Consider the following 144,179-nt stretch of genomic DNA (forward strand, 5'->3'; position numbering starts at 1 on the left):
AACCAAGAAGTTACAGATCAATAACAAATCGATAACTAATAATTACAAACAATAACAATTAATTAACAAACTTAATATTAAATACAATAACAGTCAACAACAATATATATTTGAACAGAAAAACAACAAAAAACAAGTAAAACTGATAATAACATAACAGGTTGACAGCAATAATAAGAGAGTATAATGAGATGCAATATTACTAAATTAGGGGAAAACGGGGTAATGGGGGCACCTAAGGGAGAAATTCAATAAAAAAATAGAAAATGTGCGAATTATTTTTTAGAAGTCAGCCAGTGGACGTATAATGTTATTAGTTATGTCATATGATAGTTGAAATACGTTACGATAAAAGTAAACTATATTACAATGTAAAAAGTAAAAAATGTGCTTTGCCCCGTTTTCCCCCACCTTTGGGGACAATTGTGGTCAAGTATTTCCTAATTGTAAAACAAATGGGAAAATACACAAATAACGTTTTACTAAAGACAAACTTTTATTAAGCACAATAAACAATAAAGTTGATTGAATTTAAGAAAAATATGACATTTTTCAACAAACATTTCTCACAAATATAATCGTTTGGAGTGTCGAAGCCGCTGCAGAGTGCATGCACCCAAATTCCACAAGAAGTGCATCTGTACCATTCCTCTTTGTCTTTTCCATATTCTCCACATATGAAACAGGTTTCTTCGTCTTCTCCGGACAGCTCATCGAATTCGTCATCGTCACATATGAGATTTTCGTCAACATTTTCTTCCTCTTCTTCACTTTCTGTAAAAATATTTAGATTTTGTCTAGCTTTCTTTCCTTTGTTTAATTTTTTTTTAGTTTTCTTATCTTTGTGGGTCAAATTATTTTTATTTGAATTCTCAATTCTTCGTTTCCGTTGAACTCTTTTTCCCGTTCTTTTCTCTTCTTTTATCTTCATCCTCTCTAATAATAGATTCTTTTGTGGGTTAGAGGTCAATACTTCTGGATGTTGTTTTTTTAGCCCTTTTTTTCGTGTCCCTACAGGCATTTTCTTTGGCAGTGGTATCAAATTTTCCAGTGTCAGATCCTGCCTCAAGGCATCATTTCCTTGTCGAGATGTGGACGGTCTGCACAAAGACTGGTCGTTGTCAAGTGAACCATTATGTGCTTTACCAGCATCGGGAGTATTTTGCGGTGAGTAAATTGGAGATTCGATAACTTCATCATTTTCCACGACAATCTCAGATACCTCAAGGCTACATAAGAGGGTATCTGCCGGGAGAAAATCGATGTCTGTGAAGACATCAGGATTAACTGGATGAATTCCAGTGTCTTTGAAACCGGCCACTGCATTCGTCATTGCCGCAACTTTACAATAGGCTTTATTGAAGAGCCCAGCTATTTCATATGGTGTTATCTTCAACAGGTTAGATGACCTCATGTACAAATCACATTCACGGCGGAATCCTGATTTAAGGGGTGAGTAGAAAGAGACATCGAGGGGCTGCATCCTGTGGGAGGTTTGTGGAGGGATAGACAACATGGTAATGCCGTTTTGTCTGCACAACTCCAGGGATTCCAAAGTCACATGGCTTGTATGGTTATCAAGTAGTAACAGAACTTTACGTTTTGTGCTTGCATTTGAGTGGTGAATGAAGTGTTTCAATCATTTGACAAACATTGTTTCGTTTGACCATCCATTATGTGTGTAATCATAAATTGTACATAGCGGACCATCTTTCAGAAGCTGTGGGGACATCCTTTTTCGAGGATAAATAAATGAAATTCCCTGCAGCATTTATTTAACAAATTACCGTGATGTTTTCCCCCTTTCCCAGCTGCTAACCGATCCTACCCTTTTTTCCTTGCGTTGACACTACTTTACCTGGGTCTTGAACCGTAGTCACACCTGTTTCATCCATATTATATATGTTATCAGGAGTGTATTTCTCTTTTGTCATTACATCTTCAAGATTATTGAAAAATGTTATGACATCTTCTCAGTCCTGTGATTCTATTAATACTCACAGCTTCTGGTTTGCGGACACGAAGAGGATTCCTTTTTATAAAGCCCTCAAACCAGTCTCTTCCAGAAAGTTTAGTACCGTACTTTTTGAAAAGTTATGGGGTAGATTCTTGGATTCAGCATATTCGTAAGCTATTCGCCGAATTTCCAAATGGAGATAATCCATGAAATAAATTATCTAACAGCTGGAGTCTAGCAGTCAATAATTTCTCGTCTTCAGTTGACAAGACTGTCCAACGACCAAGTTTAGGTTTTCCTACATTCTCCTTACATTTTCTTTTCCTCAATGTTTCAAATGGGATGTTAAACTGTTTACTGGCAGCTCTTACCGAGTTCCCTGCTTTGACAAAATTGAGAGCTTGTTTTAGATGATCCTCAGACCAACCAGCTCCCTCTAGTGGTTTTCCGTACATATGTTCTAGGCATATCTACCTGAAACAATAGAATAACCAAAAGCGTCTTGTATTTTTTAAATGTAATACTTAACGTTTAAGATAATGTGGGGTAATGAGGGTCAGGTAACCCCCATTCCCCCACGAGATTGACCACCATTACCCGCATTGTAAACAAATAATTTTCGACACATTTAGATAAACCTACTTGCCCTAATTAACATTAAAACCTCGCGAAAATGTTTAGAATAACATTATCTACGTACCAGAATATGTAATCTAAGGAAACATAATGGTGTTATGGTACTTACAGGCTGCTAAAGTTCATTCAAAATAATAAGAAAAGTGGCACAAACATTCACAAAGGCCTCACTCGGCTAATGATGGCGACTGAACTGCCGGCTCTCGTAGGTTAGTTCCCGAAGCTGATGACCAGAGGGCAGCACCATACACACCTCTGCACGGCTGTTGCTTTTTCTAATACTGATGAGACCCCCATTAGCCACTGACCCTCATTACCCCAGTCTCCCCTACCACCATCTATGAATCCATGAATAGACTTTATCTAGAGCAACAAAAGAGGTTTAATTTAAGACTTTTAAAGACGTAACCATAACACAAATCACCTTCCAAAGAACGTCACAGAATGTGTGGCCTTCTATAAACACTAAAGGCACAGTATCACTACTACACATAACAGTATACTATTGTGGTGAGCGATTTAGGAGGACTGGATGCACGATATTCCTGAAAGCGCGAAAATACGCTTTAATTGGTTCATTCGCAATTCCTGCTTTAGTTTATTTGAACTGTCTATTTTTAGACTTGTCTTTAGTTGGTTTTTTAATGTTGGAAAGTAAAGTAGTAATAGAAATGCCGTTGCATACTGTGAGAAGGAAGTCGGAGTAGTCAACGTAACTGCTCGTCCTGTGTGGTGTCGTCAGAGAGAAGACGCGGTACTTACACTACAGGGTCGAGGCCTGAGGAGAAACGCACGCAACGGCAGCTGCCGTTTGTGCTTTTACAACTGGTGCGATCTGCCGGAAGTCTCCAGAACACAAAAAGATCTTTTCTCCGAATGGTTCATCGCGGTTCATGAAATCTCGAAGCGGCAAATTTTGGCTCTTGAATATGTAACGATGAGGCCGTCGGGGCCTATTTAAAGACGCTGTTTTGTGCGGCCCTAATCAGTTCTGCGCGCTGGGACCCGTTGGTTATGTTCCACACGCCAGTTCTGTCACCGATCGAGCGGAAGCCGGAACATGCTGTGTGTTGTTGAATCACCAGGCATATTCCTGGCAGCGATGCCCGAGCTGGCGACGGCTAGTACAACCTGCCGACAGCTACGCACGTGCACCATTCCCCGAGAATGTCGATGAAGATGACCCTAGAAGATCAGCGATGGCCGGTGTTGTCGAGAATGGAACGAACATGTTGCAGAACGCGTCTCTGCTCTTGTGAGAACTTTGGTTCCCAATCCTCGACAATGGCACGCTATTGGTTCTTGTAGTAGCCCAACAGTTCCCGTCCCAGTTCAGTCGTTTCATCCTACACACCGGGGAGACCACACTTCACCAAAGATGATCCCTGTAGATGTAAACTGAGATCGATTTTAGTCAAGGACAGTTTGTATGCTCTTTCTGGGTCAAGAGGGTTTCTTTCTAGGGTGGTTCTCGCATAGGGTGTCGCGGAACGCGTCCCACAGAAGAGCTGTGGATGCAGCCCTGTTGAAGAGAAGCACAAAGAATGAACGCAGCCTTGTAGCAACCATAAACCCAGAGGCTTCGCGCAGTGCTTCGCGGTGCTCATCATCGTCCTCCACCAAACTGACGACAGACCTCCGGAAACGTGCGGCAGCCAGGATCACCTCGTGACAGGATGTCAGAGTAGCCGCGGCAAGTTGTCTGGATCATCTGAAAGTAGTTCAGCTGGCGGCGATTGGGCGTGATCCAAAAGAGTCTGCATACCTTCTTCCAGACTGACGAACGATGACGTAGTTTTTAACGTCTGGATAGGCATAAAATGATTCAGTGGTCTGTCGTTTAGGGTGCATAATGTAATTACAGTTTGGGGGTGCATAATGTAATTACAGTTTGGTATGGTACACTGTCAAATATGTTGATGTTGGAACTAGATCTAATTATCGCGTCTGTCAGATCACCGGGACGAAAACACACATGCTGCTGTTCCTCGAGATGAACGGGTAGACACTCGACCGTTGGTTCTGACTTGGGAACTGGAAAATCAATGCGACGCCAAATATGGTTACATATGCTGTACATTGTTCAAAACTTCAAAGTATTGTTGCGACTCGCAAAATTATTCAAGTTCGATATTTTCTTGAAGCTGTCCGCAAATATTTCTTTAAAAACCCACATTTGTGATGTATTTAGAGATTTATAATGAGTTATTAGAAATTTACTTTTTACTGCTGGTATCATTAACAGCAAGATTTACAAACACTTAAGCGGAATTGCTATATAGATTTAAAGTACATTTTAGTGAAGGGCAATGGTTTATATTGATAAATTTTATCTTATTCATTGAATTGTCATTTTGTTGTCACATATATGCTATTTTTAACTCGCTAACCATAAAACATAACATTTTTAAATCTGTTACATTGAAGAGAGCAATGTAGTACGTGGCCTTCTCCCATTATAACCACATTAGTTTGGAGCTAGTTAGTCAAAAATCACCGCTTAACTTTGCATATGCCGGGCTTTTAGATAATTTCAGTTAAGCGTCTTGTAAATTAAAATTCAGGAGAGAGATTAATTGTAAGCATTAATAAACAATAATATAACAAATTCGTTAATAAGTAATACAATTATCATTGATGTAGTTTTCAAATACCCTTGACACTATACTGAATACGGGATAGTTAAAAGAAGGTTAATTCAAAGTCAAAGTCATATTGTTTATTGCGAAAACGTGTTAACATGTATAGCAAACGTCTAGAAATTTAAATTAAAATAATTTTGTCATTTATACCACAATTTCAATTCTGAAATACAGTTTTTGCATTTTTTCAGTCTCATTCATACGCCAATCCTATCCATTTCCAACGTCGGGATCAGTTTTGTAAATGATCGGTATCTCTGTTGTGCGTCATAAATTCACTGACTTTATAAAATGCATTTGACGCTACAAAGAGTTAGAGGCGAATTTTTAACGCTGGGGCGTTGGGGAACTTTTGATGGAATCTGGCAATCTGTTGATTAAATGAACACCAGCCTGTGAGGGCAAGTGCTCTTAAGCAACCGTTTTGTGTCTTTCAGTTCGGTAGCTGTCTCTGCCTCAGGTCTCATACTCATGTATGTCTCGGCCCCTTATTAGGGCACATCTTGACTTACAGAACAGAATTGTTTGCAAAATGTAGAGACTCGGCAGAGCCAACAGTTGCAATTGTTTGAAAGCTTGTTTGCATGATTCTCTGACATTTATTTTTGCGATTATTCGAGTCGCTTTCTTTTGCAATTAAAACGCTTGTTTACTTTAGCAGCCTCACACCATATTTAAAAATTTCAACTTAAAATAAAGGTATTGGAGTAAAATAGAAAAAAGAGAAGAAGCCTAAATAATAACTGAAATTATATTAAGATCGAAAGACACCGCTAATGTTAATAGAAGGCCAAGAAAAATCTATTTATTTTGCATAAATACAAATATTTTTATTTTCATTAATTAAGAAAAAAGAGAAACTCTCCTCCTAAATACCTCACTCCACCTCAGGTCACGTGCCAGATTATCCAACGTGATCTGACGTTGGGATATAGTCGACACGAAGTGCCCCTATCCATCAGTGCGGTCTTCGGAGGTGCCTTTGGCGTTACCCCTCATTGCTGGCAAAAAATATCCTCGAGAATGTTTGGCACCTACCTTCTCCCTACTTGTTAATAGTTCCATAATAGTGTACTTTACAATTTGCCCACTACTAAATGTTGCTAGAGCATCATAGTCACCTAGATGAATGATTTTCATTCCTACAAACCCAGTTTTCGGAAGTCTTTCCCAGATCACGTTATTTATACTCTCATTTGAGTTTTGCGTCTTCCCATGTAGGTACTTACTCAGCAGTTCTTGTTCAGAGAGATTTAAAAAAATACCGTGTTTTATAAATCCCATTGTGGCAGAGAGAATAAGTTTCTGTGCTTACAGTATCCTACTTCATTCTATGCTACCACTACCTAGTATTTATATCAATCTCCATCCTCTTTTGTGCACAGACCATGCTGAGGGTTATCATCTGTTGATATCTTGTAAAAAAATAATACTCATATAGCCTTTCTCATACCCTCTACACTGTCAGAGTTTGCCCTAATAGTTTGACCATAGTTGGTCTGTAACTGGTGATAATAAACATTTCTGTCCACCAAAACTGTGCCATTGCCTACTGCGAGAAGGAAGTCAGAGTAGAAAACGGAACTGCTAGTCCTGTGAAGTGTCGTCAGATAGAAGACGCGGAACAGTCGCCACATACGCGAGGCCCGAAATGAAACGCACGCAACGGCAGCTGCCGTTCGAGCTTTTACAACAACTGGTGCAATCTGCCGGAAGTCTCCAGAACAGAAAAAGATCTTCCCTCCGAATGGTACATCACGGTTCATGAGATCTGGAAGCAAGAAGTTGAGGATCTCGAAGATGTAGCGGACCTTGAAGAAAGACGATAAGCTAAGCGGCTCTGATCGGTTCTAGGCGGTGGTAAACGTTGCTTATGTTTCCATACCCGTTACCAAGATCGAGCGGAAGGTGGAATACGCAATGAGCTGTCGAGCTACCCCGCATGTTTCCAACAGCGATGCCCGAACTGGCGACCTCATCGTACGTGTGCAAGTATGACATGAAGGAGGGAAGTTTTGCCATTTCCCCCGAAACCATTGAGGAAAATGACCTTAGAAGATTGCCAGCCGCCGGGGTTATCAACAAAGGAAGAATCCTATTGCAGAACGCATGTATGGTGAGATCTTTGGTACCCATTAATCGACAATGGTCCACTGTTGGTTCTATTCGTAGTACAACAGTTCTCTTCCCAACTCCGTCGTCGTGTTACCTTGCACATAGGGAAGGCCACAATCCACTAAAGATAATACCTGTCGACGAAGTCTGTGATAGATATCAATTAGGGAGAGTTTGCACTCTTTCGCAGGATCAAGAGGGTCTTTTCCAAGTGATCTTCGTAAAGGGTGCCACGGAAGACGTTGCAGGGGAGAAGAAAGAATGAACGATGTTTGGAGGCGACCCTAACCAGAGGTTTCTCGCTACTCATCTTCGTCTTCCACTAGGCCGAGTCGACAAAAACATCCCGGAACGTGCGGCAGCCAGGACCACCACACGTTTGAAGGTCAAAGTAGCAGCGGAAAGGTATCGACATCTGGAGCATCTGAGGGTAGTAGAGTTCTCCACGATTGAGTAATACCCAAAACAATCTACATACCTTCTCTCCAAGCTGGTGAGCCGTGACGTAGTGTTTTCCAACTAGATATTCTTAAAATGGTCGGTCTTTTATGTATTTTTCGTAATATACTTGGTATGTCACGTTGTCAAAGATGCTATGGATAGGTTTGTTGATGTACAATATTATATAGGAGCTTGATAAACTAATCACCCCTGGCAGATCACCGGGACGGATAAACACTTGCTTCCGCCCTCAACATGAAAGGTTGACACTCGATTGTTGATTGCTTGCAAGCATCTCCTCGTCCCGTAGTGGTCTACTTTGTCTTCTTGTTGCCATAAGGGACGGTGACGTTCTGGAGTGATCCATCCTTTCATCAGATATTTGAACAAATACTTGATGGAATTTCCAAGTTAATAGGGCTTCAGACTTCAAGAATAGTGCACCACTGTAAAGAAGAACCCATTCATCGTGACCATTAAAAGTCCTATTACTAGATGTGATTTGGCCACTGTTTTTATATTCTCGCCTGTATTGAACAAATCCCCTCTCGAGGACGTGATTGGTCTGGCAAGATGGATTATGGTAATATTTTGTTCAGTGATCCATCACGACCCAGCACGGGAAGTTGATGCGATGATCAGTGTCACAGGGACCATGGATTATGTGCTGATGCACCAACTTCTTGAGTCTTCCACCGGCTTCTTCTGATGTTCTTGAACTTTACCGTCTTAATGAAGGCCCAGGCGTGACAAAGGACTCTTATTTACATCTCGATGAAGTATACGCTAGAGGACGTGCGGCCGAAGATGGCGCATGAGCTCAAGGAGTTTGACTCGGGAATCTCTGCAGGAACAGGCTTTTTTGTTGCCCTCTCATGTCACATCGCGTTATACATGAAAACAACGGTTGTAAACTGCTATTTTAAACAAACTATTGTCATTGCTCGCACAATTATTTCAAGTTTGTTTTATCCTTAAGATTCTTTGTCAATCTATCCTTAAAGTTGGTTTATGCTCTTAACAGCCACATTTAAGATTCATTTAAGGTGTATAATGAAATATTAGGACTTTATTTCTTACGTAGGAATTTACTATTGGTGTCAGTAGCAGCAAAGTGTACATTTACGCGGATCTCCTATAACAATTTTAGAGTACATTTTTAGTGAAGGTAATCGGTTTATACGAGGGCTACCCAGAAAGGAAATTACTTTATGATATAAACAAAATATGTGGGATTTTAGGGGACACAAAACGTTTTCAAAATCACAAAATGAAAACTCCTTTCCACACTGCATCACTACCTAAAGGATATCTTCGTATATATACTTTATAACAAAATAAAGGGAGGGAGTGTCTTGCCTTTTTATGCACCTTGTGTATTAACCCCTCAAATTTAAAGTACTTATGTGAAAAATTAAAATTGCTGTTATTCGGAAATTATTGATTTCTTGAAAGTTATAATGTGATTTTTGATTTGACTTTGGTGACGAATAATAGCTGAAAATATTGGTAGAGAGTTCTAGGACACCCTGTATAGTAAAATTTGTATCAATACTACAATAATATATAACTTCCTGTTAGAGTGAAACCTATTCGGTAGAACCTTACAACAGTTAATTGAAAACACAGAATGAATGTTCCAGAATGTATTCCAAATGTTTACAGAACCGAAGGTAATACGTTTTATGCTTAGTGAAAACAGTTTTAACTATAGAACACTCAACTATTATTTTGCTCTATATCCGTTTCTTCTGCAAGCATACTTGAGCCAATGTTTTTATTAGCTGTACATCACGTTTATATGTTCTCAGGAGAACTGCACCTGACAGATATGTTATTAGTGTTTACCGCGACACAAACAGCAGAGCACAGAAAATTACCTCCGACAAAGACAGTAGGTAAGCGGCCTCTTGGAAATTCAATTTGAAACATTACATTTCCCCTGGGGAGACCGTGGTATCATCTCGGCATCTCGTATTAGTTCCTTTGTTCTAATGCGGTTTTATAACAATGCCCGAGGGAGGAATTGTACCCACTCATCAAATAATTCCGCACAGAAAACAAAAATAAAATGTAAAATAAAAGTTAGTTTGCAAAAATTTCACATATTAGAGAATTGAATTCATTACTCCCAGTAATTTTATCCGAGGTATTACCTGAGTGTCTGCTCCCTACGTGATTTTTTTTAAATTTTCATAGTAAGAACTGTTTACATTCATCTGGGTTTATTAAAAAAATTATCCGAAAGACAAGTGTTTACTTAGATAGTTTATATGTATATGAAACATAATGCAACGAATACAGTAAAGCCACTGACAAAAGTAGAAATATAGCAATCCAACTCAGTGCCCTTCTGAATTTTGTACCGAAGCGATGACACACATGAGATTGAAGATCTCTGAGGTCGTATTATAATACTCGGTATTGTAAAGTCTACTTATAAGTTTAATTGTGGCAAATAAAACCTATAAGCACCACGTTTGGATATTAAAATAAAAGTATGACTTGCCACGTTGGTTCCAAAATAGAATAATATAGATTTAAAATGTTATATGATATTAGTGGTTCCAGTGTTCTTTGGATTTTTGTCTACGAACTTAATCACTTAATAAAACTTAAAAATATGACTTCCCTTCGTGTTGATGTCGACTCACACACCGCGGCGTCAGCATCTTGGCTCTGACATTGCAGCTGTAGCCAAAAAAAGAAAGATTGGATCAAATTAGTACTCAAAGAAGAAACATTCTAGGACTCAAGAAAAACAAAATTGCGACGGGGTTAGTCATTTATCGAGACAACTTACAATCAGTACAGCGTGGTCTCGTCAGAAGTGCCACAACTTTTAGCTGTATTAATCTGACAAGTAAAGCATTATCATATACAAGTTACTTTACTATTTACAAATTTACTTTATAATACATTCAGAATATATGTCTCGCATGAAAGGACTAATTTATAATACGAACAATGTAAATTTTACTTACGGACAAGGCGCGTGGGTTGGTAACCGGTGAGCTGTTGAACGCCTACAAAATCCAAGAGAGAAAAGCACTGCGTGCCAGTTATAAAGAATTTAGTTCTAAGAACATCGGAAAAATACCACTAACCATTAACGAGTAACGAGGTTGCGATAATAATATATTATATATAATGCAACTTAACTTTGAGATTTTTCTGGTCACATTCCGATTAGATCTTGTTCCGTTGGTTGTTACATAATTTCTTTATAAATAACAACAGGAAGATTATATTTTATGTTTTTAATTAACGTAAAATAATAATAGACTGTCAAACATGTGCTTGTTGAATGCCCTCGCTACTCGGTACATAGGCGCAACTCGAATTTGCCGGCATCGTTGAACGATATTCTCTGCGACGACGAGACGGCAACTCAGACTTCTGTTTTCTGAATATAACGTCGCTGATTAATAAAATATAATATTGTGTGTTAAGTTTATCTATTCCGACTATCGACTGCTGTTAATACTTATTAATTTTATTATTTAATTTTTATTTATCATTATCATGACAGCTGCCAAATTAGCCCCTTTACAGCTACCTTGGTGGCAGTAAAATTTGTTAAGTTTTTACAGTTTATTTAATTAATGTTATGTACCTTGTCCTTATTTATGTTCTATTTATATATTTAGCCTCTATATGGGTTAAGACCTCTCTACAGTCTTTCCGTTGTTACATGTATTGTTATCTAGTTCTAAGGTTATTTTAAATTATTTACTCACCTACTTGCCTTGATTCCTATTTATATTTTTTCTTACAGAATGTAATCTATGTTTGCCTAATTGACACCACCAAATACGACCAGGTGCCAATTTTCTCTTGAGGGCGATGATAACCGTAGCGTTTTTCGCCCCTTTTATATATATATATAAAAAAAAAATAATAATAATAGTAATAATAAGCTTTCTATGTTAAATTATAGTTTAAAAAAATGTACTAAAATTAATGGTATTAATTCAATTCAATTCCCAAATTTGTAACCCTTGAGGATAACTAATGTCATAATTCACTTCTGTACAACTGACAAGCATAATGTAGTAGTTAGCTGCAGTATTCGTTTGGTTGCAGTTTTGCTTTACTGGGGTTATGGCTACTAATAAAATGTAACCAAGTAAAATCTTTGAACAGCCGCCATTTTGTACTGGATCAATCTTTTTGAGTGCGGTTTGCGGCATTAAACTCTGCTAGATAAGCCCTTTAAAATGATGTCCATATTGACCTATGCTCCTATTTAAGATTTCCTTCTGACTCCATGCGGGACGTCCCCATGATATTACAGAAAACTGATAGTTCCTTCAAAAAGTAGATTTTTAGGTATAGTATTGATGTACCAAATCTTGTTTCTTTATCTGTTATCGTTCAGAAAATATTATACCCGTGCAGGACTTTATGTACACCCTGTATATATATATATATATATATACAGGGTGATTCATGAAGTTCTCCCCCCACTTCTACAGCACATTGTACTAGTAAAAATAATGAAAAAATGTTATATAAACATAGGTTCGAAAACGCTTCGTTAGCGAGTTACAGCTAGCGAAAGATTTCGCCTGAATTCCTGGGTAAAGAGTAAAATAAAGCCATACTGAACTTTTGGAAAGGTTAATTAAGTAAGAAATATCGTGGATTCTTATGTATTTTTACCTGATAAAGCTAATAAAATAGGTTTCAGAACTGTACCTGTAGTAGTTTTTGAGGGATTCAGGGTTAAATGCAAAAAATTGGGGCACGAAACAATGTTTTTTTAAGTTTGATGTACAATAACTTTGTTAAATTGGTAATAAATACATAAAATCAACAAACATTAATTGTAGAGAATTTAATTCTGAGAAAATTGATATAATCAAAGTCTAAAATAAAACAGAAATAAGTACCAAAAAATCGATTTTATAATACATACATAATACATTACTAGTTTTAAGCAAAATTAATCAGGTTGGGCCAATCGTACGCACCCTTTTATAATAGATGTTCGAAAATGAGGCCATCATTATCAATACATTTTGCAGCACGTTTGTGTATTGCTTTTGTTGCGTTTCTTAATTTTTCAGGACTTCCCTGTATCTGCACAGCCGAATCCATAATACGGGCAATTAATTCATCACGAGAATTCACTTTTGTCTTGTATACAATGTCTTTCATCCATCCCCAGATGCAATAATCCAATGGAGATAGATCTGGTGATCTTGGTGGCCAAGGGTGAGGCCCTCCACGACCAATCCAGTGTCCAGGCAATTGATGATTTAAGTAAGCAGAAACGGCACGTGAAAAGTGGGGAGGTGCTCCGTCATGCTGGAAGTACACATTGAGATGTAAAGGAACATTCTCTAACAGCTGCGGCAACTCTTCTTGAAGGAAATGCAAATAGAACTCAGCATTTAGGCGTCCAGGTAATATGAAAGGTCCAATCAGCCGATTGTGCAAAAGGCCACACCAGACATTGACGCTAAATTGGTGTTGAAAGTTCTGTTCCACTACCTCATGTGGATTTTCTTCTGCCCATGAGTGTTCATTGTGCAAGTTATTGACACCATCCCGAGTGAATTGTGCCTCATCCGTAAACAAAATACGCTTGTAGAGTTGATTATTAATATTCAAAAAGTTGCAAAACTCCAAGCGAAGCGGACCATCCCCTAGCTGTAGATGTTGAACCTTTTGTTTATGAAACGGATAAAATTTGTTTCGATTAAGTGACCTCCACACCGTTGACTGCGAAACTCCTATCCGCCTAGAAATACGTCGTGTACTTACACCTGGACTGCGATGAACAGCATTAATAACAATATCATCATCAAGTTGGACAGCTCGTTCATAATTGGTTCTAGTACTTGGTAGTGATCCTGTTTCCCGAAGAGTACGAAAAGTTCCTGAAATTGTTTTGGTATCTGGAATCCTCCTATTAGGGTAACGTAGTTCATATTCTTCTACAGCAGCTCTAGCATTACCATTACAGTAACCCAAAATAAAAACCATATCAGCGTATTCCTCTGATGTAAATAAGTAAGGCATTTTTTTCGCTGAATAAACAATCGAATTATAACTCACAGAAAAATTGCATTTAATAACACGATTCACAGAACCCGATCTCCTGCTGTAGCTTGCAAAACACCACTAATACGCAGTTCTAACGTAACAGTACAGAATACCATTGTTGATCAGCTGTTATTCGTGCGTTACCAACTTAGAAATTAATAAAACAAAAAACTGCATTTCGATGATTAGTAAACAATAATGGGAAAATGTTTGCTTCATTTATTTTCGAACATTTGATGTAAATTTTTATAAAAAAAAAATACAAAGTAATAAAACATGATATTTGTATTTACAAACAAATTGATTTAACAGTTAATCTTGTTTTCCCAATTTATCTCATCATTAAGGAACAAACATTTTGTTTTTGTTTTATTTTAACTAAATACCGTACGGTATTTCTTTACAGCTAGTAATGTATTATACTGAATAAAATCGTATACGTAGCACCGACGAGGCTGCACGATGCATTCTTTGTAGCTGGCCGCAGACCACTTAAGCTTAAAATGATGTCTAAAAGACTCTAAACTATCGCGGAGTAAATTAATTTTATCACTGGGGCATTTGGTAATTTCTTTGAGTTTTTCTGGGTCAACAATTTTCATTTTAGGGACTCCCTCTTCAAGTCGCTTTAGAAGCCAATTTACAAGAAAGGTCTTGTCATTTACTTTATGTGAGTTGTGCATATCGAACCGATAAGGGATTGTGACTGCAATAATGCTGGTAGTTTTTAATTTCTCAATTAAGTTTTTGTATCGTCTAAATACATTATTTTCATTTGAGTTACTGCTGTCGTTTGTACCAGCAATTAATACTATGCAATCGTCTTCGCAAAACTCGGAATCCAATATGTTGAGGAAAATGTCAGTTGTCTCAGCGCCAGGTTTACATTCAACCATCACTTTGTATACATTATTATCCAGACGGGACATTAGGTGCATAGACATATGCCGACCATGACTATCTGAGTAAACGTTTACTTTTCTTCTTACTTTCTTGTTCGGCTGTTGTGTTTTTCAGTTTTGTTTTATTCCTGTTTTGATATTTTTTGAGATTTTGGATTATACTTTGGATTTTCGGTTTCAAAACTTGGCTTTAAATTATTATTCTTGCTTGTATTTTTACGATTTAGAGCTATCGTTTTCCTCCGGAGATACTTCTGGTGGAGAAAATATAACATTAATATAATATTAATTAAACATATATTTGTTTTACTTGTCAGATTAATACAGATGTAAGTTGTGGTACCTCTGACGAGACCAAATTGTACTGATCGTAAGTTGTTTCGATAAGGTTTTCAACCTTACTTATATGCAAAAAGTTAAATGATTAGTGTGTTTAGTTCAAGGCGCGTCCTATTCCACGCGCCTTGTGTTTAGTTAACTTAAGATGCAAACTCTCAAGGTCTTTGTTTTTTTCACTAATTCCAGGTCCTTACTGAGAATTAATTAATTGTATGAAGGTAGTTCTTAACGATGGAAGCATTGTGAAGGAAACAGCAATGAGCGGGAGGAAACTGCTGTTTCCTGTGTTTTGACTGGCCTGCGATAGTAAAAGACCGTGACTTTCATTGTGCAATGAGCGGGAAGAAGCTGCTGAACACCTGTGTTTTGACAGGCCTGCGATAGTCAGGGACCGTGGCTTTCATTGTGCAATGAGCAGGAGGAAACTGCTGAACACCTGTGTTTTGACTGGCCTGCGATAGTCAGGGAGCGTGACTTTCATTGTGCAATGAGCAGGAGGAAACTGCTGAATACCTGTGTTTTGACTGGCCTGCGATAGTCAGGGAGCGTGACTTTCATTGTGCAATGAGCGGGAAGAAACTGCTGAATACCTGTGTTTTGACTGGCCTGCGATATTAAGGGACCGTGACTTTCATTGTGCAGTGAGCAGGAGGAAACTGCTGAACACCTGTGTTTTGACTGGCCTGCGATAGTAAGGGACCGTGACTTTCACTGTGCAATGGGCAGGACTTTCATTGTGCAATGAGCGGGAGGAAAACTGCTGAACACCTGTGTTTTGACTGGCCTGCGATAGTAAGGGACCGTGACTTTCATTGTGGAATGGGCAGCACTTTCATTGTGTAATGGGCAGGAGGAAACTGCTGAACACCTGTGTTTTGACTGGCCTGCGATAGTAAGGGATCGTGACTTTCATTCGGGGGCGGACAAGCGGTCGAGAGGACAGGCGACCTAGAACAAAAAATCGGTGGCGGACCCAAAAATTCGGCCTTCCAGAATGGCGTTTAATAGATTTGTCTAACCAATAGAAATTGAGCTAGGGCGGGGCCTGCGTTTCTGTGTTTCACGTGTACCAGGAATATTAGGAGACCAGAAACGGATAGAGGTTTTGGAGCAGAGCTTTTGTGAACACTTGTCGTTGCCGATCTCTCTCTGCCGTCCCCAACTCTTGCACTTCATAGGGTGGAAGGGTGACTCGATTGCCGCTGGGCAGCAGTTTAAAGTAACTAATCTGTTGCAATAGTTAAGGCAACTGGTTTATAGTAAACTAGATCCAATAATTGATATAACAATTTCGTGAACAATTTTGTTATAAGTACAATAATAATTAGATGTTTTTTAATATTACAATAACACAATATAATACAAAGTGTTAGTATCTACGAACGAGACAATCTCATTAGTAATATGCAAACATAACAAACATTTTTGCAATTAAAGAAAATATATGGTCAAATTTTAATATTTTTGTAACCTAATGCCAACACAAAAGGCGACAAGTTGTAACATTAAATATTACGTTTTCCTGCTACAAATTTACAAATCACCTTCCTGTTTCAAATAAATGTTGCTAACAGTTAGGACAAGGTTCTTAGCTCGTTACCATCAAACATAATATAAATTAAAGTCGCTTTTTGTGTAGGTCTGTTTGTGCATCTCAACTACTCACCTGATTTTTATACAATTTTTACTGTCAACTTCGCTATGGACTAGGGCAGGTTTTTAGCTTTGATACATCAATATGGTGATCATAGAAATTAGATATAAGTTTGTATAATGCGAAAGTTGATGTTTTTGGGCGCTTTCATTGTCAATACTGATTAAACGTTATGGCTTAAAGTACAAAAAAGTACTGTACGTTTCAAATAGGCCTAAAAGAATGTCTGCAGTGGCATATATCTATCTCCAAATAATGACGTACAACAAACATTTTCCTCTTTTAAAGTTTACATTTTATGAACATTTCCGAAACTATTTAAATCAATAACATATTATTATCACTGCATTAAGATGCGTAAAGATTATTAGATCAAATTATCTTTAAGCAAGCGATAAATATTTTTGTAGATAGGTATTAGTCTACGTGTAAAATCCCGCGTGTTTTGGTTGCGCGAGTGGGCCATACCACACTTGATTGTGAATTATAATAATGAAATCGAAGATTAAACGGTCTTTAACTAAAGTTAAACCCACCGAGTAGTGGAATTAATACCTTATACATTTAGATCCTCAAATTTAGCAATTATGGTTTTTTTTATCGTTGGATTCAAAAAGCGAATGCGCCGCAAATGTTTCTTGGAGAAGTTGTTTGAATTACTGGGATTCCTTTAATCTCTACAGACCCATTTCACTTTTCAATTTAAACGGCTGCAATTTCCTGCGAAATTGTTATTTTCCATGACTTTTTGTTTCAAACACGCATTGTTGCAGGATTAGTTTAAAGAATTCAATGTGTTTCACATGGACAACTTGACCTTTGAAGAGTAACTTCCAACAATAACCTATTTATGTTGTGCAACGAAACGACTGCTGTAAATATTGTTTACAAAGATATTTTTTAGATATTAGGAGTAATATTCTAATGTTAGAAAATTATTATAAACTTATATAATTTCATAATATCATTGATTGATTATTATTATTATTAGCCAGATTCGAGCATTATATCATTTTTAGGCGTTTTGGGAAGATTCTGATCAATATCAGAATATTGAAGTAGAGAAATTAAAGAGAATTATTGTTTATTTTTATTATTGAGTATTAGAACAGCCATCATGGCACAACAATTTCAAGGCGCAACAACAGTTAGTTGCACCGTCGAAACTGTTTCGACAAAACCGTTGCGGATACACCCCCCAAGTATCAGGAGAGTAGAGACCATTAACACCATTAAGGCAGAGTGAGAAACGCTACCCTGCATTGTCCGCCGTAGTCACGGCGCATGGTAGTGAATAAGGTAATACAATTGCAACCGTATTTTACTTACCTGTGTTCTCAGATGTTTGTTTTATTTTACAGTATAATTGACAATAATTTTTACTATTTACAAAAACGCGTTGAAAGAATTTGTTGTTAAAATTAATCTTATTGTAATAGGTGAATTTACACTTCTGGTAACATGTTACTTTACTATAGTTGTAAAAGTACTTCTAAGTAAATCTAAATGAAATGTATGAATGAACTTGACCTTGCATTCTGTAGGACCGAAACATGATATTTTGCCGTCATTTGGACAGAATTCATACAAAAAGAATTTGACATTTGAAAAGTTCATGATAAACCTTCAAAGGCTGACATTGAATGACACTAAGTATCAATTTTGAGAAAAAGTATCCTCAGGCATTAGTCTTGTAGTATTTATTGAAATAATACCCTACTCAGGATCTGATCATGTCATATTATGGGCCGATGAACTCCCACCTCTCTGGAGTTTTTGTGTGGTTTGCTTGTGCAAATAACCAAATTTTGAGTGCTTAAAATGATAAAAACGAGCAATTTGCAATCGTTTATTTGATTTCCAGAGTCTTGAAAAACTACTGTTGCCGACTCTACTCAATCTCTATATTTTGGAAAAGCACTCTGTATTGTATGCCTTGATTGTTGGCCGAGATATAAATTCGTATGAGGCAAGGTAAATTAACCGACCGGAATGCATAGTACCATGGTTTATAGCACATGTCCCTGAAGGCAGGTGTTTATGTTATAAACTAGTTGCCAAAATAAATTAAAAGTTTGGAAATTTTTACTAGTCATTCCATGGTCATTGGAATGGCCATGGGACTTAAAACGTGCCTAAAAAGTGTTTCAAGTTCACACGTATTTACAATGTAAACGAGTTTTGTTGCATGCAACTGGGAGATCGTCCAATCGGAAAACTGGGTTAGTTAAATTAATAAATTAATGAAAGTTAAATGTACAGGATGCTAAATTGTTAAAAGGTAAAAAAGGTCTTAATTCATCAGGTGAAGTTAGGACTAAGAAGTCATCTCTAAAATTTTACCTTGAGAGCAACGGATCAGTAACACGTGTGGTTCTTGATTCTGATGTGGTGCGAATAAGAACAAAAATAAATTATACGACGCTTGCTACACATGTCTTTGTCATAAAGAGCATGTAAATTGACTATGTTACTTCTGACCAGTGCTAGTAGATCGTCCTATGAACGGTGACGTAGCAAAGATATATCCCTAGCGAACATAAAATATTATTTAAAAAACTGTGTACGATTGTAATTTGTGAACATGAAACTATATAAAGCCGGTAATAAAAAACGACACGTGGCAAACATCACGCGTGTGTAGATTGCGAATACCTGAATAATTGGTAATGTGTATTAAGAATTCTGGATGACTTTACATTGATCATAATATTGTTGGCGAAATATAAAAAAATTCGATTCTATAAATAATTCGATAACTATAAATAAAAGTTTAACAAATTTCTTTACTTCTTATTTTGGAATGAGTACTTTAGTGTAGGTTTGAACTTATGAATTGGTTGATAGGAAAATCCTACTAACTAAGACAGTAAAGAGTTCTTGTATTTTTAATAATTGTAACGTTTCAAAAATTCTGGAAATGAAGCGAAAGACCAATTTTTGTAGATCGGGAGCAACAGAAGAACACCTGCAACTGAGCCGGGGCTCAGTTTGGACAATTTTTGTCTTTTACTTTTTAAGAATTTTTGTCTTTTTACAAAATTACTTTTTAAAAATAGTGGGCCTAGAAATTCTACAACCTTTTCCCTCCCCTCAGTTCATAAAAAAATACCTGTTACAAATTTTATATTTACTACTGCCGTACCTGATATTATGTTATTTAGTATATTATATTATTTATTTATTATGTTATTGTCATTATTGGAATTCTATTCATTGTTGTTATTTAGTTTTTAAGTTACGCGGTGCACCGTGGTGCTGCAGTAATTGTATTTTGTGTAAAAATGTTTGCCACCTCATTAATTATAATTCATGTACTCGAAATCTTGTCTCTCTTTGTTTCTCTTCCCACTAGTGGCATGTGATTGTTTTTTTTGCTTTGCTCCGAGTTTGGGAGGGGCGCGCTTCCGAGACCTTCTGTCTATTTTCGCTGACTCGGGACACAACCCTTATAAATTATGAAGGATATCTCTACTGGTGAAAAAAATAAGACCATAAACCCTTCCAGATGGCCTTCCTTTGTCCAGCGGCACGTCGCGTCGGCCGCCTTGGGCCTTAGCAGGATTTGGCCTTGCAATATTCATAAGACTGTGTTGAAGTGTGTAGATATCGATATGTATATATATATATATATATATATATATATATATATATATCGTATGGGGGACAAAGGCAGCTATCCATAAATAAATAAATTAAAAATTACAATTATTAAAAAGTACGTAAGAACAAAGTTCTTGAGTCATAAATTAAAAATAATATTAAAATCTCCCGTCACAAAGCTAAATCCAAATTACTGAGCCAGTTTAGAGACCCATCCTCTAAACCACTCAGACCAGCCAGACCACCAGAAAACAATCGCAAAGGGCAGTCGTTTACAATGTGCTCAATTGAAGAGAAAAATTGCCCAGAAGTATCAATAAAACTAAAAATAATTCTTCTTAGCCAAACTGGTGATAGCTGACGGTTAAGAAACTTGTCAGTTTAATATTAAAGTCAAACGCGTCAATAAGAAACAAATATGTGTTCTAGTCTACAACGATACTAGAGTTTATATTGCCCAAGTAAGACGTTCACAGATAAAATAAGACTAAGATATATGTGACTCAAATAAGGAGTTTTATTATACTCGTAGACTGATTCCGATGGGCCTTATATAGTTTGGTTTGACCCACATAACTATCTGTTTTAAACAATGATTAAGCTCCACTACATTTCTTGATTATGCTTTGCTATGGCTGCCTGCCTATAGCAAAGCATATGTTTTAAAAATCTGATTTTTGTGTAACTTTGTTGATTGTAATATTATTGTTGATCCACAATGAACAAACACGCTCCTCGATTTCTTTATTCTATGTGAGTTGTTTTATATTTTATTTCAAGACTATGAAGCCAATAAGACGCGGGAGGAATAATTTGCATCGAGGAATTAGAAATGCTTCAAATCCGGCAAATTGTCCGTCTTCGGAATGTCCAGCAATGTCAGGATGGAAATGAACTTGAAATGAATCGAACATCACAGAACTGTGTAGCGCGTCACTCTGATAATAATACAGCTTTAATCGAACCGCTTCCAGATTCAATGTTTCAATTATATACAGTGACTACCATTGCATTGGTATTGGATGTATGAATTCATTTTGTACACACTGTAAGCATTAAAATACAGAAAAATAGCTCGATTATGTTGCATAAGGGAAATCGAAATTAATACCATTGATTCCGCCACCAGAGCCATTAAACTAATTTATTTCAGGCACATGAACAGATTTTATAATTATATTTCTTAAAAAAATATCCTAAAATGTAACTACTTCTTCCTTACGACTGTATATGGGACAATAATTGTAGTTCGGTATAATTTCATGCCAACTTTCAAGGTAACAACAGGCAATATAGAAAACAGACTTCTCATCAATAGCTAGGTTTATTACATTTTATTGTTTTGGAAGAGTAACAATTAATTTTATTTAAGTTGCAGGTACAGGACCAAATATATCACCGAGCAGGTACATTGTTGCCAATGTTAGATGCAAAATTTATTTAATGGGCAGTTCAACAGTTCAACCCAAGAAATTGATAATAAATCAGTAAAGAGATCCATTATAGAACAACTACACGCTTTCTTTCATCAACGCAATAACTTGGTTACATTTTTCAAAACAACTCTACATCTCATGCCATCCGATAAAAAGAATTGTAATCAGAGCTGATAACTTACCCTGGGCCAACGTGCAATACGTTTTAAAACACCAACAATTGATGAAGTTGCTATTATTAGAGTTGTAGCATATGTGGAAGCCCATCATGTTCTTTTTACATTGCTCGTCGATCGTTTTCTATACCTGAACCTTTGTTAGAGACTCTGTTCATTGGAGATTTTGTTTTGACACATCACTACGTATGAAAACAATGCCATAAAACTAACGGTTGTAACAGAAAGTATCTGTAACAAAAGTCATAATCCGTTAATTTTGGCGGTATGTCTTATTTAAATCCGTTACTTTTCTGGAACTCGCGTGACCGGTGGAAATCCAACAGGAATAACCAGATAATTGTCGCGGTATATAGTGAAATAATCTTACTTTTCCGTGAATTTCTTATCCCATGTTCGAAGTAACGTGTTCTTTAAAAGATTACTGTTTTATTTCATTGTATTTTTTGTTTTATAAATATCCGTCACTTTTTATTTAAGTGACCATGGTTGAGTGATCATAGGTTGAATACAATTTTTACTGTTTTAAAATTGTTCGCGGAGAGGAGCATACATTTTAGGTTCTAATCAACTACATTTCTGACACCACAGTAGAGTTTACCTGTATCAATTCCTCGATCAAGAAAATAATATACATATAGACTAACAGTTTCGGAATCCTACTCTAGTCAAAAACTTTTTACCTTCGGCAAATTATTATCTACGTCCGGTCTAAGATATCTCCAGTATCATTTTTAGAACTTGGCGTGTCTAAAAAAGAAAATAAATACATAAACACATAGGACTAAAAAGCTCTCTGTCCTGTTACATATAAGAATGTTTCGTCGATGCATTTTTTTCCCTTCAAAGACACTAAAAATGCCATACATAACATGAAGGGAACACCCCATTGTTGGAGTCCATCCATTTAAAAATTCACATTTATAGTTTTATTTACCTATCAATAACTGGAAAAAGATATTTTTGGTCTTTCTAGTAACTAATAGTTAAATTTTAATCCTATGCATATTTTTACGTTACTGTTGGTCTAAAAGATGACGTTTTTAAATAATGTGTTAATAGCGTACGTCTTCAAAAATAAAATTAAACGCAACCACAAAGGATGCAATGCATGCATGTATGATAACAACGATATTAATACAGAGAACACTATAAGTATTTATGCAACAATAATATTAGCTAAACCGTCAATAAAGTTATTTTCTTAACCGACTTCTTTCGTTTAATTAATTTTTACTTGATTACATATTAACAAAACTGTACTTAACGTTAACTTGAAACAATTGATATTTGGAATATTAAGTGTCAAAATTCTATAATATGTTACAATAATACCGTTGTTTTTAATATTGGATAACGAAAGATATGAGCTATCTCTTGTGTATGGCTGATTAGTTTGTGAATTTTGAAAATAAAATATTTTACACTGATGTTTTATGTACTTTACTTTTTAAAAGGGTGTTTACCCTTTTTATAATATTGTTTATGTATCTTATTATCTATAAAAGACAATATAATTATAAAACTTTGTCATTTATTTATTACAGGTAATAGGTCATTTATTACCGAGGTACAATTTAATGTCACCAGTTACGTAATAAGAAACAAGTATAAAATTTTAATTTCAAATTTGTTTTTCTTAAATGACAGTTGAAATATTACCATATATATGTCAATAATCATTAAAAATATTATTACCTACGATTCATTAAAACAATGGCTATAAAATAAATAACGAGGGAAATTTAATCTTTACGCATCCTGTTACGTGGCTAGAAGTAAGTCTTCAACCAGTGCAATCCCGGTAAGTATAACAAGAAACATTGCTAATACAGTTTCCTGCACTCCTGATACTAGTCTCATTTACAAACGCAAAAGTTCGGTATGGCAGATATTGGGACTGTTGATCGCCAACATGTGATCTCCAAAGATCTGCTAACAGAACCTCTATCCTTCTCTGCCCTCCTGATACCCAGGCATAAGTGAAACGTAGAAAAACGCAGGCCCCACCCTCGCTCAATTCTATTGGTTTCTTAAATCAATAAAACTCCATTATGGAAGGGCAGTTTTTTGTGTCTCGGGATGGTCGACTCTAGGCCGCTTGGGTGGACCCCCTTTCATTGTGCAATGAGCGGGAGGAAACTGCTGAACACCTGTGTTTTGACTGGCCTGCGATAGTAAGGGACCGTGACTTTCATTGTGCAATGAGCGGGAGGAAACTGCTGAACACCTGTGTTTTGACTGGCCTGCGATAGGAAGGGAGCGTTACTCCATCATTGATATTTATTACACGGGTGGTGAATTTTCTCAGAAGAGCCTTCTTGTTTTCTGCGTTTTTAATAAGATTAAGACTAATAATGTTTACTGATTACTTAATTTTAAGAGGCCTTGAAGATAGGGGTTCATGATAGGAGTGCATTTAAACAATTTGAGATTAACCCAATGTTTTAATGTAGGAACATTCATGAAAAAGTAAATTAAGTGTTACAAGTATATTGTTTTTTTTATTTTTACACCCCTATACTAACTAGGTGGCCGGGTCTCTCCAGAATACCAATTTCAATCCTGGATACTTATTCGCAAAATTAGCAATATTTTAATAAAAGATTTTACGGACTTAAGAATCACAAAATTAATGTTTTTATTGTTTTAAGATACTTAATCGATCAGAAAAGTAGAATAGTTTGAAATTTAAATAAAAGCAATGGATTGGGCGATACCAATAAAATTTTACTCTGTTTATTCCATTTTATAAGACTAACCTTAGGGCTCTTACTATCTTGATTTAGGATTAAAGTTTGTACGAAATAAAGTAATTATTAAGGTTTGCTTTAACAAATTATAAAAATCATCAAAAATAATAAGCGTGGTAAATGCACAATTTTTAAAGCTCAAAATTAATAACTGTAATGTATCCACTAATTCTGTTGATCTGGCCAATCATCGTCAGCTGGTCGCTCCACCACTAAAACCCTCCCCCTCCACCTCCATTCACTCTAATCATCACTCTAATGCCCGCGCTGCCTTGTTCTAACTGTCCCTCATTAGCGGCTGGCGGAATTAAATATAAGTAAATCATGGGGTATTAATAGTGGTCTTGGTGTAATAATCCCAATGATTACCGTATCTTACAACCAAATGTATAATTGCACATTTTATTTAATCAAATTTTGTGTTTACATTCAAATTGAATCCTCCAACGAGAGATAAGTCAAGGTACACATGGAAAAGGCATTACAGAAAATGTTTTCATCCAAGTGACCAAACGAATAGATAATTTCAAACGAATTTGGTGTGTGGACATATTTCTAAATTAGTTTAGTTTATACGTTTTTAATTATTTTTTTACATAAAATTGTTGATTTACTTAATAATAATAACAATAATAATGATAATAATAATATTCTTTATTGCATTAACAATTGTTACAATTGCATTGCAGGCGTCATAAAATGGAATTTAAGTTTAAACTAAAGCCTATTTTTTATAAATACAGTATGTCATAAAGATGACATTCGGTCTTTATTTATCTATATCAGAACCAGTTTATGTGTTAATACTCTTGAATAACTTCATTAATTTCTAATGTTTTCATCCCAGCGGCCCATTATGAACTCATCAACAGAGTAAAATGCCTTTGACACCAGGAAGTGTTTTAGTCGAGCTTTAAATTGATTGGGATCGTTTAAATTTTTAATACCCTCAGGGAGCCCGTTGATTAGCCTGACACCAACTTGGGACGGTAAGCGTCCATAAGCCGTCGTTCTGTGGTGATCGAGCCGGAAGATGTCCCTGCCTCTAGTCCCGTACTGGTGGACATCCCTGCCCCGTTCCAACTCACATTTGAGTCGACAGTACAGGATAACCTCTAAAATAAAGAGACAGGGTAAAGTCAGTAATCCAAGGCTCCTGAAGGCGTCTTTGCACGACTCTCTGGGGTTCAACTTTAACAAAATTTTAACGGATTTCTTTTGAGATCTAAAAACTCTTTTAAACATGTTTTTGGAGCAAACCGTCCCACAATATCAAGCCGTAAGACATATATGGATGTATAAGACCAAAGTAGGCCAGTTTTAAAACACTCAAAGAACAACAATTTGCAAGGTTGCGCAGGACATAAATGCCCGAGGCAACCTTAGAGCAAACGCCCTCAACGTGGGTGTTCCATGTCAGCCCTCGTTCAAGGTACATTCCAAGGAACTTGGTGGATTCAGCTTCATCAAGAAGAACGTCGTCCACCATCACCGCGGGCCGGAGCTCTTGGTTGTCATGCTACCGAAGACAGAAGTTCATGACGATTGATTTCAAACAGTTTGTTTTCAAATTGTTTCTGGAGAAATACTCGATACATGAGTTAAGTTCGATGAAAGACTTTATTTCAAGATCATGTTTTGATTTTGATCTGATGCAGAGAGTCGTGTCGTCAGTGATATTGAATCAATTTTCCATATTGGATTGTTGAATTCAACCTGTTGACGTATATCAGGAAAAGGACTGGCCCAAGTATTGATACCTGGGGGACACCACAAGGCATTTTTACCTTCTCTGATAGAGCACTCCCAATCTGCACGCTCTGCCCCCGATCTTCCAGATAAGACGAGAGCCACTTATGCGGCAGACCCCGAATACCACTTGTCCACAACTGGTGCATCAGTGTCGCATGATACACGCAGTAAAAGACTTTGGAGAGGTCGAGAAATATGCTACTCACATGTTCTCGCCTCTCCAGTCCATCGACAACATTATGAATGAGATCCGTTACGGCATCGATTGTCGACTTGTTTTTTCTGAACCCAAACTGTTCGGGACAGAGAACGTCGTAACGGTCAAGAAATTTTTGAAATTGATTGAGGAAAGCTTTTTCAAAAATTTTGCTGAACACAGGGAGGATTGAAATTGGACGATAATTGCTTGAGATGCAAGGATCGTCTTTTTTGAAAATTGGAATGACTTTGGCAATCTTCAATGCCGATGGGAAGACGCCTTGTGCGAACGACAGATTAATCAATTTTGTAAGTGGTGTCAAAAGATGCTTGATGCACCCTTTGAGTAACCACACAGACATACCATTGATGTCACAGGATTTTTTAGGTTTCAGCTCCTGCACGTGGTTTAAGATCGCACGTTAAGTGGTAGTTGGGTTGTGTACCATATTTCTACCACTTACACGAACGTCAGTACTCGATTACAGACATAAAACCAAAAAGAATTACTGTATAAATTTGTAATCAAAATTGACACATAACAACCGAATTCTAGTTTCGGGGGATATAGCTTATACTATAGAGTATGGGTGTGGATCTCTAAAATTGTTGCATTGCTATACGAACAATTTGTAAACATACAGCATGTGTTAACTGTTGGCGGTCAAAATAAATAAAAGTTGAATTTGAATATGGAGTTCCACAAGGCTCAATACTTGGCCCCCTCCTGTTCTTATATATAAAGTAAACGATTTTTAACGACTTATTCGAAAACAATTATTAATGAAAGTTGATGATATATTTATTTAAATATTAGCAATAACACTAATTATTTGGGAATTATAACTAGTGAAATTATTTATGCCTCTAATTGGTTTAATTTTTATCGTTATTCCTATATATTGACCAAAAAAGTATATTAATCCACCTTATATAACACAATTATAATTTATATCAGTAAAAGCTTTATGGATAAAAAAATAGTCTCGTGTATTTACATTGAACATTAACGTCGAAATAACTTAAATCTTTCACTTGACTATCAATATTAATGTAAAAAAGGTATCATCATGTTACAAAAGTAACTATCACGACAAATATTCACACAGAAATTTAACTTAAAATTTATTGTAAATCAATATATCTGGGCTGGTTATTTTACACTAAACACATTTTGTTTCTTAACTGTAATCAGTATTTTCGTTAAAAAATACACGCCCTACAAGAAAAATAATAAACTTTCTTTTTCTAATTTAACAAGCCTGAATGGTTATGTAGTTAATCTTTTAATATAATGTTATACATGACATTAAATGCGTAATCGTTTGAAGAATATCAACACTAATTTTGAAATTAGTTTTTGAAAACCCCATTCTAAACCAGAGGAGATTAAAAACAATTTTCAATTTTAAGTATTGAGTTACAAAGCTACAGAATTTAAAAAGTATCAATTATAACCTATAAAATAAAATATTATTAGCTGAACCCAAGTATGTAAGGAATATGCATGTTAACATTTTAGTACTGTAAACTAGTTACGTTTTACAGATTAGGACTTAGTGGATGTGCGGGCCAACTTACTCTAATATTTTAATGTCAGAGTAGCCACATTCGTTTACTAGAGCTGGATAGACACAGTCTCAGATTTGATATTTGATAAAGTGTGTACCAGCTGAAAGATTTGTGGGGAGAGATTCTTGCGAGCCCTAGGCATCGATGTTGTTGACATTAGCAATAAGGGACTGTCTCCCACGAGCTCTACAACCTGCTCGTCTTATTGTATTTCTCAAAAATTGCCTTTTAATAAAATTATTAATTAATTTCTACATATTAAAATTGAAATGGTTTTTATATTTTTTAAATGGAAATCCGGTCATGATCGCTTTACTCATAAATTAATGTGAAACTCAAGAGATCCGTAAATCCTACAAAGTCTTACAATTATTTCTTATTAGTTTATTTTCACTTTTTATTTCCAGTATTAAATTTATATGTATGGATAGACAGGAGAATCCTTTGTCAAATTACTTAAACAATTGTCTATTAATAAACTTCAAAATAATAATTGACATCCAATAAATAATCCTTTCATAGGTTAAATATTTATCAACAAATGCTTATACGGCCATTAGTCTTGTAAAAGCTTTCTCAAAACAAGTTTTATTCTTTTAAATAAAACACATTAAATTCAAGTTAACTTCTTGACTCAAAATTGTTAGAACTCAAAATTAAACTTTCTTGTAAAAAATAAAATAAAATTAAAATTTTAAATTTAATTCAAAATAAAATTTACTTTTCTCTAATAAAGCTAATTAAAATTGTACTAAAACATCGCTGAAGGATTCTTCGTACTACTATTGGTACACATTCAAAGTAAAAACTGTAATAAAGCTATGTTTCACAAAAAAAAAATGTTTACTACCAAACTCGATATCTATGTGTATTAAATTTATTATAACTGTTGTAAATTATATATCGATGTCAAGTAACCTTTAAAATTAGCTACTGCCTGTGTACAGCAACAAGTTAAACAAGAGTTCTAGGTTACAATACCATGATTGTGTTAATTTCTTTTCTGTCAAGTATGGTTCAGCGTACCTGACTTCTGTATGGGTCTTAATTTTGACCTAAAACTTTCATTTTTATCAATGTTTTGAGAAAGTTTGGTTTTCTGTTTAGATATTTTTTTAACTTTTCCTACTTACAAGTTTTTGGACTATCAGCACGTCGAGGTGACGAAGTGGCGGGGTCTTCATACCCCAAGACATGTGCCAAGCAAGAGCATCCATGAAGCACACGCACAGCCGGAAGCTCATCAGAGAAAGAAAACAAGGAATGAAGGGAGACAGGGGTCACGAAATGAGCAATCTGCACTTCCCCAAAAACCTTCTTATAAAACAAGCTGCAGAGGACATAAGTGTGGGAATATTTCACTCTGATTTACCCGAATTCTTACTCTCATCTGAACAGATGGAAGATATTCAGAACTTCATCCGTTGAAGAACAGGAGGGTCGTAACTCTCCAAGCGTCTGCGGAATCAACAGGAGACAAGGAGTCCTGATGAAAATAATAACACAGCAGAATCTATGAAAGGAAAGCAAGATTCCCTTAAGCCTTGGAAGGACCAGTCTGAGGATTGCACCAGAGGGAGAAATTCCTCGTGCAAGAATCGTGACCGACTATTTTCAAAATGGCATAAATGAATCCACCGATAAGACAATGAAGTTCTTAAAAGCACAAAATAAAGAGCTATCAGTTGGTGAATGGAATATCCTGCGTATAAGTGACGAGGGAAAGCCACTGTGTACCCGGCAGTCGACTGCGCTACAGTAAGCAAACTTGAAAAAGAGGATCAATGGATCAGCTGCAAGTTTGGGAAAACACCAGGGGAACACTGAGGAACCAAAAAAGGTGGGGAAGACTTCAGAAAAGAACACCGCTGAGGATAGGTAGTGGAAGAGACCGAAAATGTATCAAAGCAGTCTGAACATACCTTGCCTTAGAGGTCTCTTCTCGAAGCCAGTACGGCGGTTCAAAAAGAAAAACCTACTTGCTACCTTTTCCTTAAGAAGAGAAACCTCTCTGAAGGACCATCAGTTTCGGCTGGGGGAAGTAAAGGGGGCACGGTCCCCAAACACTCCAAGAGGATGGGCGGAGATGGACCACCAGGGGGAGGTGGTAAAAATGCCTAAGTTTGTGCCTCATTCAGATAAACCTTTACCATGCCAAGGGCCACCAATCGACATTCTTAAGTAGGAGATTTTCATCACAACATGCCTGGATAATAGCCCTATATCCAGGAAAAAAATAAAAAAAAAAATAAAAAAAATCTTAGATAATACTCAGGTTGGTAATTTTAATATATGATTCGTACTCAATTGGAAAAATCCAAAAATCTTGTGTTCTAATTTCAAAAGATATAACAACTTTTTCCCACCCCCCCCCCCCCCCACCCCCCCCCCCCCCCACCCCCCCCCCCCCCCACCCCCCCCCCCCCCCACCCCCCCCCCCCCCCACCCCCCCCCCCCCCCAAACGCTTCACTGCTACTCATGCCTCGGTAATAAACCTGTGGGTTATTATTCATTGAACTGTTGGTGATATCATTCAAGAATTGTGCAGGAACTGCCTGATACTCAGTGGTCTAAGCACTCAGCAGCAGCATAGTAGGCATCAACATTCAATTCATTAAATGATTACGAAGTTAACATCAACATTAACGGCAACATACATATATGATGAAACAGTAGTTTAACCAAATGTATGTGGTTGGAACGCTTCACTCTGGCTACTCCATGCCTCGGTAATAAACTGTGTTATTATTCATGAACTGTTGGTGATACATCATGAATTGTGCAGGAACTGCCTGATACTCAGTGGTCTAAGCACTCAGCAACAGTAGGCATCAACATTCATTCATTAATGATTACGAAGTTAACATCACATTAACGACAACTACATATATGATGAAACACAGTAATTTTAAACCAAAAGTAGTGGTTGGAACGCTTCACTGTTACTCATGCCTCGGTAATAAACCTGTGTTATTATTCATGAACTGTTGGTGATACATCATGAATTGTGCAGGAACTGCCTGATGTTCAGTGGTCGAAGTACTCAGCAACAGTAGGCATCAACATTCATTCATTAATGATTACGATGTTAACATCACATTAACGACAACTACATATATGATGAAACAGTAATTTAAACCAAAAGTAGTGGTTGAGAACGCTTTACTGGTTCACTCATACATCAGTAATAAACCTGTGTTATTATTCATGAAATGTTGGTGATACATCATGAATTGTGCATGAACTACCAGATACTCAGTGGTCTAAGCACTCAGCACCAGTAGGCATCAATATTCATTCATTAATGATTACGATCTTAACATCACATTAACGACAACTACATATATGATGAAACAGTAATTTAACCAAAAGTAGTGGTTGGAACGCTTCACTGCTACTCATGCCTCGGTAATAAACCTGTGTTATTATTCATGAACTGTTGGTGATACATCATGAATTGTGCCAGGAACTACCTGATGTTCAGTGGTCTAAGCACTCAGCAACAGTAGGCATCAACATTCATTCATTAATGATTACGATGTTAACATCACAGTAACGACAAACTACATATATGATGAAACAGCAGTTTTAACCAAACGAAGTGGTTGGAACGCTTCAACCGCTTCGCTTCTACTCATGCCTCGGTAATAAACCTGTGTTATTATTCATGAACTGTTGGTGATACATCATGAATTGTGCAGGAACTACCTGATGTTCAGCGGTCTAAACACTCAGCAACAGTAGGCATCAACATTCATTCATTAATGATTACGATGTTAAACATCACATTAACGACAACTACATATATGATGAAACAGTAGTTTAACCAAAACGTAGTGGTTGGAACGCTTCAACGCTTACTGTTACTCATGCCTCGGTAATAAACCTGTGTTATTATTCATGAACTGTTGGTGATACATCATGAATTGTGCAGGAACTGCCTGATACTCCGTGGTCTAAAACACTCAGCAACAGTAGGCATCAACATTCATTCATTAATGATTACGATGTTAACATCACAGTAACGACAACTACATATATGATGAAACAGTAGTTTAACCAAAAGTAGTGGTTGGAACGCTTCACTGCTACTCATGCCTCGGTAATAAACCTGTGTTATTATTCATGAACTGTTGGTGATACATCATGAATTGTGCAGGAACTACCTGATACTCAGTGGTCTAAGCACTCAGCAACAGTAGGCATCAACATTCATTCATTAATGATTACGAAGTTAACATCACATTAACGACAACTACATATATGATGAAACAGTAGTTTAACCAAACGTAGTGGTTGGAACGCTTCACTGCTACTCATGCCTCGGTAATAAACCTGTGTTATTATTCATGAACTGTTGGTGATACATCATGAATTGTGCAGGAACTGCCTGATACTCAGTGGTCTAAACACTCAGCAACAGTAGGCATCAACATTCATTCATTAATGATTACGATGTTAACATCACAGTAACGACAACTACATATATGATGAAACAGTAGTTTAACCAAACGTAGTGGTTGGAACGCTTCACTGCTACTGTGGCTCATGCCTCGGTAATAAACCTGTGTTATTATTCATGAACTGTTGGTGATACATCATGAATTGTGCAGGAACTGCCTGATACTCCGTGGTCTAAACACTCAGCAACAGTAGGCATCAACATTCATTCATTAATGATTACGATGTTAACATCACATTAACGACAACTACATATATGATGAAACAGTAATTTAACCAAAAGTAGTGGTTGGAACGCTTTTTCACTGCTACTCATACATCAGTAATAAACCTGTGTTATTATTCATGAACTGTTGGTGATACATCATGAATTGTGCAGGAACTACCTGATACTCAGTGGTCTAAGCACTCAGCAACAGTAGGCATCAACATTCATTCATTAATGATTACGATGTTAACATCACATTAACGACAACTACATATATGATGAAACAGTAGTTTAACCAAACGTAGTGGTTGGAACGCTTCAACGCTTACTGCTACTCATGCCTCGGTAATAAACCTGTGTTATTATTCATGAACTGTTGGTGATACATCATGAATTGTGCAGGAACTACCTGATGTTCAGTGGTCTAAGCACTCAGCAACAGTAGGCATCAACATTCATTCATTAATGATTACGATGTTAACATCACGTTAACGAAAACTACATGTATAACACATTTCTTCCTTCTTTAAAAGTAATGTTTAGAGAACACAATCTAGAACACAGTGTCACTATGGCTGTGTTAATTTAAACTAACTGAGATATTGATTACAATTACGATACGGGTATGAATCAGCACACAAGGAACCGGAAACATGTATTTACACAAATGACTAAAACCAAACAAAGTTTTACAATTAAAATTAAGCAACTAATTAGACTGTGCCTCGCAATAATCATGTCTATGCAAAACTTTGATTTTTCACATTTTACTTCTTTTCTATATCTAAATAATGGAACCCCATCAATTTCAATTCTTAACTATTATTTCAACACCCTCCTCATAACTTAGCGCTAATTTAATACCTACAATTTTATATAAAATGTTTATATAAATATTTAAAATACTTTTTTAGCACTTACACATGATATATGGAATTTAATATCAATACTACAATTAAAAAGTTAAATACGGTTTTTTAACCTTGTTTGTTTTACAAACCAAGGGCTTTTTGATGTATACAACGCATTAATCTTGTAATTTAAGAATGTATAAGGACAAAAGCTTGTAATTTAAGAATGTATAAGGACAAAAGCTTGTAATTTAAGAATGTATAAGGACAAAAGCTTGTAATTTAAGAATGTATAAGGACAAAAGCAAGTCCGGTTTCCCAAAAGATTTCTTGCACTGATAAATTTTTTAAACTTGGAGTGTTAACACAAATAATTATAATAATAAACTAACAATAAATAAATATATGTTAAAATATAGACATTCACATTATTTTGGTATTTTAATAACACAAACATAATGGGTGAGAATAATAGTATTTTTAAACTCGTGTTGGTTGTGCTCTGGCAGAGTGGCTTTAGAGGTACTTTGTCCCAGATTAATTCATAATTGTAAATATTACACAATTGCGTAAACTAACGTAAAAAGGACAAGTAAGACGCGAACTAACGAAGACCTAACGATTGATACGTAGTACACTTGACATACCCGAAAATAGTTTAGATTTACAATAGTTTATAAAATAGAAAACAATCTAAACTAATACTAGGAATAACAAAAGTATCGAAACCAAAAAATCAAATGATTCGCAGGACAAAAGTGACGAAGGAAAGGGTACTCTAAAGTCGGTCCACTCGCTAATCTTAGCACTTTCTAGTCATTTTCAATAACGACGATTTTTTACTAAAAACGAGAATGACTAAACCGAGATTAACAAATTGGCTCGTTGCCGTAAATACGTCGTGGTGGTGGGTTTCTGTGAAGCTACACCTACGTCAAAAAACTGACGGAATAATATCAAAACTAACGTAAAATAACGATAAACTCCTGATTCCAACAGTTTTGGGGCAACTTCACATATATTTAAGTCATCGCGTACCGCAAAACATTTCGTAATATGGGAATAAACGTTAATTATTAAATCTTATTATAATATGTGAAAAATTATTATAATACTTAAATCACAATTTAACCATTTGCAAACTGACCTTAGTAACCAAGAAGAAAGATACCTCGTTGGAGACAAGGACGTACGATCTAACGAATACACAATACACCAATTATGCAACAACACAATAAGCTCAACATTTTTCTCCAGAGGACTTGAAAAAGACTACACAATATTCCAATACTAATACTATCAATATACTACTGATACACTACAAAGATGTATTTACTGACCTTGTATATTCCAAAGAACAGAAATATACTTAGGATGATCATGAACAGCTGTGTGCCAATTATTGCGAAGTACGCAATCTGTACTCCTGGAAACATACCACATTGTCCGATCAGAGTGGTGCAACAATAAAGATATACTTATGTACACACTGAATTATACAAAAACTTTAATAAAACCTTCCAGAACCATTTAGAATTTAGAATTTTCACTAAGTTACAGAGTACGGATAATCCAAATCCAACATTTAAATTGGAGAAAAAAATATGAACCTCAACAAAACTCTAAAGTACAACAAATTGACTGCTGCGTTTGTAAATACTGACTTGTTGGACAAGATTTAAAAATCATTACAAGCTTAATAAAATTTTTATTTTATTAAGCTTGTAATGATCTAAATAAAATAAAACTTCAATAAATCTGAGCAAAACCATTCAGAATTTATAATGTTCATTAAGTTACAGAGTAAGGATTAATATATTTAAATTGGAGAAAAAAAATTATTCTCAGGAAAACTCTAAAGTACAGCAAATTAACTTCTGCGTTTGTAAATAGTAAATTGTTGGGCAGGGTTTAAAGTTCATTACGAACTTAAAAAAAAAAAATACCTGGTATGTCTAATCTAGTAGAAACTAACCATAATACACTAAAAAAACTACACTAATTAGCGGAAGTGAAAAAGGAGAAAAAATATTAAATACATAAGAACTACATCAATTAATAACTTCATTATAATTGTAAAGTCTTGAACACAAAAACGTGTAGTCAACCACCATTCTGTAAATACTTAAAGAGAATTTCCTTGCCAAGTACTTTCACAGCCAGTAAATTACACTTATATTACAATTTCTCGATAAAATGCGAATCACAAAGGAGCTATTGTAGTGAACCTCGCCTTTTCGTCGACTTTTACATTGACTGATGTTTCATTAAAATACTGCGTTCCCCGTAATTATTCTTAACAATAAATTATAAGCCTTACAATGATGTTGTACTGGGACCGAGACTTTGATAATGATTAACGGGATTGCTCAGAATTAATAGGCATTTCATTCTTCTTCCCGAGATTATTTGATACTTGGCTATTCTCCTTCTTTATAACTCTGTAATACGCTGATAACGTGGTTTTTCCTATATTCAATTAAAAGAAATGTAATTAAAAGATAATATTCTGAAGTATGATTGTAGATTGTAATATGATATATAAAAAATGCATTATTACAAAAAGAAATCTCATCTATCGAATGTGAATATTAAATTTAGGAGAACTCCAAGCATGATAGAATAACTGAATATTGAAAATTAATTACTTAATCTTAAAGATCTGAGATGAACTTTTACTGATTATGACGTAAAATAGCTTTTAGGTGAATTAACAACAATTAATTTGTGTTATAAGACCTTAAAGAGCATGTTTCAGGTATATTTTAAAACCGCTCCTTGGTCCAGGTTATTATTCTATTTTTATTTTATTATTTGATACTTTGCTTATCTACCCCCTTTGTAACTCTGTAATACTCTAATAACGTGGTATGTTTTTCCGATATTTAATTCAAAGAAGTGAAATTAAAAGATAATATTTTGAAGTATGATAGTAGAATTGTAACGTGACATATAAAAAATGCATTATTAAAAAGAAATATCATCTATCGAATGTGAATATTAAATTTAGGAGAACTCACAAGCATGATAGCATAAACTGAGCAAATTGAAAATGATTACTTAACTTTCATAAAGATCTGAGATGACATTTTCTACTGATTATAACGTACAGTATCTTTTAAGGTGAATTAACAACAATTTAATTTGTGTTATAAGACCTTAAACAGCATGTTTATGGTATATGTTTAAAACCGTTCCTTGGCCCATAAGGTTATTATTTTATTATTTGATTTTACTTATTTGATTACTTTGCTTATTCCCCTTTGTAAGCTCTGTAATACGCTATTAACGTGGGTTTCTCCGATATTTCAATTCAAAGAAGTGGAATTTAAAAGATAATATTCTGATAATACGATATTAGATTGTAACGTGACATATAAAAATGCATTATTATAAAAGGAAGTTTCATCTATCGAATGTGAATTCATTAAATTGGAGGAGAGTTTGATGAAACTGAACATTGAAAAATGACTTTGAAGCTCTGAGATGAAATTTATTACAATATTAATTAATCTGAGATTCATTTTACTGATTATTAACGTATTATGGATACTAGCTTTAGGTGAATTAACAACAATTAAATTGTTGTGTTATAAAGACTTAAAATGAGCATGTTTAATGGTATGTTAAAACCGTTCCTTGGTCCAGGTTATTATTTTATTTTTATTTTATTATTTGATACTTTGCTTTTCTCCCCCTTTGTAACTCTGTAATACTCTATTAACGTGTTTTTTTTCCGATATTTAATTCAAAGAAGTGTAATTAAAAGATAATATTCTGAATTATGATAGTAGATTGTAACGTGACATATAAAAATGCATTATTATAAAAGGAAATCTCATCTATCGAATGTGAATATTAAATTGAGGAGAACTCCAAGCATGATAGAATAACTGAACATTGAAAATTAATTACTTAATCTTAAAGATCCTAGATTAAATTTTACTCATTATGACGTACAATAGCTTTTAGGGGAACTAACAAAAATTTAATTGGTGTTATATTAAAGAACATTTTCATTGTATATTTTTAAAACCGTTCCTTGGTCTAGGTTACTATTTTATTTTTATTGGTATTATTTTGATACTTTGCTTTTCTCCTTCTTTATAACTCTTTAATACGCTGATAACGTGGTTTTTCCGATATTTAATTAAAGAAGTGTAATTAAAAGATAATATTCTGAAGTATGATTGTAGATTGCAATATGACATATCAAAAATGCATTATTAAAAAAAGAAATCTCATCTATCGAATGTGAATATTAAATTGAGGAGAACTCCAAGCATTATTTTACTCCAAAATTATTACTTCATCTTAAAAATCTGAGATGAAATTTTACTGATTATGACGTAAAATAGCTTTTAGGTGAATTAACAACATTTAATTTGTGTTATAAGACCTTAAAGAGCATTTTCAGGGTATATTTTAAAACCGTTCCTTGGTCCAGGTTATTATTTTTATTTTATTGTTTGATACTTTGCTTTTCTCCTCCTTTGTAACTCTGTAATACACTAATAACGTGATATGTTTCCGATATTTAATTCAAAGAAGTGTAATTAACAGATAATATTCTGAAGTATGAGATTAGATTGTAATATGACATATCAAAGTACATTATTATAAAAGGAAATCTCATGTATCGAATGTGAATTTATTAAATGGAGGGGAGCTCCAAGCATGATATAATAACCGATTATTTAATTTTAACGATCTGAGATGAAATTTGACTGATTATGAGTAGCTTTTAGGTGAATTAACAACATTTAATTTGTGTTATAAGACCTTAAACAGCATTTTAATGGTATATTTTTAAACCGTTCCTTGTTCTGGGTTATAGTGGTGGAGCCGACTCAGATCATCTGCCAAAAATAGTCGGATCATTTAGCAAGCCGTGTTAATTTGGTCTAATTGAGCTATTAGCTGTGTAAGAGCTATTTCGGTAATTTACTATTATTTTAAATCTGAATGAGCTGATCTTTTTGTCTTTACTGAAAAATAAATTAAACAAAACCCTCCGGAACCATTAGAGAAGTTTATTGCAATTATACGAATAGTTACATCACACCTCCATGAAGTACAGATTGTATTGTTTACAATAAACCAAGGTAAGTTATATTTACACAAAGAGTTGTGAACAGTACAAACTACATTGGCGATAGCACATCATTGACTTAAAGTGAAATGTATTTTCGATACTAAAAATTAAAAATCAACTGAACGGGATCACTCCAAAGAGCCGTTCTTCACATCACTCCTGGGTTGACTGTTATATCTGTTTGTATTACTCTTCTGTTATTGTTGTGTACATTACGTCGGCTTACACCAAAATATTTAAAATGGTGTTAAAACGGGAAGTATAAATCCAATCTTTATAATATAGAGAAGCAACAAAATTAAACATCCGTAACTAAACCCACTGGTTTGTTGGGAATTGTCAAGGGAAAATACATAATGACAGGTAAAAATACAGCGAGATTTACAAAACCCTCTATTTTTTATAAATTTTAGAAGTACAGTTTGAAAATATATAAAGTTTTGTTTTCAATACTTACTATAGGTTTAATTATTTTTGAAATGTTGAAACATCAATGTGATATTAGTCATATATTTTAATTAGAATTAAACTAATCTAACCCTAACTCTCGTTAAAAATAAATGGTTCCAATCCAACTAAATATAGTTTTAGAAATACTTTTCCCCCAAAAACAGGAAGTAGGTTGATTTAACTACGTGTCTTGATCTTATATCACGTTATCCGTTCACTGCTTTGAAAATTTCTATTTCTATTTTTTGAACTGAATAGTTAAGTAAGCAATTGAAGAATATAAACAATAAACTGTCTTTAAATTCAAAAATCACTTAAATTTTTTTGCTTCGTCTGCTCTGCTTCTAAATATAGTATAGTTGTTATTCTTAGCTTACAGTAAACGTGCAACTTGTAGGAGTAAACATGACTTTCTTTGCAGAAGTAGGTGGGAAAATCAATACACTGGCCATAGTAAAAAATAAAAACCACAGTTAAAAATACTAATGGAAGTAAACAATATAAACCACAGTTAATAATACTAACCGTAGTAAACCATACTAAACCACAGTTAATAATACTGCCCATAGTAAACAATACAAACACATTTAACAATACAAACCACATTTAACATTACTGACCGAATTTAACAATACAAACCACAGTTACTAATACTGACCGTAATAAGCCATACTAAACTACATTTCATAGTACTAACCATAATAAATAATACTAACCATAGTAGACGTCTTGAAGGTCTGAAAACTTCTTGAAGTTACTGCTAATCCTCCAGCTATAGATCAGGACCACCAGTATGGATATATTCTGCGGAACATATGTGAATTTGTAAGACAGTTTTGAATACGACAATAAAGTGAATAACACTAAAACTTAATTAGATATACAGTATATGTGGTGGGTTAATTTTTCATACTGAAAGCGTTGGTAGCCAGATAATTCACAACTGATTGAGGCTGTGGTTGGATTTATCAAGACACTGCAAAGATCTTATGTATTTTAAGGTGTTATGTCTTATTAAAAAAAAAAAACAATGGCCTTTACATAATCGTAAACTATTTGACCGATCATTATGAAAATTTGAATGCATATGTATTTTTCCACGGAGAAGGTTTATATGATATTCCCATTTATGTAACTAGCCACTACGCGGCGCTACCAGAAATACAAGTTTTCAAAGCGCCTGCACATTATAAACTGCAATTACGAGACAGTTACGTATATTAAATAGCCAAACAGAGTTTGAAGGCGCTAAGTTATGATGTATATTTGTCTTTAAAATAAATTTCTGGTTGAACTTAAAGCGTGAGTGTTTACCAATTTAGAATAAGTTCGTGTACGTGTACAATAGCTATAAATGTACACCTTTGACACATTTTCTTGATCGTGGCAACAAGGCAAACTCTACATCGGCGTTGGAAATATAATTCACTTGAACCAGTGCTCACGCACTGGCAAAGCTTACGAAAAGCATGAGAAGTCGCGGGAAACATCTAGTTAATTATAAAACCAATTTCTTTAGCTAGCAATTCTGTGTATATGGAATAGGGAGATTTTAGTGGAGGGGGGGGAGGTGAGTGACGACATGTATTTTGTTATTGAGGATACAAAATGTGCTCATTTCAGAAATGGAGGACGCTTTCTTGTTACATTACTTCCGGCTAGGAAGCGCTCTAGGACTGAGCATTATTGTCCGCTACAGCCTACCGAGATTTGTCGACAAGTACTTGATTTTTAAAGTTTATCAAAACTTAATTGTATTTAGGATAACCAAGAAGTTATTTTTAAGTATTTTTATTACTAAGCTAGTTACAGTTATCTCAAAAATCGAAAAAGTAATGGTCAAATATTCAGGATATAATCACTAAACAACTATTATTATGGATAAATTACGGAATTTGAGACTTCTGATTTAATTGGTGTGACTTGCAAACTCTTTCAGCACATACTCGTATGTACATTTGCACTGGGCTGCTATAAAAAATTGTTCTAGCGGCATAATTTACTTTTATTTCTGCTATGATAACGTAAGTTCTCTACACTTGGTATTGCCGCCATGGTGGAACGTATCGGATACTGCAAACAATGAAATGAACGAAGGCTGCCATACATTGACTGAGGATTCTAAACAAGTTTTTAATTTGGTGTGGTAGCTTGTAATACCTGAGCTATAAGTATTCTCACAACTCTTATTATTAAAATCTTAACATATCTTAATAAATAAGTAGGTGTTTGTATTAAATAAAACTGGCTGGCGAGTTTATAACCCGCCAGAAGTTAATACTATTGCCACATCAAGTTTGGTTTGAATCAGTCAACGTGTTCAATGTTCTAGGTTATAAAAGGCATAAAACAACGTTTCGAGGAATATACCCTCTTCGTCTCTCGAAAGGATAACAAGATTTCGGACATTTACAATCGCTGTAGTTTATAAAAGGTATACACAACGTTTCGAGGGTTGGGATTTATCCTCTTCGTCAGGTGGGAGAGATATTAATATATATGAGAACAAAAATAGATTCAAATCCTCGAAACGTAGTGTTAGACCTTTTACAACATATAACGATGGTAAATGTCCGAAATTCTGTTAGCCTTTCAAACCTTCCATCGGCAATAACAAACCTTAAACAAAGAAGTGTTCAATGTGTTACGGTAGTCGATGTAAGATGTACGATGAGATCAAGCTGCCGGTATTTCCTAAAAGTGCCGGATCGCATAGATCGGATTTTCGAATGTTTATTTTTCTCTTACTAAATTCTGAAATATAGCATTGTCTCGTTTTATACACAATTGATCAAACAAAAATAGATTAACCATCTGCATTTGATTTGTTACAACTGGTGAAAGCAATTTGCCAAATATGTTACAACTTTTATACGAGTGCATAGTTTCATCATTTTGCACGCGCGCGCGCGCATACACACACACACACACACACACACACACACACACACACACACACACACACACAATATGTATATGTATTCATGTATTATTGTATAGTTGTTAAAATGTATCTGTTATAATATTATGTAGATGACCAATTCATAAGAACATAAACCCAAAGCCACTTTAAGTTCCTTGAGTTTATGCGGTTAATATTTTGATAATAAATACTTAACTGGGAGACCGCCCAATTGGATAACTGACTACAGCGCTGGAAGTGGGTTGAAATTGGCGAAGGATGAAAGAGACTGGAATGTATGAAAATTATGTAAGTTTGAATGTGGTAGTTGTGTGGTATGAGAGTTAAAAAGTTAGAAATAATTATGACGTTTGCCATACAATGTGAAGAAATTGTTGCGAGCAATAAAAGATTTGATTTTGATTTGACTTAATGGTTGTCCGTTGGGTTTGCCTAGTTTCTTGAATTTTGAACATTCTTAGGTTTACCATTGATGTATTTCATTATTAAATTAGTCCCGATATTAGGTTGTATGGCATTTACGTGTTGTGGGAATTCATAACCTGACATTACCGAGAGTGGTATTAAACAGGCATATATATTTATGGCCACCACTGTCATACGGTTAACCATAAGGTAATCATTACGACCACCTGAACAATCCCAATAAAATGAGATACGGCACAATACTGGTCACTATTTAAAAAACTAAATAGTCTTAAACTCTCTCTTTAATGATTCCACACATTAAAAACCTCCAAACAACTGGAAAAAAGACTAATTAAAACCAATTGTACGTACATTTTGAAAAAAGTTAATTCTAATATACCTAAAAAAGACAATAAAATAAAAATGTTATCAATATTTAGTTTACACGCTATAGATTTACTAAGGGAGAACTCAATAATATAGGCATGTAGAATTGTCAAGGACGAACTTTACAGATCATCAATATTATTAGTTTGACCTGAATCTATGAATACAAGGACAGTAGTGGTAATTTGCAACATTTATCTTAACAAACAAAAATCAGCTGTCCAATAGACACCTTGCAGATTGTCACACTTTGAAACGTCATTTCTGAAAAGAAAGTTTTAATTTAATATTACAATAGACAACAACAAAGTCTGCTGGGTATAAAAAAAAAACAATGCAAAAATTTAATATTCTGACTTTCAAAAAAGCAACCCCAGAATATCATATCAACGGCGGAGACAGCAAAGAAAATTAAGTGAAAGAGCAAATTCGAATTGTGCTGAATTTCTCATCATTGTATAACAAAGAAATGGGTTTGAGTTACATTTCCTTGTTCTCCTAAAAGGGCATTAAAGTTACATTTCTCGTTTGATTTAAATACTTAACAAAATCATTATTCAATCAGATTTTTTAATAACATTATCACTCTTGTTACCTTGCCACCTTTGTACAAAGTTTTAGGTTTCACATCTAAAAAACTCACTCGCCAACTGTGGAAAAGGACAGTATTATATCAGCGTTTATATATGTATTATATATGTACGTTTAAACATTATCCCAAGGGTTTATATATTTAATTAATTTGTTGCTGAATAGTTGCAATAAAAATTTCTTGATATATTTAAACCAATAATAAAGTAATCGTGCATTTAATAATTATGTACTCGACAAATTAAATTCAGTTATTATAATACTAACAAATAGAATTAAAGAGCAAGGCGTAACATTTTTCTTGGCTTCATTTCCTTTCAACAACACCACACAGACACACTGACAAAGGAAAGTGAGAGACTCGAAGACGCAGTCAGAATTTGAAGTGATTCCTGAGAACTCCTTGACAAAGGATAAAACTACAAAAGGAACTTTTGGAACTCGATTCTCAATCTGAAGCGGGAAATTTGGAAAGCCCAAGACGTTCATCTCTCTCCCTTTATTTGCTTACTAAACGGGAAATACATGAACTTAAATAATTAACATTTGTGTATGCAAGTTATGTACGTTGTGAGTAATTTTAATTGCTTTAAAATATAATATTTGAGTGAGATTAAATTCCCCGAGTGTATAAAATTAACCTAGGTTATTCAATGGTGGGTTATCACCTATTACATGCTATTAGTAAATCAATTTCAAAATTAAGGTTCTTAAAAAAATTTAAATTTTGCTAGTAGAAACATTTTTAGGAAAAAGAAGATAACTCTATTGCTTTGAAATATTTTGTTATTTATAAAAATTCTATTCGCTTAGATTAAAACAAATAACAAAATTTGCTTCTGTCTCCTTTTATAAGGTGTAAACCAATAATATTTACAGTATTATTAACATACATGTTTCTTTAATAACATTTTCTTTATTAAGGTGATTTTCAAAAATAAAACCCAAAAGGTTAATTTTAATTAAATGTTTTAAGTGCATTTATAGGACTCTGAACTGTGTTTGAATAAATTAAATTTTAATTTTAATCAGACTTTGAAGGGATAGCTGTGGTTTACATAGACTCATTAGAATCAAATGGGAACAAAATCCAATCATTGTAATGTATAGAAGGCGTAGAAATCCATTTACAAGGTACTTTGTTTTGTTTTGACAAACTTTCCAATGTTATGCTTCAATTTATTTATTTTTTCATTGTATATTATATTTTAAATACTCAGAAGACGTGTTTCCTCTCAGGAAAAATAACAGTAATAAATTAAATTTTGGCCAATATGTTTGGCTTTTCTTAGCTATATAATACATTTTTGAAGTATTTTTTTATTTTACTGAATTTTTGACGCATTATCTTGTGTCACAGTGATCACAGTGTATCCAGCATCTACAGTAAAACATGCTAATCGTGTAACTTACAATACTTTCCATGCATTTATAGATTCGGTTGACTGACAAGTTAAACAATAACACTGGGTTGTTAACACAGGGTTATTGTACAGCTAGGAGGCAGATCTTTAAGGTGCTTTCCACACAATTGTGCTGTACGACAAAACCAATATGGACGTTTATCTAATATTGATGATGTACAATAGTCCGTGAGTGTTTTTGGAACCAAACAGTCCATATCCACTTATTTACACCAATCCGGGCATTCGAAAAATCCTGGTGTCATGACAAAGAATAAACAAAAACCTTGTATGGTCATATAAAGTCTGAGTTAAAAGTATGGATACACTGGGTTTAGTTTTTGATGAATAATGATAAAGGGATGGAATTTGAAACACCTTTCTAGGAAATTGAAGTGAATTGTTTAGTCACTGTTACGACTTTGCCCATTTCCCCAAAATGGGATTTGGTGGGGGCAGTTCAAAATCTTTAAATATAAAGACTCATTAAGTGTTGAATGTAATGACCAACACCATAAATCATTTGAAGGTCTTGATAAAGAAAGAAGGACAGTAGAAACTAGAGCTTTATATCTCAAACCAATACAAAATGGCAGCTCATTGTATATTTGTCCAAGACTCAAAAGCTATAAGCTATTTCCGTATTTATTAAAGTTAAACATTCTTAAAACAGATTTAACATGGATTCCGTACGAAAAATTTTCAATTCCAGTTTCATTAGAGTTCACAGTACTTCACTTTAAGGAACAAAAGGGAGAAACGCTAAAACCAAAATAAACAAACAAACAAATTGATATGAAATACCGTAAAACTATAAAATAGTCCATAAAAATGACTAAGAACTTTTTCCTATGCAACAATTGGTTTAATAAAATTTGTTATTACTCTTATATGGAACGACGCAAAAAATCTAATACTTAGAGATGTAGCCTAAAACTATATTCACCCCTATCCCATTTGATAATGCAATGAAGATTAATGTTATCTTATGATAAAAGAGGAAAGTATCTCAACACATATAGCAATTTCATCACACCTCGCAAGACTTTAAGCTGCACCCAAAGCCTAGAAATTCTGCCAGATGCTAGAAATTCTGCCATAGGCTAGACATTCTGCCAGAGGTTAGAAATTCTGCCAGATGTTCCTTGAGGCAAACACCTTTTAAAAGCAGAAACTTAAAGGTTATAAGATCTTTTCTGGGATTTTTCCAGAACAAGTTTTCAAAAGCTAGCAGTTTCAAGCTAAGACCTCCCAAATACCGGGAAATCCCACAAGAATAGAAATATCAATGCCTCTGCATTCTCAGATACCACTAACTCCCATTGGTCGAGAGTTCAGTTTTCACTAGTCGAAAGCAAAACACTAAGAATACTACCCAATATACGGAAACACATTTTTACCCTTTTCCTAGAAGCCTCTATACCTGAAGTGAAGTAACGTCTGGATGATCATCGTAACCGATATTATATTATACAATGGTTATCAAGAATGTTCTCCATAGGAGATGTTAGTGTACAAAGAGACTAGGGGTTTCTAGGAGCCCGATGGTAAGGAGCAAAAATAGCAACATGTCAAATTATTTATGAGCAGCAAAAAACTATAGCTTGTTGGTGGTGAGCAGAAATATTACTAGAGAGTTATTAGAAAACCCATGATAAAAACTGAATATTCATAAATCAGACTATACATACCAGTGTATAAACTGCTCCAGTGACAGCAGCGTGTTTGGCGTGTAATCCGAGGCATCCTCTTCCTGTATTTAGAGCCTCGTACGGGTAAAGGATGGTTGTCTTCATTCTCTTACATCTCGCCCTGCAACAATGACCATGTGTTTAGTAAGTAGGCCAAGCATGTGCCACAGAATTATATTGTGTTGAAAGTCAATATGAGCGAGAATGTGTTACTTCTGTGGTGACACTCATTGAAATACCTGGATCTGAAAATAAGCAGTATATTCATTGATAAAAATATAGGACTTTACTTAGTAACAGTTTGTAGTCAATTCATAACTTATGATCAGAAATGTTATCACCTCCAATGTAACGTATTATTCCCATAACCAATCGTAGGGATGAGAATCCCCTACGTTGTTGTGATGCTACACCACAAACGTGTGCGGAATGAAAAGGAAACCAGTATTTCAACTGTAGATCGAATGGTATCCGAGAATATCAGATTAACTCTACTTTATAAGGGGTTTATAAATGAAGAAAATACTAACTAGAGATACAAGTATTGAGGCAAGATCACTAAATCATATTTATCAAGCACCTTTGCACTGCATAACATAATATAATTGTAACAGTTATAAAATAATTACAACGATATCATCCATATCCCCCATTTATTACATATTTCAAGAATATAGTAACATACACTGTTGACGGACCTGGACTATATTGACGAAGTTAATTATCACAAAACTAGTGGCTTCTGTCTTTAAGAAATATTTGAATGGAACATTTTAACTAGATTAGTCCTATCAGACATTTGGTTTTTACATAATCTCATTTTACGGAGTGATTCTAAGCAGTGGCGGTAAATTTTAATAATAAGATTACCAAAATATTATTTAATCATAATTTACGTCACACATAACCTAAAAGAGGTTGTTACTGCCTTGGTTACAGAGGTATGTTAAATATGAAGAGTTATATAAATGCTATTTAAACTTGATTTATTGCATAAGGTACAAAAAGTGCATTGCAATCATCAATGGATGATTACAGTGTCAAGCAGCATTCAGAGTCGCTTCCACGTAAAGCACGGTCTCTGAACCAACAGTCCTGTTGGTCGCTGGAGTCTTCCGTGTGAAGCTCTTGGCAGGGGAAAGAAAGGCGATCTAACAGCGACGTGGGAACGACCGCTTAAAAGGAAGAACGCGTCCGCTCCTATCGGAAATGGCAGGAGATGTGGGAACATGAATCCAAGGAACGGTGGACTGCAAGGTTCATTCCGCAGGTCCAGCCTTGGGTGGGACGGCGGAACGGTGGACTACTACCTCACTCAATTCTTGAGTGGACTTGGGTACTTCCAGGCTTACCTATTTCACATGGGCAAAACGAAATCATAGAACTGCATCTACTGCCCGAACGTTCCCGACGACGTGGAAACGTGGAAGACACTCTCCCGCTGCTCGAGTTGGGAAAGGCCCACCATGATACAACACGCACTGTTGGTGCTTTATCGGTAGACTCGGTCTGCTAAGTGATGCTGGAGGGTCTGTTAGGAACATTGGCCTGTTTGAAGCACTAAGTCCAGGACATCTTCCGCACAAAAGAGACTTTTCTGGATGGTCACATAGTCTAGACCTTAGTTCCTCGAAGGCCAGATTGGCGCGAGTCCTGAAGTAATGTGATAAATGGTTTCCGAGTTAAGATCCTGAAGTATAGAGGAGGTTTTTAATGGGTAGATCACATCTTTTGTGAGAGTCCTACACTACAGGCTGGCCACCTGCGTGCATAGATGCATTTTCCTGTCTGTCCCTAAAACTTCAGTGTTGATTACGTCTACACAATATAAAAGTGCTCTCAGCAGAATTACATTCATAGTACCTAAGAAGAAAAAAACAAGAAAAGATTTATTGACGTGTATAGTACAAAACCCACTGTTAGAAAGTAATTCATTTACATTATAGAATTCCTTTACTATTAAGTACTTCCTTCTTCCTTTCAAATATTGAGTGAGAGCATTGTACAAACAGCACCAAACAGTCAGAGTCTCGAGTCGCAGTCGCGGTTACAAACTTGTTTATGGTGGCGTGAGCTCAGAACTTTTCATGTGAAGTGTCTCCGATAAATCATTATTATTGGTCATAAAGCCCTTCACAAGACACGCCACTTGTCACAACTGATGTATGGTTGGCACATCTTAACATGTTCATCTTCAGGCATACACTCCCAGTACAGCCTGAGCAGACACCAAGGTGCACCAAATCGTTATTATCTTACACGTGTACTTCTGCCTTATACTTGGATGTACGTTCTTCTACTTCTCTTAACTTTTAGATGTATTTAACAATTTAAATATTCTTTATAAGCGAGTGTTTAGTCAATCAAAGGAAAATATTTGTTTGTAGTTAGTAAAGTATGCAGTTTATATAGAGCTAAGATTTCTTCGTGTGCTTGGTTCATCTTACAAGCATTCACACACACACACACCACACACACACACACACACACACACACCACACACACACACACACACACACACACACACACACACACACACAGGACACACAAGGATTTCTGTTCTGTTGGACATCCTGCTTACATCCTGGGGAAGGATACTACAGCGTTCTATGAGTAAAGATAATCCTAGAATGAATGGTAATAATTTTAATATCTAAAACAGATTAATAAATTTTACTATGACGATTTTTCATAATCTGTAAATCAGCCAAACATTGAATATATGAACGTACTGAGCTATAATGTTGTGACATTCAGAGATCTTTGACCAAATTTGGGATGAAGAAAAGGACCCGAATAAACAAAAATTCAAGTTTATCTAATCCACCGTCCGGTGTCACTCATATATCAACATAAGAGCAGTTTGAAGTATGAAAAGTCTAATTTTTGTCACCGGATGTAAGAAAATGTACATAACTCTTCTTACATTGTGTGAGTTATTGTTGGTCAATAAATAATTCTCCAACATTAAATCCTGAATTAGTACTTTTAAAACACTAGTAGAATTAGTATTAGTACTATTTATTCAATATTATAATTCTACAAAGTGCCTTTTAAATAAATAGCGATTCCATCTTAATCGCAACTTTCACAAAGAAACTTACAATTACATTTTATCCTTAAGCAATCGAGCCTTTATGCGAAGTTTCTGAAATCATTTCACGATATTCATGGCTAGATATGGGTCGGTAAATGTTTCATTACAAGTTTTTAGTAATTTTATGTGAACCTATTAATATTAATAAATTAATTAGTAAATAATGGGACAGTCGCATTATCCTTTTTAAAATTACGGAATACAGTAGGTTATCTCTCGTTGTAATCCCTTAGTATTGGTACTCAAAATTCCACTAGTCGTATTGTAAGAAGAATACCGCATCCAGTGGAATTTTGTTTAAACGTATATAAAACTACCTGAGATGGAAAACGTTACGCTGGACTCAAATGTTATACTAAAGGTTTTATCTCATGTAAAATGTATTACAGTACAGGTGTAAAAGTTACGGTGAAGCGCTTTTATTTCACCAGTCCCCTGAAAAAGGAGCCTAGTTTGAAAGGTCGCCTCTTAAATTGATAGAGGGACAATTAAAAAGTAACTCGGAGCACTTGCTGGGAAATGTACTCAACCCCGCCTCGCATTCATTAAATGTTTATAAGGGAAAGCCATGCGACAGTACATTTGTTGAATGTTGCTCTACTACTTTATTTAATACGTCAGCAGACATCTTAATTCTTTCCCTGACCGGGATGTTTCCAATATCAGAAAATACAATAGGTTTGCAAACAATATCCAACAAAGTATTGGTTGAGTGTTACCCAAGCTTCTAACTCAGATCAATTGAAACAAAACTGTGCCGTTAAAATTGTAGTTTGATATTTATCGCAGTACTAGCAGTTACCCACGGCTTTCCACGCAATTCTTGCCAACAACTGTGACAACATAGACATAAATATCCTTTATACATTACACACAAAACATTACTGAGTGAAATGACTGATAGTAACTAGAAGATCAATCTCCTGATACATTTTGAAATAATTGGATTATAACTTTAAAGAGCAGTGCTTTGGTATCTTGAAGTTGCAGAGTGAAACTGTTTTTGAATACCAATGAAATAAATAAAATGATTTCCAATATTCCATAATATTTTATTGAATAGCTCCAAAGATTTTAATAACACTTGAATTGTTGATAGTCGGTGAGGAGTAACGCTAAAGTCAAAGTCTTAGTCTTCTAATGGTCCTATGGTAATTTTCTAATGGAAGTAGACATATATGACATGCAAGGTGCTCAAGATTAAGGCGATTAGGAATTGAGTATATTTGCGAACTGCTCTTATTTCAGATTGTTTGCATGTAATAGCACTTTTGATTCCAATGCATTAAAAGAACCACACTTCTAGATATATTTGTTTAAATAATAACATTCATTAAATAAATCGGAAATATTTAATAATATATATGTGTATACATAATTACGTAAGACTGAGAAGCGTACTAGATAAACAATTGCCAATTTTGGGCTTTTAAATCTACTTTCGATCCATGTACGATATCTATATTTCGATACATTTACGGTACCATATTTGGATTCCCCTTGTTGGCGATGAAGATGAAACTTATTAAAGAATAATAACAGCTGCTACATATTTTTATTAGTTTTTTTTAACTTCAACCAACCGCTATCTTAAAACTTTATAGATAATAAATAATTAACTTTTGTCTTGATTTTAGACCAAAACAAAATTAATAACAATAAAAGTTATATAATAAAAACACGTAAATATACAGTTATATATATATATATATATATATATATATATATATATATATATTCAATACAAACACACATACGCACACATATAGAGTTATATAAACAAGCTTTAGAAGCCTACTCCGGTCAAAAGCTTCTACTCAGGAGCTTACAATCTACTTCCGGTGTGAGGGATAGAGTGAATATCCTAACTTCCGTCTGTGCTTTACTCTTTAAACACACACACACGTGTACACTTTGGACCTCATGTTAAGATTCCTTCACAAACTGACTGATGTATGTACACCACAGTACAAGTTTTATTCTGTCATTGACAAGTTAAATTACATAAACGACACTTAAACCGTACATAAATTGCTGTTCCTTAAAGAAAACAACTTGTATTCAATCTATTGTATGAACCATTACAAGTGAGCAGACGTGTTCGAGAGCTGGTGTAGAGTCAAGCTGTTACTGCGGCCTGTTGATATTAATGAGAACTCAAACTTTCCTGTGGACTTGTTAGCTAATATGCGCCTCTCACAGCGGCATACTCAAAGTGTATGTTACAATTGTTACAACCACTACAAGAGAGCAGACGTGTTCTAGAGCTGGTGTAGAGTCAAGTTCTTGCTGTGGCCTGTTGATATTAATGAGAACTCAAACTTTGTAGACTTGTTGGATAACATGCGGTCTCACAGCGGCATACTCTAAGTGTATGTTACAATTGTTACAACCGCTATAAGTGAGCAGACGTGTTCTAGAGCTGGTGTAGAGTCAAGTTCTTGCTGCGGCCTGTTGATATTAATGAGAACTCAAACTTTGTAGACTTGTTGGATAACATGCGGTCTCACAGCGGCATACTCTAAGTGTATGTTACAATTGTTACAACCGCTATAAGTGAGCAGACGTGTTCGAGAGCTGGTGTACAGTCAAGCTCTTGCTGCGGCCTGTTGATATTAATGAGAACTCAAACTTTGTAGACTTGTTGGATAACATGCGGTCTCACAGCGGCATACTCTAAGTGTATGTTACAATTGTTACAACCGCTATAAGTGAGCAGACGTGTTCGAGAGCTGGTGTAGAGTCAAGCTTTTGCTGCGGCCTGTTGATATTAATGAGAACTCAAACTTTGTAGACTTGTTGGATAACATGCGGTCTCACAGCGGCATACTCTAAGTGTATGTTACAATTGTTACAACCGCTATAAGTGAGCAGACGTGTTCGAGAGCTGGTGTACATTCAGCTCTTGTTGCGGCCTGTTGATATTAATGAGAACTCAAACTTTGTACACTTGTTGGATAACATGCGGTCTCACAGCGGCATACTCTAAGTGTATGTTACAATTGTTACAACCGCTATAAGTGAGCAGACGTGTTCGAGAGCTGGTGTAGAGTCAAGTTCTTGCTGCGGCCTGTTGATATTAATGAGAACTCAAACTTTGTAGACTTGTTGGATAACATGCGGTCTCACAGCGGCATACTCTAAGTGCGTGTTACAATTGTTACAACCGCTATAAGTGAGCAGACGTGTTCGAGAGCTGGTGTAGAGTCAAGTTCTTGCTGCGGCCTGTTGATATTAATGAGAACTCAAACTTTGTAGACTTGTTGGATAACATGCGGTCTCACAGCGGCATACTCTAAGTGTATGTTACAATTGTTACAACCGCTACAAGTGAGCAGACGTGTTCTAGAGCTGGTGTAGAGTCAAGTTCTTGCTATGGCCTGTTGATATTAATGAGAACTCAAACTTTGTAGACTTGTTGGATAACATGCGGTCTCACAGCGGCATACTCTAAGTGTATGTTACAATTGTTACAACCACTATAAGTGAGCAGACGTGTTCGAGAGCTGGTGTACAGTCAGCTCTTGCTGCGGCCTGTTGATATTAATGAGAACTCAAACTTTGTAGACTTGTTGGATAACATGCGGTCTCACAGCGGCATACTCTGAGTGCGTGTTACAATTGTTACAAACCGCTATAAGTGAGCAGACGTGTTCGAGAGCTGGTGTACATTCAGCTTTTGTTGCGGCCTGTTGATATTAATGAGAACTCAAACTTTGCTGTAGACTTGTTGGATAACATGCGGTCTCACAGCGGCATACTCTAAGTGTATGTTACAATTGTTACAACCGCTATAAGTGAGCAGACGTGTTCGAGAGCTGGTGTACATTCAGCTCTTGTTGCGGCCTGTTGATATTAATGAGAACTCAAACTTTGTACACTTGTTGGATAACATGCGGTCTCACAGCGGCATACTCTGAGTGCGTGTTACAATTGTTACAACCGCTATAAGTGAGCAGACGTGTTCGAGAGCTGGTGTACAGTCAGCTCTTGTTGCGGCCTGTTGATATTAATGAGAACTCAAACTTTGCTGTGGAACTTGTTGGCTAACATGCGCTCTCACAGCGGCATACTCTAAGTGTATGTTACAATTGTTACAACCGCTATAAGTGAGCAGACGTGTTCGAGAGCTGGTGTACATTCAGCTCTTGTTGCGGCCTGTTGATATTAATGAGAACTCAAACTTTGCTGTACACTTGTTGGATAACATGCGGTCTCACAGCGGCATACTCTAAGTGTATGTTACAATTGTTACAACCGCTATAAGTGAGCAGACGTGTTCGAGAGCTGGTGTAGAGTCAAGTTCTTGCTTGCGGCCTGTTGATATTAATGAGAACTCAAACTTTGCTGTGGAATTGTTGGATAACATGCGGTCTCACAGCGGCATACTCTAAGTGTATTTTACAATTGTTACAACCGCTATAAGTGAGCAGACGTGTTCGAGAGCTGGTGTACATTCAAGGTCTTGTTGCGGCCTGTTGATATTAATGAGAACTCAAACTTTGCTGTGGACTTGTTGGCTAACTTGCGCTCTCACAGCGGCATACCAAAAGTGTTTATTATAATTGTTACATCCACTACAAGTGAGCAGACGTGTTCGAGAGCTGGTGTAGTGTCAAGGTCTTGTTGCGGCCTGTTGAAATTAATGGTAACTCAAACTTTGCTGTGCACTTGTTGGCTAACATTTGCTCTCATGGCATACTCTAAGTGTGTATTACAATTGTTACAACCACTAAAAGTGAGCAGACGTGTTCGAGATCTGTTTTAGAGTGTTGTGGTCTGGTTTTATTAATGAGACACGAAATTTTTCTGTTATTGTTGATAAGTTGAAAGGATAATAATATTTCTGACATACTCTGTTGCCATACGTTACTAATGGAAGATGGCACATATCAAAGCTTCAGCCAGCTCAGCCAGTTTGAGGCAAGCTTCAAACAAAGAATTCGTACGTTGTTCAGAAACTTTGTTTAACTCAACAGACGAATGAAGTAGTTATAAAAGTGTAGAGGTTAATTAACATAGAGAATAATTGCATCTTGCCGCAGAGTTGGAGGGCTCTACACCTCTGAGAGAAACAAGGTGCGGATACGGTTGTAATGTCGAGTATCCCCCAGAGGTCAGGTCACCAGCGTCTAGTGGCTCTAACTTCATGCCTTCATTACGTGACTCGGCGTACCGTCCTTGGCTCTACTCCTTATATCAGCATTTACTTCTGTCAAGCCGACAACGTCTGATTATCGTGTCTCAGAAAATAGAATCTGCTTTTTCTTCTTTTCAATTCAAAACAAGATAAGATATGTTTGATTTATTTTTCGAACAACACTTTACCCTCCATAAATGTTGAAATTTCCCTGTAATGTTCGTAGACCGAATACACCTTGTATAAGTAAATTTTTTAAGGAAGTCTTTTTCACCGTTGAAATAAAAACAATAGGATATTTGGGAAAGTGGGGAGCAAAACCAGTCTCGTAGCAGGGTAAAGTGAGGAAAATATCCAAACATAAGCTACTTCCTAATGCACGAATTTCAGCTATAAAATATACTACATTACAAACCTATTTGGACAAGGGAATTCATATTTAGACTCTTATTTTCGAGACGGGCCATTTATTTTCTGCTGTTTCCAAAAATTTAATTTAAGTAACCAAAGGAGATAAATGCCATTATTCAACATGATACGAGATGGAATACAGATAGCAGATCTGTCACAAGAGAATAATGGACAACACTCAGCGATATCTGCTATATTACCTGCTAGTATAGCACTGACCTGATTACACTTTATTGAAAGATACAATGTCATTCGAATGACCTTGAAGTCCTACAAATGTCTGCGTATACCATAAGCACCGTTAGTTTATACCATTTAATCGCGTACTTAATATTACGTTATTACACATAGTTTTATTGGTCGTTGGTTCTAGTCATCTTACCAAGTAAGAAGAATACAGTCCTGCTTTCATTCTGCATCATTAGATCAAATCGATTTGATAAGTTATGCAATTGTGGCAGTGTTTTCAGAAACAAAGAATTTAATTACTTTTTTATTTACGAATAAAAACTTCTATTTAATCAAAAGTCTAATTAATAGCTTCCTAGTATCGTCACATTATGACGAGACAAATAGAAAACTGCAGGATGAGGTAGTGAAAAGAAAAGACAACTCGACTCAATGGGAAAAGTACTTTAGGCAGAATTAGAAAATCTTAAAAATGGCAAGTAAACTAAATAGAAACAGGAACTTTACGATAAGATGAAAATGAAAACTAGCCTAACCAACCACCGTTAACTTAAAAGGTAAAATGTGAATTCCAAAGTACAACCAGAAAATTACACATTACCATTTTTTCACGATTAATAAAATCGAAATGGATAAACTTTACTTGGATTTGAAATCTTTATCTCGTTACGTTATCATATTTCGCTGTATCATACCTAGGAACAATGTAAGTCTGCATCCTGAGATGCTTTAAAGCACTCTTACGTCACAACTGGGTTTTGTAATAAATCCCTATTACCGCACATAATCGCACCCTACAGAACAGAGTCAAGTGTCATCCAACATGCATACCATTGGTCCCTCTTATCTGTACCATGTGATGCTTTTATGAATCATTGATGTCACCGTTGGATTTTGTAATAAATCCCTATCACCACACATAATAACACCCTACAGAACAGAGTCAAGTGTCATCCAACATGCATACCATTGGTCCCTCTTATCTGTACCATGTGATGCTTTCATGAATCATTGATGTCACCGTTGGATTTTCGTAGTTTTATGTGAACAATCATTAATGTGACGAATCTTCTCAACACGATTACGTGTTACGATCGAGTTGTCTCCCAAAGTTAAGTTGGCCATGTACTTGTATTAACCATCCGTAGTTTTCTGTGCACAATGATTGACATGACGAATCTTGTCAACACGATTATGTCCAAAGATTCTCTCCACACACGCTAAACACTTCAACTCACCTTTCTCAGAGTACAACAAATTTACAAAGTGTCTTAGTGGGTTTAATAGTCTATACATAATTAGTTTTTAGTTCTAAATTTTGTTCAAAATTATAGTTAAATAGAATTACTAGATTTCAGTTTTTGGAATGATCATTAATTGTTATAAATATTAAAACTTTACACTCCGAAAACTGGCTCCCTTTATCAACGGTAAAAATTCTCATACCAATGAATAGAAAAATCACAAACATTTCAATTTGTTACTTCCTCGGTTTTCATGTAGTGTTACTACATCTATATTCTTTTATACTTCTTGCTTCACTCAAATTTTTTACTGTGTCGCACCCAAGGAAGAGTGAGTTGGGAGTGCTAATTGCCGAGAGGTCTTAGACGTCGGACTTCAGATCTTAGCAAGAGATAGTGCAGGTTTAAATCCTGTCTAGGACCAAATCACTTTTTATCAGTACCATCAATGTTCGACCTTGGACTGTATCGACTCCCCCATCTTTCTCATAGATATGCACAAGCCAGTAGCACATGAGGACGGGAAGAATAAGGCTTAAGAGGGAATCGGACTCTTCTTTATTAAAAAAAAGGACAGCTCAGATTCAAGTCGTTGAAAAGGCATATGTTATTCTGTGTGCTGATCAAAAATGTCAATAAACCTATCCTTTCAAAATCGTTGTCAAACCCAATCGCTTTTCTAGCGGCATATTTTTAGGATAATGCGGTTTATACCAGTTTAACTCTTAAAAGTGAAAAATATATACAAAATAGAAGTTTACGCAGCTGTAATAATCAACTGATTAGTTGAAACGATAAACGGATTGTAGAACGTTAATTTGTGCAGCTTAATTAACTTTCCAGATTAGAACGTCTTATTTCGTACACTGCAACAATGAAAGAATCTGAACTTACTGGGAAATCTTAATTAGTATAATTTTATTATAAAATATTATTTTATAAAATATTGTGAAACAAAAATTGTAAAGTGTCATGGAATGTTATTTTAATAAGAAATTTTATACCAATTATATTAAATGCTGATCTTATCACTAGTATTGTAACACTTTAATATTAAAACTCACTTTCACTGCCATCACGTGACCAAGCGCATCACAGTTTGTCCGCTATAAAGTAAAGAACTTCTGAAGGGCACTGTGATTGATCACGAGTGTGTAAAGGTCGACCTTAGGACCTGGGTTCACCTTTCTTTTCATACCACCTGTTTGTTTGATGTTTCATTCACGAAACTGTATAAAGTCACTCCTTTCGGTATCGAAGGTTATTCACTTTGCTTTATTCACGGATTAAATTAAAGATTTGGTTCAGGTTTCGATCTATATTTGGGTTTAAAATTTTATACCAATTATATTAAATGCTGATCTTATCACTAGTATTGTAACACTTTAATATTAAAATTCACTTTCACTGCCATCAAGTGCCTAAGCTCATCACAGTTTGTCCGCTATAAAGTAAAGAACTTCTGAAGGGCACCGTGATTGATCACGACTGAAAATGTCGACCTTAGGACCTGGTTTCTCCTTTCTTTTCATACCACCTGTTTTGCTTATGTTTCATTCATGAAGCTGTATAAAGTAGCTCCTAGACTATTCGCTTCACTTATTCAAAAGGAAAATTATAGTTGTGGTTCAGGTCTCACTGAATATTTTATTTCAAAGGAATGCATTAAAACTTTTATTCGCAATCACTAAATTGCTACAACGAAAAATCTTCTGAAATATTAATGCGTTAAATACAGACAAACGTACATTAGGAATTTTTTCTGAGAAATCTTCAGCATTGTTGGTCAATTTCTATTTCGAAATAAGTGGAAGTGTATGTTCTCATAACTACTGTCCTTGTTTGTTAACAAAGTAGTATCCCGGTACTTACTCGCAGAACGGTACAAAGGAGTCTCCAACAAAGCCAACACTGCCAGTAAGTTAGAGATAAACAGTTAGGTCAGTAGAGACGTGTTTTCATTTCACACAGAGTTCTTATCAGTGCCGCTGTTCATCGTGATTGTGCGATACTGATAAGAGCTTCCTCTTTGTTTCGTCCATGTGTCTAACTGATACTGTAGTTAAAATAATGTAGTAAATATATAGAAATATATAAATTCAAATGTAAAAATCGAAGCTTCTGATTGAAGCATTATATGTATTTACTTAGTACATCATAAAATTCACTATTTAACTAGAATAATAATATTGAAATGAAATACATTTGATTTCGTGTACATCCAAAACAGGAACTTGTGAAAAAGGATCTGTTGCCTAACGTATCTTTCTTGTTTCAGCTGACTGCGAGGCAATGCCATGGCTATCCGCCAAGTTAACAGCTACTTCATTGACAAAAATTTGATATATCTACAAATTATACTGCTAGCCCTTGAATTATCCTATTTCTTCTACATGAAAACAGTAAGCTTATATTGAAGGCTATATATGGTCGGTCTACCTGCACGAGTTCTCGGTTTCATTGCTTTTTGTAGTAAATTTCACAATAGTTCTAACTAACTTCTATTCGAAAACTCTTAGGATTTGAATATGATTGAATCAATTAGCACTTATGTAACCAAAATTAGTGAGATCTACACAATGTCAATGAATGTCTCAAGTGCCATATGAATTCACTTACTGTATCTTCCCTTTCACTTGTAAAGTTAATTATGCTATATTTATTCTTAGAAACGACTGGAATATTTAGACTACTAGTACAGTGTGCTTTGAAGCATTTCAACTCGTAGTCCTTGGGATAAGTAACAAATGTGGAGACTAAGATTTTCCTTTCTGGGTCCAATGTTCTTCTGACAGTTTGGTGCTATCAAAAAAAGAATTATCACGCCTTGCAAGCCTAACGAATATCTATGAATTACAAACGTATACAACTTCATAGAAATCTCTACAGACGTACAGACAAACTATACCGTTACGCTACGACAAGTCCGAAACCTAGAGTCTTCCGACGGATGCAGAACACAAAAATATTGAAATTTAATATGATTCAAGTTCATTTAAATAGTTATAATCATTATAATAAATATTTTTAGAATACATTCGTCTCAATTGTTTGCATTAAAATAAGGTCTGAAATTCACAAATCTTAACAGTTTAAAAATTTTCCTTCAGTTTATAAAACAGTTTATACATATTTTATACAAATCATACTTAAGATTTCGAAAACTTTAAAATATTACTCAATATAAACACAGAGTATTTTTGTAAGACAGATTTAAAAATTGGGGAAATTACATTGACAAACAAATACAAGTACATGACTTGATATGAAAAGTTATAACAAACACCACTATATATATACACTGTATCTCACCCTCATTGGTTCTTGCCACTCGAGTGTTGTTGTGATGATCTATTCTTTAGTGCCATGTATCTGCGCTAATACGAGTACAGAACCACAATCTGTGAAGACACCTACAAACACCATTCACTCACTAACTGATCACTGCATCTCAATAACACTTGAGTGTTGGTGTTATGGTCTGTCATTAGCGTCAGGTCTCTCCACTCACACAAGTACAGAACCACAATCAGTGAGGATAACACTTTAGCTACAAACACCACACACTCACTAACTGAACACTGCATCTCAATAACACTTGAGTGTTGGTCTTATGTTCTGTCATTAGCGTCAGGTCTCTCCACTCACACAAGTACAGAACCACAATTAGTGAGGATAACACTTTAGCTACAAACACCACACACTCACTAACTGAACACTGCATCTCAATAACACTTAAGTGTTGGTCTTATGTTCTGTCATTAGCGTCAGGTCTCTCCACTCGCACAAGTACAGGACCACAATTAGAGAGGATAGTACTTTTGCTACAAATACACACACTCACTAACTGAACACTGCATCTCAATAACACTCAAGTGTTGGTCTTATGTTCGGTCATTAGCGTCAGGTCTCTTCGCTCACACAAGTACGGAACCACAATTACAGAGGATAGTGCTTTAACTACAAAACACAACACACTCACTAACTGAACACTGCATCTCAATAACACTCAAGTGTTGGTCTTATGTTCTGTCATTAGCGTCAGGTCTCTTCCACTCACACAAGTACGGAACCACAATTAGAGAGGATAGTGCTTTAACTACAAAACACCACACACTCACTAACTGAACATTGCATCTCAATAACACTCAAGTGTTGGTCTTATGTTCTGTTAATGACGTCAGGTCTTTTCGCTAACACAATTACAGAACCAAAATCCGTGAGGATAGCACTACCTACAAAACACACTTATTTCAAGGACTTAATTAATTGTGAAGTGGTATTATTTTCACCTAAAGATGATGTAAACTAATGGGATGTATTATTTTACCGGTTTGCATTGTATTATATATTCACAAGTAATTTAAGTAGCAGTATTATAAGTTTATGCACACTCGAATTGTACTTATACGTTTTCCTGACTAATAACAATGAATACATAACTCTATAGAAAACACCAATGGCCGTGTTCGTGCCGTAAGGCAGGGTTTACTCAACGAGAAACCTTCCATTACTCTGCTAGTTTGTAAACACTATATAAGATTAGATTACTAAACATTTTTGTTCATAGAAAATTAAACTGTGTAGTAAAATATAGAATATAATCGGAAAACTGCTCTTCTTACGCATTAGGGTATGGACGAAAACCTTGAAAACTAACTTTATGACTAATTCCCACGCAGATTGATCACTGAATGAGCCCTATGAAGATATGTCGCATACTAGTAACTCTCATGTAGATGTGGAATAGGGCGGATTTTTAAGGTGTTTACATATGTTTGACATGCACCTCTCACAAAGAAAGACTGGATGAGAGAATTGTATAAAACAGATTCCCATTTCTCAAAACTTGATGAATAGGCTCTCGTTACAGTAAACAATCTTCAATACCTAATAACAGAAACATAAACTGTTACTTCAGAGATGTTTACCACGTATTGATATCTTAATTCAAAACTTTAGCCCTCGGATCTTGAGGTCCAATAGAAACTGCCAATATATCGTAGTCTAATAAACAAAATAAATCTAATTGTTTACATGGAAATTCATATTATCTAACAGTCTCTTGTAAGGAAAAGCTTCATGCATTCTCCCTAATAGGCATTACATCTTCAAAAGAAAATTCAAATACCCTAAATACTACTGAACCACGCAGTGTTGGAAATATACTATACCTCATAGTTTCCTACTCACAAACGGTGTACTCATAACTAGCTGTATCCCGCGGCTTCGCACGCTTTTCGTAAGCGTTGCCCGTTTATGTGCACTTCTGGTTCAAGTGAAGTATATTTCCAGTGCCGATGTCGAGTTTGCCTTGTTGCCACGATCAAGAAAATCTGTGTATGTTTATAGCCATCATACACTTACATGTAATTTATTATAAAGTGGTCTAACACTCAAACTTTAAGTTCAATCAGAAATTTATCTTCAAGACAAATATACATATAACTTCAATATAGTGTTTGGTTATTTAATATACATAACTGTCTCGTAATTGCAGTTTTTAGTGTGCAGGCGCTTTGAAAACTTGTATCTTTTGTAGCACTGTCTGGTGGCGAATTAAATCAATGGGCATAGTATATAAACCTTCTCCGTCGAAAAATGCATATACATACAAATTTTCATAATGATCGGTCAAATATGTAGTTTTATAAAGGACATACATAGAAACATTAATTTTTTATACATATAGATATAAATATTAAAAATTAAAACAATAATAAATACATTTTGGGTATGGATTTGAAATGAGGAACATCGTTACTTCCTTTAATTTTCTTACACCTGAATTTAGTGACACATTTGATATGAAAGCAAAATAAAACAAACTAATAAATAATATTAATTATAAAAGTGCGTTTTATGATGTTGTGTTTTGTAGCTAGTCAGTATTATGTGTTCTAGCGGAACCCTTAGCAGGATATAATAAATTTTAATTGTTTTATGAAATAGGCAATTTTTTTATCAATGACAATTTATAATTGACAAACCTTAACCAAAAACAATTTAAGAGGTCAGCAAAGGATTTACCTATGAAATAAATCTTCAAGAAATTTATCTTCAAGACAAATATACATCATAACTTCAATATAGTGTTTGCTTATTTAATATACATAACTGTCTCGTAATTGCAGTTTTTAGTGTGCGGGCGCTTTGAAAACTTGTATCTTTTGTAGCACTATCTGGTGGCGAATTAAATCTATGGGCATAGTATATAAACCTTCTCTGTGGAAAAATATATATACATACAAATTTTCATAATGGTCGGTTAAATAGTTTACGATTCCATAAAGGACAAACACACAAACATTCATATATATATATATATATATATATATATATATATATATATATAAAACAAATTCTATAACAGTTAGAAAGATAATTATAACCTCATCATAGCAATGGTCATACAAGTTAAATGTATCATTAGTAACCCAGAAATTCATGTTAATTCGAAGGTGGTCAGTAAAAAAGGCTTTCCTCTAGAAGGCCAGGATAAGTAATTGAAATTAGTTGTTGAAACTTATAAGCAGTTCCGAAGACGGAAATAATTACAATTATTTTTATTATTATCCACAACCCCTATTGGAGTGTGAAAGCGTATGCGTAAGTAGTGATGTTATAAAAAGTAAAAACAGTGTCTCAACAAATTAAATTATAATGGAAACTGTATTATACACTGCTGTTTAGTAACACGTTAGGCACATATGCGATTCAAGCCTACTTTTATAGACTTATCACTAGTGGGTACGTAAAATTGTAACGCTGGACCACTAAAGAGAAGTAAACTTGAAACGCCGCTACTGCTCCCTTATTTATACAAGTGGTTATAACACAAAAGCATTCCTGTGCTTAAGTAGATTTATTCCTGGCAAACTGAATCTGTTTTGTCAGCCACAGTCGTGGTATCGGATTACGTCTTCACTGCTGTTTTAATTTACACTCGAATAACAGAACGTTTATTAACGTAATATACAGCTGTAACTAATAATTGGAATTTTAGTAAGTGACATTTATTGAAAATGGGACGTTAAAAATCAAAATGTTAGACGAGCTCTATAATATTAGATTGTCTAGCCAAATACTCAAATGCCGTTATTTATGTATTTATTATACAGGGTGTCCATGAAAGGATGCAACAAACTTCTGTGGGTGATAGTATTTATAATTCTTTTTGTCAAATACACATACAGTGACATGTTTGGCGCTCCCGGCTTTTGCAGCGTATCTTTAAAGTGGTCTTGCTCGCTTAGGCGTTGACGGATTTCATTGAAAAAGTACCATTGGAATTGTTATAAAAACTGAAAAATATAGTTTTTTTTTTAATTTTTATAACCTATGTAAGACAGCTGATGCCTATCAAAACTCAAAATATTTGCTGTTCCTGGCTTGTGCAACTGTACCTTTAAAGTGAACGTGCTTCCTTGTGCATTGCAGGATTTCGTTCAAATAGGTATCGTTGAATTGTAATAAAATTAATAAAGCCAGTCATTGATATTCTGACACTGTCAAAGACAGGACTTCTGGAATCTGGAGTCCTTATCCAATGGAGGGATCCAAAAACAGTTGGCGGCGAAGGCGTTCAAAACGTAATCCTTACATCGTTTCGACATCAGAGACTTCGAGATTACAAAACAGTTCTATCTGTTTCACCCTGCAGCCATCCATTGTAATTTTGATGAAGAATTATTTTCATTGTCTCACCAGATGTACAATTTGAGCAAGGTGTATGACAGTGTCAGATTTCAGACACTACACTAAGGGAAAGGTGAAATAGAGCTAATCTCAAAACACACACATATGTTTGACATGCCCTTTTGACAAAGAGAGACTGGATGAAAGAATTATATAATTATATATCTGGTTATCACAAGATAACGAGATCAAGAAACGTCGAGTGTGGCTGCTGCTTGGATGGGTGACCGCTGAGCGATCCTGTCCCTGCAGGGTTTCATCCAGGATGATCATCCAGTTTCTCTTTGTCAAAAGGGCATGTCAAACATATTTAACACCTTAAAAATCTGTCTTATTCCATGCCTAAACATGAGAGTTACTAATATGCGAGATACCTTCATAGGGCTCATTCAGTGATCAATCTGCGTGGAAATTAGTCATAAAGTTAGTCACGTTGAATCAACCTTTACCACCAAATTAATATTATCAGCCATGGAAAGGCTCAGATTTATTTATTAGTGCAGACCGCCTGCACTACAATTCAGGAAATTAGAATACAATACCGAATAGTGCATCATGGTTTCTAATACACTGCTGGTGGTATTATAGATTCTTGATAGTGGTTTGGTATATTTCAATATATAGAAGTGGGAAAGCTGATAGCTAGTCTGGTAATGAAACCATGTTAGAGCTCCGTCTCTGAAATAATACTTGTTACATTAAAGATCCTTGTATAAATGGAATTGAGAACTAATGTATCTATTTAAACACGATGGGAAATACTTTGGTTACAGTCCTTCTAAACATTATATCGTTGTCAGTCTACACGTGCAATAGCTCTTGATAGAAAAAAGTAAAGAAGTAAAGTAAAGATGTCTTATTTTACCAGGCAAAGTTAGACCTAAGAAGCCCTCTCTAACACTTAACCTTGGGACCAACGGCTCAAAGGTGACTTCCGAATCACCACCAATGGCCGGGCAGGCGGACTGCTTGCAGGGACAGGATCGCTCAGCGGTCACCCATCCAAGCAGCAGCCACACTCGACGTTTCTTGATCTCGTTATCTTGTGATAACCAGATATATAATTATACTCGTATAATTCTTTCATCCAGTCTCTCTTTGTGAAAAGGGCATGTCAAACATATTTAACACCTTAAAAATCTGCCTTATTCCATGCCTAAACATGAGAGTTACTAATATGCGAGATACCTTCATAGGGCTCATTCAGTGATCAATCTGCGTGGAAATTAGTCATAAAGTTAGTTTTCAAGGTTTTCGTCCATACCCTAATGCGTAAGAAGAGCAGTGTTCCGATAAATCTTCTATATTTTACTACACAGTTTAATTTTCTCTGAACAAAAATGTTTAGTAATCTAATCTTATATAGTGTTTACATACTACCAGAGTAATGGAAGTTTACTCCCTGAGTAAACCATATCTTACGGCACGAATATTCACATTGGTGTTTTCTATATAGTTATGTATTCATTATTATTAGTCGGAGAACCGTATAAGTGCAAAGCGAGTGTACATAAACTGATAATACTGTGACTTAAATTACCAGTGAATATATATTACAATGGAAAACGGTAAAATAATACATCCCAGTCATCTTATTAGCATGATTTTTAGGTGAAAATCATTCCACTTCCCAATTAATTAAGTTGTTGAAATGGTGTTTTTAGGTATTGCTATCCTCCCGGATTGTGGTTCTGTAATTGTGCGAGCGAAGAGACCTGACGCCAATAACCGAACATAAGACCAACACTTGAGTGTTATTGAGATGCAGTGTTCAGTTAGTGAGTGTGTGGTGTTTTGTACCTAAAGTACTATCCTCCCGGATTGTGGTTCTGTAATTGTGCGAGTGGAGATACCTGACGCTAATGACAGAACATAAGACCAACACTGAAGTGTTATTGAGATGCAGTGTTCAGTTAGTGAGTGTGTGGTGTTTTGTACCTAAAGTACTATCCTCCCGGATTGTGGTTCTGTAATTGTGCGAGTGGAGATACCTGACGCTAATGACAGAACATAAGACTAACACTGAAGTGTTATTGAGATGCAGTGTTCAGTTAGTGAGTGTGTGGTGTTTTGTACCTAAAGTACTATCCTCCCGGATTGTGGTTCTGTAATTGTGCGAGTGGAGATACCTGACGCTAATGACAGAACATAAGACTAACACTGAAGTGTTATTGAGATGCAATGTTCAGTTAGTGAGTGTGTGGTGTTTTGTAGCTAAAGTACTATCCTCCCGGATTGTGGTTCTGTAATTGTGCGAGTGGAGATACCTGACGCTAATGACAGAACATAAGACTAACACTGAAGTGTTATTGAGATGCAATGTTCAGTTAGTGAGTGTGTGGTGTTTTGTAGCTAAAGTACTATCCTCCCGGATTGTGGTTCTGTAATTGTGCGAGTGGAGATACCTGACGCTAATGACAGAACATAAGACTAACACTGAAGTGTTATTGAGATGCAATGTTCAGTTAGTGAGTAAGTGGTGTTTTGTACCTAAAGTACTATCCTCCCGGATTGTGGTTCTGTAATTGTGCGAGTGGAGATACCTGACGCTAATGACAGAACATAAGACTAACACTGAAGTGTTATTGAGATGCAATGTTCAGTTAGTGAGTGTGTGGTGTTTTGTACCTAAAGTACTATCCTCCCGGATTGTGGTTCTGTAATTGTGCGAGTGGAGATACCTGACGCTAATGACAGAACATAAGACCAACACTGAAGTGTTATTGAGATGCAGTGTTCAGTTAGTGAGTGTGTGGTGTTTTGTACCTAAAGTACTATCCTCCCGGATTGTGGTTCTGTAATTGTGCGAGTGGAGATACCTGACGCTAATGACAGAACATAAGACCAACACTGAAGTGTTATTGAGATGCAGTGTTCAGTTAGTGAGTGTGTGGTGTTTTGTACCTAAAGTACTATCCTCCCGGATTGTGGTTCTGTAATTGTGCGAGTGGAGATACCTGACGCTAATGACAGAACATAAGACCAACACTGAAGTGTTATTGAGATGCAGTGTTCAGTTAGTGAGTGTGTGGTGTTTTGTACCTAAAGTACTATCCTCCCGGATTGTGGTTCTGTAATTGTGCGAGTGGAGATACCTGACGCTAATGACAGAACATAAGACCAACACTGAAGTGTTATTGAGATGCAGTGTTCAGTTAGTGAGTGTGTGGTGTTTTGTACCTAAAGTACTATCCTCCCGGATTGTGGTTCTGTAATTGTGCGAGTGGAGATACCTGACGCTAATGACAGAACATAAGACCAACACTGAAGTGTTATTGAGATGCAGTGTTCAGTTAGTGAGTGTGTGGTGTTTTGTACCTAAAGTACTATCCTCCCGGATTGTGGTTCTGTAATTGTGCGAGTGGAGATACCTGACGCTAATGACAGAACATAAGACCAACACTGAAGTGTTATTGAGATGCAGTGTTCAGTTAGTGAGTGTGTGGTGTTTTGTACCTAAAGTACTATCCTCCCGGATTGTGGTTCTGTAATTGTGCGAGTGGAGATACCTGACGCTAATGACAGAACATAAGACCAACACTTGAGTGTTATTGAGATGCAGTGTTCAGTTAGTGAGTGTGTGGTGTTTTGTAGCTAAAGTACTATCCTCCCGGATTGTGGTTCTGTAATTGTGCGAGTGGAGATACCTGACGCTAATGACAGAACATAAGACCAACACTGAAGTTTTATTGAGATGCAGTGTTCAGTTAGTGAGTGTGTGGTGTTTTGTACCTAAAGTACTATCCTCCCGGATTGTGGTTCTGTAATTGTGCGAGTGGAGATACCTGACGCTAATGACAGAACATAAGACCAACACTGAAGTGTTATTGAGATGCAGTGTTCAGTTAGTGAGTGTGTGGTGTTTTGTAGCTAAAGTACTATCCTCCCGGATTGTGGTTCTGTAATTGTGCGAGTGGAGATACCTGACGCTAATGACAGAACATAAGACTAACACTGAAGTGTTATTGAGATGCAATGTTCAGTTAGTGAGTGTGTGGTGTTTTGTAGCTAAAGTACTATCCTCCCGGATTGTGGTTCTGTAATTGTGCGAGTGGAGATACCTGATGCTAATGATAGAACATAAGACCAACACTTGAGTGTTATTGAGATGCAATGTTCAGTTAGTGAGTAAGTGGTGTTTTGTACCTAAAGTACTATTCTATATTAGGCGCCGTACCTGCTACACGGCGCCATTGGCAATTCTACGACCTTATTCTAGAAAAGTCCTAGAAAAGAGTCTTCTTGGTTCGTCAAAATTCTATTGGTTTTGGGATCAGAATGACAAAATTAAAGATAAAAATAAAATTTTAACATGTTTTGTTGGTCAAGTATGTATGATGGCTATTGATTACTTTATAATTTAATATTTACATACATTAGTAACACATGTGACAAAGGTACTATATTTTACTGGTAAGACTTTGGTTACGTTATATCGGTTACTTCGATATTCCGTATCGATTTATTAACTCATATTTCCCAAGCTACACAAGACCCCAGTTTCTATTTTTCCTTTTATATGTCGAATAAATTTCTAAATAAATAAATAAAAATCAACAAAAAAGAAGCAGTTACAGTGAATCATCATCGTGACAACCATGATCCTGTTCTTAGCTCCTTACCGCTCCTTTCTCCACCTGTTTTTCTCCTTTAAAATATTTCTGAAAATATTTACTCGATGTTAGGCATATTGAATGAACAGTTCGAGAATGGTAGTATAGACGATCTGTATTTAAGATAGTAATATTCTTTTTAAATTTTGAGAATCATTTTCATTTATTTTAAACAGAGGCTGATCTCCTTTTGATCCTTATTCTGGCCCTCCACACCACAGAGGCAATAATGATTTGTTGGTAAAGTACGTGTTTAATAAAAAAAATTTCTAACCGAACACTACTAAATGATTACATTAGTAATAAAACAAATAAGTGTGCAGATGGAAGTAATACATTTTATTATTATAGAGGGGTAGAAGTGTTATTGAAATAACTGTTAATGAGTCGACTGCTGATTACAGATATTACTCTGAATAAAATCAAGAACACTAATGAATGGCTTTGTTCAGAATTCATAATGTTAAACAATACAGTAAACGTGAGCAAAGAATTCTGTCACCGAGTATAAAATATTAATGACCACGTTATATAAATAAGGGTTTTCAACACCACACTTTGTTTATATTTAAAAGCTATTACATTTTCAAGTTTACTTACGCTACATGCACTCATCAGATAAATAACAAATTATAAATTTATTTCTTAGACCCTCGAACCATGAACAAGTATTATAGCTTTTGGACCTTTTTCGTGGAAATTGTTATATAAAGGAAACAAGTTTTAAAAACATAAAATTTATAATTTCTTGAATTTTATATGAAATTTATATAAAATTCAATATAAATTTAACTAACAATTAATTAAAATTAATTGTATATGAATTGTATTAAAGTCAATATTCCGTAGACAAATGCAAGCGAATAATATAATAATAATGATGAGGAATCGTACAATAAATAAACAACCTCGTCCCCTAGTACATAAAACTAAGAGCGTCCTGAACAAATGGTTGTGTAATGACGTAAATTCTGAGGTCATTACGTGTTGTTCAATGGCACAAATATTAAATGAATGTATATTTATGTACACGTGATTGTAAGCGTCATGAAGACCTGACTGTGTAATGACGTCAATGCTGAGATCAATACGTGTTGTTTAATGGCACAAAGATCAGATGAATGTACATTTGTACATACATGACTGTAAGCGTTATGAAGACCTGGCTGTGTATTGACGTCAATGCTGAGCTCTATACGTGTTGTTCAATGGCACAAAGATCAGATAAATGTACATTTGTACATACATGACTGTAAGCGTTATGAAGACCTGACTGTGTATTGACGTCAATGCTGAGCTCTATACGTGTTGTTCAATGGCACAAAGATCAGATGAATGTACATTTGTACATACATGACTGTAAGCGTTATGAAGACCTGCCTGTGTAATGACGTCATTGCTGAGCTCTATACGTGTTGTTCAATGGCACAAAGATCAGATGAATGTACATTTTTACGTACATGACTGTAAGCGTTATGAAGACCTGCCTGTGTAATGACGTCAATGCTGAGCTCTATACGTGTTGTTCAATGGCGCAAAGATCAGATGAATGTACATTTTTACATACATGACTGTAAGCGTTATGAAGACCTGCCTGTGTAATGACGTCATTGCTGAGCTCTATACGTGTTGTTCAATGGCACAAAGATCAGATGAATGTACATTTGTACATACGTGACTGTAAGCGTTATGAAGACCTGGCTGTGTAATGACGTCAATGCTGAGCTCTATACGTGTTGTTCAGTGGCCCAAAGATCAGATGAATGTACATTTGTACATACATGACTGTAAGCGTTATGAAGACCTGGCTGTGTAATGACGTCAATGCTGAGCTCTATACGTGTTGTTCAGTGGCACAAAGATCAGATGAATGTACATTTGTACATACATGACTGTAAGCGTTATGAAGACCTGGCTGTGTAATGACGTCAATGCTGAGCTCTATACGTGCTGTTCAATGGCACAAAGATCAGATGAATGTACATTTGTTTTTACATGACTGTAAGCGTTATGAAGACCTGGCTGTGTAATGACGTAAATACTGCGGTCAATACGAGTTGTTCAATGGTGTTTAGCTCTGGCTTACGGCTGTATTTATTTTAATTATTTAGCAGGATTATTTCAATTAGAACCGATGCGTTTACAACGTTATATAGTAATATTTTGTTATTTGGATAAGTTGTATAATTAGTAAAAAAAAACAGGACTGTTCTGTCGATTTATATAAGTAAAGCACCTGATACACGAGTTATCTCTTGGGCTAGGTTTGGTAACATAAACTCTACCATTTAGGAATAAAACCTTTTTTAACCAGGCAATAACATTTTATTTCTAAACTAATTATAACTGAATATTAAAATTTTATTAGACTTTGTGTTTAGCATATTCTTTATAAAATGGTATGAAAAGGGTTGTAATTTAATGTCCTGAAACTTAAAAATTAGAAAAGATAATAAAAACCAACTAGATAGAATATGATATTGCTATGAATGTTTATAACAACTAAGTATTAGTATAAATATAAAAGGTTAAGAATTCTCCTTATATATTCTCTCTATTGTATTTATCAAATAACTAAAACCGTTACTTTCTGTTTGTAACATTCTTGTATGAACTAACTATTTATACCTATTTTCATAATTAGTTTTATACAAGTTTGCGACATAATAGTAGAGATTTCTTCTTAGACCATTTTTATCATTGCAACAGTATTCCTACATATGACCTTGCCATAGCTATCACCCGATGTCAAATACTGGGCATTCTTTAGTTGCTTGTAAAAAGAAGGCAATGGAACTGACTACGTTATGTCTGATTCCCTCTGACTAACAAAGCGAGATATGTTGGTGAAAATCAAATGATATATGTTTTTATTTTTTGAGGCGGAGTTAGGGTAAACAACCCTCTCTTCCACTTCAGCCACAAATGGTCACTTCAGAAATTTCCTTAATGCCAGTTGTTATTTACATGAATCTGATAAATCATCTTATATTACTGTCTCTCATACAACCAGGCACTAAACAATCCCCCGATTGTATCCCCAGACCAGTCTGTGCAGACAGGATATCCACCGGGACAATCTGTTGGCTGAACAATGTTGGTTGTTGTGTCAAAGGGAATCATAACGTTAGCTGACTCGGATCCATAACCACTCTTTTTTAATATTGAAAACGATTATATGCTCTGTGTCGATGTGTAGCTGAACTTTATAGTATTTTTTAAAATAATTCTCATTCACCAATGTAGTTATTACCATCGTAATTAAAGAGTACTGAGGCTGATTCTCCCCCTAAAGTACGATTATCTCCCTTTAAGTGCAATTCTCCCCTTAAAGTGCAATTCTCCCCCCTTAAAGTGCGATTCTCCCCCTTAAAGTGCGATTCTCCTCCTTAAAGTGCGTTTCTCACTCTTAAAGTACGATTTTACCCCTTAAAGGGCGTTTCTCACTCTTAAAGTTCGATTATCTCCCTAAAGTGAGATCCTCCTCCTAAAGTGCAATTCTCCCTCTAAAGTGAGATTCTCCCCCTTAAGTGCGATTCCCCCCTTAAAGTGCGATTCTCCCCCTTAAAGTGCGATTCTCCTCCTTAAAGTGCGTTTCTCACGCTTAAAGTGCGATTCTCCCCTTAAAGCGCGATTCACCCCCTTAAAGCACGATTCTCCCCCTTAAAGCGCGATTCTCCCCCTAAAGTGTGATTCTCATAACAAACGGGATAGCTATAAATGACACACTTCTCGCACTCATCTCTGTGAGATAATACAATGCTTGAGGAAGTCATCAGATTCACTTTCATTTTATTAAGGATTGTAACTTTCAACAGCTTCAATAAGTATTTTATGTTCTAAAAGCAAATATTTTTAAAAATTACCTAAGGCAAGGTTATTTGATAAACTTAAAATTCAAATTATATTCCTCACGTAATTTATTATTTAATTTCTTAGTACGACGGTTTATGAACTGAACTAAAATATACAAGCCAGGATAATGATTGTCACTTTAACACAATAATGTGAAGCGAGAAACCAATGTATCACACCTTTTGGAGTAACAACACAAGGTGTGAAATAACCATTGTCGTCTAACTAGAAACACTTCCATTAGCCTGCTACTTTTAGTTTACAAGAAGCACTCAATCTACAATCAACAAAAGCTGTGTGAGCCTCAAAACTATCAGATTTTAGAACACTTCTCGTCCACGTAAGACATCCATTATGATCTCACTACATACAGTTCCATTAGCTTGCTACTTTTAGTTACAACAAGGACTCAATCTACAATCAACTAAACTTTTTATCCACATGACATCTATTGTCATCTCACTACAAACACTTCCATTAGCCGGCTACTTTTAGTTACAAAATCACTCAATCTACAAATATCCATTATTCATTCACTACAAGCACTTCCATTATCTATAAAAATATAAAAAAAACATATTTTTCACTTCTAAAACACCAAGCCATTTTATTTATATAAAGAGTTATTAAATAAATAACAATTGGAAAACTTATAATTCGAGGTGAAGCCGTTCAACTATAAATATTTACAAAACATTACAAGAATTATTGGCACTAATTATTTAGAAACTTTGTTACATTTAAAAGAGGACAAACATTTTTAACCCTCTATGTATAAATCAATATGAATTCGTAGTCAAACGAAAATATTGAAAATAGTACTAAATATGTACGAGTAGTTTCAATAATTTGTGGCGTCAACCACTGAGATCACGTTATGTTCTAGTGTCCGAACAGTAGAGTACTATAGAACATTATACTCTCTATGGTTCGGACAATCCTAGATGCTATCTACTCTCACAGCATGACTCCTTACAATCCTCAATGGATCAATCTCAATCCACTATACTCTCGTAGAATGACTACTTACAATCCTCAATGGATCAATCTCAACCCACGCTACTCTCTTAGCATGACTCACTATAATCCTCAATGGATCAATCTCAACCCACTCTACTCTCATAGCATGATTCCTTACAATCCTTAATGGATCAATCTCAACCCACTCTACTCTCATAGCATGACTCACTATAATCCTCAATGGATCAATCTCAACCCACTCTACTCTCATAGCATGATTCCTTACAATCCTCAATGGATCAATCTCAACCCACTCTACTCTCTTAGCATGACTCACTATAATCCTCAATGGATCAATCTCAACCCACTCTACTCTCATAGCATGATTCCTTACAATCCTCAATGGATCAATCTCAACCCACTCTACTATTATAGCATGATTCCTTACAATCGTCAATGGATCAATCTCAACATGCTCTTCTCTCATAGCATGGAGTCCTGGCAAGCCTCAATGGATCAATGTCGACTCACTCTACTCTCATAGCATGAACTCCTGACAAGCTCAAAGGATCAATCTCAACACATTCATCCATTTGAAATGTAAAATTTTGTAACTGCGTAGAAAAAGCCTGCTAGGGTATCGACAGACAGTAATGCCAGTACATACATTTTCCCTTCAAATCACCAAAGTGCTTCAATCTAAACTCAGTTACTTAGATCAATACTGTGATTTATCCTTCCAGCACCAAAGCTACTATTTTTAAAGGTACATATTATTGTGTGTTGTATCACAAGGTTTGATAAGTTTGGTTTAGTTTAAGATTAAGGTTGTGTCATATTATGAGCAAGGGTTGCTGTGAGAGGATTTAATAATAGGTTAGATTGGCAGTACAAATACCCTCAAATGAACCAACACATTTATTTGTGACAACATTTCATTAATTTGATTAAAAATTTTAATTAACAATTGATTGCGTCAATCGACATATTAAGCACAAACCTTAATACCTTAATACTTTGAAAACATGTTTAATATTAAATTATTCATTACAATTTATTTTAAATTTAATTCATTATAACATTACTAGTAATTTTGTAGTGTTGCAATAATTATGAGTTCATGGACTAACATGAGAAACTTTCTTTTAAATAGCTAAACATTTACATGAATTTACATTTTCGAAATTGTGAACATTTAAATAGATAAGGAATTGTAAATGATTAATGAACCCTAAAATATACTAAGTTCTTAAAATTACTTACATTTTATTTCACTTCACACTTATTACGCCTAGAGATATTTTTCCGCACACGAACACCAACACTAGCACTCCCGAACCTCGCTTTTCGACTTCCCGTCCTCGACCTCCTCTCCTCTCCTCCTTGTTCTTCAGTTTTGATGTTATTCTCCCGCCAGCTCATGACCACGCCTCTGCCAAATCTCTCCATCATAATTGGTGAGTACCAATTTTTCATATCAGCATGTCTGCCCCTTACATCGTCGCACGGTTATTTTTATATATAAGCATTTCCGCTGCTTAAGCAAGCATTTCCTGTTTGTTCACCTTCGGTGTCTGGGCGGATGTGCATATCCACTTACATCCGGAGGATGTTTGTATCGAATTGTAATACAAGACTTCCTTTCCAGCAACTATCTGTACATCGATTCTATGAATTTTTTATTTACTAATAACTACATATGTCTTACACAATGATTATGGAGAAGATCCCTCGATTGAAGTTTTGTAAAACTGACAAGAATTTAAAGAATGAAACCTGAATCCTGGACCTATCCAAAGCAGAGAGAGGATAAAACCCCATCTGGCTCAGATCTATTTCGTAAGTAAATCCATGGTCCTCGGGAAATCTTAGATTTTTCTTATTTGAACAACATTTTTATTTTTTCCAAATCATCATTTGACTAAAGATATTTTTCCGAACGTTCCCTTCAAATTAAGCTGATTGATATTGTGAAGTTGTAGTTAAATTCTGTAACGGAAAGTCTAATTGGGGGTCCACCAAGTTCGTCTGTGAATTAAAATATATTTCAAGCCAGGGCTATTGTGAGAGGATTTAGTTAGTAGATTCGATCGGAAATACAACACACTCAAAAGAACCAGCATATATTTTATTTGTAGCAAAATCAAATTATTTTGAGTTCATTAAAAAAAAAACACAGAGATCAACAATAAATAGCTAACACATAATAATTTTAATGCCAAGCACGAATAAAATTTGATAATAGATTGTGTAATACAAGTTATATTTCATAATTGTATAACAAACTTTATAGTTAAACATCACACCCGAAAATATTTTGCTTTACTTTATTACCATTACGAACTAAGCGGGGGAAATCTTTCTTTTAACATATCTAAACATTTACATAAATTTACGTTATTAAAATGAATGACCTACTTTTCCAAATTAAGAAATTTTACACAAAATATACGAAATGTATTTCAATAGCAAACTATTATTACGATCTCTACACATGATAATTTATTAATCGCTTAGTGTACAGGTACCTTGAAAAATGAAATGAAACATAAGACGATTAATGAAATCCTTATATTATCTAATGTTACGTTCCTAAAAAAATACAACATTTCTTAACTTACATTTTATTTTCACTTGACACTAAAACATGACAATATTTTGCCTAAAGTACTTTTAAAACGCACTCGAACACTCTCACTCGAACTCCCGATTTCTTCCTTTCACCGTTTAATCTCCAGAAGATTTCCGATCGTCCCCTTGTTCTCAAAGATCTTTCGATATAACCCCCGCCAACTCGCCTAACCACGCCCCTGCCAAATCTTTCGATGGTATCAATAATGTTTATATCAGCATGGCTGCTTGTCCTTGACCTCTTTAAACTGTTTATTTCCGACGTTACTGTCTGTGTCAATAGGTTCTGCATAATTCTTTAATTTGTTTGTCTAGCATTGATTTTTGGGCGGACGTGGGTATCCACTTACATCCTGAGTGTTGTTTGTTTCGATTGGAAATGCGATACTTCCTATCATACGACGATATGTTCTTAAGTATTATGAATTTTTATGTACTAATAATTACATGTACCTTATATTTACCTGTCGTAATGACGATTCTGCCCACGAATCGTACTTCTCTTCTAATTTAGGTTGTCCATTGGGTAACCACGTTCGTGAGCTGTAGGTTTTAGGAATTTGATTTTGATGTTGTGAATGCAATATTGGGCTATAAGAAGGAGTATTGTTAGGATTGAAGACCAGGCTAATATAGTTTACAAGATAAGCTCCGTGTTGTATACTATGCATTTGTCGTCGTATTTGAGCCGGAAGTTGTGTTGTCTTTGTACATTGTGAACGAAGTAGGTGGCTGTCGATAAGGTCCAGTTTTCATGTAAGACTCCTGGAGGTGTTGGAATTCTTGTTTTGTATATGTTACGAGGGCTAATATTGTGGATTGAAATTTTGACCAAGATATGCGTTAGTTGATAGTTTTACGGGTTTTTGGAATTAAGTAAAGAAAGATAAGGATTGATGTATTGTTTTATCAGGCGAAGTTAGTACTGAGAAGCTCTCTCTAACACTTAACCTGGGGACCAATAACTTAAATGTTACTTCTGAACTACCACAAATGACCTGGCAGGCGGGATCGTGCTGCTTGCAAGGACAGGATCGTTCAGCGGTCACCTATCCGAGCAGCAGCCACGTTTGATATTGCTTGATCCTGTTATCTTGCGATAACCGCTGTACCCGCTACACTGCGCCATTAGCAATCGCATAGAATTACAGTATTTACAAGTGTTAAGTCTTCGTGGTGTAGTGAAGATTCGCTGGTTAGAGGATGATCCTGTGTTTTTTGGTTTCTGGATGCAGCGATGGGTCTTCTGATGTGGGCATGCCACTTTCAGATTTTGTATGGATGTTTCTTACGAGAAACGAGTTTGGTGGGACTTGGGTTACAAAGGACATAGGTTTTCTTTGAAACAGGTCAATGTGGAGGAAGCTCGGAGAATAGGTTCTTTTGTTTTGTTGGAAACGCTGTGTAGACATCTAGAGACTGATCACTGTTAATTGATGGCCTGAGAATCAAACATAATAGCTGTGGTTAATTCTTTTGTGATAATGACGATGTATTTTACGTTTGTAATATAAAAAATTTGGTCTTGCCAATGGAGAGGAATGGGCATGTTCGGAAATACCTTGTACGTAAGGGTGGATTGATTGAACTTTGATTTTTAAAAGGATGTACTGTTGTGGGATAGTGTACTTAATGACTTTTAATGTATTGTTTAAGGATAATTCGGAAATTAGAATCTGGTAAGGTGTTAGCAAGACAACTTCTACGAACTCATATTGTCGTGGTAATAGTTGTAATAGATGTAACTCCATGTTTGTTGTGCTAAAGCGTAGGTTTGTTTGAGAGTGTTGGGTGTGATGTTTTGAGATAATAGTTATATCTGTACTTCCATGATTTTAAGTTGCTATGAACCTTGTCCGCTAAGACTGATACGCCGTCGCTGAAGTCTTTGTATTGTTTGTAGTAAGTAGGAGGTCTTGATGGTCGGTGTCCACTGTGTCTATAAGTTCATTAGTGTGGTGTGTGTTCTCTTTTTCGTTTTCTACCCAAACATGGAGTTCTTTGATGGTCTGTCGCAATGACACTCAAAGAAATCTCCGACGAAATAAAAGAGTCTTCTGTTCCTGTCTGGTTGTTAGTTTTAGATGAATAGGAGAAATTCTGCTATCATTTGTTGGTATATGAGAATTTGCAATGTAGAAGGATTGTTTTGTATCTTGCAATAGGTTTTTTGTGGTTCTAAGGTTCCAGATGAAGAGCTATGGAGGTTTATACGGATCCTGTATAGGCTGTTACAAGCCTCGAATCATAAACCCTACACAGATTCAAGACTCTTACCATAAATCCTACATAGTTTCATAGTGTGACTCAAAGGTTTGGGTTGAAGAGATCTCGACATGGAGGATTACATGGATCCTGTTGTCGACTGTTACAAGCCTCTATACTAATTACCCTTGGAATGATGAACGTAATACATGCCACGTATTCAACACCTGTACAATACCCATTGTCTGAGGAACACAATGGCCTCTCCACCTCCCCACACAACGTATCAGGGGATTTCACTCAACTAACACCATTTGCCTACTCAGTAATTGCAGGATGTAATTTAGTGGTAGTAGACGCGGGGATAAATAATTTAAACCTATTATAGTACAGGTTGTGAGGTGTGGTATTGATTTTAAAAGGAATGACTGCTATCCATATTATAGTTATAAGAATAATGTAATCAGAACAATGGATCAACTGTAAATCTTGTTCTAACACGAGTAATATTAACCTTACCGATATTGCATACCAAGTTCAGAAGAGGAACAGCAAGAAATGGCTATTCAAATTTAATATCGTAAATCAAGCAAACGGAAATGGCGTACAATTCCGCTATAAGGCAGTGGTTGCTGCACGGGGTGAATACTTAATGATTCATTTTCGGAACTTGAATCTGATAACTTCCTATTATTTGGTCTCGAATATCTCTTGCAATTCACGAACTACTACGACAAAGCATAAAAAATTCTTAGATAAAGAGGAAATGTAAACCACTGCAAAGAGTAAAGTGTACAACAAATCTATTAAAAAGTAATGTTATATTTTCATAATGGGCTTCGTGACATTAAAAGTCGGTTTTATACCAAATTTAACTCTAGGCTTAATTAATGACAGTCAAAGATTTTAAATTATTTGTTCTTTTTTGAAGGTGGGTTACCATCAGCAACAAGATGGCCCTTCAAGATCATCAGTCATCCCATATAGAAGGTTTTGATCCTAAGTGACAAAACCTCCTGAGACATCGGTGCATTTTAAATTATCAGTTAGCACGATACATCATTAAAAAATACATCTTTCAGCTACAAAAATCGCCGAATCCTCAGTAATTTAAACTAACACGTTGTATACCAAGACAATGGCCTAGTCCTGCATAAATAAGCAATCCGCTAACCTAAACGGGAAAATGCTTTTAAAAATCTGATCCGAGAAATCATAGTTTCATTTAAAATTCTATTGATACCCTCATTTCTACTTGCACGGCTGACAATATCTAAGGGGAAATTTCTATACCAATTTTTAAAACTCCAGGTATTGTGTTTCCACGATTAAAATGACGCTAGGATCCTATAAAGTGTATTAGGTAGGGATCAATACATTACCCTTCTACAATCCGTATTAGAATAAAAGTAAATATACGGATTTCATACCATAATAAAGCCATTGTTTAAAAAGTTCAAGTTTCCATGAAACCACTGTTTTGGAGGGGAGTGCTGGATCACCGTTAACATTGTGAAAAGCCAAGTTTGTCATGTGTACTCCAATGAAGAACTCGTTGAAAACATTAGCAGCAATGGGATTGTCACTAGAATCACTAACACCAAGCTTCATTGTTTCAGTCCACACCGCCGGGAAAATATCTCAGTATTACTGATTAAATACTCTATGTATTATTTAGTTTTCTGCATTTTGTTCTGTTCTGTTTTTTTTTTAATCAAGTAATTTTTTTTACTAATTGCATTTTTAATATGTTAGTGATAGTCTGTTAATAGTTTATCATCCAAATAAAATTGTATTCTACAATCGATCATCATAATTCATATCATGAATTTATTTTACTCTTTTTGATCCTTTTGTTAAGAAAATGTAAATGTTCGTAGCATGTAATTTAATTAATAATATACATCTATATATTTAAGTTTTATAAAACACTCTATATATCAAATGAGGGAATCTTTTAAGCATTCAATCAGATTCAATAACCTACAGTGTGTCTTGTAGAGGTTATAGCAACAGGTTTTATTACGTTTAGACAGCAGCACTGACTGTATGTAATAATTATAAATTTTACACAGTGTTGTATATTCAGTGTAAGGTGTCTCGTATAGATTGAGAGAGAATATAATTTATTCACAACAGTAAACTGCGTGATATAACTTCTGATAAGTTCAAAGACCTGAGGTCGGGAAAGTACCGATCGGAAAGCCCCTGGACCTCATTGCGGACTTCAGTGGTCCCTTACTTCTTCAGAAAAAAATAAAACATCCCTGAAGATAGCACCGTAATTCAACCTCAGATCACGTGAGCGCTCGTAAAGGTGATATTTAAATTTGGCATTGTTAGTTACATATTTATGATAACGTAATCTAAACCTACTTGTGTAGCCTAATAACAAATAGTAGATAGGGACAGAGTGGCCTCCTTCTTGCCGACATCGCTTCCTTTCGGGATGTAGTAAACAAGAACCTATCATCATAATGAAATTTAATTTTCACAGTAAGTCAAATAAGATCTTTTCTTTCTTATAACATGGTTTTTAGGTCTGCGGTAAGAAATATTTCGAAAAATAGAGCGCTCAGGATAATACCAAGTTCCATATATACTAATTCTATAGGAAACCTTCATTCAAGAGAAAGAAAATTGGATTCTTGGATTCATATCATATTCCACGTCCTACTCTTTCCTACAAGCAAAACAGTGATGAAGCAGGGCATATAAGAGCCTGATCGTTCCACCCTTCTTTGCTTGTCGCACTAACTTCATAGAATTGCTTATAAAGAGTTTTTGTTCTTATTCTGCTATATTATAGAAATATTTAAATCATCTACACAAGCATTTTTAACATAAAGCGAAGGAAGAATGTTCCCGAAGTTCCCTAGCAGCATCTTCTCGTAATATTCCCTCTTTTTAAGATTTCCTGATTCATTCATGAATTCATCTTCTACAGCCTGTTGTCACATATGGCTGTAGTCCTCTTGCTGAACAACATCAACACTTATAGTAATACACCATAATCGTTACAGTCACAGTAATGAGATACAGTTAAAAATAACCTGAAAACCGTTACTCCATAAAAAAAAAAAAAAAATTTAAGTGAACGGTTGAACAGACCGCAATGTTCCTTAGTCGCTTGGAGAAGGTAAATTTCCCCATGTACTAGTTTTAAAACCTGCTCAAAATTGTGGCGGAATCGTTTTTCCCTTGGTGATTTTATCCGAAAAAAACATCACTAATTAAAAAATAAATATTCATTGTTAACTCAAAAGTGGGAGAAAGTAAATTTTTCTCCCGACCTCGTTGTATTGCTTAAAGTATTTTTTTATTCAGAAAAGCCATTATAAACGTCAAATATAGATGTATAGAGTGTAAAACGATGTATGACAAGTATTCTAAACAGTATATGTGCACGGTTATGGAAGAATGAGAAGCTCTTAAAAGTTGAAAAGAAAACATGAAATGAAGCTCATACTTGGCAAACCATTTGTTGGGCCAAGCAAATTCTTGAGAATTGTTTTGGACGAAACGCACGTGGATTAAAATTATAGGATATGGCACATTAATAATTCATTTAGGTTTAATTGGTGACGCCTTCATACTAACATGTGTATCGTTTTTTTCCACCTATACTGAAGTTTAAACATCTACATCTGTAACTTAAACCAGTCTAACATTATGAAGCCACCTCGAAACGTTATAATAATTAGTATTTATAACACTCAATCCACTAAGTATATGATTAATTACATCGCCATCCACATTAAAAACCATTTTAATAGAATGTTAACTGTGACATTTAGTCTGAACGTTAAAAGTATTAAGTTTGCGAGACGATACTCTAGGACGTCGTGACGTCACAATGGATCTGAATTACACCGCCTTCCATTCCTCTTTCCCTGGGGACGAGCGAGTAACTTTTCTACGAATATTCTTACCAAAACCTTTTTCTCGCCTGAATAAATTGTTTAATTTAGATTAACGAGGATGAGTTTCAGGATCGTTTTTTAAGTACGTTCTAAAAAGCGTGGTATCGCATATTCTCTGCTATAGAATTTAAGTTATTCTTCAAGATTGAGGCTATTAAAGAAAGCTGTCCGTTTATTAACTGCCTTGAGCTCAAAACTTACAAGAGGAATAATTATAAAAAGTAACTGATAATTTTCAATTACACCGTAAATTTAGTTGTGGGTTGTATTTGTTTTCTAGTACTGAGGTTTAGAACTCCCACATACCACTATAGCCTGCCAATCCGTGTTATGCAGGAGACATGAAATGAAGTCAATTTTTGTTTATTTATTAGTATCTTTTACCTAAATAAAGTTTATAATATCGTTTCGTAAAACGTTTACGTTCAAATCAGCTGGTTTAATATTGAAATTGTATTTCTTTAAAACTTAGCCTAGGGCCGATAACTTTTTTAAGCAATTTTTGTAACGCTTTTCTTCTTAAGCCAAATATATAGAGTTTTAAATTTCTTAAAATCAATATTAATTATTGCTTGTCTATCAAATATTCAGTTTCCAATAACGAGCTTCAAACAAGGAAATAAACATATTTATTCATGACACGTATATTTTCAAATCTAAAGTTAAATTCCAAATATAGAAAGATCGAGGAAACGGTTTCAAAACCGCAAGGATTTGTTACACCGGGTGAGGTTTACGAACAAAAGCTCTGTAGAAATATTTTGAGTGCAGGTAAGAGTATCCCGCAGTTGTTGCAGAGCGAGCCGAGCCACGGAGTGCCGGAAACGGTTTCAACACCGCAAGGATTTGTTACACCGATGCGAGTAATGCCTCATATTTACCTGGCATAAGCGATTATTTTCGAATACAACATTAAAGTTACTTTTATTGAGTATATGAAGAAATAAAAAGTTCAAATTATTGCATTTTAACAATCGCCAAAAACATTTCAACATAAAGTTTAAATTCTATTAGAGAAGCCGTTTGCGGTTCTTTAATTGTCTAGGTATTTAGAGTTATTTTACAATACCATAGAGATAAGGTTCGGTGAAAAAGATTCGTTTCGTAATCTAGTTTGCATTGTTAGGAATATTCTAGCTATTGCCTTTTATATTGTGGGAAAATTAAATCCTTATAATATTATAAATGCAACATAGCTTGTTTTTCTTTCACGTATAAACTATTCAACCGATTGTTCTACAATTGTACATGGACATATTTAGGGTCCCTTGTATGAATATATGTCTATTCTTTTTTTTAATTACTCCGGGTTTCTCCAAAGGTTTCTAAATTAACGAAAATTCATCTTGTTCTCTAAAGTTGCGAAATAATAACGACAAGTCTGTTAAATCTAATCAACTATTCTTGTGTAAAAATAGTTTTATTACAGTGACACCATATGTTTAAATAACCACTATTTCCAATTTGTCTACATTTACAATGTGAAAGTATAGAGTAAGCTTGGTAGTAACATCACTACTATTTGAATGAGACGTTTTGATGAGATACCTACTCAAAATGAGTAAGAGACGATGCATTATTTTATTTTTTACTGTTACATACAGAGTATACTAAAGCTCTCGGTCAGTAAATGATTGCTGTAATTTTTTCAAATGCCGATATTTTGAGATGATGTGCTCAGTCCCCAGTTGAACAACATTTATAGACTTTCAACAGTTACAAAAAACACTAGAGTAAATCTTTCGGTCAGAAAATGATTGCTGTAATTTACTGAAGTACCGATATGTTGAGTTAATGTGCTCAATCCCCAGTTGGATCAACTATTATAGATTTTCTACTGTTAAAGACAGAGTAGATTAAAGCTTCCATCCACTCAATGATTGTTGTAATTTCTTGAAGTGCCGATATGTGGACTCGATATACGTTTATATCGACCCATCCTTAGCTCACTCTGTAGCGATATAAGCTCAGTCCTCAGTTGGATCAACTTCTATAGATTTTCTACTGTTATTACTGTTATTATTATGTTATTACTATCGTTCAAAACCATGACGGCACGTAAACGTTCTCGCTGTATACAAGGAATTATTACAACAACGCTTTCTAAATTCTTGAAATTCTTGCATACTTGCGTGTTTTGCATTTATACGAATAGTGAACAATAACAATTAGGTTTTATTGAAACTTGTCATCCGAGCAAATTACAGAGCAAATTCCTCTTGATGGAAATGTTGTAAACTAGTTCGAATGAATGGATTTAAGGAGGTACTTGGCCAGTAACTATTAATGCTTTGTAGATTTGTATTAAATTGATCACAACCTAGTATGGGAAAGTATAGGTATGAGTTGTAACGAATCAAATTTTACCAAAGGCTAAAGGTTTAACGTATTTTAGCGAATGGTGCAAAGAAGTGATGCTCCGGCAGGCAGTGGCATTGCAAGTAGTGGTTGTGCTTTAATCGATCGTGGACAGGCTTTTAACATGGAAAGTGGGACTGGAACGAAACGTGGAGAGCTGAAGTTGAGAAAAGTGGAAAGTTTACTGTGGAGAGCTGAGAGAATAATGGTTGTGTTGTTGTGGCATCGATAATCATCTGGAATGCAGTATTTTTTATAGTTTCTAGATTTTACAATATAAATTATTAAAATAAATATGCAGACCCTCTAGGGAGCATGGCAGGTTGACTAGAGAGGGCCGAGTGAAGCGTGAAGATTTTTATTGTTATGAAATTTTTTAAATCCTATCGTCACATTTTTACTGTAATTGTATGTTTTAATTGTGGGGTTGTGGCGTCCTTTCAGGAACACAGCGTAGTATCTGAGTTGCTGGATTATAGAAACAAGATAACATATTGAGAGAAATGATACTGAGACACGCAAGGTGGGTCAATTCAATTTATTCAGTACTAGAAGTACTTCCAGCGCAGTTATACGTAATACATTACAACGTCGAATCGCTAACATGGTTTCACGTAAACTGCAATATTATTTAAATATTTACAGCAGTAGCAACTAATATCATGAAGAATTCTCAGGGTTGATTAGTCAACGTATTATTTTAATGCCTCTTGGAACAATTTTCTTACAAATTATCAATATCCTATCTTGTAGACTGACATTAATTGTTGACATTTCCCTACAGCCTGACGCATTTTGTAGTCTGAGTGAGCCTGTTTATTGCAATTATCCATATACTATATAACCTGCATGCTGGTGGAGGCTAATCCAGACAACTAGTCACATTTTTAGTAGTGCATTCGTTGATATAATTGTTAAATTACAGAGCGGTAGTAATTGCAGATTTATTAGGCTTATCTCCCGTTTTTCTGGTAAGTAGTGTAGAATTTACAACGTATTAGTGATTTTGCTATTTAATGTTGTTATGTAATAACAGTAATTCTGTTGAATGTGTACTACTTTCGAAATGTTGCAATCAACAATAGGCCATTCGGTTATTAATATTTGCATCTGAGCCAATTCCCCTGCTTATAGATTGAGTAGGCCTACAACAATTCGGTATTCCTGCAAGGTGAATTCTGAATGGGAGGGATGTAATTCGGAGTTACGAGAGAGAGAGTGGTGCTATATGAGGAGACTCCGTGTCACTGGACCACCTGGGACAGATTACGGACGGTCTAGGAGGATTGGTTGTAGGTCCGCATACTTGACCAGAACTGATAGACTATTGGTCTCAGTATCATACCGACTGAGTAGAGAACATAAGGGAACTGCGAACCTTCGAGGTTGCCCAATGATTGGTTGGTCCGATCCTACTCCCCACAAAGGATTGTAGAAATGATATACTCTGGTTGGAAATGAGCTTCAAAACTTAAAGAAGAAAATAACCATATCCATGCCAAGCCACAGCTCCCCTCTGAATCCTCAGTTAGTATATGGTTTCCTCAGAGAAAGGATGTGGACAACTACAGTAGCAATGAGGATATGACGTCAAAGGTCGACTGCTGGGACGATCTCGGTTTGTAGACTGAGCCTCTTATTTGGCTTTTGTATATGATAACACTTTGTATCCTCAGTTTGTATACGGTTTCCTAAGCAAAAGAACCTGGACAACAACAACAGTAGCAATGGGGATGTGACGTCAAAGGTCGACTACTGGGACGATCTCGGGTTGCAGACTGAGCCTCTTATTTAGCTTTTGTATCTGATAACATTTTGTATCCTCAGTTTGTATACGGTTTCCTCAGAGAAAGGATGTGGACAACTACAGTAGCAATGAGGATGTGACCTGAAAGGTCGACTGCTGGGACGATCTAGGGTTCCAGACTGAGCCTCTTATTTGGCTTTTGTATCTGATAATTCTTTGTATCCTCAGTTTGTATACGCTTTTCCTCAGAGAAAGCATGTGGACACCAAGTACAGTAACGAGGAGGATGTGACGTCAAAGGTCGACTACTGTGACGATCTCGGGTTGCAGACTGAGCCTCTTATTTGGCTTTTGTATCTGATAACATTTTGTATCATCAGTTTGTATATGGTTTTCTCAGAGAAAGGATGTGGACAACTACAGTAGCAATGAGGATGTGACGTCAAAGGTCGACTGCTGGGACGATCTCGAGTCACGGACTGAGCCTCTTATTTGGCTTTTGTATTTGATGTTTCTTTGTACCATCAGTTTGTACATGGTTTCCTCAGAGAAAGCACCAGGACAACGCACAGTAACAATGAGGATGTGACGTCAAAGGTCGACTGCTAGGACGATCTCGGGTTGCAGACTGAGCCTCTTATTTGGCTTTTTTATATGATAACACTTTGTATCCTCAGTTTTTTATACGATTTCCTCAGAGAAAGCATATGGACAACAACAGTAACAATGGGAATGTGACGTCTAAGGTCGACTGCTGGGACGATCTCGGGTTGCAGGTTTAGCCTCTTTTTTCGCTTTTGTATCTGACAACATTTTGTATCCTCAGTTTTAATACGGTTTCCTCAGAGTAAGCATATGGACAACAACAGTAACAATGAGGATGTGACGTCAAAGGTCGACTGCTGGGACGATCTCGGGTTCCAGACTGAGCCTCTTATTTGGCTTTTGTATCTGATAACACTTTGTATCCTGTCGCATTGTAAGTATTGACTTATTCTTAGTTCTACAGTCGTGTTTGCTTAGAAATTCTATGTTACGTCTAATTGTTCTTACAAATACTACATAAATATTTACAAAAATAAATACCGATACTTATTTTAATACTTTTATATAAGCTAAGGTTTAGAGGTCATTTATTTTAAACATCTTCCTAGTCTAGCATTCGTAAATCTTTAAATGTTGTTTCTCCTTTTATAATATATAGGTATAATAATAAGGTACACACCGCACCTACATCCTCACAAATTAAATAAACGAAAGAACTCTCATTGTTGTGTTTCGTCTTGAAAGCGTTATATGAAATATCGTTTACTCTTTTTTTCAGTATTTTAGAATGTACCAGCTAGGAATATAGCAACTATGCCTGGATAGGGGATTGACTTAAAACGTTCTCATAGATCATGTATGCACTAAATTGTCGTCAGGGATTTATGTTCTGCGGTCCTTAGCAAAATACTGCCCTGCTCAGGTTCTGATGATGGCGTATTACGGCTTGATCTACCTCCATCTCACCTACGACTTATTGTGGGGGGAGTGAAACTTCTGATAGACTTCACATACGGGTATTTCTTATCAAGGTAATTTTTCTAAACTGTCCATTAAAATACAATATTGTTGTACACTTTGTCACATTTTTTAAATGTTCATCGTATTAATTTTGGCAAAAGAAAGATTTGGCAAAGAAAATTATTAAATTAATTCATGTGTTTAGAGTTGATGAGCGCAATATGAGAGTCTTAGAGAAACACGAGGTGTCCATTAGTTCTCACAACATTATTTTCGAAGGAACATTTGTCCACTTCACAACTTTTATCTCTTAAGTTATCAAGACAAATAAAGGCTCTTAATGCTTTTATAACTTATTTACACGTTTTAATGTCTCTCATGTGTGCTTAATAGAAGTTTTAGTACCATCTATGTAATAAAAATTATAGATAACAAAATATTTTCACGAAATTTATTATTTAATTATCATAAATGTTTAAAGGTCGTACGCACAACGCAAATTGATTAATCAAAATTTTTATAATGATAATCATCCAATATAAATTATAAGACTTGAACATAAAACAGCCTTTATTCATCTAGGCCTTTATATCATCAAAAGAATATTCCTTTGTTTGAAGTTGAAGTCAGTCGTAAGTGGTTGGAAGACGAATGCAAACCTATTGTGACCTGTATTCTATATTTTAGTTATAAGGATTAGTGTTGTGTGAAGTTTTTTTTATTATGTGCATCTTTTAGAGTTAGTGAAGTTGACACACAACATGGTGGTTGTGATTCCAGACTTAAGCGTGTCACAACGCTCTGGTATGATTTGTTTATTTTAACCTTGTTTGTAATTATTTATTAGGTTAGTTATTTACCTGAAGAAGAGATCATATTGCATATCTCGAAACGTAGTGCTACAGTTTTATAGTTTTACTAAACGATGGACAATGTCCGAAAACCCCTGTTTCCCTCAAAAGAAAATGTTTGATAGATTTAAACTATAGATATATACTTATTTTACTGGTACAATTAAACTTCCCTGTTGTTAGTACACGTTTTTTTTTTCATCATTGTCTTGTAACATTTTGTAAGTAACCTAGACTAATAAATTATTAGTAGATAGTTTTTAATTTTAAATTGTATTTATAAACAGAAAATGCACATTAATTTCTAGAGGAGGATTATTTCAAAGAATAAATAATTAATACTATTAAATATTTCGACTCTTAGTATTTTATATTATAATAAATATTATTAATTTATAAATAATCGATAACACATTAGCTATGTTATATTTTTACCACGAAGATTAGCTGCAGTAACAGTGTTATAACCTCCTTTTCACTAGTTAAGGTGAAAATTAACACGGGCTAAATACAAAATAACATCGCTTGCCTTTTAAGTTATGGAAATGAGGGAACTTTCCCAAAACCATTATTTTCTCATTTCCATAAAACAGATTACATAAGTTTTTATAGTCTTTACGTCGAATTCCTTTAATGTTTCTATCCCGCCATGATTGTCTTTTAATTGTGGCAAACTTGGCGTCAGTTATGCATTTTTACAATCCAAATAACTAAAATAAATCATAAAACTTTATTTTTAAAATCATAAACGTACTTTACAGTCTGTACCACTGCTTTTACATATCACTCACCAATACTTGCGTAGAACAGCTGCATGTTATATATACGGTTATTGGTTCTTTTATTTTTATAAGTGGATAACTCTTTTTTAGAATTTAGTACACACACACACACACACACACACACACACACACACACACACACACACACACACACACATATATATATATAATTTTCGAAACCCTGTTCAATCAAATCAAATATTTTATTTTCCCAGAACATAACAAAATTTATAGCAATCGTCAAAGTACTGTTCGGAAGTTTAAACCATTCACACAACATCGAAATTCAGTGAAACTTATAATAATCTCACTCATAATACATTCACTTTTGCCAATTTCCCCACTTCCAGTGCCGATTGTTAGTATATTGACTGTGCAGTCACCCAGTCGTATGCCATAAACTCTTCAGCACTATAAAACGCTTGGGTCGCTAAAGAGCGTTTTAAGCGCGCTTTTAACGCTTTGAGCGTCGAGGCATTTTTAATTCATAATGACAACTTGTTGACAAAAGGAACTCCTGCCTGTGGGAATAAGTGTTCGTAATTCACAACCTTGTGTCTTTCGGTTCGGCAAATATCTCTGCCTCTTGTTTCATACGCATGTATGTCTCGATCACTTTTCATGGTACATTTAGACATGCAAAATAAAGTTTTCTCTAAAATATAGATGCTCGGAAGAGTCAACAGTTGCAGTTTTTAAAAGTTTACTTGCAAGATTCTCTGAACTTCAAATGTGCGATTAAATGTATTGCTTGCTTTTGCATTTTGAACCCTCTGTGGAAGTGGCTATTTGTGCTAGCTTACCCTTCCCCCAACTCTCAGCCGTAGGTGAGATGGGGGTAGATCAAGCCGTAATACGCCGTCATCAGAACTTGAGTATGACAGTATTTGGCTAAGGACCTCAGAACATAAATGCCTGACGACAATTTAGTGCATACATGATCTATGTGGACGTTCCAAGTCAATCCCCTATCCAGGAAAATTCCTAATAACTTTGGAATCGACTTCATTCAGCAGGGAATCATGCAATAAGACGGTAGGTCCGTCGTTTGGATCTGCCAATCGCAAAGCAAAAACTAGAACATTTGATTTTCAGTAATTTGCAGTAGGATTTAGGCTGTTCGATTGTTGAACACAATTAATTTATCAATAAATGCTTGTTGTTCCAGAAATATTTTGGAATTTTTACTAAAAAAACGTTGTGTCATCAGCATAATGTACAAGTCTGACCTAACACATTTGACCTTAACAAATCATGTAATCGTTTTGTGGTTGGATAATTATTGTACAGAGCGTCAATATTAAAATCGCCCATAAGCACATAATCCTGTTCGTGATTAGTATGGTCGGTTAGTATGGCTTCGAATTTAGAAAAAATTGTTAGTTTAATTTCCACTGGGTTACCTGTAACTTCCTATGGTAATCAGTTTTGACTCTTTCTGTAAATTTAGATACCGACTGCTTCCTTTTAGGTTACTGTTACTCGTTACGGGTTAGTATTACTTTTCTCTGGTGTTCTTGGAACAAAATTCATGATGGAATAATACCCTGATTGGCACGCGTAGTAATACTTTCTGCCTTGAACTTTGTAGCCGTTCAACAGCTCACTGGTTACCAAGCATATCGTACTGTATAATTAGGGTAATTAGTAAGCAAGCCTCTCACTCCTCTGGACTGTTGATACAAGAATTTAGAAAGACCAAACAAAGACTGATTGGTTTGTTCCCGGTCAGCCAATCAATTTACTGGGATGACAAGTCGTCCTGAGGGATTAGGGGTGACTGAGGGTCCTCATTTGTACAGTGTCAAGAACACTTGGTGCTACGATAGGTTAACCTGTTACTGTTACATTAATGATTCCAAAACCTTGAGGTATAACTAACTGGTGTTCTAAAATTAATTAATTGATGTTTTTGTAAATAAAAGCATTTATCAGAAGAACTCGTATGTTAATGTTGCTCAGACTTAAAATTATCGTATTTATATGTATTATATTAAACTGTCCGTCCACTCGTACGAGCTAAAAAAATGTCAGGATAAAAGGTAATGTTGTGGTACGTGTTATCTATAGCGAAAATTTCTATAAACGATTTATAATAAGATAAAATAAAAATATTAATTTATTTTTATGTTTAGTTGTTTTATTTGTCTAAAATTAAGATATATGGCTTCTTAGGATTCTCTGATTCCTTTAAAAATGTAAACTCAGTTGAGAGGATCCCTAAAATAAAATTGCAGGTTGTGTTACTTTTTAACAAAGGATCTGAGCGGTACAGAAATGGGTATGAAAAAGTTTATTGTTGTAGAATTTTGACAATTTCATACAATTGGCGGGGGTTAGAGCTTTGTTATCAGAAAATGATTTTCTTTCTGAATTTTTATGAGGTCAGATAATCTGTCATTTATTTTAGCATTGCATATCTAGATATAAATGTTACTAAATCAAATAAAGGAGTTTTTCGAATACGATGTTAGCAACCTGGACCATATCACATCTGTCTCATGTTTGGGAAATTCTGAAACATTAAACAAGACTAATATGAGAAGCAAATAATTTTATTATTACATTTACTACTCCATTTTAGGGCCTGGTTGAAAAATGCCATCTACGCTGGATTGTAGATGAGAGGTTTACTCCTCGGGAGAATTTTCTGCCGTAATGTATCCCGTGCAACAATGGCATCTTTCTTGAAAGAGATCCATCTACCTTGGCCTATAAATACACGAAAGCGGATATGGAATGCGTTTAGTTACTATCTCATGGAAAATACCTTTAATTAAATGCCCTATCCGGTTATTTGTCTGGCAGTAGTTCGAGAGAACTTCCTGAGTTGCTGGCTCTACAGGCCCTGAAAAATCATCGAATACCTAGAAATTCTTAGGCACTTGTCGATCCGCTTCTGCGTGTCACCTTCCAAGGTTTAATATTCACAATGAATCTTTTTAAACAATAATTACCTCACATCAGATTTGATTACGTCAATGACAGTTGAAGCGTTATATGGACAGATTTATCCCCACCTCTCCTACGGAGTTGTGTTGGGGGGAGCGTGTGCAAGTAATTAAATGATGAGCGTGGTCATATTACTAAAAGGAGCAATTCTTATAATAACTTATTTGAATTTCATAAAGTCTTGTAGAGAAACTATAAAAATATTACAGTTTGAAACTATGCCTGGTCTCTAAATTTTTGAAACCCAACATGTATTGTATTTTAGTCGTCTATATCGTATTATATTGTGTGTATTGCAATGTATTATATTGTACTTATCCTTTATTGTTGTCTGTTACATCGTGTTTTAGTTAGTGGATGAGATATACATTCACAAGTGACTGGAGGCAAGGTAAATGACAGAACTGGATGCCACAGAACACTTGCGCATGCAGGCAGATTTTCCATCAACAGTTTCCAAACTGGGTGTAACTTTACAAATTCAAGGCGTTCAAAAACATGCCTAAAACGAATGGAAAATAATAAAACTAAACGACGCTTGCCATTCATGTCAAATATTGTGCAAAATTTTTTTATTGTTGCTTGCTGAATCGTTTAATGTTTAGTGGCAAAGATACACATTCGTATGAAAATAATGAAACCTGCACTTCAGGTAAAAAAATTGCGAAAAATTACAATTAATGATGTATGCATGCTAAATTATAACTTAAATGTTTATTTTAATGTGGTCCAAATGGAAAAAAAATTAAGCTGAAAGTGCTTACTGTACATGTTAACCATGTTTTTTTTTCAATAAAGACGTTGACTATTGACCAATAGTCTCAACCCAAGTGTCGTTTCCCTTTGTTTTTGCAGACCACATATTATTTCCTCATTATATAAATTTTATTCGGATCTACATTGAGAAATGATTGTGCACTCGAGTATATAGTAGACTTTACGGTGGATTTTATATTTGTGGGATTTCAGCTGTTAAAGCTAGTTTTGGATTTAGTAATGAATCCAACACCACCTCCCACACATCTTGTGCAATCCAAAGTGCATTTCTTTTTAAAATTCTTACCCCACTCTATTATGCTTCATTCCTAGCTGGTACATTGTAAATATCGATAACGAAAAAACAGAGCAAACGATATTTCATAAAACGCTTTAAAGACGAAATCCAACAATGAGAGTTCCTTTGGTTTATTTAATTTGTGAGGATATAGATGTGATGTGTACTATATTATTGTACCAATGTATCTTCATAAAAGAAAAAGAAAAAATACTAAACGAAAAAACTGTTTAAAATGAACACTCTCTAAAGCTTAGGTTATATAAAAGTATTAAAAAGAGTATATGTATTTATTTTTAGTGAATATTTATGTAGTTTTTGTAAGAAAAATTTGACATACCATAGAATTTGTAAGCAGACACTTCTGTAGGAATAAGAATAAGTCAATACTTACAATGCGACAGGATACAAAGTGTTATCAGATACAAAAGCCAATTAAGAGGCTCAGTCCGCAACTCGAAATCGTCCCAGCAGTCGACCTTTGACGTCACATCCTCCTCGTTACTGTAGTTGTTGTCCACGTGCTTTCTCTGAGGAAACCATATACAAACTGAGGATACAAAGTGTTATCAGATACAAAAGCCAAATAAGGGGATCAGTCTGCAACCCGAGATCGTCCCAGCAGTCAACCTTTGACGTCACATCCTCCTCGTTACTGTAGTTGTTGTCCACGTGCTTTCTCTTAGGAAACCATATACAAACTGAGGATACAAAGTGTTATCAGATACAAAAGCCAATTAAGAGGCTCAGTCTGCAACCTGAGATCGTCCCAGCAGTCGACCTTTGAAATCACATCCTTATTGTTACTGTAGTTGTTGTCCACGTGCTTTCTCTGAGGAAACCATATACAAACTGAGGATACAAAGTGTTACTAGATACAAAAGCCAAATAAGAGGCTCAGTCTGCAACCTGAGATCGTCCCAGCAGTCGATCTTTGACGTCACATCCTGCTCGTTACTGTAGTTGTTGTCCACGTGCTTTCTCTGAGGCAACCATATACAAACTGAGGATACAAAGTGTTATCAGATACAAAAGCCAAATAAGAGGCTCAGTCTGCAACCTGAGATCGTCCCAGCAGTCGACCTTTGAAATCACATCCTTATTGTTACTGTAGTTGTTGTCCACGTTCTTTCTCTGTGTAAGCCATATAAAAACTCGTCTTTCTCTAATGGTAATAATACACATTTGTATTGGAAACTACAAATCTGATTTAAAACTTTAAATGGGAACCTTTTATTTTTATAGAAAAATTTAGAAATATGTATTTCAGAGTTTTTAAACTACTACTATTTTCTAATGTGTTTTCCTTGTCAGATACTTTGTTTTTTACTTTATGACAGGAAAATAATCTCAATTATTTGTTGGCGCATTTGAAATATTGTGCTTAGTAACGGAAACAGGACAGCTGAAAGTATTTGAATTCTCTATTGTGTATAAAATTGATAACACATTTTTTTAAATCCGTCCATTTGATTATTCTAAACTCTAATCACTAACATCTCAAATTTGGGAATTTCCCTCTGTTTTTCGGATTTTTTAAAATTCCTTTAAAACATGTATCATTTTCTACAAACACAACCGTTAAGTAGCTGGATTATTTCAATAAATAACAACCTGTATCTGAGCAGAGTGTGATTTTCTATTCAGACTCTTTAACAACCTAAAACGGTCCTAAGGCGAATGAATCTCCTTTATCATTTACAAATTCATAAATATCTTAAAAGCAAAGAAATGTTTCTACATTAAATAAAAGCTATAAGTGCTAAAACATTAACCGTAGTAAACAGAGCATGTCTTGCTGAAAGTAAATAGTCCAGTAATCGTAACAGTGGTAATAGTGTCATCGTTCTGACTGACAACTGCTATATTAGTTATTTATTCCTCCAAATGTGAACACCATTTTTACAGAAATTAATGATTGAAACGACTAGAATTTATCTAATTGAAATAACATTTTGACAGGAATTTGATAAATGATGTAACAAACATGACTAAATTAAACGTAAATAACAATAAGTATACAGGATGTAAAAATAGTCTCGCAAGGGCTTGATAATTCCCGAATGAGTGCAGATGAAGCAATAAAACGTAGTTCATCGTTACTGCATCTATAAACACTTTTTGAAGTAATTACTATTCACATCCAATGGAGGATGGTCTATAAGTTAGGCGAGGAAGGGGGGGAATTTAACGTAAACATAGATCAAGATGTACATTATTTTAAAATTGTTAGACTACCTTTCATTGTATATGAAGAGTTAATAACTACCATACAAACTATTTTTTAAGTCCAGTATTCATTTACTAAGTTTAACTTTTGCAACTTGAGTCAATTCAAGAATACTAAACCACCTAGAACAGGAAGTATATTGTAAATGTTTCAAACTAAAAAATGTAGACTTTTTATGAGTGAACCTTTTCAGGTCGGATTTGCTGCACTGTACTCTGCCAATAGAGACCTTTAATTCGATGTACTACTCGACCTATCTTCTAATTTAAGATTTTTCTTCTGACTCCTTGGAGTCATCTCCCTGACATAATAAAAAAATGGTAATTACTTAAAAAAGCAAATTTATAGGTGCAGTGAAGATGTAACAAGTTTTATTGCTTTGCTGTAATCGTCCGGGAATTATCAAGCCTTTGCGGATAATAATAATGTGTGTGTGTGTTTTTTTTAATAATTTTCTGGTTGAACTTAAAGCTTGAGTGTTAGACCACTTTATAATAAAGTACATGTACGTGTAAAATACAATTTTTATTGATTTTCTTTGTTTGTGACATCAAGGTAAACTCTGCCTTAGCGTTGGAAATGTAAATTCACTTGAACCAGAAGTGCTTATTCACGGGTGACACCGCGGGGAACAGCTAGTAGGTTATAAAAGGTTTACTAGATTCTAGCTATATTTCAATTTTTATAACAATTCTAAAGTTACTTTTTCAACATAATCCGTCTTAGCTAAAGCGAGCACGGTCAAAGATACGCTTGGACAAGCCGGAAGCGATAAACACGTTACAGTTGAGGGGTATCAGTTGTTTTTTTCCTTTTGGCTTGTGCAAGCGTATCTTTATAGTGGTCGTGCTCGCTTATGCGTTGACGGATTTTGTTGGAAAAAGTACCGTCGGAATTGTTATAAACATTTCAAAATAGTTTATAGCTTATAAATATAGTTGATTTTTATAAATGATCAAATACAGCAGATGCCTAACAAAAGACAAAAACTGTTTTATATAATTTTTCTCTTATTCATTCAAACAGGTGTGCTAAATTTGGCTCATTCACCTTAACTAGTTTGAGAGATAATAATTTATCCATAAAAAATACAAAATGGCGGCTAGTGGCTAAACGAGATATTTCTCGACCTATGTTTATCAATATATTTTGTTTGAAATTATGAACAATAATCACCCACAGGAGTTTGTGACAGCCTTTTGTGGACATTCTGTATTTATAAATATATATGTACACAAAATTCATGAGAAAAATACAAAATATTTCTGTCTCTGTATGATTCTGAGCTAAAGCAAATGTATACTCATAAATACATAGTAAACAAAAGTATACTCATAAATATATAATATACATACGTATACTCATAAATTCATAATATATAAACGTATACTCATAATTACATAGTGTTTGTTTTTTATTTTTTACATATTATCTTGACCCATAGCGTTCCTTTACTCCACCTTATTACCACTGGAAATGTTTACTAAGTATGCTCTGTAAATTTGTTTTTTCATTTCAGATGCAATTGTAAATTGATTACAATATTTCCTGACAAAATATTTCACTTAAACGTTTCGAGTAGAGTTCCATTATAACGTTTTGCATAAATATGAGTTGAGCCGAACTTTTGTAATCTGTTGTTGGGAGATGGAAAAGTCTCGTTTTTAGAACTTTCCTGATTTTCCCCAACTAAACCAGGCGGGTAACTTTGTTGAGTCTTTGGTGATCCCTTGGTTTTGTAATTCGATATTGTAATAGAAGTAAATAACGATGGTTTGTTGACCCATTTCGATTTCAAATAATGTGTAAATCTAACGCAATACTAAACATATGATTGTGTTTTTTGGCGGCATAACATTGTTTCCCCGTTTATAAGTGAAAGAAAATGCTTCTACAGCAGAAATGTATAAGTGGAAAATATCTTATAATGTTTGGTACTAAAAATAAAGTGTTTCAGTAAGTTAAAACTATTATTATTTTTCTAGAAGTTACCAGTGGCTTCGCAAGCGGTTTCCTTTTGAATAACTTTTTGTAGTGATTTAAATAGTGTTTTAATACAGTTTTAATAAAAGTGAAAAGAGTGTTTTAAATAACATACTAAATACTCGGGAGATCTAATCTCCCGATTTGTTTTACAATAAAATGAAAAGTTTAATTACCTGTAAGTTGGAGTGTGAAACAGATTATATTAGTACATTAGTATTATATTAGAACAATACAATTTCTATACAGCATTCCATGATATTTATGGACCAGATCCAACGATTTTACACGTTCAAGACGACGGCTAATTTCCTGACTTTTTTATTTGCCGTCGATTTCTTAATAATACTGGTAAAAACCGTAAACGCTTTAACGTTAAATGTCTAAGTATAACGAAAAAAATATGTAGGCTTCGCAACTCAGCGCAAAAACATTACTTATAAATGTTTCTTCAATGCTTATCCATATAACACAATGGTACCTAACAATTAATTTACCTAAAAATTTAAGCAATCGTCTGCTAGACAGGGCACACGAGAGAGTCTTAGGTATTCTTTAAGCCCGGGATTATATTTAACAAACCGCTAAGGCATGCAAGCAATAAAAACGCAATAAGAAATGCACAGCATCGTGTACCCCATCAAGCGAGTTTCCCTTATTCATGCAATTTATGTTAAAAAAAACCACTGTTATAGCTTCTTAAATTTTAAATTAGGACGCCATGATTTTTTACCAACCAACTTCTTGGTGGATCTCAATCCTTATTGTTTCTCTTGGGATAAGACTGTTATCCCAAATTAATTCAAACATTCATAAGAATTATATCGACAGTATTATGAGGTTGGCCGTGTACCTCAGGCTTCATAAAACTATGGTAAGTTAGAAGGCCTTAACCTCTACTATATTACTATATTTGTGAAGTGTATTTACACTGTGCTGCATAGTATGTTGAAAATTACAAGATTGGTGTGGCCTTAAATTGATATTATTGTACTAATTAAAAGGACACGATCTCCATACTCTTGAAATCGCACTTTTAACGACCGTCACATATGTCAGATCCTGGATCCTTTATTGTAACATAACTTTCCTTTGCTGGGCAGGCGTTCTGGTGAATAAAACATAATAATAAAATATCACTTAGACGATAATCTTTACAATTAAAACATTCTACTTTGTACATAAAAACCGAATAAATAATTATACGTAGAGATACATTGACCATACAAACCTAAAACTAATTTATAACTCCAGGTTTTAACAAACCAGATTACATTTACAGTGATAAGCTTAGTTACATTGTGCAGGGTATTGATGTGCCAATAACAGGGTTTGCCCCGCCAGCTGGCCGCATGTCTGAACTTGACAGGTTTGCCCAAACTTGACGCAACGCATTTGCAGTAATGGATAACGGTAATTAGCAGGCATTATTGTTCCAGAGTTGGTAGAAAGCAACTAGCTCTCGCAGGAGATTAAGTAATTTAATTAAAAGTGAGTTAGTAGATTTTAAACTTTGTGTAATATAAATTATTTTATATGTAATTGCTCTATCACAGCATGAAAGAAGGCATTTGCCGGAAATGCAAGAAAAACAGTGGGATATGCTTCTCTTTTGTGGAACAATCGTCAAAATACACAGATAAGAGGAAAATTATGGTGTCATTCATTATATAAATCAATTTGTAATAAAACACATCGATTGATTCTTACCACTTAAAGACTCAAAAAAAAAGATCTTAAACCCATGTTTCACAAATTTGAAACGATTAACTGAAGTTTTATATGTTAAATTCACAGATCATATACATACATCCTTGTATGATATATCAGTCTATGCTCGAACACTGTTAAATGTTTTTTCTTCTCTATTTAAGATAGTTCTTACTTTATAAATATACATTACAATATAACAGAAGTAAGAATACTATTTTATAGTAAATTAATTTTTACGTTTTAAAATTAATATAAAGAAAATACCAAAGTGGAGAGATAGCTGTGAACTGTAAATCAGTAAATTAAGCCGGATAACAAGACATGACTAAACAGAATGTTGCTATGATTTGGTAGGTGACAACGAAACTCCGTCACAATCCCTCCAGGCAAGATAACAGGGCACGACAATAAATCCCCGTTTATATGAAGGGGTAGAGGAGAACGTAACACCGCAGTAATCCCTCCAGGCAAGATAACAAAGCACGACAATAAATCCCTGTTTATATGAAGGGGTAGAGGAGAACGTAACACCGCAGTAATCCCTCCAGGCAAGATAACAGGGCACGACAAAAAATCCCTGTTTATATGAAGGGGTAGAGGAGAACGTAACACCGCAGTAATCCCTCCAGGCAAGATAACAGGGCACGACAATAAATCCCTGTTTATATGAAGGGGTAGAGGAGAACGTAACACCGCAGTAATCCTTCCAGGCAAGATAACAGGGCACGACAATAAATCCCTGTTTATATGAAGGGGAGTTGAGAACGAAACATCTCAGCAATCACTCCAGGCAAGATGTCAAGGCACGACAGTAAATCCCTTTTAATATGATTCGGTAGATGAGAACGTAATATCGCAACAATCACTCCAGGCAAGATGACAGGGCACGACACTAAAACCCTCTTTATATGACACGGGAGGTGAGAACGTAAAATCGCAGCAATCACTCCAGGCAAGATGACAGGGCACGACACTAAAACCCTCTTTATATGACACGGGAGGTGAGAACGTAAAATCGCAGCAATCACTCCAGGCAAGATGACAGGGCACGACACTAAAACCCTCTTTATATGACACGGGAGGTGAGAACGTAAAATCGCAGCAATCACTTCAGGCAAGATGACAGAGTACAATAATGTATTCCTGTTTATATGAAGGGGGAGGTTAGAACGAAACATCTCAGCAATCACTCCAGACAAGATGGCAGGGCATGGCAATAAATCATTTTTAATATGATTCAGTAAATGAGAACGTCGCAGCAATCACTCCAGGCAAGATGACGGGGCATGACAATAAATCCTTTTTAATACGATTCAGTAGATGAGAACGTAACACCGCAGTAATCACTCCAGGCAAGATGACGGGGCGTGACAATAAATCATTTTTAATATGATTCAGTAGATGAGAACGTAACCGCAGCAATCACTCCAGGCAAGATGACGGGGCACGACAATAAATCCTTTTTTATATGATTCAGTAGATGAGAACGTAACACCGCAGCAATCACTCCAGGCAAGGTGGCAGGGCATGACAATAAATCCTTTTTAATATATTCAGTAGATTAGAACGTAACACCGCAGCAACCACTCCAGGCAGGATGGCAGGGCACGACAATAAATCCTTTTTAATATGATTCAGTAGATGAGATCATAACACCGCAGCAATCACTCCAGGCAAGATGACAAGGCACGACAATAAATCCTTTTTAATATGTTGCAGTAGATGAGAACGTAACACCGCAGCAATGACACTAGGCAAGATGACAGGGCACGATAATAAATCCCTCTTAATATGATTCAGTAGATTAGAACGTAACACCGCAGCAATGACACTAGGCAAGATGACATGGCACGACAATAAATCCTTTTTAATATGATTCAGTAGATGAGATCATAACACCGCAGTAATCCCTCCAGGCAAGATGACAGGGCACGACACTAAAACCCTCTTTATATGACACGGGAGGTGAGAACGTAAAATCGCAGCAATCACTCCAGGCAAGATGACAAGGCACGACAATAAATCCTTTTTAATATGTTGCAGTAGATGAGAACGTAACACCGCAGCAATGACACTAGGCAAGATGACAGGGCACGACAATAAATCCCTCTTAATATGATTCAGTAGATTAGAACGTAACACCGCAGCAATGACACTAGGCAAGATGACATGGCACGACAATAAATCCCTCTTAATATGATTCAGTAGATTAGAACGTAACACCGCAGCAATGACACTAGGCAAGATGACATGGCACGACAATAAATCCTTTTTAATATGATTCAGTAGATGAGATCATAACACCGCAGTAATCCCTCCAGGCAAGATAACAGGGCACGACAATAAATCCCTGTTTATATGAAGGGGTAGAGGAGAACGTAACACCGCAGTAATCCTTCCAGGCAAGATAACAGGGCACGACAATAAATCCCTGTTTATATGAAGGGGAGTTGAGAACGTAACACCGCAGCAATGACACTAGGCAAGATGACAGGGCACGACAATAAATCCCTCTTAATATGATTCAGTAGATTAGAACGTAACACCGCAGCAATGACACTAGGCAAGATGACATGGCACGACAATAAATCCTTTTTAATATGATTCAGTAGATGAGATCATAACACCGCAGCAATCACTCCAGGCAAGATGACAGGGCACGACAATAAATCCTTTTTTTTACAGATATTTTGGGCCTTTCATTTTTTCGGCTATTGTTTTTTTTTTCCATCATCTAAGTCAATTTAATTAATTTTCAATGTCAGTACAGATCAGGTGCAACATGCAAGTTGCTATAACTAGTTAACGATGTAATCTTATAAATAATAACAATAACAATGACTTAATAAATAACAATAGATAATTTAAACGATAACAATATAAACTCTAAAAGGCCTCTGTTTACAATGCTATAAACTACGGTTAAAACAATTAAAATACTAAAATCTACGTCACATGCAAGTGTCAATAAAAAACATGCGATTTAAAAGTTAAACAAAAGTTTAAAAAAACGACTTAAAAGCTATAATAAATACATGTATCAAACGCTTCTCAGACCAGGATCAATACTTAACTAACAACAATTTTTACCGATCCTGGTCAAGATTTTGTTCCCGAGTTTGACGGTACTGGGGCACACCAGTCACATGCTGGACATAGAGGTCCCGGCTCCATTGGACCGCTGTGGAGACACAACGGCGGGAAAGGGCGACACCGTACTGCCGTGAGACACCCAGGCGAGCCAGAGTGTCCCAGTTAGCCCTATCCCAAGCCCCCAACGCGCCGACGACAAAGGCATCCACAGTTACTGTGAAGCCGCCGGAGCGCAGGAACCGGGCGAGCGGGGCGTAAGCGGCGTGTTTCCTTTCTCTCGCCTCGACTATAGCCCGCCAACCGTCCTCATAGGGCATGGTGACATCGACAATTCGAATAGTTTTGCGGGAATCATCGATGACCACCACATCCGGACGGAGGCGTACCAAGTCATCCGGGACCTCACGGTTGGCCAGCAGGCGATCCAGAGGGACACGCTGATTCCGGCGCGTCTCCACCCCCGGCGACGGACGGATTGCAGCAATCAGGTGGTCAAGAACCGCGTCATGCCGCTTAGAGACCACGGACATGGTAGGCAAACAGTGACAAAGCACATGTGCCGTGGTCTCATCATGACGGCCACACCGGCGACACCGGCGGTCGCCGGCACCCCACCGTCTGCAACCGTTGAGGGGGAGAACATTTAGCCGCGCCCTGTGGATGAACCGCCAGTCAGCGAATCGCGTATGACGTCCCTCGTAAAGGAAGTGGTTGGAGGAGGGGCAGCCAGCGGTGACACGAACGGCCCTGCCCTGGTCCGGTTTGTTTGAAAGGACGGACCGGAAGTGGAATTGCAGGGAGAGACGCAGGACAGAGGATAGCTTGGACCGGGAGCCGCCGTCCACCGTGATGGTCGACCTCTCCCCGGGGACGGACAGTTGGAAAGTTCTCCTCTCCTCACACCACCCCCACCGAAGGTCGGGGAGGCGCTTGGAGAGGCGGTTAAGAGCAGCCCGGGCCAAGGAAAAGGTTGTCGCAACATTCGTGTCACCGCCAATCTCCCCGTTCAGGTATGATACGAGGAACGCCATATCGACTCCTGCCGCGGTCCGCTGACCAGCAGAGACAGCGAGACCCTCAAGTGACAGGTGTGCGATCTTAGGGTCCGGTGACGTCAAGAGGCGGAAGGCGTGAGCCACAGCCGAGAGGTCCGCGAGGTCAGAGAGCGGCAAGAGGCCGGCTCCACCCCAGGAAGGGGGGAGCGCGATCAACTCTGCACTGGCACGCTGCGGGAGGTTCATAACACGCTTGCACCCCGACTTGATCAATTTGTCAAGTTCGCGCAGGCTCGTCTTCCTGATCCTAGCAGTGTTAAAGTTAAAAATTAACTGCGGGACCAGGAAGGTGCGCAGGGCATGCAATTTCTGCCATGGGGCAAGCATACTCCCGAATATAGCAGCGGCCTCACCCTCAAGCCTCGCGATGGTATCCACCGGGGTTTGGTCCACCCTCATCCCGGTGGGGACCCCCAGATGTTGATAGGGCTCACCCTCGCCAAGCACCCTAAGAGGAGCACCGTCAATCGTGAATTCGGTTGGCCTTACAGTCCGCCTGGCCACGTGAAGCGTGGCACACTTGGCGGGTTTGAACTTGAGGCCGACCCACGAGGCCGCCGGAACGACGGCCTCAAGCAGCGCCCTAAGCGACGCTTCAGACTTGGCAACCAAGGCCAAGTCATCCGCGTACGCCAGGACACTGACGCGCGTGCCATGTAGGTCGGCCCCATGGATGTCCTCCATAGCAACGAGGGGCCGGATCAAAGTCTCCATCACGAGATTAAAGAGAAGGGGAGACAATGGGCAGCCCTGTCTCACACCCGCACCAAAGGGAATCTCGGCCGTCATACCGCCATTGTGCCGGACGGAAGTGACACTACCCTGATACAGGTCCTGGATGAGCCGCAGTTGGTCGGCGGTCAGACCGGCAGAGCGCAGGGCGGAGAAGAGAGAGGAGTGGGGCACACTCCCAAATGCATTGAGTAGATTAGAACGTAACACCGCAGCAACCACTCCAGGCAGGATGGCAGGGCACGACAATAAATCCTTTTTAATATGATTCAGTAGATGCGAACGTAACACCGCAGCAATCACTCCAGGCAAGATGACAGGGCACGACAATAAATCCTTCTTAATATGATTCAGTAGATGAGAACGTAACACCGCAGCAATCACTCCAGGCAAGATGACGGGGCACGACAATAAATCCCTCTTAATATGATTCAGTAGATTAGAACGTAACATCGCAGCAATGACACTAGGCAAGATGACAGGGCACGACAATAAATCCTTTTTAATATGATTCAGTAGATTAGAACGTAACACCGCAGCAATGACACTAGGCAAGATGACAGGGCACGACAATAAATCCCTCTTAATATGATTCAGTAGATTAGAACGTAACACCGCAGCAATGACACTAGGCAAGATGACAGGGCACGACAATAAATCCCTCTTAATATGATTCAGTAGATTAGAACGTAACACCGCAGCAATCACTCCAGGCAAGATGACAGGGCACGACAATAAATCCTTTTTAATATATTCAGTAGATTAGAACGTAACACCGTAGCAACCACTCCAGGCAAGATGGCAGGGCACTACAATAAATCCTTTTTAATATGATTCAGTAGATGCGAACGTAACACCGCAGCAATCACTCCAGGCATGATGACAGGGCACGACAATAAATCCCTCTTAATATGATTCAGTAGATGAGAACGTAACACCGCAGCAATCACTCCAGGCAAGATGACAGGGCACGACAATAAATCCTTTTTAATATATTCTGTAAGATGAGAACATAACACCGCAGCAATCACTCCAGACAAGATGACAGGGCACGACAATAAATCCCTTTTAACGTTGATTAAAATAATTTTCCACCTAAATTGAGTAAGTCTATTAAGAATCCTCCTTCTTTCCTCGTCTCCTTTCTACTTAAGAACTACTCTATGATTTAAATATTAGTACCTAACTGGAAGATGAAACTATTAAAATTTCTCACCTTGTGTTTTTTTTTAGAGTGCAGCGATTGAAACTAGAATAATAATTTCATGTCATGAAGTATTTAATGTTTTAATAGCTTACAATGAAGTTTGTCACTAAAAATGTTTTATCACCTGAGACGGCTTTGCTCGAAGTTAAGTGGAGCTTAAAACATTCTTTTTAGAAATTTTCAAGCGCCTTAATAATTTAAAAATAATTTAGGGTTCTGTAATTTGTATGTATAACATGTATGGTATACATGTGACAAGTATCCCTTAACACGATTAATGAGATATAGAACATTTGTACATAACTGTATCCCAACTTAACTATAATTAAATACATTTAGATACATAATGCCTGTGTTGTTTAAGCTAATTAGTGTAATAATGAGCACAACAAGGGGTTTTTATTATTAATATATTTTTCATAATAGTTGTTACTTGGTTAGATAAATTTGTTTACAAATTATAAATTTTTACTTTTAAAATAAATTAAATTTATTGTACTGTCATAAATACATTAGTACAATTATATTTAATTCTGTCATTCATTAACATAAGTATAACATTTATTTAAAGACATTGGTTTTTATTTGATACGCATTTATTTTAAGAGATTGACAAATTAGCTAGCAGTGCATTTATTAAATGATATTTTTTCAGAGAGACAGTGCCTATTTTTTATAGAATCTCTCCAGATATTTGTATGAGATAACCCTCCTTGAAAAGTGTTTTGAAAGACACAAAACCCTAGAAAAATGCTTAACAATATGGTCACGGCTACCAAAGCCAGTGCTTGTAATGAAGACAACTCTCCATTTAGGGGTTTTTAAGTAGTTGCCTGTATCAATAAGGGAAACATATTAAAATGAGATTAAAGAAGACTAAATGTTAAAAATCCATGTATAAAGAACATACGACGAGTGAATATAAATATCAGTTGAGTATAATACTTTTTATTACGCAAGGGAGTACGAGACATTAGAGTACACTTGTAGGACTTTTTGTGATTCTTGGAAGTCTTGGAATCCTGAATAATTGTAAACTTCAAGTATATATTAAGATTAAATTAAATTCACGTAACTCTTTTATCAGACATTTTATTGAGAAGTAAATTTTCTCACAACTATCGCGGAGCTATATCAACCGTATAATTTATCATATTCTGTTTAAAACACTAGTTGAAAAAATGAAACAGTGTAATAATTCAAAAATAATAATAATTTGGGGTGTCTAGTAGGTATCTCTAGAGGTACTCTGTGTCTGGAATTTTGCTTGTTTTTAGAGAAATCCTGTATATTACTTGTTATTCTTAACGTTCTAAAATTTATCATAAAGATTGTAATCAGCAATTTCAAAATTACAATTTTCTGTTCAGAAAAATAGCTGTCGAGGAATAAATATCTAGATAAATTTTCTGGAGATTCCGTCATAGGCGGTTGAAAATTATATAAACTTAGGTAAGCTAACATTAGCCCTAGCATAATTATCAACATACTAGTTAAAAATCAATACTATTATTCTATCACACTTTGAATACAACAAATGTGTACCTGCAGTGATGGTTACATATTCAGCCACATGTACTGTTGTGTAGACAAAGCCACCCAATAAATATTTGCATGTGAGAACAGCTTGCGGTCGTGTCCATGTATCGGACTCACGTATTATCAAATCACACATACGCTTGTTTCGGTCGCAGCTCACACAGGCTTTCAGATCACACGTGGCCTCAGGAATAGCTGGAATTTGTTTATGTCGTTCACCACAATACCAATATTTCCATAATTCTCTGTATATACATTTTATGAAATAGTAGTGTCAAGTTTTAAAAGAATAATTTGACAACCATTATTGTTCCATAATTTTTGCATAATTCCATTACTACATTGAACAGTTATAATTTGCTTGTTAATGTAGAAGCAGTTTTCCTTCATTACCGTTATTGTTCCATAATGTTTTTCTAATTCCTTAGTTAAATAATTGTGTATTGAACTTAAGAAATTCTGTTGCTTCATCATGTTGAAGCATTTTTCCTTCATTACCGTAATTGTTTCATTCCATTGTTGAATTGTGCAGTTAAGTAGACAAAGTTTGATCATATTTTTGTTTTTTTCTTCATTACCGTTATTTTCCGTAATATATGTCTAATTCCATTGTTATATTGTGCAGTGAAGTGGGTAAATTCCGTTTCTTGATCATGTTGAAGTATTGTTTGCTTTATTATGGTTATTGTTAAATCATTTTTGCCTGATTCCATTGTCAAATTGTGCAGTGAAGTAAAGAACTTTCGTTGCTTCATTATGTTGAAGCATTTTTCCTTCATTACTGTTATTCTTCTATAATATTGTTCTATTTCCTTTGTTAAATTGTGGAGTGAAGTGAAGAAATTCTGTTGCTTTATCATGTCGAAGCATTCTTTCTTCATTACCGTTATTGTTCCATAATTTTTGTCTACTTCAATTGTCAAACCGTGCATTGAAGTTTCGAAATTCCGTTGCTTAATCTTGTTTAATCATTCTTTCTTCATTACCGTTATTGTTCCATAATTTTTTGTCTAATTCCATTGTCAAACTGTGCATTGAAGTGAAGAAATTTCATCGCTTGATCATGTTGAAGCATTTTCCCTTCATTACCGTTATTTTTCCATTAATTTTTCTAATTCTATTATTAAATTGTGGAGTGAAGTAAAGAAATTCCATTGCTTGATCGTGTTGAAGAATTATCTCTTTATTACAGTTATTGTTCCATAATTGTTATCTAATTACATTGTCAAATTGTGTAGTGAAGTGAAGAAATTTCGTTTTTTGATTTTGTTAGCATTTTTCCTGGCATGTTGGCACCTAGCTGCGAAGGAAAATGTTCATAAACCACCGTTCTGCATGCACTAACGCTATTTATCTCTGCCTCTTGTCTCATATTTATGTATGTCTCGTACTATATTTAAATCACATGTAATAAAACAAAATATATGCGTTTCTAAGATTTAGAGACATGCCAAAGACCTTTGCTAATTTTTGAACACTATTCTTAAAATTTCAAATTAGCAATAATATAAATTTCTTCTTGTTTTTGTAAATTCAAAACTCTCTTAAAATGGTTGTTTGCAGATCTTCACCAAAATATATTATATTAAGCCGTAATCACTACCTGCCTAGGTTAATATGTTGCCAAAGATCTGAAAACATACACTCCTGAGAATAATTTTGCACAAACACGATCAACGTGATTATTCCATGCCTACCCTCAATCAAGGTGAATTCCAAGTATCTTTGTAGAATAAACTTCCTCCAAAAATGTATCTGCCATCATAATAGTAGGACCACTGTCATTGCATTGAAAAATTCAGGGCATTCGATTTTAATGAATGTATTTGTAGATCGAGGCCATTGAAATGTCGAATACAGTTTTTAAAGCCAACAAAAGCATGTAAATCCAAAATTTGTTTCGAGTTTCATCTAAAACATAGCCGTGTCATCTGCGTATTGCACAAGCATTAGTGATGATTCAATGTCATTGACATATATCAGGCAAAGAAACTGAATGAGTGTTGATCCTTGAGGGACTCCATAGCTCAGTGCACTAAGTTTTGAAATTTGGACGACCTGTGTTATATGGTTTAGAAATGAACTATTCCATAACAGCGACACACCTCTAATTCCGTAGGGTTCTAATTTTTCAACCAATGTTTTGTGGTCGACACAAGCAAATACTGTACTATGGAAAAAACCCCACTTAATACGTGATTTTGACCTTAAATCTCCTCTAGAAACATATCGTCAAGATTCAGTATTGCGTCAACTGTCGATTTTCTCTTTCTAAAACCAAATTGGTCTTCTGAAGGTTGTTTGTCTTATAATAAGTATTTAGGAGTTTTTTTTTACAATTTTTCAATGTTTTTCTCAGTACGGGAAAAATAGAGACATACCGATAGTTATTATTCAAACGACCACAGGGGCGGTGATCTGTGGCCGGATATCCGCTGAGTAATCCCACCCTTGCAACTGACCCTTACATTTGGTCATTAGTGGAGGTTTAGACTAAATTATGACAAGCCAAAGCGAGCTAAGTACGATACCCAAGTCAAACAACTACAGGGGCGGTGATCTGTGGCCGGATGGACGCTGATTAATCCTACCCTTGCAACCGACCCTTACATTTGGTCATTAGTGGCGGATCAGAGAAAGTTATGACAAGCCAAAGCGGGCTAAGTACGATGGCCGGGTCAAACTATCACAGGGGCGGTGATCTGTGGCCGGATATCCGCTGAGTAATCCCACCCTTGCAACCGACCCTTACATTTGGTCATTAGTGGAGGTTTAGACTAAATTATGACAAGCCAAAGCGAGCTAAGCACGATACCCAAGTCAAACAACCACAGGGGCGGTGATCTGTGGCCGCATGGACGCTGATTAATCCTACCCTTGCAACCGACCCTTACATTTGGTCATTAGTGGCGGATCAGAGAAAGTTATGACAAGCCAAAGCGGGCTAAATACGATACCCAGGTCAAACGCCCACAGGGGCAGTGATATGTGGCCGGATAGCTGCTGATTAATCCTACCCTTACAACCGACCCTTACATTTGGTCATTAGTGACGGATCAGAGAAAGTTATGACAAGCCAAAGCGAGCTAAGTACGATACCCAAGTCAAACAACTACAGGGGCGGTGATCTGTGGCCGGATGGACGCTGATTAATCCTCCCTTGCAACCGACCCTTACATTTGGTCATTAGTGGAGGTTTAGACTAAATTATGACAAGCCAAAGCGAGCTAGGTACGATACCCAAATCAAACAACCACAGGGGCGGTGATCTGTGGCCGCATGGACGCTGATTAATCCTACCCTTGCAACCGACCCTTACATTTGGTCATTAGTGGAGGTTTAGACTAAATTATGACAAGCCAAAGCGAGCTAAGTACGATACCCAAGTCAAACAACCACAGGGGCGGTGATCTGTGGCCGCATGGACGCTGATTAATCCTACCCTTGCAACCGACCCTTACATTTTGTCAATAGTGGCGGATCAGAGAAAGTTATGACAAGCCAAAGCGGGCTAAGTACGATGCCTAGGTCAAACGACCACAGGGGCGGCGATCTGTGGCCGCATGGACGCTGATTAATCCTACCCTTGCAACTGACCCTTACATTTGGCCATTAGTTGATGATTAGACTAAGTTATGACAAGCCAAAGCGAGCTAAGTACGATGCCCAGGTCAAACGACCACAGGGGCGGCGATCTGTGGCCGCATGGACGCTGATTAATCCTACCCTTGCAACCGACCCTTACATTTGGTCATTAGTGGCGGTTTAGAAATTGCCCTCAGCCGCTGCTGCACAAGTTGAAACGTACAACTTCATTTCCTTACTTTCCGATATACATTAATGCATTTATTTGAATAATTATTTTCTTTTTTACATGTTCCCGATGCATGTATTAGTGCATATTATTCTTTCAGTAAAAGAATATTTACCATTTATTTATAAATTTAAGTATTTACAAATTACTTTGTATTCCTAATTTAGTGAATTTCGGTCCCTTAGTTCGTGCACAGCTAATGCTGTACACATGCAAAGTCTTCGGAATTTTCCAACGTCTCTTTTTTACTGATGGATCCAAAAACAATAATATTATAAAAAGCGAATTCCATAATTAATTTTCTATATTAAGCAGCTTATTTTTAAGAAATTTATCAAAATGTATTACAGACTTTTCATTTTTAAGTATAGATAAGTCCCGACCTTAATAAAGATTACGTTACATTCGGTCTTGATGAAGTTGTCACGTACGAATCGTTAAAGTTTATTTTCAGAGATAATTTTATTTTTTTCTAATTACTAAATTAGGAGTTCGCCACATCCACTGTCACGTAACAGCTTCGCTGGTTTGCATGCTAAATTTCAGACCAATAACGCGTTTCATTTCTGAGATGTTTTACTCGATTGATATGCCGACAAGGAGTTTGGTGTGACAGGTCATGTACTTAAAGGTATAATGGACTTGATAACTGAGAGAATGACTCTCTGCTGATATGTTTACAAAGTTCGGGCAGTTAGCCAAACTCGATTGGTATGCCAACAAGGAGTTTGGTGTGACAGGTCATGTACTTAAAGGTATAATGGACTTGATAACTGAGTGAATGCCTATCTGCTGATATGATTACAAAGTTCGGGCATTTAGCCAAACTCGGTTGGTATGCCAACAAGGAGTTTGGTGTGACAGGTCATGTTCTTAATGGTATAATGGACTTTGAGAACTGAGAGAATGCCTCTCTGCTGATATGTTTACAAAGTTCGGGCAGTTAGCCAAACTCGATTGGTATGCCAACAAGGGGTTTGGTGTGACAGGTCATGTACTTAATAAATGGTATGATGGGCTTAATAAATGGAAGAATGACTCCCTGCTGATATGATTACAAAGTTCGGGCAGTTGGCCAAAGTCGATTGGTATGCCGACAAGGAGTTGAGACAGTTTGGCCTGACAGGTCTTGTACTTAAAGGTATAATGGACTTAATAAATGGAAGAATGACTCCCTGCTGATATGATTACAAAGTTCGGGAAGTTGTCCAAACTCGAATGGTTTGCCGACAAGGAGTTGAGACAGTTTGGCGTGACAGGTCTTGTACTTAAAGGTATAATGGACTTAATAAATGGAAGAATGACTCCCTGCTGATATGATTACAAAGTTCGGGCAGTTGGCCAAAGTCGATTGGTATGCCGACAAGGAGTTGAGACAGTTTGGCGTGACAGGTCTTGTACTTAAAGGTATAATGGACTTAATAAATGGAAGAACGACTCCCTGCTGATATGATTACAAAGTTCGGGCAGTTGGCCAAAGTCGATTGGTATGCCGACAAGGAGTTGAGACAGTTTGGCGTGACAGGTCTTGTACTTAAAGGTATAATGGACTTAATAAATGGAAGAACGACTCCCTGCTGATATGATTACAAAGTTCGGGCAGTTGGCCAAAGTCGATTGGTATGCCGACAAGGAGTTGAGACAGTTTGGCGTGACAGGTCTTGTACTTAAAGGTATAATGGACTTAATAAATGGAAGAATGACTCCCTGCTGATATGATTACAAAGTTCGGCAGTTAGCCAAACTCGATTGGTTTGCCGACAAGGAGTTGAGACAGTTTGGCGTGACAGGTCTTGTACTTAAAGGTATAATGGACTTAATAAATGGAAGAACGACTCCCTGCTGATATGATTACAAAGTTCGGGCAGTTGGCCAAAGTCGATTGGTATGCCGACAAGTAGTTGAGACAGTTTGGCCTGACAGGTCTTGTACTTAAAGGTATAATGGACTTAATAAATGGAAGAACGACTCCCTGCTGATATGATTACAAAGTTCGGGCAGTTGGCCAAAGTCGATTGGTATGCCGACAAGGAGTTGAGACAGTTTGGCGTGACAGGTCTTGTACTTAAAGGTATAATGGACTTAATAAATGGAAGAACGACTCCCTGCTGATATGATTACAAAGTTCGGGCAGTTGGCCAAAGTCGATTGGTATGCCGACAAGGAGTTGAGACAGTTTGGCGTGACAGGTCTTGTACTTAAAGGTATAATGGACTTAATAAATGGAAGAACGACTCCCTGCTGATATGATTACAAAGTTCGGGCAGTTGGCCAAAGTCGATTGGTATGCCGACAAGGAGTTGAGACAGTTTGGCGTGACAGGTCATGTACTTAAAGGTATAATGGACTTAATAAATGGAAGAACGACTCCCTGCTGATATGATTACAAAGTTCGGGCAGTTGGCCAAAGTCGATTGGTATGCCGACAAGGAGTTGAGACAGTTTGGCGTGACAGGTCTTGTACTTAAAGGTATAATGGACTTAATAAATGGAAGAATGACTCCCTGCTGATATGATTACAAAGTTCGGGCAGTTGGCCAAAGTCGATTGGTATGCCGACAAGGAGTTGAGACAGTTTGGCCTGACAGGTTATGTACTTAAAGGTATAATGGACTTAAAAAAATGGAAGAATGACTCCCTGCTGATATGTTTACAAAGTTCGGCAGTTAGCCAAACTCGAATGGTTTGCCGACAAGGAGTTGAGACAGTTTGGCGTGACAGGTCTTGTACTTAAAGGTATAATGGACTTAATAAATGAGAGAATGACTCTCTGCTGATATGATTACAAAGTTCGGGCAGTTAGCCAAACTCGATTGGTATGCCGACAAGGAGTTGAGACAGTTTGGCGTAACAGGTTGTGTCCTGAATGGGTTAATGCATTTTACGCCACTCTCAGAACTTTATTGACATTTAAACAGCTGTCTATTGCGTGTCTATTGTGAATATATTTTAATATAGCTCAATAATATTTTAATTATCCTATGTCTATTAATAATATAATATAAAAATCTAGTATTTTCTGTGTCTCCAGGCCAATTGTATTTTACTTTTTTTTACGACTATTTTTAGTGTCACCGGATAAAATACAGTATAAGCATATTCCGATCAATGAAAATATTCATCAATAGTCCTTTGCTCCTATTGAGTTGTAATTTTGAATAATATTAGTTTAAATCATGCATTACAAAAAAAAAAACCAGCTTATAGTCCAACATTGTTGTAGGTATCCAACTCACTCATTCCACCAAGACGCATAGAGGTATATAAATATGTTATTTCTTAATTCCGTGCATTCATTTATCATTGTTGTGCACAGATATTCGAATGAGGTAATTAGAATCTTTAGTTTACATTTAAATTTAAATTCAATTTTTATAACATTATTAAGTTTGGATTCGTAAGTATACTATAAATTCAAATGACAATTTTTTTATATATGTTTATATTTACAAGTTCAGTGTATTATTTATTATAGGATATTGTATGACCATTGCTATAAAACCCAACTAAAATTATGTGTATATTTGCACGAAAAACAACCGGAATCGGCATTACTGACTTTGTGATGCGCCATGTTTACAATAGTGCCATCCTCTCCGAGGATACTGTCCTAGATCCAATCATCCATAAATGTTTACAGTGGTTTAAGGAAAAACAGAGAAGAAGAAGAACAGCGGAACTAGAGCTTTCTATCTCAACCCATTACAAAATTGAAAGTCATTTAAAGTAATTGAGGATTATTTTATAATCAAGAATTTTTCTTTATTCAAGACCTTCAAATTTGGTGTCACTTAATGGATTTTTACATAAAAGAAATTAAATTTCTCCTTCCAATATCCCAATTTGGGTAAATGAGCTATGTTTTAATAGTGACTTCTAATTCCTAGAAAGGTGTCCTGAGTTCCATCTCTCCTTCTTTCTATCAAAAATTAGACAGAGTGTATCCATACTTTCAACACAATCCGTATAATAATTTCCATGAATTTATTATTATTTGTTTTATTGGTGAGTTACAATTATATGTACATGTGGTGAATAGTAATGAAAAGCCATATATGATTTTATTTCGTTACAACTATTTTAGTTCATGAACCGCATTTATAGCTCACCGTCCATAGGGCCGTTCACTAAAGCTAGGCGATAGCTTGCGATTATTCTCGTGATTCACCGAGAGTAATATAATTTTCATTTATGATGCGGGTAATATTTAAGTAATGTTGTTATTTATAAATACAGCCATATAAAGTATCAATATTCAATATTTGTACAGAAGGACATTTAGAATACTTTAATGTCTTGTTATTTTACCAACATCTAGTTAGAAATATTAGTCTCATAACACCTTCAGAATGAACTATGGAAATCTAATCACGTAAATATAACATATCTCATGTCAAAACCAGTCTTCAATTAGAGAAGACCATTTGTAGCAAAACCTCAACAAAGCCCACTTTATCCATCTGTAACACATGTTGCACAAATCAATGAAACAAGAAAGTAATTGTTCTTGTGGAATGTATGTTGCAGATTCGTATACATTTCCACTCTTTATTGGATACCTGAAAATAACGAATGCCACAGTAATAGACATACCTGACGTGCCTCTCGCGCGGGAATGCCTGGGGCACAGCCAGGGAATGCTTGGGGCACATCCGGGGAATGCCATATTGATAAATAACCGGTCAGATATGTCTTGTAACAATTCCTTTACGTAACGTAAGCCTCTATGTCAGTTTTGTCATCGTGCAATAACCACGTGACTGCCACTGTCAATAATTCTTCACAAACATTTAACGTAAGTATTGTTTAAATATTAAAAATGAATAGATTTACTTATTAAGAACGCTATTATGGAAAACCTTTTATGATAAATAAAGGATGTATTAAATATGAATAAAAATGTAGTAATTTAAGAAGTATTTATCTAAGAAATCAATTTTTTATAGAAGGAGAGGCTAATCACCTTTTGAGCCTTATTCTGCCCGTCCTCATGGGCCACTGGCCTGTGCGAGGATCTTATGAAACAGAAAAAGAGGGAGAGTCGATATAGTACAAGATCATATCTTGTATCTATATCTTGTAAATTAAATCCCTTTAATTTACAATTTGAAAGTATATAATCGAGAATTTAAAATAAGTATGAACATACATATTAAAAGTCTTGAAATTTATTTTAATATATGTTAAGTATAAACAGTTAAATAGTTATGATGAATATTTAAAATGTCTCAATGAGAAACACCAAAATGAAAGAAACCCGGAAAGCATGTACAATCCTTTACAATACACGTGCTCACACAAGAAGGTAAAATCTTTAGGGTCTTATAACGTTATTAGGGTTAAAGAACTTATCTGAATATTTGTATCTAATCTAGATATTTATATCTAAAGTATTGGAATCCTGAATAATTCCAAAATTCAAGTATATATGAAAGTCAAATTAAATCCACGGAACTCTTTTATGAGGCATAATTTTACTAACAAGTACATTTTCTTACAATTATCCCTATTTCAACCGTATACTTTATCAGATTCTGCTCACAATACTAGTTAAAAGATAAAAAAATATGAAGAAGTGCAATAATTCAAGCACAATATATAATCGCCTTACATGTTTTAGGTAATTCAGCTTTTTAGGTTGTCTAGTGGGTATCTCTCAGGGTGCCCTATTGCTGGAATTTTGCTTGGATTTAGGGAGATTCTTTATATTACTTCTTAATTTTAACGAGCTAAAATTTATCGCAAAGATACTTGTAATCAAGAATTTCAGAATTACAATTTTTTTGTTCATAAAAAATAGCTGGTGAGTAATAAATATCTGGATAAATTGCCTGAAGATACGTCATACGGGCGGATGCGTATTATATAAATCTACGTAATCTAACTTTAGCTCTTGAATAATACCAACATGCTAGTAAAGATCAATACTATTTTCTATCACACTTTGAATACAACAAATTTGTACCCGCAGTGCTGCTGGTTACCTCGTATTTAGCCACATGTACTGTTGTGTAGACAAAGCCACCCAATAAATATTTGCATGTGAGAACAGCTTGCGGTCGTGTCCGTGTATCGGACTCACGTATTATCAAATCACACATACGCTTGTTTCGGTCGCAGCTCACACAGGCTTTCAGATCACACGTGGCCTCAGGAATAGCTGGAATTTGTTTATGTCGTTCACCACAATACCAATATTTCCATAATTCTCTGTATAAACATTTTATGAAATAGTAGTGTCAAGTTTTAAAAGAATAATTTGACAACCATTATTGTTCCATAGTTTTGGTATAATTCCATTACCAAATTGAGCAGTTATAATTTGCTTGTTCATGGAGAAGCAGTTTTCCTTCATTACCGTTATTGTTCCATAATGTTTGTCTAATTCCTTTGTTAAATTGTGTATTGAACTTAAGAAATCCTGTTGCTTCATCATGTTTACGCATTTTCCTTCATTACCGTAATTATTTCATTCCATTGTTGAATTGTGCAGTTAAGTAAACAATTCGTTATAAAGGGTATTAAATAGTTAAAACCTGATGCATTTGTATAACTATACTCGTTTTTGTTGTTGTTATTTGTCTTTTAAATGTTCAACAGGCGCCATTTTGTTATTGTTAATGAAAAACACAATTACGTTTTTTCTTATATATTCAAACATATGTGCCAAATTTGATTTCTTTACATTAAGTAGTTTTAGATATAATAATCGTTTTATATAACCTTCCAAATTGTGGCTAGCGGCAAAGCGATACATTTATCGATCGAGATTTGTTTTTTTTTAAATTATAATTAAGTACTATAAGCAAAGACATTTGTGACGTTCTTTTGTAAACACCCTGTATATGAACGAGATTCATTACATGATAAAATAAGACGAGTAGTTTCATGTAAATTTGTAATAATTAGAAGTAATAATAACGGCAACCTATATAACGTAAGTGAACAATCTAAGGTTGTTTACTGTACGTAACCGGTAACCTTTGTGCTGAGTAGACTAGAAATTGCAAGTAAGTAGATTTAACTAACGTCTCGATCTATGCAAGTTTTTGTTGAAAATCAAATTGTTTATTTGTAATCAACAATATACATTGCATAGCAAACCTAATTTATTAATTCAAAACATTTTATATTCATCCAGCATTAAGTCCACACTCAAACTTACAACATTGAAACATTCACACATCATTCATTCCATGCCAACTGCACCCCCTTCCACCTCTGGAGTCAGTTTCCTCATTTCGTGGTCTTTAAGTTAAATGGCTGAATCTCATCAACATTTTAAAAGGCATATGACGCCAGGCAGAGTTTGTGTACAGTTTAATACCTTGGTCGTTTAGGCCTTTTTAATTATATTTGGTAATCTGTTTATAAAATGAACACCTGGCTGTGAAGGAAAATGTTCATAAACCACCGTCCTGCATGCACAAAAGCTATTTATCTCTGCCTCTTATCTCATATTTATGTATGTCTCGTCCTCTATTTAAGGCACATGTAATCAAACAAAATAAATCCGTTTCTAACATGTAGAGACATGGCAAAAACCGTTGCTAATTTTTGAACACTATTCTAAAATGTTCAAATTAGCGATAATGCGATTTATTTTGTAACTTCAAAACTCTCATAAAGTGGTTGTTTGCAGAACCTCACCAAAATAAAATTCTATATGAAAGTTGGGTATATATTAAGCCGTAAACAGTACATTACTAGGTTAATATTTTGTCAAAGATCTTAGAACATAAACTCCTGAGAATAATTTGGCACCAACACAATCAACGTGGTTACTCCATGCCTATCCTCGATCAAGGTGTATTCCAAGTATCTTTGTAGAATAGACTTCCTTCAATAATGTATCTGCCATAATAATGGTAGGACCACTTTCAATGACTATAGAGTGCATTGTGCATCTCCATGTCGAGATACTTTCAACACGAACCTTCGACTTACACTATGAAACTGTGTAGGATTTATTATTAGAGTATTGAAACTGTGTAGGGTTTATGATTAGAGACTTGTAACAGTCGACAACAGGATCCATGTAATCCTCCACGTAGAGATCCGTTCAACTCAAGCCTTTGACTCACACTATGAAACTGCCTAGTTTATGACTAGAGTCTTGAAGCTGTGTAGTGTTTATGATTAGAGACTTGTAGGCCTAACAGTCGACAACAGGATCCATGTAATCCTCCAAGTCGAGATCTGTTCAACCCGAATCTTCAACTCGTTCTCTGTATCGATACAATATGAAACCTTCATAGAAAATGTATATGGCCTCAGTTTGTATTCTGTCATCCAGCTTGTCTAGACTTGTCGAACGGATAACATAGTATCACTATAGACCATTTTACAAGACTAATGTAGTCTTTGACTTCTCTAGAACTTTCCTGTGTGAAGAGGACACGACTAATAAAGATGTTCATTGTAAAAATAGTTTTACCATAGATTAATGGAGTCCGATTACGAACGTCTTGCATCTCTACATAAAAGATTATGTACATCGACTCAAGATGTTTTGGGACCTACGAGAACACAACTATGCGATACTAATAAGGATACACATACTATAACCGTAGAGCATGACTGTGACCAATATAACATGAGGCTGTATGTATCACTCGACATATCTATTGCGACTAACTTGTGGTAACTAACTCTGCTGATGTTACCTTTTGTGGTTATGTCCTGGTTATGTCAGTGATTAATGACATAACAAACAAAATTCTGTTACACTGCCTTTGCATAAGTTATTGCTTGTTCACATAACACGGCTATGGTGGGAAGGGTTGATTCAATGCGAATGTTGCATTTAGCTAGAGTTCACCTTCCTTTTACAAGCAGCATCTGAAATCTTGTAGAAACTTATTGCTTATTATTGTAGTATAAGTGTATTGAGGAATCGTGCAATAAATAAACAACCTCGTCCCCTAGTACAATAATACATAAAACTATGAGCGTCCTGAACAAATGGTTGTGTAATGACGTAAATTCTGAGGTCAATACGTGTTGTTCAATGTCACAAATATTAAATGAATGTACATTTATGTGCACATGACTGTAAGCGTCATGAAGACCTGGCTGTGTAATGACGTCAGTGCTGAGCTGTATACGTGTTGTTCAATGGCGCAAAGATCAGATGAATGTACATTTGTATATACATGACTGTAAGCGTTATGAAGACCTGGCTGTGTAATGACGTCAGTGCTGAGCTCTATACGTGTTGTTCAATGGCATAAAGATCAGATGAATGTACATTTGTACATACATGACTGTAAGCGTTATGAAGACCTGGTTGTGTAATGACGTCAATGCTGAGCTCTATACGTGTTGTTCAATGGCAAAAATATCAGATGAATGTACATTTGTATATACATGACTGTAAGCGTTATCAAGACCTGGCTGTGTAATGACGTCAGTGCTGAGCTCTATACGTGTTGTTCAATGGCACAAAGATCAGATGAATGTACTTTTGTTTTTACATGACTGTAAGCGTTATGAAGACCTGGCTGTGTAATGACGTCAATGATGAGCTCTATACGTGCTGTTCAATGGCACAAAGATCAGATGAATGTACTTTTGTTTTTACATGACTGTAAGCGTTATGAAGACCTGGCTGTGTAATGACGTCAATGATGAGCTCTATACGTGCTGTTCAATGGCACAAAGATCAGATGAATGTACTTTTGTTTTTACATGACTGTAAGCGTTATGAAGACCTGGCTGTGTAATGACGTCAATGATGAGCTCTATACGTGCTGTTCAATGGCACAAAGATCAGATGAATGTACTTTTGTTTTTACATGACTGTAAGCGTTATGAAGACCTGGTTGTGTAATGACGTCAATGATGAGCTCTATACGTGCTGTTCAATGGCACAAAGATCAGATGAATGTACTTTTGTTTTTACATGACTGTAAGCGTTATGAAGACCTGGTTGTGTAATGACGTCAATGATGAGCTCTATACGTGCTGTTCAATGGCACAAAGATCAGATGAATGTACTTTTGTTTTTACATGACTGTAAGCGTTATGAAGACCTGGCTGTGTAATGACGTCAATGATGAGCTCTATACGTGCTGTTCAATGGCACAAAGATCAGATGAATGTACTTTTGTTTTTACATGACTGTAAGCGTTATGAAGACCTGGCTGTGTAATGACGTAAATACTGCGGTCAATACGAGTTGTTCAATGGTGTTAAGCTCAGGCTTACGGCTGTATTTATTTTAATTATTGAGCAGGATTATTTCAAATAGAACCGATACGTTTACAAAGTTATAAAGTATTATTTTGTTATTTGTTTTAGTTGTATAATTAGTAAAAAACAGGCCTGTTCTGGCAATTTCTATATGTAAAGCACCTGACACACGAGTTATCTCTTGGGCTGGGTTTGGTAACATAAACTCTATAATTTAGGAATAAAACATATTTTAACCAGGCAATAACATTTTATTTCTAAACTAATTATAACTGAATATGAATATTTTATTAGCCTTTGTGTTTGGCATATTCCTTATAAAATGGTAACGAAAAGGCTTGTAATGTCCTGAAACTTAAAAATTAAAAAAGATAATAAAACCCAACTAAAAAGAATATAATATTGTTATGGATGTTTATAACAACTAAAAATTAATATAAATATAGAAGGTTCAAAAATTCTCCTTATATAATCTATGTATTGTAATTATAAAATACCTAAAACCGTTACTTTCTGTTTGTAACGTTCTTGTATCAACGAACTATTTAGACCTATTTTCGTAATTAGTTTTATACAAGTTTGCGACATGAGAGTAGAGATTTCTTCTTAGGCCATATTTATCATTGCAGCAGTATTCCTACATATGTTATTGCCATAGCTATCACCCGATGTCAAATACAGAGCATTCTTTAGTTGTTTTTAAAAAGAAATCAATGGAACTGACAACGTTGTCTGATTCCCTCTGATTAACAAAGCGAGATATGTTGGTAAAAATGAAATGAAATATGTCTTTATTTTTTGAGGCGGAGTTAGAGTAAACAACCCTCTCTTCCACCTTAACCTCAAATGTTTACTTAATACTTGTTATTTACATGAATCTGATAAATCATCTTATATTACAATGTCTCTCGTACAACCAGGCTCTAAACAATCCCCCGATTGTATCCCCAGACCAGTCTGTGCAGACAGGATATCCACCGGGACAATCTGTTGGCTGAACAATGTTGGTTGTTGTGTCAAAGGGAATGATAAAGTTAGCTGACTCGGATCCATAACCACTCCTTTTTGAATCTTGAAAACAATTAAATGCTCTGTGTCGATGTGTAGCTGAACTTTGGAGTCTTTTTTATAATAAATCATATTCACCAATGTAGTTATGACCATCGTGATTAAAGACTACTGAGGCTGGTTCCCCATAAATTTCAATTATCCCACTTAAGTGCGATTCTCCCCCATAAAGTACGTTTCTCACCCTTAAAGCGCGATTCACCCCCTTAAAGCGCTATTGTCTCCCTTAAAGCGCGATTCACCCCTTTAAAGCGCGATTCACCCCCTTAAAGTGCGATTCTCCCCCTAAAGTGCGATTCTCATAACAAACTGGATAGCCATAAAAGACACGCTTCTCTCACTCATCTCTGTGAAATAATACAATGCTTGAGGAAGTCATCAGATTCACTTTCATTTTATTAAGGATTGTAACTTTCAACAGCTTCAATAAGTATTTTTATGGTCTAAAAGCAAATATTTTAAAAAATTACCTACGGCAAGGTTATTTGATAAACTTAACATTCAAATTATATTCCTCACGTAATTTATTATTTAATTTCTTAGTACGACGGTTTATGAACTGAACTATACATACAAGCCAGGATAATGCTTGTCACTTTAACACAATAATGTGAAGCGAATAATAAATGTATCACACCTTTTGGAGTAACAACACAAGGCGTAAATAACCATAGTCGTCGAACTAGAAACACTTCCATTAGCCTGCTACTTTTAGTTTACAAGAAGCACTCAATCTACAATCAACAAAAGCAGCCGCAAAAGTTTCAGATTTTAGAGTACTTCTTGTCCACGTAAGACATCCATTATCATCTCACTACATACACTTCCATTAGCCGGCTACGTTTAGTTACAAAAGCACTCAATCTACAAATGTCCATTATTTATTCACTACAAGCACTTCCTGAATATAAAAAAAAACATATTTTTCACTTCTAAAATACCAAGCCATTTATTTGTATAAAGAGTTGTCAAATAAATAACAATTGGAAACTTATAATTCGAGGTGAATCCGTACAACTATAAATATTTCAAAAAATTACAAGAATTATAGGCACTAATTATTTATAAATGTTGTTATATTTAAAAGAGCACAAACATTTGTAACCCTCTATGTAAATCAATATGTAAATACGTAGTTAAACGAAAATATTAAAAATAGTACTAAATATGTATGAGTAGTTTCAATAGTTTATGGGGATAATCACTGAGATCACTTGATATTGAAGTGTCCGGACAGTAGAGTACTATAGAACATTATACTCTCTATGGTTCGGACAATCCTAGAATCTACTCCTAGAATCCATGCTATCTTCTCTAATAGCATGACTCCTTACAATCCTCAATAGATCAATCTCGACCCACGCTACTCTCATAGCATGATTCCTTACAATCCTCAATGGATCAATCTCGACCCACGCTACTCTCATGGCATGATTCCTTACAATCCTCAATGGATCAATCTCGACTCACTCTCCTCTAATAGCATGATTTCTTGCAATCCTCAATGGATCAATCTCAACCCACTCTACTCTAATAGCACGATTCCTTACAATCCTCAATGGATCAATCTCAACCCACTCTACTCTAATAGCATGATTCCTTACAATCCTCAATGGCTCAATCTCGACCCACTCTACTCTCATAGCATGATTCCTTACAATCGTCAATGGATCAATCTCGACCCACTCTACTCTCATAGCATGATTCCTTACAATCGTCAATGGATCAATCTCGACCCACTCTACTCTAATAGCACGATTCCTTACAACCCTCAATGGATCAATCTCGACCCACTCTACTCTCATAGCATGATTCCTTACAATCCTCAATGGATCAATCTCGACCCACTCTACTCTAATAGCATGATTTCTTGCAATCCTCAATGGATCAATCTCAACCCACTCTACTCTAATAGCATGATTTCTTGCAATCCTCAATGGATCAATCTTAACCCACTCTACTCTAATAGCACGATTCCTTACAATCCTCAATGGATCAATCTCAACCCACTCTACTCTCATAGCATGATTCCTTACAATCGTCAATGGATCAATCTCAACATGCTCTTCTCTCATAGCATGAACTCCTGACAAGCTCAAAGGATCAATCTCAACACATTCATCCATTCGAAATGTAAAATTTTGTAACTGCGTAGAAAAAGCCTGCCAGGGTATCGACAGACAGTAATGCCAGTACATACATTTTCCCTTCAAATCACCAAAGTGCTTCAATCTAAACTCAGTTACTTGTGATTCAATCAGTAATGTGATTTGTCCTTCCAGCACCAAAGCTACTATTTTTAAAGGTACATATTATTGTGTGTTGTATCACAATGATTATGAAGAAGATCCCTCGATTGAAGTTTTGTAAAACTGACAGGAATTTAAAGAATGAAACCTGAATCCTGGATCTATCCAAAGCAGAGAGAGGATAAAACCCCATCTGGCTCGGATCTATTTCGTAAGTAAAGCTCATGGTCCTCGGCAAATCTTAGATTTTTCTTATTTGAACAACATTTTTATTTTTTCCAAATCATCATTTGACTAAAGATATTTTTCCGAACGTTTCCTTCAAATTAAGCTGATTGATATTGTAAATTTTTATTTAAATTATGTCATTTAGTTAGTAGATTCGATCGGAAATACAACACACTCAAAAGAACCAGCACATATTTTATTTGTAGCAAAATCAAATTATTTTGAGTTCATAAAAAAAAAAAACAGAGATCAACAATAAATACCTAACACATAATAATTTTAATGCCAAGCACGAATAAAATTTGATAATGGATTGTGTAATACAAGTTATATTTCATAATTGTATAACAAATTTTATAGTAAAACATCACACCCGTAGATATTTTGCATTACTTTATTACCATTACGAACTAAGCGGGGGAAATCTTTCTTTTAACATATATAAACATTTACATAAATTTACGTTATTAAAATAAATTACCTACTTTTCCAAATTAAGAAATTTTACACAAAATATTCGAAATGTATTTCAATAGCAAACTATTATTACGATCTCTACACATGATAATTTATTAATCGCTTAGAGTACATTTAACTTGAAAAATGAAATGAAACATAATAAGACGAATAATGAACGCCTGATATTATCTACTGTTAAGTTCCTAAAAAATACAACATTTCTTAACTTACATGTTATTTTCATTTGACACTAAAACATGACAATATTTTGCCTAAAGTACTTTTAAAACGCACTCGAACACTCTCACTCGCACTCCCGATTTGTTCCTTTCACCTTAATCTCCAGAAGATTTCCGATTATCCCCTTGTTCTCAAAGATCTTTCGATGTAACCCCCGTCAACTCGCCTGACCACGCCCCTGCCAAATCTTTCGATGGTATCAACATTTTTTATATCAGCATGGCTGCTTGTCCTTGACCCCTTAAACTGTTTATGTACGGCGTTACTGTCTGTGTCAATAGATTCTGAATGATTGCTTAATTTGGTAGCACTTTCTGATTGTGTAGCAGCGATTTCTGGGCGGACGTGGTTATCCACTTACATCCTGAGTGGAGTTTGTTTCGATTGGTAATGCGATACTTCCTAACATACGACGATATGTTCTTAAGTATTATGAATTTTGCTGTACTAATAATTACATGTACCTTATATTTACCTGGTGTAATGACGATTCTGCCCACGAATCGTACTGCTCTTCTAATTTAGGTTGTCCATTGGGTAACCACGTTCGTGAGCTGTAGGTTTTAGGAATTTGATTTTGATGTTGTGAATGCAATAGAGGGCTATAAGAAGGAGTATCGTTAGAATTGAAGTCCAGGCTAAGATGGTATACAAGATGAGTTCCGTGTTGTTTACTATGCTGTTGTCGTCGTATTTGAGCTGGAAGTTGTGTTGTCTTTGAAGATTGTGAACGAAGTAGGTGGGTGTCGATAAGGTACAGTTTTCATCTAAGACTCCTGGAGGTGTTGGAATTCTTGTCTTGTTTATGTTACGAGGGCTAATATTGTTGTGGATTGAAAATTTGACCAAGATAGGAGTTAGTTGATAGTATTATGGGTTTTTAGAATTAAGTAAAGAAAGGTAAAGAAAAGATGTATTATTTTATCAGGCGAAGTTATTACTGAGAAGCTCTCTCTAACACTAAACCTGCGGACCAACAACTTAAATGTGACTTCTGAACTACCACAAATGACCTGGCAGGCGGGATCGGGCTGGTTGCAAGGACAGGATCGTTCAACGGTCACCTATCCAAGCAGCAGCCACGTTTGATATTGCTTGATCCTGTTATTTTGCGATAACCGCTGTAGCAGCTACACTCTGCCATTCGCAATCGCATAGTATTACAGTATTTACAAAGTTTTAAGTCTTCGTGGTGTAGTGAAGATTCGCTGGTTAGAGGATGATCCTGTGTTTTTCGGTTTCTGGATGCAGCGATGGGTCTTCTGATGTGGGCATACCACTTTCAGACTTGTATGGATGTTTCTTACGAGAAACTAGTTTGGTGGGACTTGGGTTACGAAGGACATCGGGTTTCTTTGAAACAGGTCAATGTGCAGGAAGCTGGGAGATTAGGTACTTTTGTTTTGTTGGAGACGCTGTGTAGACATCTAGAGACTGATAACTGTTGATTGATGCCCTGAGAATCAAACATAATAGCTGTGGTTAATTCTTTTGTGATAATGACGATGTATTTTTAAGAATAAGAAAGAATAAGAAATATTTATTCCATTTGAAAATAAATACAGATATAAATCATAATTAAAAACTCGGAATTCTAGCCATCTAGACAGGTGGCGATGGCTAGCACAGTTTATCAAACAACTAAATTGGCATACAACAGTCTATATTTGACACTTAAACTGGCGGTCCACTGCAGCGCCTACTATATACACACAAAGTATTTACACAAAACTAAGAATTATAGATTATTTCTTGTTAAAATTAATACCCCAGTAAGTACATATTTTCAAATTTTACGAAACAGAAATAAAATATTATATATTCTAAACTTAATGCTACCATTTTCAATGTTTCATCCACAACATAACATTTAATGGAAATTAAAATTACTCCCAAGATGACGTATTACATCATTGTATAATACAATTTTAATTTACATCGAGTTTATAATATATCACTGAATGATGCCTGTTAATTCAGTAATTTCATCCTTTTCCAGCAACCAAATTCTAATTTTTTTTTTAAAAATAAATGTTTTTTACAAATAATTTTGATTTGGTTTGGTAGCAGGTTAAACAATTTTGGACCTAAAAATACAAATGACTTTCTAAAGAATGACTTATACACTTTTGGTCTTTTGAAAAGACCTTCTGAAGCAGCTCGCGTATAATATTTAAACTGTTTATTATTGTCATCACCACTTCGCATATAAAACGTTTTTAATACTTTAAATACAAATAGATATTTTAATGGTAGTATTTTCAACTGTCTAAACAGAGGAAGGGACGGCTCACGTTTACATTTAAATGTTATTATTCTAATAAAGTGCTTCTGTATTATCTCCAGTGGGTTTAAAGCTTTATTACTAGCTCCCCCCCCCCAAATTTCTATCCCATAAATAAATCTGGAGTGAATTAGTGCAAAGTAAAGGGTGCGCATTACAGCCTCAGGTAGCAAGTTCCTCAAAAAGTAAAATTTTCTGACGTTTCTTCTTAATTGTGACTGTAGATTGTCTGTATGTGGTTTCCAGGATAATGATTCGTCGATTATTATGCCAAGGTATTTGATTTGATTCACTTGCTCTATAACTGGACATTTACATTTATTGTCATTCTCGCAGTTAATATTTACGTGAAATTTCAAGTTGTTGTCGAAAGAAAAACGTTTAAGACCAAAATTTATAAATTTAGTTTTTTCGGCGTTTACTATCATGTTATTATTTTCACACCACGCTTTTAATGACCGAATGTCGAATTTCATTTCCTCTAAAATGTTAGTCCAGTGTGTATTATTATATTGAAGAGCAATGTCGTCAGCAAAAGCTGTGGCTCTTCCCTTGAAGGGAACGCATAGTAAATCATTCACGAATATTAAAAACATAGTTGCACTAAGCACAGAGCCTTGAGGGACGCCCCGGGATACAGGTTTTGAGTTACTGGTAATATTAGCTATATTCACTTTTTGAGTTCTGTTCGTTAAATAACTTTCAAACCAGTCCAGCGCAACTCCCCTTACTCCAGCAGCCTTAAGTTTTTCTAAAAGTATTCCGTGATCTACTAAATCGAAAGCCTTTGAAAAGTCTATGAAAATACCGGAAGATTTATTATTGTTATTAATACTGTGTAAAATATTTTCCATAAGAGTTGTAATTGCGGTCTCAGTACTCTTTCGTTCAGTAAATCCGAATTGATAGGGCGAGAAAAATTTTACTTTATTTAAAAAAGACAACAACCTTGCTTTCATACATCTCTCAAAAACTTTAGAGAATACACATAATAGAGCGATTGGTCTGTGGTTCTGTAAAAGTTCCCTATCACTTTTCTTAAATATTGGAACCACAGTTGCTTGCTTGAATTTAGTAGGGAACTTTCCACTTAAGAAACTTAAATTCACAATAAATGCTAAAACTTTGGAGATTTCAGGTTCAATGAATTTTATTAAATGAGTAAATATATTATCACAGCCGGTTGATTTCTTATTTTTTAGGCTTTTAATGATGGAAGAGATTTCTTGATGAGTGACAGGGTTAAGGAACAGCGAGCGCGGCTGGTGCTGGCAGTACCTGAGTGTGTCGGGACGCGGGCCGGGAGGGCTGGTTATCAGCTGTTGCGCAACAGACACAAAGTAATCATTAAACAGGTTCGCTATCGCCTGCCGATTCTGTTCTATCCGTCCGTCTTCTAATCTTATCTTAGTTATTTGCACTCTATCTTTCTGGTCAGTTAAATTGTTTACAATTCTCCACTGCTCAGAAGTGTTACCAGCGTGTTTTTGGAATAATTTATGATAAAAAGCTTTTTTCGCGTTGTCAATTTCAAGGTAGAGATTTGCTTTAAATCTGTTAACATAATTTTGGAAATCTAGATCAAATGGTCTATTTTTGTGTGTTTTTAACAGTTTATTTCTTTTCTCAATTTTTTTAAATATTGTTTCAGTAATCCACGGACTTTTTGTTTTAGCTTTGTGAAATTTGTTCGATATTGTTATATCTTCCGTATTTTGCTGAATGCAGTTATTTAAAATTGAATAAAAAGAGTGAACAGCATTGTCTACATCGTTCCAATTAAAGACACTACTCCAGTTTGTTGTCATCAACGCAGTTTTAACACCATCGTAATTTATTTTTTTAACAAAAGTTTTTTCTGTAGATCTATAGTTGGGCTTTTCAAAGTCAAAGTCAAAGTCAAAATTTCTTTATTGCCATAATAACATAAGTACATGCATTGGCTTGCGTCAAAGTAAATATAACTAAAAACTACTAACAATCTATGTATGGTACTCTATCTACCGTTAATATACTCTTCTATAGAATAAAAACAATTTTCAATTAGAAATGACTTGAGCTTTCTTTTAAAATAGTTTAGATCCAAGTTAGATTTAAGGTGATCAGGGAGAGCGTTAAACAATGATATGGCACTGTAATAGGTGTGATGCTTATAGAAGGAAGTGGTATGATAAGGAATATTCAGTTTTTGTTTGTTTCGTAGGTTATATCCAGATTGAGGGACAAGAGATTGAAAAATACCATGGTTCTGCTTAAAAAACATCAAAGTGTAAAAAATGTAAACACAAGGAAATGTCAGAACTTCAAGCTTTTTAAAAACAGATTTACAAGACTCTCTTTGACGAATGCCAGAAACAATTCGCATTGCCCTCTTCTGCAAGACAAAGATACAATGCGTATTGCATCTCTCGGAACCCCAGATGGTTACCGCATAAGAAAGGAAAGGAAAAATAAGTGCATAATATGTTGTAAGTAGAACATCAGTGTTTACAAAATGAGAAAGCCTACGCAGTACAAATATTCCAGAACTTATCCTCTGCGCCACGTCCGCTTATATGACAGGAAAAACTTAAATTTCTGTCAATAGATAAGCCCAAAAATTTAACGCTTTGTTCAGAAAAGACTTCTACATCATCAACCCAAACACTAAGGTCATCATTATGCTTTCTTGTGATAGCAAATTCAAGTAATGTGGTTTTATTAGTGTTGATAACTAATCCATTTTCTTGGAACCATTGGACTATCCGGTTAGATTCTACAAAAGTTTTGACCTCCATGATTTCACGACATTGGCTCTCTATCACAATTGATGTGTCGTCCGCAAACAAGCACAAGTGGGCATCTGAGATACATCTTCTAAGATCATTAATATATAAAATAAACAAAAGAGGACCCAGAATGGAACCCTGGGGTACACCCGCCTTAACAGTTTGCACATCAGAATGCCAATGCTTTAAAGTGTTTCCATCTACAAAAGGCAATTCTACAACTTGTCGACGTTCTTTCAAGTAAGAAGAAAACCACTGCTTTGCGACACCACGTATACCAATGCTCTCAAGCTTCTTTAGTAGATGCTCATGAGGAACCATGTCGAATGCCTTTCGCAAATCGAAAAATACACCAGAAGCAGACTTGCCTCTATCCAGAGCCTTGATGACTTTATCAATGAAAGTAAACATAGCATTGACAGTTGACCCTCCTTTGACAAATCCAAACTGGTTGCTGAACAAAATGTTATTTTGAATCAGAAAAGACCATAATCTACTTAAAGCTGCCTTTTCAAAAACCTTAGAGAACGTTGAAACAATGGAGATCGGCCTAAAGTTATCGAGATCATCAACTTTTCCTCTTTTGTGCAATGGCTTTACGATAGCCAGTTTTAACACATCTGGAAAGATTCCACTTTCAAAAGAACAGTTAACGAGATGCACAAGTGGTTCAGCAAGGGATTCCCAACATGACTTAAGCAGTTTAGATGACATGTTGTCAAAGCCTGAGGAAGGCTTTGCTTTTAAAGATTTTATAATGTCTGACATTTCCTTCCTACAAACAGGAGTAAAAAATAAAGAATAGGTGTTATAGCAGGGAAGATAATCTGAAAAAACTCCCCCAGTAGAAGTGAAACCATTATGGGAAACATTTATAAAGAAATTATTAATAATATTTGAGACCAGCTTTGGATCACTCACATCAACGCCCTCTTCATCCTTAATGGTTTGAGGAACGAAGCATTGGTGCTTTTTCTTACCCCTATTTTCGTTCACTATATCCCATACAGTTTTTGCTTTATTTGAAGAGTTCTGGATCTCCTCCAGCACTTTGGCTGATTTTGCAATTCTAATTTTAGACTTGTATTGCCGTTTTAATGATAAATAATGCTGTCTTCTCACATCAGAAGAATCCAAATCTTTAGTCAAGTGATACCACTGGATGACCTCGTCACGAAGTTTCAGTTGATCAACACTTAGAGACACTTTACCTTTAGAGACATTCTTACGAATTCTAATTTTCTTCTCAGGAAATACTTGATCAAAATAATACGATATGGAAGATCCAAAAATACGCATTTTATCGTCCATTTTATCTGCCTCATAGACCGTGGACCAAGTTTCTCTCATGAGTAAATACCTGAAAATACGGATATTATCCTCCGAAAATGATCGCCTAAGTAAAAACCTGGGGTGGTTAGTGTTCCCAGGAAGTGATAACTTAACAATTACCACCTGAGCATGGTGATCAGACAATGCCGTGATTAAAACAGAGGCATTACAAGTGGCATCAGGAAGATCAGTGTAGACATGGTCTATCAAAGACTTTGAGTTTTTAAATTCTCTAGTGTATGATGTGATTTTATTTCCCAACCCATGAGAGGTCATCATGTACAACAAGTTATCAGCTTTAATATCAGAAACAGATAAATCGACATTAAAATCACCTACAACAATTGTTTTACCCTCTGAACTCATCACTTTTGCAAGACAATCCGATAGACGTGCATAAAAAATGTCGTGCTCCTGCATTGAGGAAGAAAAGTTTCATTTGATATGATAAGGGCTACTAAGCTATGATCAGTAATATTTATGTGAAAAATTCCGGGTTTGAAATTGCTTAAACATTTGTGTCTTACAAAAATATGATCAATATTAGTAGAAGAATCCTTAGTTATTCTAGTATAATTACATGAGAGATAAATAGGCGTCTGTGTCTGTATTTGATTTGTTTATATCAATATTTAAATCGCCCATAATTATTGAATTGGTTTTTAATCTACTAAAAATAGGTTCTAATTCAGTTAAGAAGTTGTTAACAGTAAACTCGTGTTTTCTATAAATTCCAATTAATGAAAAAGGTATATCGTTAAAACTAATTGTTAATAATAAAACATCTGCAGTTGTCATAACACAGTCTACTAAATTAGCTTTAATTCTGTTGCTAATATAAACTACTACTCCTCCTGATCTATTTAATATGTTACAATAAAAGAAAGAAGAATAGTTTGGGATTTCAAAGTAACATTTTTCTTCTTCGCAAATCCAAGTCTCGGTTAAGACTATCACATCTATGTCTCGTTTTAATGGTTGAATATAAGCTAAAAAGAAGTTAAAGTTTTTCCGGAGACTTCTAATATTTTGATGAATACATAAAACATTTTTATAATTATCGATTTTCAAAAAAAGTTTTGTCTAGAGTATCAAAGATACTACATACATTTAAGCTCATAAGGGTTTGTTATAACAGCAGAAAATTAAACAAAAAAATAATTGGCCTAGCAAATACGTGTAATTTTACGTGTAATATAACAAATTTTGTCTTGCCAATGGAGAGGAAGGGGCATGTTCGGAAATACCTTGTATGTAAGGGTGGATTGATTGAAGTTTGATTTTTAAAAGGATGTACTGTTATGGGATAGTGTAGCTAATGACTTTTAATGTGTTGTTTAAGGATAATTTGATAATTAGAATCTGGTAAGGTGTTAGCAAGACAACTTCTACGAACTTATATTGTCAATAGTTGTAATAGATATAACTCCATGTTTGTTGTGCTAAAGCGTAGGTTTGTTTGAGAGTGTTGGGTGTGAACTTTTGAGATAATAGTTATATCTGTACTTCCATGATTTTCAGTTGCTATGAACCTTGTCCGCTAAGACTGATACGCCGTCGCTGAAGTCTTTGTATTGTTTGTAGTAAGTAGGAGGTCTTGATGGGCGGTGTCTACTGTGTCTATAAGTTCATTAGTGTGGTGTGTGTTCTATTTTTCGTTTTCTACCGAACCATGGAGTTTTTTGGTGGTCTGTCGCAATGACACTCAAAGAAATCTCCGATGAAATAAAGGAGTCTTCTGTTCTTGTCTGGTTGTTAGTTTTAGATGAATAGGATAAATTTTGCTATCATTTGTTGGTATATGAGAGTTTGCAATGTAGAAGGATTGTTTTGTATCTTGCGATAGGTTTTTTGTAGTTCTAAGGTTCCAGTTGAAGAGCTCTCTTTATGGAGGTTTATACGGATCCTGTATCGGCTGTTACAAGTCTCTAACCATAAATCCTACATAGTTTCACGGTGTAACTCAAAGGTTAGAGTTGAACGGATCTCGACATGGAGAATTACATGGATCCTGTTGTCGACTGTTACAAGTCTCTATACTAATTACCCTAGGAGTGATGAACATAATACATGCCATGTATTCAACATCTGTACAATACCCATTGTCTGAGGAACACAATGGCCTCTCCACCTCCCGACACAACGTATCAGGGGATTTCACTCAACTAACACCATTTGCCTACTCAGTAATTATGGGATGTAATTTAGTGATAGTAGACGCGGGGATAAATAATTTAAACCTATTATAGTACAGATTGTGAGGTGTGGTATTGATTTTAAAAGGAATGACTGCTATCCATATTATAATTATAAGAATAATGTAATCAGAACCATTGGATCAACTGTAAATCTTGTTGTAACACGAGTAATATTAACCTTACCGATATTGCATACCAAGTTCAGAAGAGGAACAGCAAGAAATGGCTATTCAAATTTAATATCGTAAATCAAGCAAACGGAAATGGCGTACAATTCCGCTATAAGGCAGTGGTTGCTGCACGGGGTGAATACTTAATGATTCATTTTCGGAACATGAATCTGATAACTTTTTATTTATTTGGTCTCGAATATCTCTTGCAATTCACGAACTACTACGACAAAGCATAACAAAATTCTTAGATAAAGAGGAAATGTTAACCACTGCAAAGAGTAAAGTGTACAACAAATCTATTAAAAAGTAATGTTATATTTTCATAATGGGCTTCGTGACATTAAAAGTCGGTTTTATACCAAATGTAACTCTAGGTTTAATCAATGAAAGTCAAAGTTGTTAAATTATTTGTTTCTTTCTTAAAGGTGTGTTACCATCAGCAACAAGATGGCCCTTCAAGATCATCAATCGTCCCATATAGAAGGTTTTGACCATAAGTGACAAAACCTCCTGAGACATCAGTGCATTTTAAATTATATGTTAGCACGATACATCATTAAAAATATACATTTTCCAGCTACAAAAATCGCCGAATCCTCAGTAGTTTACACTAACACGTTGTATACAAAGACAATGCCCTAGTCGTGCATAAATAAGCAATCCGGTAACCTAAACGGGAAAATGCTTTTAAAAATCTGATCCGAGAAATCATAGTTTCATTTAAAATTCTATTGATACCCTCATTTCTACTTGCACGGCTGACAATATCTAAGGTGAAATTTCTATACCAATTTTTAAAACTCCAGGTATTGTGTTTCCACGATTAAAATGACGCTAGGATCCTATAAAGTGTATTAGATAGGAATCAATACATTACCCTTCTACAATCCGTATCAGAATAAAAGTAAATATACGGATTTCATATCATAATAAAGCCATTGTTTAAAAAGTTCAAGTTTCCATGACACCACTGTTTTGGAGGGGAGTGCTGGATCACCGTTAAAATTGTGAAAAGCCAAGTTTGTCATGTGTACTCCAATGAAGAACTCGTTGAAAACATTAGCAACAATGGGATTGTCACTAGAATCACTAGCACCAAGCTTCATTGTTTCTGTCCACACCGCCTGGAAAATATCTCAGCGTTGCTGATTAAATATTCTATGTATTATTAGTTTTCCGCATTTTGTTCTGTTTTTTTTTAATCAAGTAATTTTTTTACTAATTGCATTTTTAATATGTTAGTGATAGTCTGTTAATAGTTTATAATCCAAATAAAATTGTCTTCTACAATCGATAATCATAATTAATATCATGAATTTATTTTACTCTTTTTGATCCTTTTGTTAAGAAAATTTAAATGTTCGTAGCATGTAATTTAATTAATAATATATATCTATATATTTAAGTTTTATAAAACACTCTATATATCAAATGAGGGAATCTTTTAAAGCATTCAATCAGATTCAATAACCTACAGTGTGTCTTGTAGAGGTTATAGCAACATTTTTTATTACGTTTAGACCACAGCACTGACTGTATGTAATAATTATAAATTTTACACAGTGTTGTATATTCAGTGTAAGGTGTCTCGTATAGATTGAGAGAGAATATAATTTATTCACAACAGTAAACTGCGTGATATAACTTCGGATAAGTTCAAAGACCTGAGGTCGGGAAAGTACCGATCGGAAAGCCCCTGGACCTCATTGCGGACTTCAGTGGTCCCTTACTTCTTCAGAAAAAAATAAAACATCCCTCGAGATAGCACCTTAATTCGACCTCAGATCAAGTGAGCGCTCGTAAAGGTGATATTTAAGTTTGGCATTAGTAGTTACATATTTATGATAACGTAATCTAAACCTACTTGTGTAGCCTAATAACAAATAGTAGATAGGGACAGAGTGGCCTCCTTCTGGCCGACACATCTTACTTTAGGGATGCAGAAAACAAGAACCTATCATCATAATGAAATTTAATTTTCACAGCAAGTCAAATAAGATCTTTTCTTTCTTATAACATAGTTTTTTAGGTCTGCGGTAAGAAATATTTTGAAAAATAGTGCCTTCAGGATAATACCAAGTGCCATATAATACTAATTCTATAGGAAATCTTCATTCAAGAGAAAGAAAATTGGATTCTTGGATTCATATCATATTCCACGTCCTAGTCTTTCCCACAATCAAAACAGTGATGAAGCAGGGCATATAAGAGCCTGATCGTTCCACCCTTCTTTGCTTGTCGCACTAACTTCATAGAATTGCTTATAAAGAGTTTTTGTTCTTATTCTGCTATATTATAAACATATTTAAATCACCTACACAAGCATTTTTAACCTAAAGCGAAGGAAGAATGTTCCCGAAGTTCCCTAGCAGCATCTTCTCGTAATATTCCCTCTTTTTAAGATTTCCTGATTCATTCATGAATTCATCTTCTACAGCCTGTTGTCACATATGGCTGTAGTCCTCTTGTGACACATCAACACTTATAGTAATACACCATAATCGTTATAGTCACAGTAATGAAATACAGTTAAAAATAACCTGAAAAACGTTACTCCATTTAAAAAAATTATGGTTGCCTGTAAAGTCGGTTTTACGGGCGAAGATTTTACGTGACAACGTCTTTTTCTCGGTAGAATATTTATTGATATGAATATTATTAAATTGCACAATAGGAACAAGGAATTGAATGAAAATAAGAATTGCACAAATTTTAACTATAGAAATATATTTTGTTTACTAAAACATTGTACATAATTTGAAATTAATTAAAATTTGTTATTGTAAATGGTAAAGTTGAATAAAACATTTACTAAAATTGGAATTTGAAATTCTTGCTAAACACAGTTAAATTCTAACTCCGCGCGTGGTGATTGGTCGGTTTAGTTCGTTTGTTTGGTCGCACTGTTATGACAGGTTAGAGGTTATAATTTGTTATTTTAAATGTTTGACTAGCAATACGCGCTGTTTCTTCTCAATCGACTGAATTACGATTGATTGCAGAGTGATTTAAACTAATAATTTACTTAACACTATCAACATTTGTCAATAGTATGACATAACCTATAAACTCAGTTTCTCAACTTTTGTGTCAATCTAACAATTAATCAATCAATCATAGTTTACGATAATGAAATATCAGTGTACAATTATTTACCTTTATTGTTGTAGTTGTTGTAAATGACGAATCTAAGCACTCCACATTTTCACGAATAAACATAGTTATCTGCTTTATCCCGTGCGGCGGACCCACAGTTATCTGCTTTATCCCGTGCGGATCCCGTGCGGCGGACCCACTGGACGGGCATCGTAACGTTACCGGGCGTTACACTTTTTCATGAGTGACTCCGAGCCGCAACCTAATTTAAGACGTTGTCACGTCAAAAAAAATCAACAGAAACTGTCATTGAACAGTTGAACAGACCACAATGTTCCTTAGTCGCTTGGAGAAGGTAAATTTTCCCATGAACATCAAATTTAAAACCTGTGACCTCAAAACTGTGGCGGAATTGTTTTTCCCTTGGTGATTTTAACTGAACAAAACATCGCTAATAAAAAAATAAATATTCATTGTTAATTCAAAAGTAGGAGAAAGTACATTTCCTCTTTGTATTGCTTAAAGTATTTTTTTATTCAGAAAAGCCACTATAAACGTAAAATATAGATGTATAGAGTGTAAAACGATGTATCACAAGTATTCTAAACAGTATATGTGCACGGTTATGGAAGAATGAGAAGCTCTTAAAAGTTGAAAAGAAAACATGAAAGGAAGCTCATACTTGGCAAACCATTTGTTGGGCCAAGCAAATTCTTGAGAATTGTTTTGGACGAAACGCACGTGGATTTAAATTATAGGATATGTCACATTAATAATTCATTTAGGTTTAATTGGTGACGCCTTCATACAAACATTTGTAGTGTTTTTTTTTCACTATACTGAAATTTACACATTTACATCCGTTGTTTAAACCAGTCTAAAATTATGAAGCCACCTAGAAACGTTATAATAATTAGTATTTATAACACTCAATCCACTAAGTATATGATTAATTTAAAATTACATCGCAAGATATAACCACATTAAAACCAATTTAATAGAATGTTAACTGTGACATTTAGTCTGAACGTTAAAAGTATTACGTTTGCGAGACGATACTCTAGGACGTCGTGACGTCACAATGGACCTGAATTACACCGCCTTCCATTCCTCTTTCCCTGGGGACGAGCGAGTAACTTTTCTACGAATATTCTTACCAAAACCTTTTTCTCGCCTGAATAAATTGTTTAATTTAGATTAACGAGGATGAGTTTCAGGATCGTTTTTTAAGTACGTTCTAAAAAGCGTGGTATCGCATATTCTCTGCTATAGAATTTAAGTTATTCTTCAAGATTGAGGCTATTAAAGAAAGCTGTCCATTTATTAACTGCCTTGAGCTCAAAACTTACAAGAGGAATAATTATAAAAAGCAACTGAGAATGTTCAATTACACCGTAAATTTAGTTATGGGTTTTATTTGTTTTCTATTACTGAGGTTTAGAACTCCCACATACCACTATAGCCTGCCAATCCGTGTTATGCAGGAGACATGAAATGAAGTCAATTTTTGTTTAATTATTACTATCTTTTACCTAAATAAAGTTATAATATCGTTTCGTAAAACGTTTACGTTCAAATCAGCTGGTTCAATATTGAAATTGTATTTCTTTAAAACTTAGCCTAGGGCCGATAACTTTTTTACGCAATTTTTGTAACGCTTTTCTTCTTAAGCCAAATATATAGAGTTTTAAATTTCTTAAAATCAATATTAATCATTGCTTGACTATCAAATATTCAGTTTCCAATAACGAGCTTCAAACAAGGAAATAACCATATTTATTCATGGCACATTTATTTTCAAATCAAAAGTTAAATTCCAAATGTAGAAAAATCGAGGAAACGGTTTCAAAACCGCAAGGATTTGTTACACCGGGTGAGGTTTCGAACAAAAGCTCTGTAGAAATATTTTGAGTGCAGGTAAGAGTATCCCGCAGTTGTTGCATTAACAGACGTTAAGAGCGAGCCGAGCCACGGAGTGCCGGAAACGGTTTCAACACCGCAAGGATTTCTTACACCGATTCGAGTAATCCCTCATATTTACCTGGCATAAGCGAGTACTTCCGAATACAACATTAAAGTTACTTTTATTGAGTATATGAAGACAAAAAAAGTTCAATTTATTGTATATTAACAATCACCAAAAATAATTTCAACGTAAAGTTGAAATTCTATTAGAGATGCCGTATGCTGTACTTTAATGGGCTAGTTAATTAGAGTTATTTTACAATACCGTAGAGATAAGGTTCAGAGAAAAAGATTCTTTTCATAATCTAGATCACATTTTTGGAAAGATTTTAGCAATTGCCTTTTATATTGTGGAAAAATTAAATCCTTACAATATTATAAAAGCGACATAGCCTTGTTTTGCTGTCACGTATACACTATTCAACTGATTGTTCTACAATGATAGATGGACATATTTAGAGTCCCTTGTATGAATATAGGTCTATTCTTTTTTTTAATCACTCCGGGCTAAGCTCCAAAGGTCTCTAAATTAGCTAAATTTCATCTTGTTCTCTACAGTTGCGAAATAATGACAAGTCTATTAAATGTAATCAACTCTTCCGTGTAAAAATAGTTTTATTACAGCGAAACCCTATGTTTAACTACTATTTCCAATTCGTTTACATTTATAGTGAGAAAGCTTGATAGTAATATCTCTTCTATGCCAGATGCCAACTTAAAATGAGTAAAAAATGCTGCATTATTTTATATTTAACTGTTAAATACAGAGTAAAGTAAGGCTTTCGTTCAGTAAATAATTGCTGTAATTTCTTGAAATGCCGATATGTGGACTCGGTATATGTTCAGATCGACCCATTCCTTAGCTCACTCTGTAACGATATGTCTTCAATCCTCAGTTGGATCAACTATTATGGATTTTATACTGTTAAAGACAGAGTAGATTAAAGTTTGCGGCCAGTAAATGATTACTGTAATTTCTTGAAGTGCCGATATGTGGACTCGATATACGTTTAGATCGACTCATTCCTTAGCTCTCTCTGTAACGATAAGTGCTCAGTCCTCAGTTGGATCAACTTCTATAGATTTTCTACTGTTATTATGTTATTACTATCGTTCCAAACCATGGCGGCACGCGAACGTTCTCGCTGTATACAAGGAAATATTACAAGAACGCGTTTTAAATTCTTGACATTCTTGCATACTTGGGTCTTTTGCATTTATACGAATTTGAAACTTGTCATCCGAGCAAATTCAGAGCAAATTCCTCTGGATGGAAATGTTGTAAACTAGTTCGAATGAATGGATTTAAGGAGGTACTGCCAGTAACTATTAATGCTTTGTATATTTGTATTAAATTGATCACAACCTAGTATGGGAAAGTATAGGTATGAGTTGTAACGAATCAAATTTTACCAAAGGCTAAAGGTTTACGTATTTAGCGAATGGTGCAAAGAAGTGATGCTCCGGCAGGCGGTGGCAGTGCAAGTAGTGGTTGTGCTTTAATCGATCGTGGACAGGCTTTTAACATGGAAAGTGGGACTGGAACGAAACGTGGAGATCTGAAGTTGAGAAAAGTGGAAAGTTTACTGTGGAGAGCTGAGAGAATAATGGTTGTATGTTGTTGTGGCATCGATAATCATCTGGAGTACAGGATTTTTGATAGTTTCTGGATTTTACAATATAAATTATTAAAATAAATGTGCAGACTCTCTGGGGAGCATGGCAGGTTGAGTAGAGAGGGCCGAGTGGAGAGAGAAGATTTTGATTGTTATGAAATTTTTTACATCTTATCGTCACATTTTTACTGTATTTATATGTTTTTATTGTGGGGGTTGTGGCGTCCTTTCAGGAAAACAGCGTAGTAACTGAGTTGCTGGATTATAGAAACAAGATAAAATATTGAGAGAAATGATACTGAGACACGCAAGGTGGGTCAATCCAATTTATTCAGTACTAGAAGTACTTCCAGCGCAGTTATACGTAATACATAATAATTATAATGTCGTATCGCTAACATCGTGTACGTGATCTGCAATATTATTTAACTTACTCCGGCAACAACTAATATAATGGATTACTTCAGGCTTGATTGGTCAACGTATTATTTTAATGCCTCTTAGAATAGCTTTTATAGAAATTATCAATATCCTATCTTGTAGACTGGCATTTATTGCAGATATTTTACCTACAGCCTGACGCATTTTGTAGCCTGAGTGAGCCTGGTTATTGAAATTATGCATAGACCATATAACCTGCATGCTGGTGGAGGCTAATCTAGATAACATTTTTAGTCACATTTTTAGTAGTGCATTGGTTGATATAATTGTTAAATTACAGAGCGGTGGCAATTAAAGATCTATTAGACTTATCTCCTGTTAGTCTGGTAAGTGGTGAAGAAGTTACCATGTACTAATGATTTTAGTTATTTAATGTAGTTATGTAATAACAGTAATTCTGTTGAATGTGTACTACTTTCAAAATGTTGCAATCAACAATAGGCCATTCGGTTATTAATATTTGCATCTGTGCCAATTCCCCTGCTTATAGATTGAGTAGGCCTACAGCAATTCGGTATTCCTGAAAGGTGAATTCTGAAGGTGGAGGGATATAATTCGGAGTTACGAGGGAGAGTGTGGTGCTATATGAGGAGACTCCGTGTCACTGGACCACCTGGGACAGATTACGGACGGTCTGGGAGGATTGGTTGTAGGTCCGCATACTTGACCAGAACTGATAGACTATTGGCTCCAGTATCGTACCGACTAAGTAGAGAACATAAGGGAATTGCGAACCTTCGAGGTTCCCCAATGATTGGTTGGTCCGTTCCTACTCCCCACAAAGGATTGTAGAAATAATATACTCTGGTTGGAAATGAGCCTGGACATTAACAACAGTAACAATGAGGATGTGACGTCAAAGGTCGACTGCTGGGACGATCTGGGGTTGCAGACAGAGCCTCTTCTTTGGCTCTTGTATCTGATAATACTTTGTATCCTCAGTTTGTATATAGTTTCCTGAGCAAAAGCACCTGGACGACAACATCAGTAACAATGAGGATGTGAATTTAAAGGTCGACTGCTGTGACGATCTCGGGTTGCAGACTGAGCCTCTTATTTGGCTTTTGTATCTGATAATTCTTTGTATCCTCAGTTTGTATACGGTTTCCTCAGAGAAAGCACTTGCACAACAAGTGCAGTAACGAGGAGGATGTGACGTCAAAGGTCGACTGATGGGACGATCTCGAGTCGCAGACTGAGCCTCTTATTTTGCTTTTGTATTAGATGTATCTTTGTACTATCAGTTTGTACATGGTTTCCTCATAGAAAGCACCAGGACAACACACAGTAATAATGAGGATGTAACGTCAAAGGTCCACTGCTAGGACGATCTCGGGTTGCAGACTGAGCCTCTTATTTGGCTTTAGTGTATGATAACACTTTGTATCTTCAGTTTTTATACGGTTTCCTCAGAGAAAGCATATGGACAACAAGAGTAACAATGAGAATATGACGTCTAAGGTCGACTGCTGGGACGATCTCGGGTTGCAGGTTTAGCCTCTTTTTTCGCTTTTGTATCTGACATTTTGTATCCTCAGTTTTAATACGGTTTCCTCAGAGAAAGCATATGGACAACAGCAGTAACAATGAGGATGTGAGGTCAAAGGTCGACTGCTGGGACGATCTCGGGTTCCAGACTGAGCCTCTTATTTGGTTTTTGTATCTGATAACACTTTGTATCCTGTCACATTGTAAGTATTGACTTATTCTTAGTTCTACAGTCGTGTTTGCTTAAAAATTCTAGGTTACGTCTAATTGTTCTTACAAATACTACATAAATATTTACAAAAATAAATACCGATACTTATTTTAATACTTTTTTATAAACTAAGGTTTAGAGGGCGTTTATTTTAAACATCTTCATAGTCTATCATTCGTAAATCTTTAAATGTTGTTTCTCCTTTTATAATATATAGTTATAATAATAAGGTACACACCGCACCTACATCCTCACAAATTAAATAAACCAAAGAACTCTCATTGTTGTGTTTCGTCTTGAAAGCGTTATATGAAATATCGTTTACTCTTTTTTTCAGTATTTTAGAATGTACCAGCTAGGAATACAGGTGTTATAATAAACTAAGTCATAGGGGTTGCACACTAATAACATGCTTAGCCTTTCAGCTTTTAATAATTTTACTATATTGTATACAACACTGTGCCCTACACGAATTATCCTTGTCTGTGACTATGTCCTGGTCTAGTTCTAACTAAGAACACTTCGTCTAGTCCTTGAATTGTTTCCAGTTAGTTAAAAAAATAATCAATTCTCTTGATTGAATTTTTTCGATCACTTCGTTCGATACGCCGCATGCCTTATATTATGGCTCGTATTTTAACGATATAGCTCTGGCAGGAAAGAATTCTAGATGTCACATCGAGTAGTTTCTTCATATAAACAAAAGACGCAACCAAAGATACCAAACTTCAGATAGGTTTTTCACTTAACATACGGGTTTTTATTTCCAAGGTTATATTTAGAAATATAACTGTCCATTAAAATACAATATTGTTGTGCACTTTGTCACATTTTTGAATGTTCATCGTATTAATGTAGGCAAAAGAAAGATTTGGCAAAAGAAAGATT

General features: G+C 35.6%; 1 protein-coding gene across 1 annotated transcript; it reads right to left on the minus strand.

The window, feature by feature from the left end:
• Positions 1 to 15,409: 15,409 nt before the first annotated feature.
• On the minus strand, positions 15,410 to 105,174 carry LOC124358579. Its single transcript, XM_046810883.1, has 5 exons — positions 102,932 to 105,174; positions 46,700 to 46,820; positions 40,013 to 40,100; positions 35,092 to 35,177; positions 15,410 to 15,538 (listed from the first exon to the last, which is right to left on the minus strand). The coding sequence occupies exons 1-5, from the start codon at positions 105,172 to 105,174 to the stop codon at positions 15,410 to 15,412; spliced, it is 2,667 nt and encodes an 888-aa protein (XP_046666839.1).
• Between the last annotated feature and the right edge of the window lie 39,005 nt (positions 105,175 to 144,179).

This window comes from Homalodisca vitripennis, chromosome 3 (genome assembly GCF_021130785.1).
Source record: "Homalodisca vitripennis isolate AUS2020 chromosome 3, UT_GWSS_2.1, whole genome shotgun sequence".
Classification (NCBI taxonomy): Eukaryota; Metazoa; Arthropoda; class Insecta; order Hemiptera; family Cicadellidae; genus Homalodisca; species Homalodisca vitripennis.

Bases quoted from the DNA above. Each gene is read 5' to 3' on its own strand.
- LOC124358579 (XM_046810883.1), bottom strand. From the start codon at position 105,174: ATGTTACGTTCTAATCTACTGAATCATATTAAGAGGGATTTATTGTCG. The intron at 46,821-102,931 runs GTAAAAATTGTT...TCATTGTTGCAG, and splicing joins CAAAATCTTGACCAGGATCG to GGCGAGATGTAAGAGAATGA. The intron at 35,178-40,012 runs GTTAGTATTATT...GTATGTTTCCAG, and splicing joins CCTTCAAGACGTCTACTATG to GAGTACAGATTGCGTACTTC.